Below are 144179 nucleotides of genomic sequence, written 5' to 3' on the forward strand. Positions count from 1 at the left end.
GGTAATCGGAGCACTAGGTGCGGTGACTCCCAAGCTAGGCAAGTTGCTCCAGCAGATCCCGGGAACAACATCGGAGATCTCTGTCCAGAAGAGCGCAGTCCTGGGAACAGCTAAGATACTGTGCAGGACCCTCAAGCTCCCAGGCCTCTGGTAGAGGACCCGAGGTTGAAGGATAAACCGCCCACAGGGGTGTGCTCGGTGTTATTATATATATATAAATATTTTTTAATTATCCATACCAACTGCCACGCAAGGAATTCTGGGATAGGTTGGGCCACAAAGGATACACCCAGCCCATCCTTCAATTCTGGGGAAATGAAGGACGCATTTGTCGGCCGCATTTGGAGCAGCCTTTGTTTGATGCTTATTAAAGATGCTGGATTTGTGATTCCTTACAACCTTTATTTACTGTGTAACTGAGCAGACATTACATGCAAGCAGCTTGAGTCTGGGGAGGGGCGGGTCTAGAGTTAAACCTTTTTCTTACTGGGTGCATGTGCAGTGCACTATTCTGAACAGGTATAGGAAAGTTCTATTATTGAACAATACTAGTGAGATGTTCTACATCCCCTTTCTTTAGCTTAGGTTTTTACAAACGAGTAATGACCGGGAACTGTTTCATTGCTAACAACATGGTAAACATTTGACTTTTTTAACATCATGTTGTATATAGCTCCCATGATTTTTTTTTTAACAATCCATCTCCTATAGTTTTGTGTGAGGGTACGTGTCTGTTCCTCGATGTGTTGCACAGGTCTTTGGGTATGCTGTGGGGAACAGGCGGTTGATGGTTAGGCCATGGTAGAGTCATCGTAGGTAGAACCACCACCGTGTTGTGGTGGTGGTTCAGAGACTGGGAGGACTATGCTATATGCCTCCTGACTGCACTATGTTTGGGTTCCTTGCAGGCTTCCTTGATAGCCCCTATGAGCAATGCTCCCTCAAAGCTGCGCGCGCGCGCACTGCTGGCACGGTCTCTGCGCACAGAACATCTGTGTTGCGCACAAAAAAAAAAATCTAACCTCAATTGAAATTAAAATAAATAAATTAACAATTCTATTTTTTTCCCAACTTTTATTTAACTTTTTTCCCCAACAAATACAAGACTGGTTCACATCCAAAATAATAACACTGCACAGCACTAGAGTATTACAACATTATGTCCATAATTGTTGTCCATTACGATCCAGTTTACTGTTTACTCCCAGTGCTCCAGTGGTTTCTTCCATTTGTCCACAAAAATTCGGGAGCTCCCATCAATATAATGTCCCAACCTGATCAGAGTCATAACTAGAGATGGCACGATACCACTTTTTTATGTCCGTTACCGATATTTTAAATTTGGATATTGGCCGATACCGATATGAATCCGATATAGTGTGTTTTTTAATGAATAAAACTTTTTTTTATATCTAGCTGCATTTTGTGTAAGTTCAAACTCAAGTTAAAAAACAAACAAACACTAAAGCTATTCTGTTATACCTGTATGCGAAAAAAAACACTGCACCCAAAATATTTCATAGTTCAGCGATACTGATCAATCTAATAAACTTAAACCTACTCCATCCTCCCTATTCTGGTATTTTAAAGAGTAAGCAACCTAACTAATAGGGTTGCAAACTCCCAGCAAAAAAAAAAAAAGAAGGGAACCACCTCCCACCTCATGATGCTTAATCGACGTAATCAACTTTAATTTGATGCAGTGTGAAACAAAATGCACAGAAATCAGTTATTTTTCAAGAATAATTAAATAGTTCTCCAAAAGTTGAATCTGTTCATCTGGACGTAGCGTTTTGTGGGAGAAACGTTTCGTCACTCATCCAAGTGACTTCTTCAGTCTCAGCTGACTGCAGGTTTCCCCAAACCTTATAAACAGTACATTTGCATAATGACTGAAACCAGCCCACTGAAGGAACAATGGGCTGTGAGGTCAGTTCCTTAATCATAATTATGCCAATTCCCATGACCATTGATCAACAATCACTGACCAAAACCCACTGATCAAAGAACACTGATCAATGGCCATGAGTACCATTCACAGAGAGTTGGGGAATGGCTGCAATCACAGCGTTGTAAGATGGCGAAAGATGTACCCTTAGGCCCCTCCTCGATTCAGAGATGGTCTTTCCTCTTCACGTAAATGGCCTCCTTGACTCCGGCGCTCAAACCAGCGTTCCTCCCTGTCCAGGATGTGTACATCCTCATCATTGAAAGAGTGTCCACTGGCCTGTAGGTGTAAATAGACTGCAGAGTCCTGGCCTGATGAGGTAGCTCTTCTGTGTTGTGCCATCCGCTTCGCTAGAGGTTGTTTGGTTTCCCCGATGTATAAATCCTGGCAATCCTCCTGGCACTTAACAGCGTACACTATGTTACTCTGTTTGTGTCGGGGGACCCGATCCTTGGGGTGGACCAGTTTTTGGCGCAGCGTGTTTTGGGGTTTAAAAGCCGTATGTGTAGGTTTACACATACGGATGGGACGGGCTCAACTTTTTTTTTACGTGCACTCAGAATAGTGGCACAAAAATAACGCCATAGTGACCCAGAAAGAGTATCTCAAACTCCGCCACTCTGTGCTCCTCTACTGCCTCGTTTGAGTTTTGGACGAAATGGATTCTGGGTTATTGCATTTCGTCATTTCGAGCCGATTGGAGACCAGAACAGCCAATCAGATATTTTTGCATCCAAGTCTGTGATTGGCTGGTTTTGTGGCACAAAAATAACGCCATAGATCACAAAATAAACTTTTAAGATATTTTCATGCGAGAATGGTGCTGTGTAAACTTCAAATATCTGCTTGATTCATCAAGACATCACATATTTCCACAAGTGCTCTAACATTTTCGGAGATGCCTGTTACTTATGGCGTTATTTTTGTCCCACTATTCTGAGCGCACGTAAAAAAAATTTGAGCACACGTAAAAAAAGTTTGCAGGTGCATGTGTTGCATTTTGAGGAGAAATTTATTTTGAGCGAAGAAAAGCTGAATTTGAGTGAACAAAATTCATTGCCGCGTGCAAAAAATGTATTTCAGTGTTTGCTATTATCCACACACACACACAATAGCAGCCCCTCTCGCACAGTTTTTGTATTTGCGCTCGCGCTCTCAACATTTCTGCCCGTGCGCGCTCAACTCTTTGTGTACGCTGTTATATTGTGCCACAAAACCACAATATAACAGATGGTGATTTTTCATTCTTATGTTTGTTTTTGTAATGGTATAAACAATGAAAGGTCGTGGATTAGCCAATTGGTCATGATCAACTCTGGGCTGGACCAATTACAATACATCCGTATTGAGAGGAAAAAGAACGCGATTAGTCCCGTACTTCAGCTAGAATGAAAAAAAGACAAAGCTGGAGTTATTCAGTCTTTAGTTGCACAGCTGCCTCTTCTCCTCTCATTCTCTCCCCCTCCCTCCCTCCCTCTCCTGTTGCTACTTCAATCATGAAACCGATCAATGATCAGCTGATCGTCTCTCTTGTTTGTTTATCTCCCACTTTGCGCCAGAAAGAGGAAACCAGCGGATGTCATGCTAAACAACAGCAGCACGTTCAAGCTTGATAAGCTGTTAGAATTTATTTAAAATTAATTTCTAGTATCAGCTGATGTTTGCTGGAGCCAGAGCTGTAAAAACTGCTGCTCATGGAAACATTGGAAACATGAAGGTGATCATGCATATATACCAACAAGACAGTGTACATCACTGTCACAACAGCGTTTGTTTTAGTTCAAAGGCTTTATGGTTTTTCCTATAATACCTGGTGGTGTAGTCGGTGATTTTTTGTCAGTTGAACTTTATATATATGTTTAACCCGAGTGACCACCCAGTCAGCTGGTGGGTAACTATGGCGTTATTTTTGTGCCACTATTCTGAGCGCACGTAAAAAAAAAAAAGTTGAGCCCGTCACATCTCGATCAAGTGACGAGGACAACGATGTGACCGTTTCAGGAGATGATAAAATATTTCTTAACACCCCGATAGCTTGCTGAAGAACTCGAGTTTCTTCTCCCCCTCCATGCTGTCAGACACTTGAAAGTGACCCGCGCGTGCTTCTCAGCCAATCACAGCGGTACAGACACCCAGCCTTCCGTTTCCATTAAACTCCTTCCGTTTCCACTATACTCTTTCATTCGCATACATTATTCTCTTGCATACATATATTTTCTTCTGACATGTATGCATTCTCTTCTTACATACATACATTATTTGTGAGATTAAATGCATACTGAATGCATGTAAATGAGAGCAAAATGTAGGAATGCATAAATGAAAATGCATGTAAGAGTGAGAATTTGTAAATATGTACATTAAAATACATGTATAAGAGAGCACAATATTGCAATGTGTGTGTTAAATATGTGTAAACATGAGAATAAAAATATCTAAATATAAAAATTAAAATAAAACTATATGAGAGTGAAAGTATATGTATGTGAAAGAAGAATATATGTATGTGAGAGTGAAAATATATGTATGTGAAAGAAGAATGTATGTGTGTGAGAGTGAAAGAATGAATTTTGGCTTGTACAGCCCCTCATATGCTATAACTATAAGTGTGTACAGGCTATGAACAGGATATAAACATGAAAAACTATACAGAAATATGAGATATATACAGCTATACAGAAATGTGAACTATGCAAGTTATAAACAGTTGTCGAATTAAAAGTATCGTATTGTACAGAATGATTATTTACACAGAATTATACAGTAGTGCAGCTAAGATAAGTGAGATATGTAGATAATTTCTACAGAGGCTATATAAAGTGCTATCACCCATAAAAATACAATAAAAACAATAAAATGTAATGAAATTAATGAAGAAAATACCTAAAGTGCCAATAAGAATAGTATGAGAAAACATTTAAATATCCTTCCACACACATGCTTCAGTCATTTAAAGATTTTTTTTTATTTTTTTTTTTTGTAGCAGCATTCAGACATGTTTTTGTGGTTGGGTAAAAACTGTGTTTGAGTCTATTTGTCCTTATACTGATTGCTCTGTATCGTCTGCCCGACAGTAACAGTGCAAACAGTCACACTTGAAAACTATTTTCTCCCTATTATAACGGAAATGAACTTTGGTGTATCACAGTTTTGTGACCTTACCGACCAAAATAACGCTAAGAATACAGCAACGACTCATCCAAAAGGTCACAAAAGACTGCAGAACAACATCCAAAGAACTGCAGACCTTACTTGCCTCTGTTAAGGTCAGAGTTCACGACTCCACCATTAGAAAGTGACTGGGAAACAATGGCCTGCATGGCAGAGCTCCAATATGAAAACCACTCCTGAGCAAAAGGAACAAAGGCTCATCTCAGTTTTGCCAGAAAGCATCTTGATGATCCCCAAGACTTTGGGGAAAATACTCTGTGGACTGATGAGACAAAAGTTTGACTTTTTGTAAGGGTTAGCTGTTAGTGTGATGCTCTGAGGCTTTTTTGTTGTCACAGGACCAGGAAGACTTGCTGTGGTAAATGGAACCCTGAATTCTCCCATCTACCAAAACATCCTGACAAAGAATGCCCGACCATCTGCTTATGACCTCACCATGAAGCACACTTGAGATCTGGAGCAGGATAATGATCCAAAATACACCAGCAAGTCTACCACCAAGGTAATCAGCTGCTGGAGTTGACATTAGTCACAGAAACACATTCAGTTATCAGTTTCTCTTGTGGTGCTGGGTTTGTAGCTACATTTTGCATTTTGTACAAACCTTGGTCTGTGTTGCTGGTGTGTACGTCACATTTATAAACAGCTCATAGCTTAACAGCATTGTGCAATTCAGAGAAGCTTCATATTTGCAATTTTCATGAGTATTTCATGCAAATCATATCTGAGGAAGCAAAGTGCACTTCATTTGGCAACACTATCCTGGCACTGTTCACTGCTTGCTGTGTGAAGAAAAGTAACTGGGCTAAGAGCTGTACAGTGATGTTAGGATATTCTCTGTACTGTCCTGTAAAGGCTGAAGAAGACCAAAAAAAAAATGAGAAGAAAATTAAATTAAAGAAAGGTGGCATTTAAACATTTTTTTCTTGTGTAATTAAGCTGTTGAATTTTGAAGTATCTAACAGCATCTGTATGTAACCTTTTGTTTTAGGTTTATAACTCAATTTCCATTCATTCATTTTCTTGACTGTTTATCTAATTCAAGACAAATGGATCATCTGGTCACAGCTTTCACCAGGTGAGCAGAAACAGGGATCTATAATGTTTCATTTAAAAATGGTTTACATTCTTGCTTGGTCTTTTGCACTTGATGAGGAAGACATTTTAGTTTTTCCATTGGCTACATGTTTTGCATATTCATTAGTTTTTAGCCAGACAGTGTAAATAAAGCAGCTCTCTGATTGATCCAGCTTCAGCTCAGCTCTTCACTGTAATCCAGATCTGATAACCAGAAACTCTACTCTGGACCAGACAGCAAATTGCGTGAGTACGACATACTCATAATCCTATATTTAGAAAGTATTTAACTGAAGTCTATTTTATTTGTGTTAGTTCTTTTTAAACTTGTAGTTCTAAATTGGAAGCTTATTGTGATCTTGAAATATAAAAATAAAATTATATGTTATCATTTTTTATTGCTCAAATAAGCGTCACACTTGCATAAACCATACCCGCCGAAATGCTGCGCATTTATGGAGACTTTCAACCCCAGACAGGCCAAGTATGGATCTTCGGATCCACATACGTATGTGAGCAGCTATTCTCCACCATGAACTATGTTAAAAACAAACACCGCTCACATCTCAAAGATGACAGCTTACAGTCCTGCGTAAAGATAAAAGTGACTTCGTACAGCCCCGATTTGCAGACGCTGTGCGCAGAGGTTCGGGACCAGAAGTCCCAGTGTAAACATACCACGGCAGACCCGATAATGTTTGCATGTACATGCTTTTTTTCTTTATTGACCACTTTTCACACATGGTTGTTGTACCCACACAGCCGGCTGTAGCTTTCCAGTTCACGGCTCGACACCAACACAACAGCAGAGAAAGCACAGACTTTAAACCGGTGAGGCTTGATTGCGGATGCCGCTCAGGTGCGTCCGCCTCCCCTGCAGCGGCACTGCAGACCACGCCCTGCCACACACATTAACCACGTAAAATAAATATTTATTCAGATATTTTGCAAATATTTATTTTTCGGGTTTTTTTTAGCAGTTGAGTGATTTTTTCCAATTATTTTTCAAATTCAGGTCAAGGCTCCACAGGCTGCGAAATCCCAAAGGTGACGGATGGATGACGGATAAGGATGACGACTCACTACAGTTTTTTTTGTTTGGTATATGAATAATTTAAGTTCAGCTTTTTAATTCATTTAAAGGAGACCTTCAACTACGCGTCTTTCCTTTTTGTTATATTCTTTAAGAGTTCAAAATGTGCTCATTACATAAATTAAATTAAATTTTCTCTGTAGCACTTCATGGATTTCCTAAGCAACACACTTTAGGTGTTTATACAAAGCATAAAGGTAAAAAGCAAGAACAGTGTTATCTTCCTTTTAGATGTCAAAAAGTATTTGTGGCTCCCAGTGTTTTCTTTTCTGTGGAAACTGGCTCCAAACGGCTCCTTTGGTGTTAAAGGTTGATGACCCCTGATATTTGTGAATCAACCATTTATGCCAACTTTTGACAAACATGAACCTTTTTATAGTTTTATGTTTAAATTAAGTTTCTTTTTGTTATGCAGACCATATGCAACTATTTATGAAGCCAGCTGAGTTAACCAGCAGGCATGTCTTACAACATTAAAACCCACCCGTCAAGTTTCTACTTCTAAGTTAAGACACTACTATTATTCCACCATTACTTCTTGTATTTTGTCTTAAAAACCTGAGAAATGCATCTCAACACATACTCTCAAAGATATTAGCATGAACTGAAGTACTGTGATGAATATTGGAGTCTTTTTTTTTTTTTCTTTACAGAGAGAGGTCTCTGGGACTCTCTTCTTTCATTTATGCAGTGTAAGGACTCTGAAAAGCCTTTATGGGACGCAATAAGTTGCAGCAAGAGTACTAACCACAGACTTCATATATTTAAGCGGATGCAGTCAATACAATTAATTTCAAACTAATTTGAATCTCTTCAGCATGTTTCTCTTCACTGTTTGCACATAATAATAATAATAGTAATGGATTGCATTTATATAGCACGTTTCGAGACCCTCAGAGCGCTTTACAATTCCACTATTCATTCACTCTCACATTCACACACAGGTGGAGGCAAGCTACAGTTGTAGCCACAGCTGCCCTGGGGCAGACTGACAGAAGCGAACCTGCCATATCGAGCCATCGGCCCCTCTGGCCAACACCACATAAAATAAACTACTCTAATTAAATTATTTACCAGCAGTTTGGAAAACGGGACAACATCCTATGTATTAAGTGTGGATGCATGTGGGAATATATTATTTCCTTAAGAGAGAACAGAGATGTTCTCAGCTCTGTGATCTGTTGTGTACAGAAATCACTTTTGCCCAATAAACTAACAAACTATTGCGAATAAAAGATAAAACAAAATATGACAAACATTACTAAAAAGGTTTTGAAGAATTCAAAGAAACTTTATTTAGAATATATTTTTAAAAGTAGTCAATTTGTGTTTCTGAAAGATGGTTTAGACAACTGCATTCAGTACCCACCACCATCTGTAATTGTAATCTTCTAATAGATGTTTCCTCATTCCAGGTAATTTTCTGGTTTACAAACTGAATCAACTTCTATGTGGGAAAAAAAAAAAACAAAAGACAAAAGGACAGAGAGTGAAAGAGAGGCTGTCTTTGGAAGTACAGGTGTTCGTGTTCTCAGTGATTTCTGCCTTTGTGGAGAGACACACACTTTCATCATGTCGCTCTCTGTGACATTGTTGGTGCTGCTGATGGTTTGTGGCAGTCAGGCTTCACATTTTCTAGGCACAGTCATGACCTACTACCCGAATAACACCTTTGCAAATGGATCTGTCACAGTACGTACATTTTCTTTCTTAAAATAATTTAGGGACTTGAAAACTTGAAAATGTTAGGTAAACACTTTGTGGTTGTAAATCTACAGGTGACCATTCGGTATAAGTTGAACTTCCACGACTGCACATCTGATAACACATGGAGTTGCCACAGTGGTGACTGTGGGACTGGAACCTACACACTATATGTGGTAAAACAAGAGAGCAGTGGAGACTGGTGTCAGAGAGAGGGAATCATGACTCGACAGGTTTCCAGTGACGTTCCATTTGAGCTTTGGTGAGTGTACAACAGGAAAAGTCATTTGTAACAACATTTTTAAATTGTGAGTCATGGGTGACAAAAACAACTTCCCCAAAACATCAGCAGCTTCACTAAACATAGTCTTTTTGATGGGTCACTCGTGGTGAACTAATAATATACTAAAACATGTTATGTTCAGACTTTGAAAACTGAATTTTCTTTCAAGGTTGGATGGTGGTAACTGGATAGATTATGCCAAAAATAACATTGTCTCATGGAGAGCTGTGACTCGGGTGGAACTGAGGAACCGGTCTGACATCAGCAAAACCAACACATCACCTCAGACCACCATCCTACCAGCTGTGAGGTAAGCCCACTTTATGTGTGGGTCTATGTTTGTATTCTTATATATTTCATATTTTACATTCATCCCTTTCATAATAAAGTTAATTTTAAGTATTTATCACCTGCTCTTTACAATGAAATGAATACAGCAAATAGAGCTACAACCTTTGTTTCTCTCTCAGAGTTCCTTCAAACTGTCAGAGAGATTTCAGCCTGTTGATGTTTGACCCTGATGGAGACGAAGTTAAATGCAGATATGGGAACTCCTCACTCTCAGAGTGTAACCCCTGCACTCCACCGTCTGTCCTCAGCCTCTCATCGGTGAGCAATGATTGTTACTCTCATGTCAGATGAGACAGGCAGACATTTTGCACAGAAAGTGATTAAATGGTTTTAATTGAGTTACAGTTCAGATCAATTTATTTTGCAAAAGTGAAAGTTTGTCCAAAAAGTTGTTTTTTCTGCAACAGAAAACATTTTGGTTATTTTGACTTCAAGCCCATTTTGTCCTCTTGCAGTCCTCTTGTACTCTGTCATTCAGCCCCACCAACAGCAGTAATGAAGGGTCGTATGTAGTACAACTGGTGATGGAGGACTTCCCCAGACAGACCATCACTCTGACTCAAACCAACGGGACACAAACAACAATAACTACCAACGATGCCATCAGCAAAATACCGATTCAGTTTGCTTTGAAAGGTACCAATAAAGTTTCATTATCTTAAAATGAAAGCACTAAAGAGCTGCTGCTGACGATGAAGGCCTCACGTACTGAGGTGTTTGACCAGCAGTGTCATCAGGACTGATTCTCTGGACCAACAAATATTAATCTGTCCAGCAGATATTTGTCATGGCTGTTGAAGGTAAGCAGGAATAGTGGACCTGAGAGCTGAACTCGAGGAGGCAAAGTGAACTCAAAACACGCGGCATTATTGTGAGATTGCAGACAGAACAGAAAACTAACTAATCTCGGAAAGCAAAACTAACAGGCAGGCAAGTTGGCTAACAGAACACACAGTGTCGTATGAGGGAACACAGAGAAGTGGCACCAGGGCAGGCACAGAACAGAAACCAAACAAATGGCAAATCTTAATGAAAGACATAACCAGAATAAACAAGAACATAAAATATTATAAATAAACAAAACACAAAGTCATCAGACTCAGGACTATGACAAAATTTACCTTGGATCATCTTTGCATCCTGTGAGAATCACCTTAACTTCTCTGTATTCTTCCAGTTGATCCTGCAGTGCCATCCTGCACAGAAGGACTCTTTCTGCCCAAGTTTCTTCCTCCAACACCAGCCAACGGAGCTCAGCTCTACAACAATGTCAGTCAGACTCTGGAAATTAACATCACTGCACAGGCACTTAACTCCACGTAAGTAAAAAAGAAAAAAAAAGAAAAAAAGACTTTGTCTGAAACGTTAAAATATTTAATTCAGGGCAGCCTCTGGGTAGATATGAAATATAGTCCTACAAGTCATGAATCTAATATAAATGAGTGATGTGCAAATCTAAAATATGTTTCAGGTTATTAAGTTACATATCTGACTCCAGTGCTGATGTACAATATTACAGTCAGGTGTCAATTGAGACGACACAGTAAGTGAAACACAGCCAAAACCATACAGATTTAAGGACATAAATACAAAAAGATTAGGTAAAACAACAATAAACATTGAAAGTTACCAACAAGAAACATTCCCATCTTTGGTTGGTTTGAGAAAAAAACATGGCTAGATAAAAGAAACAAAAGAAATATGCTCCTTTTGCAGACGTAGAGATTTTGGGAAAAGAAAATTTACAAATTTTGGATTTTTGTGTTTGTTGAAGGGTCTCTGAGCTGCTCTACAGCGGGCCGTACAATTTAACCAGCAGTACATCAGGACCAGGACAGTTCATCCTGAGATGGACACCATCTGAAAGTGAAGATGGACGAAGCCTCCCCATCTGTTTTGTTGTCCAGGCAGTTTTCAAGTCAGTCTCATGTTTCATATAAATGACTCTGTAGAAAGTTAAAATATTTTTTATCTTTTGAGATTACAGTTGTTGTCAGAAGGCAACATATAAACCAGGAACCTTCCATGTTTTGAAAACATGCTAAATTAAAATACAAAGTGTCCTTGGTTAAGTGACTTGAAGTTGTCATGTGATTGAAGGGCTATATAATGAAACATTAAACTTTATCATGATTTGCCTTGGCATCTCTCAATCACGTTATTTTCTAAACAGGCTTTAAGTCATTTTTTTGTCATATTTGTTGTGTTTTGATCAAATTTATCACATTTACCTTGAAAACATTTTGGCTTCTCTGATCTTTTACACAACCATTTTTACTGAAATAATTACATTCACTTCTCAAGAGCAGTTTTTACCAAACCATCAGATTTCCATTTATTGTTAACTTTTCTTTTTGAGTCCGGTGTGTCTGTGTGAATTTTGTCTTGTGATCTAACCATCATCATCAACAATCCCTTAAGGAGTGTTGAACAGGTATACAGGTATACTTGAAAAAGAAACTTGCACTTATTTTTGCAGTGGGACCAAGTATCACTCAGAGCTTCGATGTGTCACTGTGACTGTTGCAAATGGTGAGTAGCGTCCGTCACCATTTCAGCCACATTTTAAATCTAATTTACTGGATCAGTGTAACTGAGCTATAACCTCTAATTCTGACTGTTTATAGGACCAATAACAACCACAACAACTACCACCAGTAACGTTTACTTTGACATTGACAGTATACCAACTACTCCAACTACTACCACTACTACAACTACTCCAACTACAACAACTACTACCAGTACTACAACTACTACAACTACAACAGCTACTACCAGTACTACAACTACTACAACTACTCCAACTACTACCAGTACTACAACTACTCCAACTACAACAACTACTACCAGTACTCCAACTACTCCAACTACTACTAGTACTACAACTACTCCAACTACTACCAGTACTACCAGTACTACAACTACTCCAACTACAACAACTACCACCAGTACTCCAATTACTACACCTACATCAACTACACCCAGTGAACCATCTGGTGAGTATGAATGAAATGAGGTGATGTTTACTTAGTTACTTTGTCTTAGTGCAGGATATATTACTCTCACGTTCATGTCTATTAATTGCTGGTCACATCAAAACAGTAAAATTTCATAATAATAATAATGGATTGCATTGATATAGCGCTTTTCGAGACCCTCAAAGCGCTTTTTACAATTCCACTATTCAGTCACTCTCACATTCACACACTGGTGGAGGCAAGCTACAGTTGTAGCCACAGCTGTCCTGGGGCAGACTGACAGAAGCGAGGTTGCCATATTGCACCATCGGCCCCTCTGGCCATCACCAGTAGGCGGTAGGTAAAGTGTCTTGCCCAAGGACACAACGACCGAGACTGTCCAAGCCAGGGCTTGAACTGGCAACCTTCCGATTACAAGACGAACTGCCAACTCTTGAGCCACGATCGCCCCAAATGTGATCATATCAGTTTTATATCACTTTATTTCACACTACATAATACTCTCAATTCACAAGTTGCAAAATACTTGGTTTTAAAGTATGCTGAGTGAATTGACTAACTGCATACAAAATCAAAAGTCCAAAATAAAGACATGCACTAATTACAGGTGATTTTCACCAGGTCACAAAACACAGGGGTTTTATCTACAATCAGGCCACACGTACACCCGTGTACGTTTTCCATTTTGGAAAACGGAGATTTTTTTCCGTTTTCCAAAATTCCGTTTTCGTTTTAAAAAAATAATCCCGTCCACACGTAAACGCAAAAATGAAGGAAAACGCTGCTAGGAACATGCCAAAGCAACAGGTGGCGATATATTACTAACCGTGTAGAAATGTTGGCCAATCAGAAGTCTAGAAGCCTCGGTGGTAAATAGTAAACAAAGATGGGGCACAGAAGGAGAACCGAGTCCTATGTGTGGAGGGACAGTAACTGTGTGTGTATAAGTAAGCATTTAAACACTGCAGAGAGCACAATTAACAGTAACAGTATTTTGTCTAAGTCCCCCATTGTAAAAATGTATTTCACCGAAACAATAACGCGGCGCACAGTGTGACGTCAAAAAGGCGCACACCTTTGACGCTGCGTTTTCTCCGTTTTCCTCGTCCACAGGTAAATGCAAAAACTGAGTTTTCGAAAAAATCCACTCTGGCAGGCGTTTTTAAAAATCTCTGTTTTCAGTGACTGAAAATGCTGTTTACGTGTGGATGAAAGGTGCAAACGCATAGAAAAATCTGTTTTCAAAAATTCCCGGGTACGTGTGGACGTAGCCTCAACAGTGTGCTCTACTGACTAATCTCAAGATCAGCAAAGTAAGAAATATACAATCACAATCAAAATGCCAGCAGGAAGTAAGTACATTATTAAGTAAAGCAAACTAAGCCTTCGTGGATAAACACAGGGCTCGTTCAACACCAAACACAAAACAAATTTTGCTGACACAAGTCTTTAAAGTGTGTACCTAATTTCTAAACAAAACATTTAGCAAAGATACACTGACTGATCTGTAGTTATCAGGCCATTTGTGTTTAATGTGTCATGGTGGACACAAGTTTTACACAATCAAAATCAAAAGTCACAGTGGTCATTGTGTACCAAAACACAAAACAGAAAAATTTATTTGGCCTGAATTAAAAGATTATCAACAGAGTTGATGTCACTTGGAAACTTTGATGAATGCAACTACTTGCTGTAATTGTAGCTCAGCACTGAATATAGTTCAGTGATTTATAGTGGATTCTAAAGTGTCTTTGTGTTTCTAGATGTTACAGTTCTCAAATTGAAGATGACCTCTTTGGTGGACTTGTCTAAAATTGATAGAGATACATTCCTTACACAGGTAAGTAAATGTTTACGTTTTGTCACTCATCCAAGTGACTCCTTCAGCCTCAGCTGACTGCAGTTTCCCCAATCTTATAAACACACAAGTTTTGGTTTTGTTTTTGCTCACAGGCGCAGAGTGCTTTCCTTTTAAAACGCAGTTTTTACCGTTTCTTCCCGCAGTAAATATAAACAACGATAATATTCAGGAAGAAAACCAAACATTGCATATATTTTTATCATAACTCTGGTTTTACGTGGTCTATCAACACAATTTAAAAACTGGTATAAAGTCCACACTTTTTCCGTCAATTGTTCCGTCTGTCCTGCTCACATCTCCAATGGTTGTACATGTTGTCATTAATGTGGCTTCACTGCACATCAGCCACGCCACTTTGCTAGCTAAAACACCGGTGTCAGCACATAAGGACGCTGTCATAGCCTGTCAACGACGTTGATTAGCTGCGTATATACGAATGTGAATCGCTTCAGTGGCTGGACTATGGGATAAGGTGGCATCGTTCTGATCCCATACTGGAGCAGCCAGTCACTTACTGACTAACACTGCAAAACAGGATTGTTAACATATTTACTTTAATTTCAATTTAGGTTAATTTTTTTTGTTTGCTTGTTTTTTTCTGTGCAACACAGATTTTTTCTGCGCAGAGACCGTGCCAGCAGTGCGCAATTGCTCACGCGCGCAGCTTAGAGGGAACATTGCATAACAACTTCATGACATGAAGCTCCATGTGCACATCGCTGATGTTAATGCCAGAGACCTTTACCCACTATGTGCCTTTAGAATCTAGCAAACCTGCTCTGTGATTTCATGTGGTCTGCCACTTTGTGACTGAGTTGCTGTGATTCTTAAACACCTGAACTCTCTAATGATACCACTTACAGTTAATCATGGAATATGTAGGAGGGAAGAAATTTCACAAATTGATGTTTTGCAACACACACATCCCATTATAGACAGTGTGAGTGTGTAGAGTAGCTCACTGTAATCGTCATGGCTGTGTGCAGACAGGCAGAGAGGTCCCAAAATGCTGGACTTACGGAGGCTTACATAACTCATAATACTCAGCTTTATTGCTGGAAAGCAACTGAACAAAAAACTAACTAAACTGAGAATACAGAACAAACTAAACAGGCAGGCTGGGAAACAGAACACACAGTGAAAGTGAGGGTACGACGGGACAACGAGCAGGGGAAGATGCAGACACTAAACACAAAAGGTGAAGCGAGCTAAGAAGAGACACGGCTGATGCTGATTACACTGACGAGACAGGGAGAGCACAAAGTTGAACGCACTGACATAAGGCACAGACCTACAAAGTAAAACAGGAAGTACACGACAGACTCAGAGCTCCAGATGAGACATAGAACTTAACAGACACAGTTTCATGAGCAGACATAATAACATCATGGACAGACAGAGGGAACACAGAAAAGTGGGACCAGGGCAGGCACAGAACAGAAACTTAACAAATGGCGAATCTTAATGGAAAACACAATCAGAATAAACAAGATCATAATAAAGAAACACAGAACACTGAGTCACCAGACTCAGGACAACGACAGTAATAATTTCCATAAAGAGCTAGGACACAAGTAAAAAATACACAACCAAACTCAGCTGTGAAACTATTGCATATAAGATTGCTAACACAATTTGTAAGAATCAGAGTTTTCTTTGGACAGAGGATTCGTTTGGTTGAGCAGTGTCTACAAGATCCCACTTTGAGTAATGACTGTATGGGGCCATACTATCAACATCCTGATTTTCTTCACAGTGTTCACACATGATAGACATGCACAACCACACAAGTACATAATTCAACATAAAAACAATTTTCTGTGAGCACAGTTTTGTAAAACCTGTGCTGCTTCTTTCTAAAGAAGTCTCACATCTTTAAAAAAAAAAGGGAAAATGAACATATCTCTCTCTTGTTTTTTTCTCTTTCTTTAGATAAAAAATGCGCTGATATCCAAAGGGCTGCCCCAACAGACGGTCATCCGACTCATAAACAGCAAACCACAGATTGGTGCAACTGTAGCGCCTTGTGCTGGCACAACATAAACATTTGACAGCATCGAGAGCTTTTTCCTTTCAGCTGTTGAATGAAAAGTTTTGGCTTCACTGTTCTTTAACACACATTTTTAATAATTACGTTCACTTCTCAAGAGCAGCCTTTAAAAGCAACACATTAGTCTGACTCTCCAGTGCTATAATCTGAAATGAATTAATTTGTACTTTCGTTAGATTGTGAAGATTAAATGTTATTTTGCACTGAGTATCCTTAGTCTAGTCAGTCCTTTCGTGTTGGTGGAAAAATGCACCATGTCGACCAATCAAAAAATGATATGGCAACATGACATTTGGTTGTTTAGGAAGAGGGGGAAGTTTTAGGAGTGACGGTGAGAGAGAAAGAGAGAGAGCGAGTTTTGAGACGTGAGAGATTTGTGACGTTTAGCGTGTTTGGAGTGTGTAGTTAATGTGTTGTCTTGTGTAGTTAGTGTGTAGTATTGTGGATAGTTTTGTGTTGTGTGTCAGAACAATGAGGCGACTGCTGTCTCCAGGTATCAGGCTGTGATGTTCTCCTTTATAGTGGACAGAAATATTTGGAGTGGCACAAATAAGTTGTGTGGCATCTTATTGAATAAAGAACAGCTGATTGTTCTGTAAATAGTTTGAAATGGTTATTTAAAAAAAGCGTAGAAGCATATGATTGTGCATATGATTTTAAAATTGACAATTTATATTTGCATTTAAAGTTATGAAATATGATTCATTAAACATGTTTGTGATTGTTACAGTAAAAAATATAACTTTTTCTATTTGGATTTAATGTTTTTTGTCTGATTTTAGATCAGTTGTGTTAATACAGTATGTCAAAATGAAAACATAACAGTAAATTCAGACACGTGAGGTTGTGATGAAAAGGATGATACAAAACAAGGCAAAGTAAATAGTTTTTAAAGGTAAAATGTGGAGGGAAAATCAAAAGTGGTTAAAAATGGCCAATTATACCCTGGACCCCAGAGGGTGAAACATTTTTTTAAAGTAATGCAATAGTTACTTTTCAAGTAATTAATTACTTTTAGAATCTTGTAACTCAGTTACTAACTCAGTTACTTTTTGAAGAAGTAACTAGTAACTATAATTAATTACTTTTTGAGTTGATGTGCATGTGCATGTGTGTGTGTGTGTGTGTGTGTGTGTGTGTGTGTGTGTGTGTGTGTGTTACTTAGTTCCGCTTTTTCTCCCTGTACTGGTTTCCTGTATTTTATTAATATGCCTTTGCATCTCTGCACTAAACTTCCTGTTTTTTAAACTTCCACTAACTTAAGCCTCTGTTGCTAAGGCGACCTGTCACCCTCTGACCTAGTTCTCTCTCACAGGCCTTGCTTTATACAAGCCTTTATTGTTAAAATACATAAAACAATATAATCAGAAAATAAGCACTAAGAATATATATTTATTCTTTAACACAGTTAAGAATATTTCAAAACTCAGACTAATGGTGTCAAAGGCTGAACTTGAGATGATTATTCATGCTTTTATTTCTTCCCGTGTGGATTATTGCAATGGTCTTTTTAGTTGTTTTAACAAATCAGCTTTAAATCATCTTCAGACAGTGCAGCACAACTCTTAACAGGCACCAACAGAGAATCTCATATTATTCCAGTTTTAGTCTCCCTTCACTGGTTGCCTGTAAATTTTAGGTTTCATTTGCAAATTTTAGTTCTAACCTTTAGGGTCCCTGGTCAAGCTTTTCAATACATATCAACCTGCTGAAACCGCATTTATCTTCCCAAGCTTTAATGTAATCAGAGACTGCTGGTGGCCCCACGCCCTTGATTTAAAGACAGACAGACAGACCTCCATTTCATGTTCTGTTCATCCACTCTCTATAATAAACACGGCCTTCAGTTTGTCACTCATCAACGAGTCTTGCGTTTTAGTCCTCTTTTCCTTCGCTCCACACCACGACCCTTGACAGAATGACACGACCCCACGTTGTGGACTCAGCGGACTCTGACCTGTTTGAGCAGCAGGAGGCAGCGCTCTCCCGCTGGGCAGAGGAGCTCAGGGGAAAACAGCAGCTCTTCACAGAAAGAGAGCACGTCTTCGAGGGGACTCGCCTGGCTCTGGGCAGGCCTCGGAGACGCCACGGTCCTCCACCAGCTGCCTCACCTGCATCGGAGCATTCGTCGCGGAGAGTGGGCGTCACTGGCCAAGCTTCGGCTGCTCACTCCCTCGCTGCCCCGCTCGTCCACCAGCTGCTTCTCTCACCGGATTTTCAACCTTGCCGTGCCACAACGGCTCCACCTCCCACCTCGGCTCTACGGAGGCTTCCTCGCTCAGCGGCTCAGCTGTTTCCGCTCAGCGGAGGCGAGGCTCATGCTGCCATCGCCCCTTCATGCTTGGAGCAGCAGTGTCCGGTGGTGAGCGAAACAGACTGTTTTTCTTCCTCTTCATCACATCCCAGAGACTGTAAATTCCTCAAAGACTAACTGGCATGCATTACCTTCCCCATGTCATGTCTTGACAAAACTGGCTTCAGCTTAGCTATTTGCCTCAACTAGAAAAAGCTTTTTTTGCAACACCAAACTAATATGTTTGTTCAATTTAAAATCTGAGTCTATAATGACTCCCAAATTTGTCACATGCTGTTTGATATAAGACCCTAGCCAACCACAATTTCAAGCGGGTTGCATGAAATATTATTAGATCTAAATACAATCACCTCCGTTTTACTCTCATTGAAACTCAAAAAGTTCAGACCCATCCAAGCTTTGACATCTTCAAGGCAGTTCAAAAGGATTTGGATGGAGCCTGGGCCATTTGGTGCTAAAGGCAAATAAATTTGGCAGTCGTCTGCGTAACAGTGAAAGGATATTTCATGTTGTCTAAAAACAGACCCCAAAGGGAGCAGGTATAATGAAAAAAGAAGAGGGCCAAGGATTGAGCCCTTGGGCACCCCACAAGGAAGGGGGGCTGAGGTGGCCCTAAAATTTTCAACTTTAACACTAAACGTTCTGCCACACAAAAATGAACGCAGCCAGTCCAGTGCTGCACCTTTGATGCCAACCAGGAAGGGAAGGGAAAACCTCTTTAAAGAGCCATGCAGGGATCACATCCATGGGAGAACCAGAAGGTTTAATTTGTCTAACCATCTCGTTAAGAAGTGTAATTGAGATGGGTTCAAACTGGTATAAGGCAGCTGAACAAGGACTAAACGTGGATAGGTCATATGTAGGAGGTACTATTGCTGACCTGACGGACTCAACCTTGTTTACAAAAAATAAATAAACTGATTACATCTGTCAGCAGAGCCTTCCAGGGTGGTAGACTGGGGCACATTTAAAATAGAACTGATGGTCTTATAAAGAGTGTGGGGATTATAACAATTTGATGCGATCACCTGAGAAAAATGTCTGTTTTTCTCATTTTTCACTGTATTTTGATAGCATTTCCATCAGTCCTTTCAAAATCATTGAAAGTCATTTCAAAAGAAACCTGCAAAAAGCAAAATGAAATCTGAAAAGGTTATAAGGCCAATTCTAAACCTGTGGGACCCCAGTGAACCACACTGAGAGCCATTATCCACAAATGGAAAAAACAGGGAACAGTGGTGAACCTTCCTAGGAGTAGCCAACCAACCCCAAAAGGGCAGAAAGGACTAATGTAAGTGGTCACAAAAAACCCCAGGACAACATCCAAAGAACTGCAGACCTTACTTGCCTCTGTTAAGGTCAGAGTTCACGACTCCACCATTAGAAAGTGACTGGGGAACAATGGCCTGCATGGCAGAGCTCCAATATGAGAACTACTGCTGAGCAAAAGGAACAAAGGCTCATCTCAGTTTTGCCAGAAAGCATCTTGATGATCCCCAAGACTTTGGGGAAAATACTCTGTGGAGTGATGAGACAAAAGTATAACTTTTGTAAGGGTTGAGTCCCATTATATTTGATGTAAAATAAAAACACAGCATTTCAGACAAGCAACATCATACCAGTGGTAAAATATGGAGGTGTTAGTGTGACGGTCTGAGGCTTTTTTGCTGTCTCAGGACCACGAACACTTGCTGTGGTTAATGGAACCCTGAATTCTCCTGAATACCAAAACATCCTGATGAAGAATGCCCGACCATCTGCCTCACCATGAAGCACACTTGAGCTCTGCAGCAGGACAATGATCCAAAATACACCAGCAAGTCTACCACCAAGGTAATCAGCTGCTGGAGTTGGCATTAGTCACAGAAACACATTCAGTTATCAGTTTCTCTTGTGGTGCTGGGTTTGTAGCCACATTTTGCATTTTGTACAAACCTTGGTCTGTGTTGCTGGTGTGTGCGTCACATTTATAAACAGCTCATTGTGTCAGTAGCTTAACAGCATTGTGCAATTCAGAGAAGCTTCATATTTGCAATTTTCATGAGTATTTCATGCAAATCATATCTGAGGAAGCAAAGTTCACTTAATGTGGCAACACTATCCTGGCACTGTTCACTGCTTGCTGTGTGAAGAACAGTAGCTGGGCTAAGAGCTGTACAGTGATGTTAGGATATTCTCTGTACTGTCCTGTAAAGGCTGAAGTAGCCAAAAATAAAATGAAAAGAAAATTAAAGAAAGGCGGCATTTAAAATGTATTTTCTTGTGTAATTAAGCTGTTGAATTTTGAAGTATCTAACAGCATCTGTATGTAACCTGCTGTTTTTAGTTCATAACTCAATTTCCACTCATTCATTTTCTTGACTGCTTATTGAATTCAAGACAAATGGATCATCTGGTCACAGCTTTCACCAGGTGAGCAGAAACAGGGATCTATAATGTTTGATTTAAAGTTGGTTATTTTCTTGTTTGGTCTGTTGCACTTGACGAGGAAAACATTTTCATTTTTTTATTGGCTACATGTTTTGCACATAGATTAATTTTCAGCCAGACAGCGTAAATATAGCAGCTCTCTGTTTTATTTACCATCAGCTCAGCTCTTCACTGTAATCCAGAAGTGATAATAGCTCTCTGAACAGCTCTCCAGACTGGACAGCAAACTGAGTGAGTACAACATGTTCATAATCCTTTATTTAGAAATGAAATTCACGGCAAATATTGAGTATAATGCTCCCCGAGCTTAAGACTGTAATGTGACATGATTCTAGATCATGATTCTATAGATAACATAGATCAATTTTTCTAAAACTGTAGCAGGACCGTTAGGCTTCACTGTGTCCTGAGAGTTATTAATGAGAGATAATTTACTTAGAAGATCTTTAAGTTAATCACATAGTAAACAGAAATATGTTGTAAAGTTAATCTATAAATACAAATTAGTTTTTGAAATGGTCCTAATGTTTTGAACTTTCCTGTAAGAGACAATAGGAAATTTCAGTATTTTGAAAATGGTGTTTATAACAATGCCTGGAATTTAGAGAGGATACCATAATACCAGCTGCAGGACAAACAAGCTCATAATACATGGTTACACAGTAAAACTGCATTGTGAGCTTTTTTGTAAAATAGCATTTTACAGTTGTCAAAGGGGCCCCCCTCCTCCCTAATAAAGGGGGTGATGCAGTACTCTCGTCATTTAAGATGAGCTCTCTTCTCTGCTTTAAGATAACCACTAGTGATGGTAAATTTGATTCTTTTTACTGAATTGAGTTTTAATGAGTCGCTCACCAAAGTGAATCGGGTTTTTTGAGTCATTTGAGTCACTGAGTCAGTTGACCAGAGAGTGCAAAAAATTTACATTTTCACTCAAACTTAATTTGTTTCTCTTTTAATGTAAATCCTACTGCTAAGATGAGTGATTCTTAAAGAAAACAACTATTTTATATAGCAAAAAAGAGCAAAAGAATTTCTAAAGGGAACATTTCTTTTGTTTATTTTTATTTTATTAGTATTTTCCTTACATGTGTCAAATATATATTTTCTCATCTAAATGTCCACTGAGCTGTGAGCCAGGGGGCGGTAGTGCGCCTTAACATTGGTTGCCAACCAAGAAGAAGAAGTAGCTGCGAGCCAGGAGGGAGGGGGTGAGTGAGTCATGAGTGATTTGCTTACACTACGATTCAGCGCAGGAAGGGAGGGGGTGAGTAGCTCAAATGTGTTGTTAGCATGTTAGCAGAGCGATGCTACTGTGAACCGAGGAGCTATTGTCTTGATGTGAGCTTCTACTCAGAGTTTTTTCTTCCAGTTCAGAGCAGAAATGTTTTTGTTAAGATACTGGATGTTGTGTTTTTCTTCGCAATTTGAATTATAAGCTATATATATTTCTACTAATGAAATTAGTTTGCTAACAGCAACAGGGATGAGTCAGTGAGTCAGTTGCGCTTGTGAATCATGATTCACGAGTCAGTAAAGTGATTCTCGAGTATTGAACGATTTGTTCATGATTCGCGCATCACTAATAACCACTCATGTTATCAGAGATGTTATCAGGGTTATAGAATAAAGTCTTTCACACATTCATTTTTCCGTCTCCCGATGGAGATATGCAGACTCTCATATTGCCAGAAAAGCTCCCATGAATGGCTGACTGGTATCTTAGCAGGTTTCATGTGGATCTATCCTCAAGATACTATGGGCTAAAGATTGTACAGTAACTTCCTTTAGGACTTGAGTGGGACCCTAGAATCCCGTGTGAATTGGGTTCACTATTTGTGTAGTGAGAGTTTGTGAATATTTTTTACAATGGAATTTTTTTTAATTTAACGTCAAATGACAACAACAGTCACTTCAGGCACTTAATATAAGGTAAAGACAGTACTACATGGAAACTCCAACAAGTAGATGACCCCCTGTGAGCAAGCACAAAGGGAAACTCCCTTTTAACAAGAAGAAACCTCTGGCAGAAGGTCGGAAGAAGAAAATAGTGGCTGGATAGGTATGGGCAGAAATCTGTGCCATCAGAAACTGAATTTGAATAAGTTAAATTTGAATTTGAATTACTCGGATTGAATCTGAATTGTAACTTGAATGAAAGCTTTTGAAAACTGAATTTGAATTAGTCTAATTTGAAATTGAATTTATGGTTTGAAAATGAATTGATTTGCTTTGAAACTGCATTTTATCCTTTAAAAATTCAGCTCTTGAATAATTTCACATTCACTTCTCACCATTCAGTTTCAGTTCTACAATTCAATTTCAGTTCCAAAATTCAGTTTTTTGGGACTTACATCCGGTTCCGGTTCAAGCGCAGATTAATAGAACTACAGACTGATAGCGTTACTGACGGAATCTACAGCGTCTTGAGCTGAATTAAGACTTCAGAAGTCATTCGTCATGTCGAATGACCAGCGGATAAACTCTCAGGTTGGTAATAAATGTATTACATGTATAAGAACAAGCGTCATGTTAACAAATGATAGCCGTACAGTAACCTTTATGCTTATTGTAGCTGCTAGCTAAAAACGCTAATTTAGCCTAGTTTGCCCTGATTTCAGCTTTGACAAACAAATATGATCCACTGTTTCTAGTAGAATTCCAAAGTTGTCATCTTGTACCCTGTCAGAGCCCTGTATGCTTGCAGAGACCCCTACAGTAAGGAAACATGCAAAACGCTGTCCAAACCTTTGTATTTGAGCTTTATTTATGTCTTACACAGCATCCCAACTCTTTAGCTAACTTAATAACTTTAGCTAAAGTGAATAGTTAGTCTAATTCATTAGTGCAGCGTTACTGGATCACCTCTGTTTGAAGTGATATAATATGATATACAACTATCACTGAAACAGCAAACTTTGTAAATAAACAACACTTCTCATTCTCTAAACGTTTGGCCACAGCTGTAAATTACACTATCAGTGCTTTTTCACTCTTGACAATAATTACATTTCTAAATTCTCTTTGTGCATTTACAGGTAAACAATATCTAATATTTTATCTAAATGACTACTTTGTCTTTGAAAAGGTGAAGAGCCTGAGGCCGGTGACACTCCAGTTCTACTCTAAGTACATCCTTACGGTGGCTCACAGGACAAGGCGAGATTCCTGTCCTGCTAGAAGAGAAGAGAAACTTCAGAGTCTTCATGAAGTTCAACCAAAACCTGTCATATGGAATATGACAGGGGTCTCAAACTCCATTCCTCGAAGGCCGGTTTCATGCAACTTTTCCATGCGCCCTCGAGGACTGGAGTTTGAGACCCCTGCCGTATGGTGTTCATGCAGTTTTCTACCCCACAGTTACAGCATGTCTGACTGCCTGTTCAGCATATGCAAAAATATATGATGAGTTTAAGCATGTGATGACTAAGGCCTTCCATTATGGTGTTTGTCATCACATGTCACAGACATCTGGATGATCATTTGGAATAAACAAAAAAACAAAAAACTTGTTACTTCATCTTTTATCTTTATTATTATTATTGTTCTTATTTTACATTTTTCATTGTTAGGCATTGGGTTTATTTGTAGTAGTCCTTTCCAGCTTCTTTCCCTCTTCCATGTTACTGTGTCAGCTTGTCAGCATCTATTTGGGTTTGGGAGTGGAACAGGAAGTAAGGAACAGAAAGTGCCATTTAAACCAGGAGAGGTTCTTATATTTCAGAAGAAGGATTAATTCAAAAGAAATGACCTCAATGCCATATTTTATTTAGGAACCCTAGAGAGCACTTTGCAAAATAACACATTCTTATAATTTCACCCTCAGATGAGCCAAGCTACGACTGTCAGGGAAGGTGATGTAGGTACAGAGCATGTGAGAGTGGTTAAGTTAATGTCTCTTGTCTAGATGAAGGCACAGGAGGGATCAATGGCACAGCGTAGAGATTCAGTATCTTCAGTCTTCAGTGGACACTCCATTTCTGGCACAAAACACCTGTAAAAGATGGTCGATTTAGGAGGTGACCCGACAACTTCAGCCTGTCAAACATAGCAATGGAGCAGTATGTTTAAAAAAAAAAAAAAAAAAAATCTAATTAAGCATGCACTCAGTACCCTAAGAATTATTATGATAGTTAAACACAGTGATAGTTGTATATCATATTATATCACTTCAAACAGAGGTGATCCAGTAATGCTGCACTAATGAATAAGACTAACTATTCACTTTAGCTAAAGTTATTAAGTTAGCTAAAGAGTTGGGATGCTGTGTAAGACATAAATAAAGCTCAAATACAAAGGTTTGGACAGCGTTTTGCATGCTTCCTTACTGTAGGGGTCTCTGCAAGCATACAGGGCTCTGAGAGGGTACAAGATGACAACTTTGGAATTCTACTAGAAACAGTCGATCATATTTGTTTGTCAAAGCTGAAATCAGGGCAAACTAGGCTAAATTAGCGTTTTTAGCTAGCAGCTACAATAAGCATAAAGGTTACTGTACGGCTATCATTTGTTAACATGACGCTTGTTCTTATACATGTAATACATTTATTACCAACCTGAGAGTTTATCCGCTGGTCATTCGACATGACGAATGACTTCTGAAGTCTTAATTCAGCTCAAGACGCTGTAGATTCCGTCCAGTAACGCTATCAGTCTGTAGTTCTATTAATCTGCGCTTGAACCGAACCGATGTAAGTCCCAAAAACTGAATTTTGGAACTGAAATTGAATTGTAGAACTGAAACTGAATGGTGAGAAGTGAATGTGAAATTATTCGAGAGCTGAATTTTTAAAGGATAAAATGCAGTTTCAAAGCAAATCAATTCATTTTCAAACCATAAATTCAATTTCAAATTAGACTAATTCAAATTCAGTTTTCAAAAGCTTTCATTCAAGTTACAATTCAGATTCAATCCGAGTAATTCAAATTCAAATTTAACTTATTCAAATTCAGTTTCTGATGGCACAGATTTCTGCCCATAGATAGGCTACTGCTCAGTACGGAGCAGAGGCTTTTCATTGTTCTTTTGATAGTTCTCACATGCTTTGCATTTAATCCCTCACCCTGTATGCTGTTCCAGTTTCTGTGCAAAAGAACAAATATAGCTAGCATCAGGAATCACTGCGTAGAGGCAGAAACACTTCTGACAATGTATTTTGTGGTATGAGGAATAATACGATTAATACCATTCAACTTCTCATCAGAACAGTTTCAGATGCTGGCAGAGATAATGTGTATTGTCTGTGAATCTACCAGTTATACTAAATGATTTGTGATGAGCTGGTGGCAACCTGTTAATATTTTATGTTTAAATTGTCTGTTTTTGTTGTGCTGATTATATCATTATTAAGACAGACGTTTAATTCATTTGAAAGCCTGATGCTTAGCCTTGTCCACCCCAGCTGTAAAGCTCAGAAACCAGTCTTACTTGTTATCATATATCGTCCTTACACAGAGTTTCTCTCTGATTTCTCAGACTTTTTATCTGATTTAGTGCTCAGCTCAGATAAAATAATTATTGTGGGTGATTTTAACATCCATGTAGATGCTAAAAATGACAGCCTCAACATGGCATTTAATCTGTTATTAGACTCAATTGGCTTCTCTCAAAATGTAAAAGAACCCACCCACCACTTTAATCACACTCTAGATCTTGTTTTAACATATGGCATAGAAACTGAACATTTAACAGTGTTTCCTGAAAACCCTCTGCTGTCTGATCATTTCCTGATAACATTTACATTTACAATAATTAATTACACAGCAGTGGAGAGTAGACTTTATCACAGTAGATGTCTTTCTGAAAGCGCTGTAACTAAGTTTAAGAATATAATCCACCCACTGTTATCATCTTCAATGCCCTGTACCAACATAGAGCAGAGCAGGTATCTGAACACTACTCCAACAGAGGTCGATTATCTTGTTAATAATTTTACCTCCTCACTACGTACGACTCTGGATACTGTAGCTCCTGTGAAAACTAAGGTCTCAAATCAGAAGTACCTGACTCCGTGGTATAATTCTCAAACACGTAACCTAAAGCAGATAACTCGTAAGCTGGAGAGGAAATGGCGTGTCACAAATTTAGAGGATCATCATTTAGCCTGGAGAAATAGTTTGCTGCTTTATAAGAAAGCCCTCCGCAAAGCCAGAACATCTTACTATTCGTCACTGATTGAAGAAAATAAGAACAACCTCAGGTTTCTCTTCAGCACTGTAGCCAGGCTGACAAAAAGTCAGAGCTCTACTGAGCCAACAATCCCTTTAACGTTAACTAGTAATGACTTCATGAACTTCTTCACAAATAAAATTTTAATCATTAGAGAAAAAAAATACCAATAATCATCCCACAGATGTAATATTATCTACAGCACAGAGCATATTTCTCCTGTTTTGGCTTCCCTTCATTGGCTTCCTGTTAAATCCAGAATTGAAATCAAAATCCTGCTCCTCACATACAAGGTCTTAAATAATCAGGCCCCATCTTATCTTAATGACCTTGTAGTACCATATCACCCTATTAGAGCACTTCGCTCTTGCACTGCAGGCCTACTTGCTGTCCCTAGAATATTTAAAAGTAGAATGGGAGGGTGAGCCTTCAGTTTTCAGGCCCCTCTTCTGTGGAACCAGCTTCCAGTTTGGATTCAGGAGACAGACACTGTAGCTGTGTCCCAAAACGTTGGCTGCATCCTTCGGAGGACCTGGCCTTCGCGGTCTACGTGGGCCGGGTCCTTCGAAGACCAAGAAGGCCAGAAGTGCGAGGCTGTGAAATGGGACCGTCTAGCCTTCAGATTTGCGTCACCACTGTCTCGGTGGAGTTTAATAAACTCGGCTGTTTGCTCCTTGCTATCTAAAATATAACAGGACACTGGCGTAAATTCTCGACCGTCTCACACTTCGGTTTAATCAGTTTTCTGTTTGACATTTATTCAGCTGTGTGAAAATCCCGGAGGAACCCACCCGATGGATTAATAAAGTTTTATTTAATCTAATAATCTAATAACTTTGATCTCAGCCAACCCGATTTACTCCGGAACAAATAAAACACCGAAAAAAGCCAAACAATTACATTTTTAAGTTATCCGAGTGACTTGTATATCATGTTTAACCTGAGTAGCGAAAGAGCGGGGGTCTGAAAACGATGAAGCCGGGAGTCTGCTGCTCTCGCCGGCTGGAGTGACCATTGAACCCCCTGGCTTGCTATTGAGCAGGTGGGTAACAGACGTCTCCGAAAACGTCGGCGCACTTTTGCAAATATGCGATGTCTTGATAAACCAAGCAGATATTTGTAATTTACACAGCTACTTTCTCGCCTGAAAATATGTTAAAAGTTTATTTTGTGACCCAGAAAGATTAATAAGACTAATTTTAAAACTTAGTAGCGGCCGCCATTGTTGGCAGCTGAAATTTGGCTGGGCCGCGCTATGAATTCTGGGATACGGTGGGCCACGAAGGACACACCCGACCCATCCTTCAAATTCGGGGAAATGAAGGACGCATTTGTCGGCCGCATTTGAAGGAGTCAACGAATTGGGACAGCCTTCGTCGCCTAGCTGTGACGTAATCGGCCTTCAAATGCGGCCTCCGGAGGATGCAGCCGACGTTTTGGGACACAGCTTATCTCTGCTTTTAAGATTAGGCTTAAAACTTTCCTTTTTGCTAAAGCATATAGTTCGGGCTGGATCAGGTGACCCTGAATCCTCCCTTAGTTATGCTGCAAAAGGCATAGGCTGCCTTTTGCAGCATAACCTCCAAGGTATGGAGATCTATCTCCCCCCACCACTTCCCCTACCAGTGGCAGATGCCCTCAGACATCGGTGCGTCGGTGGTTCTTTGTGTCCGGGGATGGGCGTCCAGGTACACACCGGCTCACTCCTTGGTGGCTGCTTGTCGGGGCCTGGAGCCTGGGGCTCGCTCGGGCCACTGGGGTGGGGTGCCCTGGCCTCGGCCGGGGCTCGGTCACTCTGGCACGGCTGGCTGCCGGCGGAGCTCACGGGCACGTCACTGCAACCCCCCCTGGCTTCTGCTCCGTGGCTGCTGAGTGACCCCTCATCTGGGGCTCTCCTCAGCTCTTTCTGGGATAGTGGCGCGGCTGCCCCTCTGTTGGTCTTCCTTGGTCTCTTGTGTTCTGAGGGTCTCTGGATGTCTGGAGTCTTGATCTCCTCCATACCTGCTTCATGCCCTGGAGGACGGGGCTATGGCCCCCCACACCCTCTAGTAGATCATTACATGAAGAAACCTTTTAAAAACAAGCGCGCTCATGCTCACAGGTGTACACACGGGTGCTCACACACACAAACTACACCCTTTTTGGCTCCTACCTCGAAGCACACTGTGCACTGTCGATCTTACGTGCTGCACAATAATGTTTAATATTTAGTATTTACTGTTATATTCACATAGATCATCGTGATGTTGGTTATTATATTGCTCTTTTTTTTCTTCTGCTTGTTTTCTCTTTTTTCTTTCTCAACAGGTGATTGATATATGTATTTTTGTCTGCTTATTTGGTTGGTTTTTGTTTTTTGCCCTTTATCCCCGTCCCTCTTCCCCGCTGTTTTTCTTTCCCTCTTTCTTTCTCCCTTTTCTTTTCCCCAGTCAAGTCTGTCCCGTATTTAGCAAGTGAAAATAAAATAAAATAAACAATAAAAGGTGAATCAAATAGACCATTATGGCGAGGCTGGGATGGTCCATTTGGTAAAGTAAATCCGTTGGGCATCTTTCTTTGCCTTTAGACAATAATTCTGATGGCAAAAGAACCAAACGGGACAGGCAAAAAAATAAATAAATAAATAAAAAAGGCTGCTGGGGGATTCCCATGATGCATTGAGTTTTTCCTTTCCAGTCACCTTTCTCACTCACTATGTGTTAATAGACCTCTCTGCATTGAATCATATCTGTTATTAATCTCTGTCTCTCTTCCACAGCATGTCTTTATCCTGTTTTCCTTCTCTTACTCCAACTGGTCGCAGCAGATGGCCCCACCCCCCCTGAGTTTTTCCTTCCCACTGTCGCCAAAGTGAAGCACCTTGAGGCGACTGTTGTTGTGACTTGGCGCTATATTAGTAAAATTGAATTGAATTATTATCAAACAATACATGTATAAAGCCGGATGACACAACTGAGTTAAACAGGAGACATGTCTTGAAAAAATAAAAGCCAACCGTCAAGTTTCACTTATAAATTAAGACAATGCTATTATTACACCATTACTTCTTGTGTGTGGATTTTTGGAGACTTCTTCTTAAACCATTTACCAGCAGTTTGCAAAATAGGAAATATCCTTTGTATTTATTGTGGCATGTTTCACCTCTTAAGAAAAGCATATTAAAATGCATATATTCTTATATGCATCCAAATGTGCAGACAGACATAAATGAAGCATAAATGTTCTGTGATCTGTTGTGCACAGAAATCACTTTTGTTTCATGAACTGACAAACTATTGCAACTAAAAGATGAAAACAAATATGAAAAAATAGTTTAAGAAAGTTTTGATTAATTCAAAACAACTTCATTTAAAATACGATTTTTTAATTAGTCTGATGTTTGTGTTTCTGAAAGATGGTTTAGACAACTGCATTCAGTACCCACCACCATCTGATTGTAATCTTCTAATAGATGTTTCCTCATTCCAGGTAATTTTCTGGTTTACAAACTAAATCAACTAATCAAAAAACATCAGACAAAAGGACAGAGAGTGAAAGAGAGGCTGTCTTTGGAAGTACAGGTGTTCATGTTCTCAGTGATTTCTGCCTTTGTGCAGAGACACACATTCATCATCTTGTTCTCTGTGACATTGTTGGTGCTGCTGATGATTTGCGGCAGTCAGGCTTCACATTTTCTAGGCACAGTCATGACCTACTACCCAAAGGACACTTTTGCAGATGGATCTGTCACAGTACGTACATTTTCTTTCTAAAATAATTTACTTTTTACTTACTTCTTAAGTAAACACTTTGTGGCTGTAACTCTACAGGTGACCATTCGGTATAAACTGAACTTCCACACAGCTTTCTGCAAAAATGATGACACATGGAGTTGCCTCAGTGGTGACTTGGGACTGAAACCCACACACTATATGTGGTAAAACAAGAAAGCAGTGGAGACTGGTGTCAGAGAGAGGGAATCATGACTCGACAGGTTCCCAGCAACGCTCCGTTTGAACTTCGGTGAGTGTACAACAACATGAAAAAGTTATTTGTAAGAACAATTTTAAATTGTCATTGAAGGGCGACAAAAACAAATTCCCCAAAACAGCATCTCCACTAAAATAATCTTTTCGATAGGTGACTCGTGGTAAACTAATAATTTACTAAAATATGTTATGTTCAGAGTTTGACAACTGAATTTTCTATCAAGGTTGGAGGGTAGTGCATGGATATCTAACGTCAAAAATGGCATTTCATCATGGAGAGCTGTGACTCGAATGGAACTGAGGAACCGCTCTGACACCAGCAAAGCCAACACATCACCTCAGACCACCATCCTACCAGCTGTGAGGTAAGCCCACTTAATGTGTGTCTATGTTTGTAACCCTAGTTTTCTTATATATTTCCTATTTTATGTTTATCCCTTTCATATTAAAATGTATTTAACAAAGTATTTATCACCTGTTCTTTACATTGAAATGAATACAGCAAATAAAGCTACAATCTTTGTTTCTCAGAGTTCCTTCAAACTGTCAGAGAAATTTCAGCCTGTTGATGTTTGACCCTGATGGAGACAAAGTTAAATGCAGATATGGAAACTCCTCACTCTCAGAGTGTAACCCCTGCACTCCCCCGTCTGTCCTCAGCCTCTCATCGGTGAGCAATGATTGTTACTCTCATGTCAGATGAGACAGGCAGACATTTTGCACAGAAAGTGATTAAATGGTTTTAATTGAGTTACAGTTCAGATCAATTTATTTTGCAAAAGTGAAAGTTTGTCCAAAAAGTTGTTTTTTCTGCAACAGAAAACATTTTAGTTATTTTGACTTCAAGCCCATTTTTCTCCTCTTGCAGTCCTCTTGTACTCTGTCATTCAGCCCCACCAGCAGCAGTAATGAAGGTTCGTATGTAGTACAGCTGGTGATGGAGGACTTCCCCAGACAGACCATCACTCTGACTCAAACCAACGGGACACAAACAACAATAACTACCAACGATGCCATCAGCAAAATACCGATTCAGTTTGCTTTGAAAGGTACCAATAAAGTTTCATTATCTTAAAATGAAAGCACTAAAGAGCTGCTGCTGACGATGAAGGCCTCACGTACTGAGGTGTTTGACCACCAGTGTCATCAGGACTGATTCTCTGGACCAACAAATATTAATCTGTCCAGCAGATATTTTACTGTGGATCATCTTTGCATCCTGTGAGAATCACCTTAACTTCTCTGTATTCTTCCAGTTGATCCTGCAGTGCCATCCTGCACAGAAGGACTCTTTCTGCCCAAGTTTCTTCCTCCAACACCAGCCAACAGAGCTCAGCTCTACAACAATGTCAGTCAGACTCTGGAAATTAACATCACTGCAGAGACACTTTACTCCACGTAAGTAAAACACAGTTAAAGACTTTGTCTGAATATATAAAAGTTTAAATATTATATTCAGGGCAGCCTCTGGGTAGATATGAAATATAGTCCTACAAGTCATGAATCTAATAGAAATGAGTGACAGGGAAATTTTAAATACGTTTCAGTTTATCAGGTTACATATCTGACAGGATCTTTAGTATTACAAAACTCCAGTGCTGATATACAAAATTACAGTCAGACGTCAAGTTAGACGACACAGTAAGTGAATCACAGACAACACCACACAGATGTAAGGACATGAATACAAAAAGATTAAGTAAAACAAAAGTAAATATTGAAAGTTAGGCAACATGAAACACTTCCAAGGTTGGTTAGTTTGACAAATAAAACATGGGTTAGATAAAAGCTGTGCTCTAGTTGGGAAACAAAAGAAATATCCTCCTCTTGCAGACGTGGAGATTTTGAAAAAAAAACACAATTTGACGAGTTTTTGATTTTGTTTGTTGAAGGGTCTCTGAGCTGTTCTACAGCGGGCCGTACACGTTAATCAGCAGTACATCAGGACCAGGACAGTTCACCCTGAGATGGACACCATCTGAAAGCGAAGACGGACAAAGCCTCCCCATCTGTTTTGCCAGGCAGTTTCTGGGTCAGTCTCATGTTTCATATAAATGACTCTGTAGAAATCTATATGGGAAAACAGCTGAAATTCAGTGAATACATTTTTTTAAAGATACAATTTTTATGTTATCTAACGTGTTTCCTGTTGTGAGGATTGTTCAGTCATTAAAAGGTAGTTAGCTGTCTTTTCAGTCAATAAATATTTTTTATCTTTTGAGATTACAATTGTAGTCAGAAGGTAAAATGAAAACCAGGAACTTGATAACAAGAGAAAAACATGTTAGATATGGAAACAAAGGACAACAAGAACATGGGTAGAAGATCATGGATTTATCAAGTAAATGAATATGGATGCTCACTGGGACCTTCAAATAGAAAGAGAAGAAGGGAACCTCTGCTTTAACCCTTTAAAGCCCAGGGTATTGTATTTGATATTTGATGTGTTTTTGAGACTTTTACATCATCAGCATGACTTCTTTTTTACCCTCAAAAAATGATATTGAAACTGAAATTGCGTGACACATTTTTAATGACTAAATTGCAAAAATATGGCTTATGTAGCAAATGTGGTACAAATTAAAACTCATATATATGCAGATTAAAATTTGATATATTTTTATATATTTTGTCTAGAGGTTCAACAAACACTCCATTGTCAAAAAAATTAAGATGTCTTGCAGTTATTTCATGGCTCAGGTTTTAAAGGGCTAATATGTCTTGATGCATTCTCAATCATCCAGGTAAGGAAATCTCCAAAAAGTTGATTCTGTTTATCTGGACGTAGCGTTTTCAGTGGAACAAACGTTTCATTACTCATCAAAGTGACTTCTTCAGTCTCAGCTGACTGCAGGTTTCCCCAACCTTATAAACAGTACATTTGCATGATTAGCACAACTGGAGAAAAATGGGCTAAGAGGTCAGTTCCTTGATTATTAATATGCAAATTGTCAGTACCATTGATCAACAACCACTGATCGATGCTCATTGATCAATGGCTATGAGTACCATTCACAGAGAGTTGGGGGAATGGCTGCAATCACAGCATTGTTAGATTCTGTGATTGCATGATGATGTAAGATCTCCTCGTTTCAGAGATGGTCCTTCCCTTTTCATATAAAAGACCTCCTTGAAACCCCGCTCAAACCAGCGTTCCTCCCTGTCCTGTTCACTCTTCCGACTGATAAAGTTACTTGGATGAAACGTTTTTCCCACTAAAAATGCTACGTCCAGATGAACAAAATCATTTTCTGGACACCCTCTAATAGTTTAAACTGATTTCATTGAGTGTTCTCTGTGACTTAATGTCTGGCTGAATTGTAAACGAGTCTTTGGATCTGTTTCAGAGTCCATTCAGTCCTTCTAATTTCTAAAATCCTTGTACTGTCCAACCCATTCTCAGCCCCAGGGTGCCAAATTCTGACATTTTTACAAAGCTGCTGACTCAGCACACAGGTTGCTACTATACTGCATATAGAGAACAAAAGATCCCGCTTTAAAGATTAAAATAGTGGTGGTCATGTAAGATTTATATCCAGTTTGGGAACTTTGTGTTTGGAGCTTTGCTTCACTTTCTGTGTCAGTTTATCTATCAAAAATAGAAAAGATTGTGGTCTGAGTTAAAACACGCCCATTATGACCACTGACACATAAGGATAAAGGGAATGAGGGCAGGCTCCGTACTACACTACATGGACAAAAACACTGGGCCACAAACGCATTAAAACTACAGGAGCTAATCTGCCAAGAAAACCCATGACATGAAGCTCCAGGTACACAGTTTTTGTGCAGACGTTAATGCCAGAGGGGGTTTGCAGTGGCTTTAACACTCTATGTGCCTCAGCATCTGATAATCCTGCTCTGTAACTTTACATGGTCTGCCACTCTGTGACTTAGTTGTTATTTCTTCCAATTTAAGTCCAGAAATGCTAACAATTTTTTTATTTGTCATCGCAGCATTTTTCTTTTCATCCAAAAAAACAATAAAATAATTAACTTCTTTTTAGACTGACAGAAACCAGAGTTTCACTGATCCGGCCCACATAAGATGAAAGTGAATGTGATGTAAAATGAATTTGATGCCCCTGGTCTACAGTACCCGACTGGGAGAAATGACTGTATGGGGTCATACCTTAAACTGTTCACACATGATAGACATGCAAAACCACACAAGCACACCCTTCATCATAAAAACTGTTTATGTGAGCACAGTTTCTTAAAACCTTTGCTGCTTCTTTCTAAAGAACCCTCACATGTGTAACAAAAAAAAAAAAGGGGGGGGGGGAAGGAATATCTCTCTTCAATTTCCCCCTCTGTAGTTAAAAAATGTGCTGATATCCAAAGGACTGCCCCAAGACATGATCAAACCACAGATTGGTGCAATTGCAGCGCCCTCTACTGGCACAACATGAACATCTACTGACAACTTCTGGAACATTTTAATTTCGTCTGCTGAATGAAGTTTTGTTTTCAGTGTTCTTTAAATAATTTAAGAGTAGATTTTAAAAGCAAAATGTTAGCCTGACTTCTCTTTTCTATAGTCTAAAATTAATTAATTTGTACTTTGTTTGTGAAGATTAAAGTTATTTTTTTACTATCCTCATTTTATTTTATTCAAGTAGTATAGTTCAAATATTTTTTGTTATTTATTTTAATAACTGTTTAAATTTTCATTTTATTCTCTTCACTGTGTGCAATATACTTTCATTACGCTTTTTGTGATTTATAATTTCTGTTTGAAGTCCTTCGAAATTTGGATTTGATATGTGTTATAGAAAAATAAAGATATAAATGTTATTATTTATAACATCCACCAAGAAACCCCATAGCCTCCAGCACTGCCTTGCTCTCATCCACAGCCAGGGAGTTTTGTGACACTGCTGCTAATGCTGTCTTGTTTCTCACACCATCATGCTCCACAACCTTTTCTGTGGAGGACTACATATCTGGAATATCAGGATGAAGATGGCAAAGACTTACTGTTTTCCTGGCACTTGAATTTTTGAAGTGGATTGTAGTCCATCTGGGAGCTAATGGATATCCAATATCAACTTTGTCATTGCTTGATACTGCTGACCAATGTTTTATTGCCGCACTTAGAACACACAGTAGGGATTAAAGAAAATGCAGTGCAATGGTTTGATAATATCTATCAGATAATTCTAGTTTATTCATGTGAATGGATATTCTTCACGCATTAATGTTAGGACTTTCTCAGTATTCCATGCTAGGACCAATTCTGATATACACGCTTGCTTAGGCAGTATCATTAGAAGGAATAGCATACATTTATCATTGCTATGAATTTCATTGCTAACCTGCTTTATTTATCCATGAAGCCAGATGATATAAATCAATCAAGCTACAGGTATGTCTCAAAGACTTAATAGCCTGGCTGTCCCATATTCTATTTGCTCCAGTATCTCAGAATATATCTAGGAATCTTGGAGTTATTTTGACCAGTATATGTCTTTACAGAGGGCTTTAAAAAAAAAAAAAATAAAGCTGCAAACTATATTTCCAGTCTAAATGATGATCTTCTAAATTAGTGAGATAACATTTCTTCTCCACCTTACAGGTCATGAGCATTTTGGTGCCCGTTTGAGAAATATAGACAAGTATTTCTGATTTGAGGCTCTCTTTTTCACAGGATCTACAGGATCCACGTATCATGTGCAGTAAAGAAGTAAACTTATTAACAAGATAATCAATCTCTATGGGAGTAGCATTCAGGTATTTGCTCTGCCCTGGGCTGGTATTGAAGAAGATAACAGTGAATTAATTATATCCTTAGACTTATTTAAAGTGCTTTCAGAGAGACATCTACTGTGATGAAATCTGTTCCCCACTGCTGTGTAATCTATTTTTTAAATGGATCGCTCTTAAGTGCATTCATGGTTTCTTCCAGCTGTTCCTCACACTAATTTCACTTGTAATTAGCGTCATAGACTGCAAAAACTGGTAGGTCATCACTGATGTCATTAATTAATAATCCGCTCACAATGTTGTTTTCCATATTATTAGTGAAAATATTGTTGAGTAAGGTGGCACAATGAGGTGTAATTCTGCTAGGCCTGGTTATTTTAGGATGTAAACTCAAACTGCACACAGTGTTTAGAAATTCGTCGGTCATTTTATGCTTTTTCAGATTCAACAGGTCAATGTTAAAATCACCACAGATAAACACAAGTTTTTGATATGTTTTAGAGAATATTTCTTCTATGAAGTCATTAAATACTTGAATACGAGATCCAGGTGTTCTATATATATACAGATAATTATTACATTTTTGTCTTTTTCCTTATAAATTTCAGTTGTTACACATTCTAATAAATTATAAATTGCAGTTGTGATACTTTCCACCACCTTGCAATTTAGGTTTTTATCCACATACACAGCTACTCCCCCTCCACTTTTGTTCCTTCTGTTTACAAGGTTCAGTTCATATCCCTGCAGTCGAATGTCCAGTCCTTTCTCAGCATTGATCCATGTTTCAGAAATGGCAATAATTCCAAATGGATTTGTCAACTGATTTAAATATTCCTTTATACTGTTGAAGTTGGCATACAGATTTCTGCTATTAAAATGTATTACTGATAATTTGTTTTCCGTGTTGATAGTGTGTTTAACTGTTCATCTGTGAAGTAGCAGCAGTTATTGCTGATGTTGTAGAAGAAATTATTTTCCGGGTCTATATCCTTTTCTAACTTTATGGTCTGTCTATTGAAATGTTCTCAGTTCCACATTATAATAAACAGAATTCCAATGAGTTATCTTGATATTGTTGCCGGATGCAGATGAAGTTCTTTTAGACTGTGCCATGTGTTGTGTTGTGTGTCACGTCACATGACATGTGTATTCATACCTCCAGTGTAAGTTGAACCTCAGTGTTTGTCCAGGCCCTCCATGTTTCTGATGACCATCACTTTGTTTTGTTCCTGTGTTCCACTGAGTTTAATGAATACTTTACACTTTGTGGTCCATGTATTTTGAATTTTTCTGTTCCTTCAAGTAACGTGCGTTCCTTGCGATCCCCGCATTTTGTTTTGTCAGAAGTTCAGTCATGAAGACATCAGACCTTTCAGTTTCTTTCCTTGTTTTATCAGTGCTGTTTTGTGTTTTCTGTTAGCAAATCTCATAATGATGGCCGGTTTGTCACGGTCATTTCTTCAGAGCAGAGGGCAGCAAGCCTTAATCTTGTTGTAGTCCACTTCCACACCTTTGGACCGTAAAAAGGTAACAACTTGATGTTCCGTGGAGTTACATCCCTCCTACGCTGTCAGTGCTGACCGCCCGGGCATCTGACCGGGGTTTGATGCAAAGCCTCCTGATGATGACATCGTTCATGCTGGTGTACTGCTCCAAATCCGCCACTCTGTTCTCCAGGTATGCCAGCCGCCGATCCTTCTTGGCGGTCTGGACGGGGAGAGCCTTAACTTCCTTGACCAGGTCCAGGATGGCTTTCTGATGCAGTTTGAGAGCAGAAATCTCCTCTGTCATAAACTCCAGCGACTTATTAATATCGTCACCTTCCTCAGCTGTCAGTACTTTTTGGGACCATTTTGAGAGATGCTCTCGTAGCTTTACCCTGACAACCCGCAATTTTCAAGTACCTTGAGACAACGTTTTGTAATTTGGCACTGTATAAATAATTTAATTGAACAAATACACACACACACACACACACACACACACACACACACTTAAAAGGGGTCCCGTGAGGACCTCGATTTACAACTGAAAAAATGTGACCCATCAACATAGGGTTTTAGTCCAGTAAAGGCTTGGCTCCTACCTCAGAACTTTTTCAGCTATATTTTGGATGCCAGAAATCTATGTGCTCACTGAAATTTGGCAAATTTAGATTTTAATTTTTAATCAGGTTTTGCTATCCCTGTGGATACACCTGTGTTACATCTTATAAAAAACACCCCCAGATGGCACTGTTTAATCTGTATATGGGCAGCATTAAAGATTAGGTTTTTAAAATCAAATGTAACACACATAACTTGCAGACTTGAGATGCATTGTGTTATTCTATTTTAGTTAGCTGCAACATTTTACACAAAGTTTTTACAAAAATTCATACATGATCCTAAAGCAGGACACCTAGTAATGTGATGCTTGTCAAACAATAAGCAATGGCATTTAAATGATTAAGGAAACGATCTGCTCAGTATTTCAAATGTTTCCACTTGCCACTCAAGGCTGAGAATGGCATCTTCAGTTTTGCAAAATATGTTTAACGATACTCTGTCCTATATCAGAATATGCACAGTGTCATCATCATAGCTTAACCCAAACACAGACACTGTTAAAACCTGTAAACTTTAACATTTGTAAGATTTAAAGCTTTATTAAAAGAGAATTTCAAGGGAACTGTCCCAGGTGGCCTAATTATCCATCCAATCATTCTCTTCCACTTTTCCTTGTCAGGGTCACAGGGAGGGCTGGAGCGTATCCTATCTAGTGCGACAAGCAGAGTACACCATGGACAGGTCTTCAGTCTGTCGCAGGGCTAACACAGAGACAAACAACCATTCACACCTATGGGCAATTTGGAATTATCAATTAACCAAACCCCACTACCTTCTTGTCTTTGGACTGTGGGAGGCAGCTGGAGTACTGAGAGAGAACCCACACACACGTGGAGAACATACAAACTCCACACAGAAAGGCCCCGGACAGGTGTGGATTCAAACTCAAAACCTTCTCACACACACACCACAAACAGATTGTTGTATGGTTTTTTTTGGAGCATCTGTATGTTTTTCTTACAGGTGCAGAAATTGTTGATATATTTTGTATTTCTATTTGTACTCTATTCTTTTATCTTCCCATATTTTTTCCCTTTATTCACCCTTTTCCCCTGCCTGTCCTGCCTTACACTAGACATATAATGTAATAATTGAAATAATGTGAATAGAAATGAATAAATAAACAGATAAAAGAAACACAGCAGCTAAAAATGTATCAGACTCAGATCCTGTAGCAGTCTTATTATAATTTCTTCTTTATGGTGCACATAAAAGCCTTATGTTTCTTATTACACCTCACATTAAATTACTCAGTGAATACCTCTAAAGAAAAAACACGTGGCTCACATAACATTAAACATTTGCCTTTTTGACCTTTCACTACCTTTTGTGATGTTAGCCATCAAAACCAAGATGGAAGGTGTCCCGTACAGCTCTCTGATATAGCCTAGTAGAGTTAAGAGATGATGACTCTAAATTTGAAAATAATGTAGTTGCCAGCAGTAGAACAACATTTCTACATTCTGTTCACAAAGAAGTCTCGTTTCTAAATCTAATTTTCTTCACTGAGGTTTAACATGAGGCTCCTTGACAGACTGCTTCATTTACCCAAGAATACATTGATTCACACATCAGCCACAGACTAGCCTCTTAATACTGAAATCACATTTCCGAAGTTGAAGCTTGAATATTTTTTTTATCAAACTGTAAAGTTTAAAAGTAAACTGGGAAAATATATAAGTAACAATCTAAATTACACAATCTGGTAAATATGCCCCTGAAGGCGCTACCAGCAGAGGACAACAGCTATGTCAGTGTTAGCACGCTGAGAGCTATGCTGGAACAGCAACGGGAGTTTTACAAAGATCTGATTCACCAACAGCAAGATAACTTTAAGACATTTGTCCAATTAATCATGGATGGAACTAACAAAAGGTTGGACAGCATTCTAAGGGATGTACAGGATGTTGAACACAAAGAATTAAAAACCAAGATGGATTATTTAGAAAATCAGTCGAGGAGGAACAAGATTGTGGTGGATGGATTAATAGATGAAAAATCAGAAACTTGGGAAGGATCAGAGGAGAAAGTCTGACACATGCTGAAGAACAAGCTGGTCCTGGACAGTGACAGCATTCAAATTGAATGCACTTACAGAGTTGGTCCATACAAGGAAAATGGACGAGCCAGGCAGAGTCGGTCAGTCCACAAGAGTGGGCAAGATATCGTAAGTTAAGAAATCAAGTAACTAAATTGATTAGGTGCAAGAAGAAAGTATATTATCAACTTAAGCTCAAGGAGGCCAATAAGGACAGCAAGAAGGTGTGGAAAGTTTAAAATAATATAATGGGTAGAGATCTTGCTCCAGTGGTGTCACACTTCTACACCTTTTTAAGTAAAGCTAAGGACATAACCAATTATTTCGTGAATTACGACAGCAATAAAATAAATTTAAAATCTAATATGAGCAGAGGCGATCCCACCCTATCATGCCGTCTTATACAGGATGTTATCATGAATAATAAGCAATGCCAATTTAAGTTTGAGGCAGTGAATGTTGAGATGGTAGCGTGTTTATTAATATCACTTCCTGATGATACATCCTCAGGCTCTGATAACATAGACAGTAAATTGCTCAAAGTTGCAGCCAAGTTTGTGTCCCTTCCTAAATGTCACATTTTTAATAGATCTTTGGCATGCAGCTTATTTTCATTCCAGTGGAAAGAATCGAAAATAATTCCTTTTCCTTAAAACAGGAATGACATTTTTAATGGTGTTGATAGCAGACCTGTTAGTCTGCTCCCTGTTCTAAGTAAAATTATGGAGAGGATTGTTTATTTACAACACCAGTGCAGAATATATACAGTGAGGGGGAAAATCCAGGGTTCCAAAGGTCCACGCGGAAGCTCTCTCACACTTGTTCTCGTCTTCACGCCCAAACTCACACACGTTCGCACAGCAGGAAGGTAACAGGTCCGGGGAGGAAAACAGGAGAGGGGAATTATTCACAAGTCACAAAACACTTACAGTTTTTCTCAGTTGCTTTGGTGCATTTCTCACAACAGAATTAAACTTTGCACAATAGTTAGTTCAACCTCCACAACATGTAGTCGTTTTGGCACAACCTTGTGGCGGTTTCATGTTCATTTCGGCAAATGCCTTTGGACATGAAGCAGTTGAGTAAGTACAAATATCTAAAGAATGGTCACTTTTGACTTGCTATTCATCACTATCTCCTTGCTCTCATCATGAATGTCACAATTATTTATACTTGTACCGGCTGAATAGTCATTGTCCATACAACTAATAGTCTTCATTTCATTGCTTGTGTCAGTGCACTCAAAATTGTTGAACATCTTGTCAAACAATTTGTACACCCATTTTGAAAATCTCCATAAATTACTTTTCTCAGGTGAACCTTATCTCACACTAATGAAAATTGGTGTGTGTTACTCTTACTTGCAACCAATGAAAAGCCTCTTCTACCCAGTCACAGGTGAATCGCGTTACAGTATCCCCTACTCTACAAGTATATATATATATATATATATAATGTAAACCAACAGACAGGATTGGCATGAGGTGCATACTGAATCTACAAAACTGCAGAGCATGGAACGTCAGCCTTGTGGAAGAGGGGTGAGGATCGGTGGAGGATGATGACAAAACCGGGTAAGAAGAGGCCAACCGCATAGACACGTTCCTGACGAAATCAGGGCAACACTTGTGGATCATGTGATAAACCATGGCCTCACAATGGCCGAGGCTGGTCGAAGGGTGCAGCCAAATGTTGGGAGAACTACTGTAAGTTCTATTATTCAGACATTTCGTCGGGAAAACAGGTGAGCATACCGTAATGTAGTTATTCAGCACAAACTAATTTGCTCTGGACTTTCATAGTCATACAGGAGACTTGCATTCGGACATGACCTTATAGATCTTTACATATAGACGTACTGTAACTGAAGCGCAGACTTGGCCCAGGTGTGGCATAGTGTGCTGTGGTACAATACAGTAATGCTGTAAAGAAAAGAGTTTTGAATGATAGTCCTGTAACAATTACTGTAAGCATGTTTGCGCTTATTTATGTTTGTGTTTTTTCATCTGCATCTCAAAAAGGACTGCCAGACAACCTAAAAGAGGTGGAAGAGGTCCACTTTTGACTCCGCAGCAAGAGGAAAGAATTTGTGCAATGGTGGCTGCAAACAACGCTTTGAGACAGAGAAATACAAAGAACTGTCGTAGAAGATGACACCATCTTCGGAAATATTCAGTCAATATCAATTTCCACCATAGACAGAGTCCTCAGACGGAATGAAATGTCCATGAAGCAATTGTACAAAGTACCATTTGAACGGAACAGTGATCGAGTGAAGGAGCTCCGTCACCAGTGTGTACAGGTAAAACATGTTTGCATATGTACCTCTGTTTACTGTAAAAGTTTAGGCCATGTACTGCACTTACATTTATGCATGTTACTGTAATCCTATTTACAATTCACACTGTACAATCTGTTGTGCCAAATGCACCATTACAGACTTTTTTATTCTCATCCTTTGTATAGCATATCCTGGAATTGGAGGCCAGGGAACCCCTGCACACGTTTGTATATCTTGACGAAGCGGGATTCAATCTCGCAAAAGGCAGACGGCGTGGACGAAATCACATTGGAGAAAGAGCCACCATTGATGTCCCAGGCCAACGAGGAGGAAATGTCACAATGTGTGCAGCAATCTCAGGAAATGGCGTTCACACCCATATTCCTCGTATTGGTGCATACAATACACAACACCTGTTGGCTTTTCTGGACGCTCTTTATAGGGACCTAATCCCACAAAATGAAAGGGATGATCCTGGTGACAATCGGACAATGTATGTAGTGGTTTGGGATACTGTTAGCTTCCATCACTCTGCTGTAGTCAGGCAGTGGTTTGCAGCACACGACAGGATGCTTATGGAGTTTCTTCCTCCTTACACTCCATTCCTAAATCCAATTGAGGAGTTTTTCTCTTCCTGGAGGTGGAAGGTATATGTGAGGCATCCACATACCCAAATGACCCTGCTAGCAGCTATGGATGCAGCTTGTGATGACATCACAGCAGAGTCCTGCAGAGGATGGATTCGACACTCCAGAAGATACTTTCCCCGATGCATCGATAAAGCTGACATTCGCTGTGATGTTGATGCAAATATGTGGGCAGACAGACAGGAGCGTCTAGATATCAATGATTGATATGCAGCAGTGTCTGTTTTTCAGGGGGTTTTTTGTTTCATAACTACTGCAGTAAGGTTTACTGTCTAAGTGAGTTTATGTTTGCTGTAAAATGTTTGATTTACTGTATTTCCCCAGTTGCACAATGCTGTGCACAGTTTCAATTGAATATTATCAAGAGTGCATATGAAGTGTCTTGAGTTTCCTTTACAATTTATGGTTTTCAGACTTGACATATCATTGGGAAGCACCTACAAAGAAATCTGTCACAATGAGAACATGTTCAAACCATTTGATTTTGTGACCAAAGGTGCTGGTGTACTGACTTGTAATTGTGACAGCCCAGACACTTTGATTGATATAAGTACTTGCTTTTGATGAATATATTATCTGTTTTGATTAAGGGACTTGCTTTTGAAGCATTGACTACTTATTTTGAGCAACTGACTTGCTTTTGGACAACTGACTTTTCTTTTTGATGAAGTGACTCACTTTTGCAAGTTATCCACCATGTTTTGCAGTTTGCACTAATTGTTTTGAGAAGAGCCTTAGTAGTGGTGCAGAGATCAATTCTGTTGTGAGAAATGCACCAAAGCAACTGAGAAAAACTGTAAATAAGTTACAACATTAAACTTTTGAAAATATATTTTTTTTTAACTTAAAACACAATTTAATAATGGCTCTATTGTACTGATTTATTTTCACAGTGCAGCCAAGTACCACTCTGAACTTCGATGTGCCATTGTGACCATTAGAGAAGGTGAGCAGTGTTTAACATCCACTACTTGCAACTAAACATATGATGCAGTTCATGAGTAACCTCCGTTTTGACTTTTTACAGCATCGCCAACTGCATCACCCAATACACCAGAGTGTGAGTATAAAAGCCTGGAGTGATGTTTAACACCCAAAGATAGTTTTGTTTGATAGATTTAGTTAATAAACAGAGAACAGCAGAAGAATAAAATTTCGTACTTGTATTAAGTATTAGTCAAACCAAAAACCCAGAACTTGTTGATAGTTTCCCTTCATTCCAGTGGAATCGCTGCATAATTGCTCTTTGCATAGTTTAGCTTTGGTAAACATTTGATCACTTTCAAACCACTCACTAACTGCAGAAATTTCATTTTCATCTTCATCCACTAGAGGGCGGAGTGGCATATAATCCACTAGAGCTAGCAAGCTTAGCTAAAAAGCTACATGCACACACCTGGTAATTATTGATATGTTTGTATGTATTGATTAGAGATGGACCGATCCGATATTACGTATCGGTATCGGTCCAATACTGATCTAAATTACTGGATCGGATATCGGCGAGAAATAAAAAAATTTAATCCGATCCATTTCCAAAAGTTGATTCTGTTCATCTGGACATAGCGTTTTGTGGGAGAAACGTTTCGTCACTCATCCAAGTGACTTCTTCAGTCTCAGCTGACTGCAGGTTTCCCCAAACCTTATAAACAGTACATTTGCATAATGACTGAAACCAGCCCACTGAAGGAACAATGGGCTGTGAGGTCAGTTCCTTAATCATAATTATGCAAATTCCCATGACCATTGATCAACAATCGCTGACCAAAACCCACTGATCAAAGAACACTGATCAACGGCCATGAGTACCATTCACAGAGAGTTGGGGAATGGCTGCAATCACAGCATTGTAAGATGGCGAAAGATGTACCCTTAGAAAACCATTAAGATGGCGGCGCACACTGTTGCAGCGGCTTACGGCTCTCCGTCTCAGTACTCCTTTTTTTTGTTTAGTTTGCTTAGTTTGTATGTCTTTCTTATTTTTTTCTGCACCATCGGCTCTACTTTCAAAGTTTGCTACACCCGCCAGAGCCTCATAGACATCGGTGACCAGCATCAAACATCTGTTTCACTGGACTTTCTTCGTACGCACAACATCCCAGATCACATAGCGAGACCACCGGGCTCCCCGTGGATTGTTATCGGGACTAGGCGGAGGCGCAGACGGAGGGAGAGGAAGCAAAAGCGGGGCCGTAGGTCCGGCATTATGCTGAGGCTAAAAAACAAACCACACAAGCCACCTCTGCCGAGCCTCTATCTCTCCAACGCTAGATCCCTCGTGCAAAAAAACGGACGACCTGGAATTACAACTAGTGGGAAATCGCTATGTTCGTGACTGCTGTGCCTTGATCATCACTGAAACCTGGCTTCACCCGGGAATACCCGATGCTAGCGTTCAGCTAGCAGGCCGCACTCTACTCCGCTGGGACAGGACAAAGGACTCCGGTAAGAGCAGGGGGGGAGGGCTCTGTATTTACGTGCATGAAAGCTGGTGCAACAACGGGACAATTATAAACAGTCACTGCTCCCCGAACCTCGAGTACATGTCGGTAAGATGCCGGCCTTTTTTTCTACCGAGAGAGCTAACAGTAGTGATCATCACGGCTGTGTACATTCCACCCGATGCCAACGTAAACACGGCGCTCTCTATCCTGCTGAACACCATTAACGAACAGCAGCGGGCCCACACGGATGGTGTTCACATTATTGCAGGTGATTTTCAATAAGGCCAACATAAAGACTGTACTCCCAAAGTTCTATCAGCATGTCAAATGTCCCACCAGAGGAGAAAACACTCTAGATCATGTTTACTCCAACATCAAGCATGCATATAGAGCCATACCCCTCCCCCACCTCGGTCAGTCCGACCATCTCTCCCTCCTGCTCTCCCCAGCCTACACCCCCCTCAGACGCAGTGCCAGGCCCACCACAAGGACTGTTACAACCTGGCCAGAAAATGCTCTCCACAAACTACAAGACTGCTTCACAGAGACAGACTGGGACATATTTGAACACCAGGACCTAGAAACTTTCACAGGATCAGTACTGGACTACATCAAGTTCTGTACTGCAAATGTGACTGTGGACAAAAGCATTTGGGTTTTCCCAAATCAAAAACCCTGGATGACCAGTGAGGTCCGCTCACTCCTCAAAGCCCGTGATGCCGCCTTCAGATCAGGTGACAGAGCTCTGTACAGGGCTGCTTGAGCTGACCTGAAAAGGGGGATTAAAAAAGCCAAGTCAGACCACAAAAGGAACATCGACTCCCACCTGTCCAGCAACAACACACGGGAGGTGTGGCAGGGAATGCAAGACATCATCAACCACAGAGGCAGCACTGCGAAAACAGAAAATCCGAGTGTGCAGCTGGCAGAGGAAATAAACAGCTTCTTCGCCCGCTTTGAAACACCACAACAGCAACACTCATCTGCTTCAGCCCTGCTCCCTTCCTCATCCTCACCTGGTTCCTGCACCGCTCCACTCACTGTAACGGAGCATGATGTCAGACGTGTGCTCCTAGCAGTGAACCCCAGGAAGGCGGCCGGTCCAGACGGAGTACCTGGCAAGGTACTAAGAGCATGCGCACACCAGCTCACCCTCATCTTCACCAGACTCTTCAGCCTCTCACTGGATCAGGCAGCCATCCCATCCTGTCTAAAATCAGCCACAATCATCCCAGTGCCGAAGAAGTCTCCCATCTCCAGCCTGAATGATTACCGCCCTGTGGCTCTCACACCGGTAATCATGAAATGCTTTGAGAGACTAGTCCTTCAGCACATCAAGGATTACCCCCCCCAGAATTCGACCCCCACCAGTTTGCATACCGTGCAAACAGATCCACAGAAGACGCCATCGCCACAGCCCTCCACACTGTGCTGAGTCACCTAGAGCAGCGGCAGAGCTACGTCCGAATGCTCTTCGTGGACTACAGCTCAGCCTTTAATACAATCATCCCGGACATCCTCATCACCAAACTGGTCACTCTTGGCCTCCCTCCTCTCACATGTGCCTGGATAAAGGGTTTCCTCACAAACCAGCCCCAGACTGTGAGACTCGGCCCTCATCTCTCCTCCACTTGCACACTGAGCACCGGCTCCCCACAGGGCTGTGTGCTGAGCCCCCTCCTGTATTCTCTCTACACCCACGACTGCAGTCCGACCCACAACAACACTCTCATCAAGTTTGCTGATGACACCACGGTAGTCGGACTCATCTCAAAGGGAGACGAGGCAGAGTACAGAGAGGAAGTCCTGAAGTTGGCAGCATGGTGTTCAGAAAACAACCTGGCACTGAACACCAAGAAAACCAAAGAGCTCATTATTGACTTCAGGAGACACAACACCGACTTGGCCCCCCTCTACATCAACGGGGAGTGTGTGGAGAGGGTCCACACTTTCCGGTTCCTTGGTGTCCTCATCTCTGCTGACATCTCGTGGACGGAAAACATCTCAGCGGTCATCAAGAAGGCCCAACAGCGGCTGCACTTCCTGAGAGTCCTCAGGAAGTACAAGCTGAACTCCAACCTGCTGCTGACCTTCTACCGCTCGTCCATTGAGAGCCTGCTAACCTACTGCATCACGGTATGGTACGGCAGCTGCACCAAGGCAGATAGTGTGAGGCTTCAGAGTGTGGTCAAGACAGCACAAAAGATCATCGGCTGCCCTCTCCCCTTCCTGTTGGACATTTATTCCTCCCGCTGCCTCAGCAGAGCAGCAAACATTATCAAGGACAGCTCCCACCCTGGCTTCAACATACCAGCCTGCTTCCCCAGGGAAGCGCTACAGGTGCATCAGCACAAAAACCACAGACTCAAAAACAGTTTCTTCCCCAAAGCCATAACCACCCTGAACTCACACATGCACCGATAACACAGCCCCCCACTTCCCACTTCCTCTATGGACCACCACTATTTATACCAATTCCATGTGCAATAACTCAACTGTACATACATAACACTATTTATTACATATTACTTACGGCTTGTAAATTGTACATTTTTCATACATACATGCATATGCATCTTTATTACATACATCTTGCGCTGCCAGACATGCGCATTATGCGCACATATATTACATGCACACATCACGCGCAAGTATGCGCATCTGCACATGCGCTGCACACACACACACACCACACACACACACACACACCACACACACACACACACACACACACACACACACACACACTCTTCCATATGTTAATACTGTCCATATGTATATAGCGCTGCATAACTGTACCCCCCCCAGCATGTTTACACTGACTAGGAGATGCTCTGTATCTCATTGTACAACTGTATAGTGACAATAAAGGCATTCTATTCTATTCTATTCTAGGCCCCCTCCTCGATTCAGAGATGGTCTTTCCCTTTTCACGTAAATGGCCTCCTTGACTCCGTGCTCAAACCAGCATTCCTCCCTGTCCAGGATGTGTACATCCTCATCGTTGAAAGAGTGTCCACTGGCCTGTAGGTGTAAATAGACTGCAGAGTCCTGGCCTGATGAGGTTGCTCTTCTGTGTTGTGCCATCCACTTCGCTAGAGGTTGTTTGGTTTCCCCGATGTATAAATCCTGGCAATCCTCCTGGCACTTAACAGCGTACACTATGTTACTCTGTTTGTGTCGGGGGACCCGATCCTTGAGGTGGACCAGTTTTTGGGGTTTAAAAGCCACAGAGACCCGGTGTTTAGAAAAAATGCGTCTCAACTGTTCCGATACTCCTGACACATATGGGATCACTACAGGTTTTCGCCTGGGCAGCGGTTGTCCTTCTCTCCTGGATCGGCTGGAGCTTTCTTTAGGTGCCTTCCCAGCTTTGACAAAAGTCCAGCTGGAATAACCACATTTACTCAGGGCCTTCTTGATGTGCGGTTCTTCTGCCTCCCTGGCCGCTGTGTCAGTGGGGATGGTTTTCGCTCTGTGTTGTAGCGTCCTGATGACAACCAGTTTGTGCTCCAGTGGATGATGAGAGTCAAACCTTAGATACTGATCCGTATGCGTAGGTTTACGGTACACGTCAGCTTTTAGATGTCCCCCGTTACTGATGGAAATCTCACAGTCTAAGAAGGCTAACCTGCCACTTTTCATATCCTCCCTGGTGAATTTGATGTGTTGGTCCACCGAGTTAATGTGATCCGTGAAATGTAGTACGTCCTGAGATTTGATTTTCACCCAGGTGTCATCCACATATCTGAACCAATGGCTTGGTGGTGTTCCAGGGTAGGATAGCAATGCCCTCTTTTCCACTCCGGTCGATAGCCTTGTCTTGTTCTAACTGCTTCAGACAGTCTATGACCCTCTTCCTGTACCCACTTCCTTGGTCTCGTTTCAGGGGCTCATGAGTATTTTCATCACTGAGTAGTGACAAAATCTTCTCATGATAGTCTTTCTTCTTCCGATCCATTAAATATCAAAAAAGCACCTCACAAAACTTGCGACACGGCGTAACTCGGCTCATAACCGTAGCACGTCGGAGCAGTATGCGTCACGTGATAGAGCGGCTGTGTGTATTTGTAGCCTCGCTACCAAACCAGCATTTCATCTCCGAGGAAGTTATCCCAGAGAGAAGTAAAGCAAGTGTGTAAGTTCATCTCTGAATGTTTGTAAAGCATTCACACGTTAAGCTTAACAACCGATATATGGAGCGACTGCCTGTCATTCTCTCTCTCTCCCTTCCTGCCGCTACTTCAATCATGAAACTGCTTAATGATCAGCTGATCGGCTTTTCTGTCGCGAGTCCGTCTCTCTTCTTTGTTTTTGGCCCACTTTGCATCAGAAAGAGGAAACCAGCGGCTAAACAACAGCAGCACGTTTAACCTTGATAAGCTGTTGTTAGAATTTATTTAATATTAATTTCTAGACCAGGATCCTTTTCTACGTAGCTGACAGCTGGTAACTGTGCAGGGGCGGATCTAGCAAAGTTTAGCCAGGGGGGCCGATAGGGCATTAACAGGGAAAAGGGGGCACAAAGACATACTTTTCTTTCTTATTCTCATTTAAAATGTCTAGCTTTTAATAAATAATTATCCGAATCTTACACCCAAAGTTTTAATCTGATGTAAGATGTATAGAAGTCCATTACTGTATATAGTAACTGTTAAGTCTAATATACCCTAGTAAGCTATAGTACTTTTTCCTTTGGTGAAGTATGATCTGTGCAGTCTGCAATTCTGTTGAAGAAAGATGTTGAATCTGTCATTATTCTTGAAAAATAATTTATTTTTGTGCATTTTTTTTTTTGGTGCAAGTTTATTATTAAGCATCATGAGGTGGGGAGTGGTTCCCTATTTTTTCTTTTGCTGGGAGTTTGCAACCCTATTAGTTAGGTTGCTTAATATTTCTGCTAAGTACTCTTTAAAATACCAGAATAGGGAGGATGGAGCAGGTTTAAGTTTGAAATATTTTATATTTTATTATATTTTATTATATTTTATATTTTAATATGAAATATTTCGGGTGCAGTGTTTTTTTTTTTTTTTTTTTTTTTTTTTACATACAGGTATAACAAAATAGCTTTAGTGTTGTTGTTTATTTAAACTGGAGTATAAACTTATACAAAATGCAGCAAGATATTAAAACAGTTTTATTGATTAAAAAACACACTATATCGGATTCATATCGGTATCAGCAGATATCCAAATTTATGATATCGGTATCGGACATAAAAAAGTGGTATCGTGCCATCTCTAGTCAAAATGGGAGATGCCCCCAAGGGTGGTGGAGAATGACCGAGCTAAGATCCTGTGGGACTTTCAGATACAGACGGACAAAATGGTGGTGGCTAACCAACCGGACATAGTGGTGTTAGACAAACAGAAGAAGACGGCTGTAGTGATCGATGTAGCGGTTCCGAATGACAGCAACATCAGAAAGAAGGAACACGATAAGCTTAAGAAATACCAAGGGCTCAGAAAAGAGCTCAAGAAAATGTCGAGAGTGAAGGTAACAGTGGTCCCAGTGGTAATTGGAGCAGGGAATTTATATCTGGTACTATGCTGTGTCATAATGTTTATATTCAGATGTACTTTTTAATTAAAAAATATATAACAAGCAAAAATGAACCGTAGATCTTTATTCAGATTTTAAAATCAGAAACACTGATTTTCCACCTCTATTATACTCTTCCATCCTGTTATGTTCCATTCCACCCTGTTTGGAAAAACTTTTTTTTTTTTTTTTTTAAATAATTGAACAGAATCAGAAGTCTTCTGAAACTTGTTATGCCATGTTGAGAAGTCAGGAACATTAAAATACACAAATATGTATATGTTTTTAGGACTGCAAGTATTTTCCATGCTGTCAGAAAAAAATGTGTTAAAAATAAATTAATTTTTGCATAACACAGACCTATAGTATTTGTAATTAAATTACCTGTTTCAGTTTTAAGTATAAAACATTATATTAACAAAAGGGACATACTCTGAAAAGAAAAAGTCGCAATTGAACAATATTTACATGTTTAACTAGTTCTGGTCTATATGTAAATGTCCCTAACAGGATGGAACCCATTCAGAGGCGATGTTTAACAAAACTACCTGTAAATACTATTTTATTTATCCCTGAGCTTGACCATAATGGATTTCATATAGTTAAACATGTCTGTATTGAAAATTATTATAAAAAATATAAAACATAAATCTTTATTTTTTTTAAAGTTATGAAGGTAAAATGTTGCCTCAAAAATAGAATCACCTGACCGCTTCTGGTTAAACAAGAAAGGCATACCCACAAGAGTTTACTAACATTTAGGTGATCAGATGAAGAGGAAGTCAATTTTCTCAGTGGTGTTACGAAACACCCACATAAGACAGGTCTGACAAGAAAGCAACACTTGCAAACTGTATGCAGCTGTCAGTTGTGTAATCATCAAAGCAAAAAAAGAGAGATGACAATCTCCTGGGAATGAAAACCACTTGAGAATAATGTCTGCTGCCAGCTAGTTTCCACTCATAGTGGTGCTCTTGTTGCTTTAGCATTTTGTCACCACTGGTTTATTTTTAGGTTTGTAGTTTGGAAACAATTTGAATTTATCCTTTAACAAGTAGAAACACTTAAGAAAAAATCATTAATACAGACTCAAAAATCATTAAGAGACTACATCAAGGAATTTAAAAAGTGTTAACTAATTTAAAAAGTGATGATTGCTACTTGGCAGTAATCTTTGCAATGCTCCTGAGCGGTCATTTTGGCTAAGACAACACAAAGTCCCTATCAAAATGAACCTGGAAAGATCCTTAACTTTATTTCCAGTGGTCACTGGGCCATATAAAACTGTAATTACGAAACAAGTCAACTTTGATTTGTTTGGTGACTTTGGTTCCCAAATGTTAAAACCTTGTGAGTCAGTTCTTCTTTCTGATGAGAAGAAGAACGGACTCCAAAGGTTTCCTGGGGTCTCAGAGATGCACAATATGCCTGCTTCACAGAATGCTTGTGTAGGACTTACAGTACTTAATGTTTAATTAGTGTAAAATATGTGATATAAGGTTGATATTGTTATTACAAGCACTTTAGATAGTCATGTAATCATGACTATGTAACCAAATCCTAGAGTTTATCATGTTTATGAAAAGTGAACAAATCATACCACTTTCCTAAAAAGGCCAAATCTACATGGATAAAAATCTAAAATGCACATATATCATATAAAATCTACCCCAGGAACCACAACTATTACAACAGCAGCACAACATGATAAAAAATACGATAAATGCTTCCACAACCAGTTCAGCTGCCAACCACTACAACTGGAAACACAATATAAGTCCAGCAAAATCAATGTTATTTACACTGTGTCATCTGTTTCTGGATGTATGTATAGCTGAATGAGCTAAGTGGCAACAAAAACATTTCTATTCAGGGGCATGTACTGTGCAGCAAGTTCAACACAACCTGCATATCCTTTCCTTATCTGCCTTCACTTACCCTAACACTGATAAGCAGTCACACAGAAGTGGTTATCAGTTCAAAAGGTCAATGCATCAAACATATTAATATAAAAAGTACAAGCACAGGCCAATCACAAGCATGGACAGGTCCACTTGAACCACAGTGACATATTTTACAAAAGTATCAATCTGTAATATTAGAATAAATACAGGATAATGCAATGCAGAGATCATAAAACTATGTTGCTGCTTAAATTTAGGTATTCTCACAGCATTCAAGACAATTTTAACCTTTTTCCTCCAGATGAAAGCCAGTAAAGAAAAAATAAAAATATAATTCAATTTGTTAAGTTGAACACTTTGGTATGAGGTGCCGTAAGGGACATTATTACTGAAACATTCTCACACACACTACTGAAACGCTCTCACACACACTACTGAAATTTTAGCTCTCACACACACTACTGAAGCCTGGAGTTCTCCACCCCTGCTTTAGAGGGTTAAAAGTAAATGCTGCCCAGAGAGTGAGCTACTTGTTTTTCATCTGTTTCAGTGGTAAATGGTAAATGGCCTGTATTTGTATAGCACTCTTTGGGGTCCCTAAGGACCCCAAAGAGCTTTACACATTCAGTCATCCACCCATTCACACACACATTCACACACTGGTGAAGGCAAGCTACATTGTAGCCACAGCTGCATGGGGCTGACAGAGGTGCTGTCAGTGCGCCCCAATGATTTTAACCTGTTAAAAACACTTGGAAAATGCTGGTTCTAGTTTGGCATCTTTTTAATATTGAGTCACCAGCATATCAAACAGTGGAAGAAATTAACTCTGTGGGAACATGAAAAACCTCTACCTGGTATGGTTAGTCTGTGAGACAGGAATTCTGACATTTGAGAGGAGTGATCTGTGTAAGGTTTTCTGTCATGTTGTATGCAGACAATGTGAGTGATGAGGAAATCTTTCTTTTTTTCACACTTACAAGAACTCCAAACACAGGTGCTGTTCTCAGTGCCAACATACCAAACATGCAGACTATAAGGCAGGAGTGCCCAACTCAAGTCCTCGAGAGCTACTTTCCTGCAGTTAATTTCTTCCACTGTTTGATATGCTGGTGACTAAGTAAAGTGCTATACAAATACAGGCCATTTACCATTTACCACTGAAACAGATGAAAAACAAGTAGCTCACTCTCTGAGCAGCATTTACTTTTAACCCTCTAAAGCAGGGGTGGAGAACTCCAGGCTTCAAGGGCCGGTGTCCTGCAGGTTTTAGATATCACCCTGGGTCAACACACCTGAATCAAATGATTAGTTCATTACTAGGCCTCTGGAGAACTGCAAGACATGTTGAGAAGGTAATTTAACCATTTGAATCAGCTGTGTTGGATCAAGGACACATCTAAAACCTGCAGAACACTGGTCCTTGAGGCCTTGAGGACCGGTAAAATGGATGGTAAAATCCCTGCTCTAAAGCCCAACCTGTCACTGACATCAGACAGAACTATTTTCTCAATTGCCAAAAGAGCTCGGAAAGAAAAGCGTCTGGACTTCTTTAAGTTGCTTGAAGACGTTTCACCTCTCATCCGAGAAGCTTCTTCAGTTCTAAGGTCAAATGGTGAAGAGTCCCAGATTTAAACCCAGTGGGAGTTTCCCCCCAAGGAGGGACAAAGGACCCCCTGATGATCCTCTAATCACCTGAGCCAAGGTGTGAAAGTGGGTGGGGGTCCTAATCAGCCAGAGTTTCGGGTGAGCTCATTGTGAAACCTGGCCCCACCCTATCATGTGATTTCCTGAGGTCAGATGGCCCAGGATGTGAGTGGGCGTTAAGGCGTCTGGGGAGGGATCTCAAAACTGGATTATAGATGGCAGACAGTTGATGTCGTAAACCACCGCCTCTGTTCAAAGATGGTCGCTCACAGTGGACATAGATGGCCTCTTTCACTCCTCTTTCAAACCATCTGTCCTCTCTGTCCAAAATGTGAACATTGGCATCCTCGAAAGAGTGACCTTTATCCTTAAGATGCAGGTGGACTGCTGAGTCTTGTCCTGTGGAGGTGGCTCTTCTATGTTGTGCCATGCGCTTGTGAAGTGGCTGCTTGGTCTCTCCAATGTAGAGGTCTGGGCATTCCTCGCTGCACTGTACAGCATACACCACGTTGTTCAGTCTGTGTTTTGGAGTTTTGTCTTTCGGGTGAACCAGTTTGTGTCTGAGTGTGTTGCTGGGTCTGAAGTACACTGGGATGTCGTGCTTGGAGAAAACTCTCCTGAGTGTTTCTGATACACCGGCTACATAGGGGATGACAACGTTGTTGCGTCTGTCTTTCTTATCCTCCCTCGCTGGTGTCTGATCTTCTTTTCTGTGACTCTTTGCTGACTTTATAAACGCCCAATTACAATAACCACATGTTTTGAGTGCTTCCTTTACATGTGTGTGTTCCTTCTTTTTTCCCTCAGGCTTAGAGGGAACATGTTCTGCCCGGTGGTGTAGGGTCCTGATTACCCCAAGTTTGTGTTCCAGAGGGTGATGGGAGTCAAAGAGGAGGTACTGGTCCGTGTGTGTGGGCTTCCGGTAAACTTCGATGTTGAGGTTGCCATTCTCTTCAAGGTGCACAGCGCAGTCCAGGAAAGGCAAACAGTCCAGCGCGCGCCCACATCCTGGGCCATCTGACCTCAGGAATTCGCATGACAAGGTGGGGCCAGGTTTCACAATGAGCTCACCCGAAACCCTGGCTGATTAAGACCCACACCCGCTTTCACACCTTGGCTCAGGTGATTAGAGGATCATCAGGGGGTCCTTTTGTCCCTCTTTGGGGGAAACTCCCACTGGGTTTAAATCTGGGACTCTCGGCCATTTGACCTTAGAACTGAAGAAGGTTCTTGGATGAGAGGTGAAACGTCTTCAAGCAACTTAAAGAAGTCCAGACGCTTTTCTTTCCAAGCTCCTTTGACTACGATGACCTGGATGACTGAGAACCTTCACAGACATATTTTCTCAATTAAAAAAACTCCGACGCTTTCTGAATGCAGCAACTGTGCACGTTTCAGTGATGGTAGGGTTATCAAGGTAATTCCATGACAGCAGCATAAAATTGCTTCTGTCATGGAAATCATTACATAAACTAATGAGAACGTGCACTAAAACTTAAAGACCCTGGCTAGTAGACGAGTCTGTTTACAGTATATGGACCTGTATCCATGCTAAAAGCGCATGTGATTGCAAAAGTGAAAAATAGCCTGTACCAAAAAATAAAAAATAGCAGATGAATGACAGCTTAGACATTCAACCATAAATGGCCAATGAAAAGCAGGCCTTAAGGCAACAGGATATCTTTTTTAGGTTTTACCATGACCTGGATGGCACGTAGCAATGTAGTAATGAGTACTGTGAGATCCAATCATGGTAAACAATGGCATATCCTACTCTGGTATGAGATATACTAGCTCTCCCTTGGCTTCAGTGAGTCCACAATAGCCATAAACTGCCACTGAAGGGGTGGAAAATTCAAATGATTTACTTCAAAAATTGTATACTTTGAAAAAAGTTTATCAGTTTTTTCTTTAAAAATAAAAAATTAAGTCAAAGTTCAGCTCAGTTTGAAACCATTGTCGTTCAAGAAGTATTTAACTCCACATAAGTGAAAAGAAAATTAATCTTTCTTACTTTACTTATGTCCTGAAGCACTGAGTATACTGTACAGCAAATGAATATCCGTGTGCTGTTTGTACTGTATCTGCCATGTTTTACAGCTGGGAAAGTTTGTTAGGGAACTTCCAACAGTGAAGCATGAGACAGGTTTGACACAACAGCAATCAGAATGCCATAACTGGTTTTATACTAATCCTGAGATAAGGCATGTGAAATCAAAACAGTTTTAAGCCTAAAATTAAATTAACAAAAACAATTATTAAAAAGTAATAATAAAAATATCCAACAACTGAAGGAAGAAAATAAAAGGAAGTCTGAGTTTGATGGAAGGTTAAAGTATTTAAAACATTTTGTCATGAAAAAGAACTATGCAAACATTTGTTTGTATAACCTTTTTAGAACTTTGATGTTCATTGTTTTTTGTTGGCATTCATCAGTTAAGTTCCTTATCCAAATATATAAAACAAAAACAGGCTTCACTGTGACAATGACATGCTGTTGGACAGCGATGTACATCTACCAGTTTCCCTGCTATGACTCACCTTTGGGACAGTCTAGGTATGATCAAGCATTTCCAAAGCACTGTTGGACATTTACATTGGCTAAACGTTAAAGTCTAACCTACAGAATATATAAATGACATTTTTAATGTAGAAAGTGGAGTTACCATATCAATTTATTTTAACCATTTGAATCACTCAAAGCTTTCTTGTGAGTGTTGGAGGTGGTGAGTAGAGCCATTCCCCATTTTTTTCCTACCAGCAGTAGGTTACTGGATTTATGATTTTTAGTAAAGTCACCAATTACTATACCTTCAAGTCTTTATCAACTACCCCACCAGCCAGTACGCCAGCTTGTGAGTATAAGTGAAAAGAAGAAGCATATAGAAAACATCAAGTCAATAGATTTGGGATATCTAATACACATCTGAGTGTGAGAGTGCTTGAATTGATGGGGTGCTCAAACGCCAAAATATCATGTCAGTCTTGATTCACTGCAGTGTAATTATTGTATAATTTTATGTGTGTGTGTGCATGTGTATACACACAGAAGAAAGTTTGGAGTTTGATTCCACCACCTGGGTACTCTGGCTGCCTCCCACAGTCCAAAGACATGAAGGTAGTGGGGTTAGGTTAATTGATAATTCTAAATTGCCCATAGGTGCAAATGGTTGTTTGTCTCTATGTGTTAGCCCTGCCACAGACTGAAGACCTGTCCATGGTGTTCCCTGCTTGTTCCTCTGTGGTTGCTAGGATAGGCTCCAGCCCTCCCTGCGAGCCTGACAAAGAAAAGTGGAAGAGAATGACTGGATGGATAACTAGGCCACCTGAGACAGTGTCCTGTTCACTAGGTGTCCTGTTTTAGGATCATATATGAATTTTTATTAGAAGATCTTTGTAAAATTGTTTACAGTCAACTAAATTTAGAATAACAATGCACCTCAAGTCTGCAGAATAAGTTATGGTAGAGTAAGAGGTGAGTCACCTCCCTGATACTGAAAACAAAGAGTTAACCCAGAAGTTACCTCATTAAGCCCAAAAACCTGCTTCATAGTTGAGCCACACAGAGACTCCACAAATTGACTCTGCTTTTTCAACAGTTGCACAACAAACTGACACAACTCTGTGTCAGTTCTGTGCTATCTCTCATGACCTGAGTATTGTGCTTTTGATGTCTTACTGACCAAACCACAGACTGTCGTGGAGAGCTTTTTAGTTTTCCTCTCACACACTTTTCTTTTTGTTCTCATTCTGTCACTGTCATGATTGTGTCTGAACAAACCTTTCAAAGCATTCATACAAAATTGAACCGTGTCTGAATCACTGACTGATGAATCACGAAGTAACGTTACACATACCACATCTGAAATACACCCTTTTTAGTCTGGAAAGAAATGATGATTCAATTGCTGCAGCTCTGAAGACAAAGATGTCCATGTCAGAACCATTGTGCAAGTGTTGCACAGCTGATCATTGTTCAGAATTGCTCCACTTTAAACACTAACAATAGCAGTCACAGTTTCTTTCTAAAAGATGTGTTCCTGTGATAAACTGACTTTATTTCTTGCTTTGTAAGTTTGTCTGTCAGCATTCAACGTCAAAGTAGCAAATGCAGTTTGTTCACCTACTAAAAAATTACTGAAACAAATATATTTTCAGCTCTCTTTAGATCTGTAATCTAAATGCCCAAAATGACAAACACAAATTTTCTTTTACAGTTACCGGCTGTTGTGTCAAATGTACATAAAGATTGATTGCAGAGATTTGCATATCATTTATGCAATATCATTCATATTTATATTTATATTTATTTAATTATCAATATATTTATGTATATCATTTGCCCTAACCTAAATATAACTGAACACTGTATAATGATGATGTTTAATGTTGAATGTGACACAGAAAAAACTCAAAGGGCAAGAGCTTTAATGCAGCTGTATCATGAACCAGAGGTCAGAGCAACGTCGCTTGCCTCTGCATCACTGATCCTTTTTTCCTGTTAGTGAAATCCAACTTGCGAGGCATTACGTAGCACCAATATCTTTTTCCCCCTAAAAAGAAGTTACATCGATGTAGCCTACTGCTAATAATGCACCTAAATACCTCTAGAGCACAGGTGTCAAACTCCAGGCCTCGAGGGCCGGTGTCCTGCAGGTTTTGGATGCGTCCTTGATCCAACACAGCTGATTCAAATGGCTAAATGACCTCCTCAACATGTCTTGTAGTTCTCCAGAGGCCTGGTAATGAACTACTCATTTGATTCAGGTGTGTTCACCCAGGGCGTTATCTAAAACCTGCAGGACACCGGCCCTCGAGGCCTGAACTTCGACACCCCTGCTCTAGAGCTACATGTAAATTTAAATGTTTGATGATGTGGAGTTCATTCTCCATTTTCAAAGTAAGAAGCAATGATACCTTAAATTGCATTTTAAGTTGTTTTTGATTGTGCCCACATTAAAGCAAATGATTATCATGCCCTATTATGCACCTTCATTTGTATTTATATAATTGCGTGGAATGAGTTTTGAGTTGAGTGTTTTTTAATGGCCAAAAAGTATTTAAATAAATAAATTGAGAGTTCAATTTGTCTTGTCTATTTTTTTTGGTGATTCGTGACTCAAAACCGTGATCCGAACCCAACTGCGAGTTTTTTGATCCGTTGCTCTACTAGTATTGACTGTGGTACATTTTACCATGCGCAAAAGACACTAACGAAACATGGAGCTTGCACTCTCTGTGATCTGTTGTGAACAGAAATAACTTTTGTTTCACAAAACCAATTGACACTGTGTTAATCACTATTACAACTAAAAGATTGGATTGGATTGCATTTATATAGCGCTTTTTGAGACCCTCAAAGCGGTTTACATTTCCACTATTCATTCACTCTCACATTCACACTGGTGGAGGCTACAGTTGTAGCCACAGCTGCCCTGGGGCAGACTGACAGAAGCGAACCTGCCGTATCGAGCCATTGGCCCCTCTGGCCATCACCAGTAGGTGAAGTGTCTTGCCCAAGGACACAACGACCGAGACAGACAGGGCAGGTGATCGAACCGGCAACCTTCAAGTTACAAGATGAGCTTCCCAACCCCCTGAACCACGGTCGCCCCCCAAAAGATGAAATTAAAAACAAATCTGTGAAAAAGATCTTGACAAATGTTTGTTGTTGTTCTGACAAATTCAAAACAACTTTGTTTAAATATACTTAAAAATATGCTTGTGCTTCTTATAAGTGGTTTAGACAGCTGCATTCGGTGAAATCCCCATCTGACTGTAATCTTTGAAAGACATTTCCTCATTCCAGGTAATTTTCTGGTTTACAAACTGAGTCAGTTTCTGTGTGTGGATAAGAAAACATCAGACAAAAGGACAGAGAGTGAAAGAGAGGCTGTCTTTGAAAGTAGTGTTCGTGTTCTCAGTGATTTCTGCCTTTGTAGAGAGAGACACACATTCATCATGTCGCTCTCTGTGACATCGTTGGTGCTGCTGATGGTTTGCGGCACTCAGGCTTCACATTTTTTAGGCACAGTCATGACCTACTACCCAAAGGACACTTTTGCAGATGGATCTGTCACAGTACGTACATTTTCTTTCTAAAATAATGTACTTACTTTTAAAAATCTTACAAGACCTCAGTGAACACTTTGTGGCTGTAAATTTACAGGTAACACTTCGGTATAAGCTGAACTTCCATGGCTGCACAGATGATAACTGGCTGTGCCTCAGTGGTGACTGTGGGACTGAAACCCACACACTATATGTGGTAAAACAGGAGAGCAGTGGAGACTGGTGTCAGAGAGAGGGAATCATGACTCGACAGGTTTCCAGCAACGCTCCATTTGAACTTTGGTGAGTGTACAACAACAGGAAAAAGTCATTTGTAAAAACTTTTTTTTAAAATATCAGTGATGGGCGACAAAACCAAACCAAACCACGTTTCCCGAAAACGTCAAGGCCAAACAAAAAATAATGTTTTAGAGAAGTGAAGAATTATGTTAATGATCAGCTCTGCTGTATTGGTGGCTCATGATTAACTAATAATTTATTAAAACATTTTATATTCAGACTTTAAAAACTGAATTTCTGATCAATTTTCACTGAAGGTTGAATAATGGTAACTGGATATCAAACATCAATAACATTGTCTCATGGAGAGCTGTGACTCGGGTGGAACTGAGGAACCGCTCTGACACCAGCAAAGCCAACACATCACCTCAGACCACCATCCTACCAGCTGTGAGGTAAGCCCACTTAATGTGTGTCTATGTTTGTAAGTGTAGTTTTCTTTTATATTTCCTATTTTATGTTTATCCCTTTCATATTAAAATGTATTTAACAAAGTATTTATCACCTGTTCTTTACATTGAAATGAATACAGCAAATAGAGCTACAACCTTTGTTTCTCTCTCAGAGTTCCTTCAAACTGTCAGAGAGATTTCAGCCTGTTGATGTTTGACCCTGATGGAGACCAAGTTAAATGCAGATATGGGAACTCCTCACTCTCAGAGTGTAACCCCTGCACTCCACCGTCTGTCCTCAGCCTCTCATCGGTGAGCAATGATTGTTACTCTCAGAGACAGGCAAAGACCGAAAGCTGGCACAGACAGTCACACAATGTTGTGACGGGAATATTTTAATTGAATTACAATTCATATAACTCTTGTAGAAGCTAAAGTTTATCCAAAACAAGTGTTTTTTCAACATTTTTTTTATCCTTGAATTGAATTACATAACAGAAAACATTTTTATTATTTTGACTTCAAGCCCATTTTGTCCTCTTGCAGTCCTCTTGTACTCTGTCATTCAGCCCCACCAGCAGCAGTAATGAAGGTTCGTATGTAGTACAGCTGGTGATGGAGGACTTCCCCAGACAGACCATCACTCTGACTCAAACCAACGGGACACAAACAACAATAACTACCAACGATGCCATCAGCAAAATACCGATTCAGTTTGCTTTGAAAGGTACCAATATATGTTTCATTATCTTAAAATGAAAGCACTAAAGAGCTGCTGCTGACGATGAAGGCCTCACGTACTGAGGTGTTTGACCACCAGTGTCATCAGGACTGATTCTCTGGACCAACAAATATTAATCTGTCCAGCAGATATTTTACTGTGGATCATCTTTGCATCCTGTGAGAATCACCTTAACTTCTCTGTATTCTTCCAGTTGATCCTGCAGTGCCATCCTGCACAGAAGGACTCTTTCTGCCCAAGTTTCTTCCTCCAACACCAGCCAACGGAGCTCAGCTCTACAACAATGTCAGTCAGACTCTGGAAATTAACATCACTGCAGAGGCACTTAACTCCACGTAAGTAAAACACAGTTAAAGATATAAAAGTTTCAATATTTAATTCAGGGCAGTCTCTGGGTAGACATGAGATATCATCCTACAAGTCATGGATCTAACAGAAATGAGTGATGAAAAATCAAAAATATGTTTCAGGTTATCAGGTTACATATGTGAGATGATCTTTAGTATTACAAAACTCCAGTGCTGATGTACAAGATTACAGTCAGGAGTCAAGTTAGATGACACAGTAAGTGAAAAACAGCCAATGCCACACAGATGTAAGGACATGAATACAAAATGATTAGGTAAAACAACAGTAAACATTGAAAGTTAGGCAACATGAAATACTTCCAAGGTTGGTTTGGTATATACAAAAAAAAAAAAAAGCTGTGTTCTAGTTGGAAAGCAAAAGAAATATGCTATAGACTAACTTTTTGTCATGGTTGCACTGGTGCGCCTAACTTTTTTTCTTAGGTGCACCAGTGCAAAAGTTAGGTGTACCCAAACTTTTGAAGCGCATTGCTTTACACCGCAGTTTTACATGTTCACTTTTTTTTTACTTTGCTGTCCATACAGTCAATATTGATTTGTAAATGATTAAATAACAATCTTGTAAACAGAAAGTTCTTTATTTGGAGCACAGTTCTACAAGAAAGATAAGTTATCATATTTTTTGGACCATAAGGTGTACTGGATTATAAGGCGCATTAAGCGAAACCAAACAGATAAGTCAAACTTTACTCAACTCATTCTTCTTGCTTCCTCCACTTCTGTACCACTGTTTCATTAATGTTGAATTCTCTGGCAACTGCTCTATTCCCATGTTCTACTGCGCGATTGACAGAGTTTGAAATCCACTTCGTGAGCATGTCTCTTAACAGGTGCATTTTTGGGGTCCAACAGAATATCTCAATATCTGAATATCTTACCTTGGGCATCTGAGAGGTTCAGCCCTTGGCTATCTCTGATTGGTTAAGGCCACGATATGGGCATAATGTTGTCTGCTGCTGGCCACACAGAGACTTTGAGAGTTGCAGAAAATTTGGGGTTTTTTTGCTCGAATGGCTAGTCACAGCAGTGCGACCTAGGATTTTTTTAGTCGGACCATTGAGAGATTAGGTTGCATTTGCGACCAAATTAGTCGCACTCTGGAGCCTTGGCCTTTGGCAGATGTAGAAATTTTGAAAAAAGAAAGTTGATGAGTTTTTGATTTTGTTTGTTGAAGGATCTCTGAGCTGCTCTACAGCGGGCCGTACAATTTAACCAGCAGTGCATCAGGACCAGGACAGTTCACCCTGAGATGGACACCATCTGAGAGCGAAGGCGGACAAAGCCTCCCCATCTGTTTTGTTGTCCAGGCAGTTTCTGGGTCAGTCTCATGTTTCATATAAATGACTCTGTAGAAAGTTATAGCAGCTGAAATTCCTGAAAGGAAAGCTTTTAAAGTCACATTTTAACTTTTTGCCTAACAAGTTTCCTGTTTTAAGGATTGTTCCGTCATTAGAAGTCAGTTAGCTCTCCTTTGAGTCAATAAATATTTTTTTATCTTTTGAGATTACAATTGTAGTGAGAAGGCAAAATGAAAACCAGGAAGCTGATAACAAGAGAAAAACAGCTGTTAGACAGTGTTGGGAATGTTTTTTCTTAAAATGTATTCCACTACAGATTACAGAAAAAATGGCCCAAAATGTATTTTGTAACGTATTTTGTTACGTTACTCAATGACAGTAATGTATTCTGAATACTTTGGATTACTTAATATATTGTCATGCTTTTTACAACTACATTATTACTATTACTGAAGGTTACTTGCTATACCAATAACAACTAGATTTTTAAATCTTAATATAAAATGAATAACAGCAGGATGGACATTGAGCAAGACTGAACTTTTTGCAGTGATCTTGTTTAGAAAACTATTTTGGTATCAGTAATATGTTTTCTTTGTGTCTGTCAATAATCATGTGGAACTGCACATGATTATTTGCAGGTAGCAGGTTCTTTTGCCATCAGAATTATTGTCTAAAGGCGAAGAAAGATGCCCAACGGATTTACTTTACCAAATGGACCATCCCGGCCTTGCCGTATTGGTCTGTTTGATTCACCTTTGCTTTTATTGGACAGACATGACTGGGGGAAAGAAAAGGGAGAAAGAAAGAGGGAAAGAAAAACAGCGAGGAAGAGGGACGGGGATAAATGGCAAAAAACAAAAACCAACAAAACAAACAGACAAAAAATACATATATCAATCACATGGATCACCTGTTGAGAAAGAAAAAAGAGAAAACAAGCAAAAAGAGAGCGCAATATAATAAACAACATCATCGCGATGATCTATGTGAATATAACAGTAAATACTGAATATTATTGTGCAGCACGTAAGATCGACAGCGCACAGTGTGCTTTGAGGTAGGAGCCAAAAAAGGGTGTAATTTGTGTGTGTGATCACCCGTGTGTACACCTGTGAGCATGAGCGTGCTTGTATTTAAAAGGTTCCTTCATGTAATGATCTGCTAGAGGGTGTGGGGAGCCATAGCCCCGTCCTCCAGGGCATGAAGCAGGTATGGAGGAGATCCAGGCTCCAGACAACCAGAGACCCACAGAGAACCAGAGACCAAGGAAGACCAACAGAGGGGCAACCGTGCCACTCTCCCGGAAAGAGCCGAGGAGAGCCCCAAATGAGGGGTCACTCAGCAGCCGCAGAGCAGAAGCCAGGGGGGGTTGCAGTGATGTGCCCGTGAGCTCCGCCGGCAGCCAGCTGTGCCAGAGTGACCGAGCCCCAGGCCGAGAGGCCGAGGGCACCCAAACCCCTGAAGGGGCCCAAGCGAGGACCAGGCTCCAGGCCCCGATGTTAATGCTGTCATCAAGTCTAAAAACAGCATGTTAATACTGGAGATCCTGAAGGCTGCTCCAAAAATGATCAGATTATATTTTAAATATTTATTCAATTCAAATTAGTTCAGATTATCATTTTTTTCTTAAAGAAATCTACTACATCATGTGTCATTTTTTAATGTACACTGCTATTCCAATTGTGGAATGATCGCACTGCGTTCTCGGGAAGTCTGGACTCCTGTGTGAACTTATGAAGTCCAGACTAGCGAGAACACGAGTACGGACTCAAGTACATGAGTATTTAGAAATGGCCTAACAGTCTGCAGTGTATGAGCTAACCTCAGCTAAAGCCAGCTAACAATGTTAGTAATCAGAGAAATTGTATTAATCCCAAATAGAAATTGAGTTGGGGTTTTTTTGTTTTTGTTTTTAAAAAAAGGCCCGCCAATCCTACTCGAACCTAGGCCAGCCGCTCTCAGCCATGTGATATAAAACTACACGCGGATCCAACTGAGCTAAACCTGCGCCCGACTGTGTTTAATCACCAAATTGGAGAAGCCATAGAGAGGGGATAGCCTAATATACGAAACAGGAAATGACCGCCGTGTATTCCATTTATTTCAACAAAGTAGCTGTATTCTGATTACCACTTATTTAAACGGTAACAGAATACAGTTACTAATATTACTATGTATTTTAAATACGTAATGCTGGTACATGTATTCCGTTACTCTGCAACACTGCTTTTAGATAAGAAAAGACACTAAGAACCTGGGTAGAGGATCATGGATTTATCAAGTAAATAAATATGGATGCTCACTGGGGACCTTAAAATAGAAAGAGAAGAAGAGAAAAAAGACTGAAGAAGATTAATGGATGTAGTGAAGGAGGACATACATAGGGTTGGTGTGACTGAAGAGGACCTTAGAAACACAGGAGGCAAATCTTCTGCTGTAGTGATCAGTAGTGACCAGTAAGGGGTGCATGTATTAGAAAGCAGCGGGTTTGAAAACCACCATGTTGTAAAAGCATGCTCAATTAAGATAGAAAGTGTCAGTGTTTAGGTGACTTGAAGCTATCATGGCATCGGAGGCCTGTCTTAAACTGACTTATTTTTACAGTGGAACCAAGTATCACTCAGAGCTTCGATGTGTCACTGTGACTGTTGCAAATAGTAAGTAGAGCCCTTCACCATTTCAGCCATATTTTAAATGTAAAATACTGAATCAGTGTAACTGAGTTATTACATCTAATTCTGACTGTTTATAGGACCAATAATAACTACAACAACTACTGTACCTGCAACAACTACTACCAATACTCCAAGCACAACTCTTCCTACATCAACTACACCCAGTGAACCATCTTGTGAGTATGAATAAAATGAGGTGATGTTTACAGAGTTACTCTGTCTCAGTGTAAGAATTATTAATCTCACATTATTTCATGTCTATTGATTACTGGTCACACCAAAACAGTAAAATTTCACATCAGTTTTATATCACTACATAATACTCTCAGGTCACAATTTGTAAATAAAGCAAAATATTTTTGAGGTATGCTGAGTGAATTTTGTAGCACTGACTAACTGCATACAAAATCCAAAGTACAAAATAAAGGCATGAGCTGATTAGAGGTGGTTTTCACCAGGCCACAAAAACCAAATGGTTGTCTTTGCAATCAGCAGTGTCAATTAGTGGACAAACTTAAGATCAGCAAAGTAAGAAATATACAGTCACAATCAAAATGCCAGCAGGAAGTAAATCGATTATTAAGTAAAGCTAACTAAGCCTTGGTGGATGAACACAGGCTCGTTCAACAACAAACACAAACAAATGTTGTTGATATAAAAGTCGTTAAAGTGTGTACCTATTTAAACAAAGATACACTGATCGATTTTACATTGTCACATTCTGTGCCATTTGTGTTTGATGTGTCATGGAGGACAACATGGAAGACACAATGTCTCATTACTAACACAAAATAGAAAAAATGTATTTCGTCTGAATTAAAAAAATATCAACAGAATTGAGGTTGCTTGGAAACTGATAAATGCAACTACTTGCAGTAACTTTAGCACAAAGTGATTTCTAATGAATTCTAACATGTTGCATTCTTGTGTTTAGATGTTGCAGTTTTTCAAATGAAAATTACCTCTTTGGTGGACTTGTCTAAAATTGATAGAGATACCTTCCTTACACAGGTAAGTATATTTTTATTTATTCAGAAATGCTATCAGAGCGTCAAACAACTGCACCACATGAACTGTAAGGAAAAAGTTTATCGACAACAAATTACCAGAATACACCCATTATCACCACTGAGTCATAAGGATAAAGGGAATGAGGGCAGGCTCCTTATTACACTAAATGGAAAAAACACTGGGCCACTAACATGTTAAAACTACAGGAGCCGATCTCCCAAGAAAACCATGACATGACAACTTCATGACATGAAGCTCCAGGTGCACAGTTTTTGTGCTGATGTTAATGTCAGAGATTTTTACCCAGTATGTGCCTCAGCACCTGGCAACCCTTTTCTGTAACGTTATGTGGTCTGACACTTTGTGACTGAGTTGCTGTGATTCTTAACAACTTCCACTCTGTAATGATACCACTTACAGTTAATCATGGAATATGTAGGAAGGACGAAATTGATTGACTTGTTGCAGCAGTGGCGTCTCATTATAGGGTGTGTGTGTGTGTGTTTGTGTGTGTGTGTGTGGAATACCCCACTTCAAAAATTTCCATAAAAAGCTAGGATGCAAGAAAACAAAAATATGCAACCAAATTCCTCTGCGAAACCGTTGCATACAAGACTGCTATCATAATTTGTAAGAATGTGAGTTTTCATTGGACAGAGGATTCCTTTGGGTGAGCATGTCTAACATCCCACTGGGAGAAATGACTGTATGGGGCCATACTATAAACTGAATAATCATCCTAATTTACTCCACAGTGTTCACACATGATAGACATGCACAACCACAAAAGTACATATTTCAACATAAAAATTGTTTCTGTGAGCACAGTTTTGTAAAACCTTTGCTGTTTCTTTCTTACATTTAAAAAAGAAATCAGTGATCATATCTCTCGCTCTTCTTTTTTTCTCTCTGTAGATCAAAAATTTGCTGATATCCAAAGGGCTGCCCCAACACACGATCGTCCGACTCATAAGCAGCAAACCACAGATTGGTCCAACTGCAGCGCCCTCTACTGGCAAAACATGAACTGGCAGCTTAAGTAGCTTCTTCATGGTAGCTGTTGAATGAAGTTCAGTCTTCACTGTTCTTTAACACACATTTTTAATAATTACAATCACTTCTCAAGAGCAGCTTTTAAAAGCAACACGTTAGCCTGACTCTCCAGTGCTATAATCTAAAATGATTTAATTTGTGCTTAGAAATTGTTAGATTAAATGTTATTTTTGGTGTGACTATCCTTAGTCTAGCACCGATACACTGATTGATTATCCACAACTGGAAAACACGAAGAACAGCTCAGATAAAATAATTATAGTGGAAGATTTTAACATTAATTGATGTCGATAATGACAGCCTCACTTTCTGAAAATTGTTAAATACCCCAATTCTTTGATCTTTCAGCTGAAGGAAGAACAACACTCGGTGTATAAATGCTCAATCAACATTCTCTATTATTCCATACAGTTCTCTTTATTCCATACAACACTTTGAGCATAAACGTCCAGACGGGAGATGTGGACAGGAGGGTATCCGCCAGATCTCGAATGTCTGACCGTTTCTCACATTCTTATAGCTTCAGCCCCCCTCCAAAGTCATAAAACCTAAACTTCCACATTCTTTCTCTCTCAGTGAGCCTAAGTTATGACCTTGGCTTCCTGTGCAGTATGTTCTGTCAAATAAGGCCATGATCTTCTGAAAACAGTATTTCTGATAAAGCAGCAGTATAATGCATCATAAAACAGTGTAATGATTTCACAATCTTCAATCCAAGGCATAATGTGGCCTATAGCCATATAATGATTCAACAATTCTTCGATTAGAAGTATAAGGTGGCATAAGATAGTATAATAATCTCACAAAATGCTGTAACAAAATTTAAACAAGTGCTTCCTCCTTTGTTACCTTCTTCAATGACATGTGTTAACACATGTGTTACTCTGTAAAAAAGAAAAAAAAGACCCTCCCTAAAGCTACTCATCTGCTCATCACTGTTAGAAGAAAGCAGGAACAAGCCTCGGTTGGCTTAACAGAGCTCTGACAGTGAAAATCTCTGTTTAAAAAGTTGCTGCTTCATGCATATTCGAATTGTAACATTAACTTTCCAAAACTGCAGGTATTGACTTTGTTGTGTGGAGGGAAAGTTTGAGATGCAAAAACATGATGATATGATAAGAAGTTGTATTTTAAGTAGTGTGTATATATATCATATTAGAAATGTATTTGTTGTTATTATTGAGGTTTATATTGGTAAAGAAGCTGAATAATGATAATATTAACTATATTAACTGATAATTTATGGTAAAGGGGCGGGATTAAATCAGTGTGAACTTCTTTCCACTACTTTTTGATATGTAACCAAATCCTGTGTAACAAATTACAATCTAGTCACATAACAGGTCTGTTAATGTTGATTCTTTGTAACTAATTGTTTATTTTTAAAGCCAGTTAATGTACCAGCATTTAGCCAGTCTCCCTTTCAACTTCACATTCTGTGGCATTTCCGGGCAGCTTCCAGCATGGCTGCTGTTTTCAGGTCTCACCTAAGATGCTCCAATATGACTACTATAGAATTATGAGGCGTCTGAGAGAAAACATTCAGAGGAAGATGTGATCTATGTTGTGTACAAGTCTGCCATACTGAAAGTTTTTTTCTCACCACCTGGACCACTCAGCAGATTTACCTTCCCATAACTTTTTCTACGTTTCTATATTTTATCACTTTTACACACAGGAGGAAAGCTGTTGCTAGGACAATCAGGCACAATGGGACTTCTACCAAAAATAGCAGCTGGATTGAAAACAGCCGATTGGTGTGCAAAAAGACTGGAAGATTGGCCAGATTTAAATCAGATGAGTTTTCTGAGTTCCTGGAACTTTTGATGATGTCTCTTAACCCATGTCCTGTCTTCTTGAATTTTACATGTGTGTCCCTAACTACAGAGAGCATTGTGCCATTAATGCAAAGAGCAAATTTGTATGCATCAAAAAATTTATATGCTTTGGTACTTGATATTTACAATAGGTATATTTTGTCAGACCTGCATCTTCTATCACCAGTATATTTCCACCTTTAGAAATGTAATTGTAATTGTACAAACATCTCTACAGAGAAAACTGATAACATCTGCAGGTACATTTAGGCCTTGCAAAGCCTGTAAGCCAACAGGCAGGTTTATAATTTTAAAAATGCAAATAATATTTGAAATATGCTGTCACACAATTAATTCCACAAAATTGCCCATAACTGAGTCTCCTCATTCGACCTTTAAACTACACATACGATACACAATAATAACATTGACACCCAGTGGATCATCTCTAATGTATGGATGGTTTCTACAACACATTGCATCTAAATTCCTGCATCTCATTGTTCCTTTTTCCTTTTTGAAATCAACGATATACCGGACTGAGGCTGTCAGGAGACATTACTGTAGCTCTCTGAAGCAGTGAGGTGCAGATTGATGAAGCTGTAGTGCCCTCTACTGTTACATCATGTGTTAGAACATGAACTTCCTTGCCTGATCAGGAAAATCGGAAAATCTATATAAATATTTCTACAGATAACTTTTTTTCAAGAATGATCAGATTGAATAAGTAAAATATAAATTTGTTAGGTTGCAAATATTATGTAATAATATGTTTCTCATTCTGTTCACTTCCCCAGTAATTTTAATGGATGTTAAACGACTATAATAATGTTTAATGTCTTTTTTCCATTAGATGTATGACACGCCTTTTCCCAAATAAAAAACAAATAGAATAATCTTATGCTAAAGCCAGACTAAATACACATTCTTGCAAGCAAGCTCACATTACTCCTATTTTATATTCAGTGTTGGGGAGTAACGGAATACATGTACCGCTGTTACGTATTTTAAATACAAAATATGAGTGATTGTATTTCGTTACAGTTACGGTTTAAAAGGGTGGTATTGGGTTGAAATAAATGGTTTACACGGCGGTCTTTTCCTGTTTCATATATCAGGCTATGCCCCCTCTATTTTTGGTAATTCCATGCCAGTGGAAAGCTAAACAAAACATGCATTAAGAGGCTCTAATGCCTGTCTCAATTTCACGGCCCATGTCACCCCTACTTGCAGCCTGCATAATGACATGAAGAAATATTTTTTAAAGTTCCATCCATCCATCCATCCATCCAACCATCCATCTTCTTCCGCTTTATCCAGGGCCAGCAGCAGCCTAAGCAGAGAAGCCCAGACCTCCCTCTCCCAGACCACCTCCTCTAGCTTATCCTGGAGAACACCAAGGCATTTGCAGGCCAGCCGAGAAATATAATCTCTCCAGCGTGTCCTGGGTCTGCCCCGGGGCCTCCTCCCGGTGGGACATGCCCAGAACACCTCACCCAGGAGGCGCTCAGGAGGCATCCTTGTCAGATGCCCGAACCACCTCAACTGGCTCCTTTCGATGTGGAGGAGCAGCGACTCTACTCTGAGCCCCTCCCGGATGGCCGAACTTCTCACCCTATGTCTAAGGGAGAGGCAAGCCACCCTTCAGAGGAAGCTCATTTCCGCCGCTTGTTTCCGCGAACTCGTTCATTCGGTCACTACCCACAGCTCGTGACCTTAGGTGAGGGTAGGGACGTAGACCGACCGGTAAATTGAGAGCTTTGCTTTAACACTCAGCTCCCTCTTCACCACAATGGACCAGTGCAGCGTCCGCTTCACTGCAGCCGCAGTACCAATCCGTCTGTCGATCTCCAGCTCCCTTCTCCCATCACTCGTGAACAAGACCCCGAGATACCTAAAGTAATCCACTTGGGACAGGAATTCGTCCACAACCCACAGTGGGCACTCCAAACTTTTCCGGCTGAGATCCATAGTCTCAGATTTGGAGGTGCTGATCCTCATTCCCGCTGCTTCACACTTGGCTGCAAACCGTTCCAGTGCGAGCTGGAGGCCATCACCTGATGAAGCCAACAGAACCACATCAACCGTGAAAAGCAAAGATGAGATTCAGAAGCCACATAAGTGAAAGCCCTCTGCCACTTGGCTGCTCCTAGAAATCCTGTCCATAAAAGTTATGAACATAATCGGTGACAAAGGGCAGCCCTGGCGAAGCCTATCACCCACCAGGAATGAGTCCGACTTATTGCGCACTATGCGAACCAAGATCTTGCAGCGGTTGTATAGGGATCAAATGGCCTGTAGCAATGGGCCAGACACCCCATACTCCTGCAACACCTCCCACAGCCCCCCTCGAGGGACATGGTCAAATGCCTTCTCCAAAACCACAAAACACATGTAGACTGGTTGGGCAAACTCCCATGCACCCTCAAGTATCCTTGAGAGGATAAAGAGCTGGTCCAGTGTTCCGCGACCAGGACGAAAACCTCATTGTTCCTCCTGTATCCGAGGTTCGACTAACGGACGGATTCTCCCTTCCAGCATCCTGGCATAGACTTTCCCAGGGAGGCTGAGCAGTGTGATGCCCCTGTAGCTGGAACACACCCTCTGGTCCCCCTTCTTAAAAATGGGGACAACCACCCCGGTCTGCCAGTCCGGTGGTACCGCCCCTTATCCCCATGGAACATTGCAGAGGCATGTCAGCCAGGACAGCCCTACAACATCCAGAGCCTTCAGGAATCCAGGGCAGACCTCATCGACACCAGGGGCTCTGCCACCAAGGTGCTGTTTAACTGCCTCAGTGACCTCACCCCCAAAAATTGGTGGGTCATCCCCCTCATCCCCAAACTCTGTTTCCTCCTTGGAAGATGTGTCAGTGGGATTGAGGAGGTCCTCGAAGTATTCCTTCCACTGCCTGACAATTTTCTCAGTCAAAGTCAGCAGCGCTCCACCAGCACTAATTATAGGTATATGTGATCTAAATATATAAATTAAAAATTATTGCGCCATAAATGCAAAGAGCAAATTTGTATGCATCAAGAAATTTATATGCTTTGGTACTTGACATTTACAATAGGTATATTTTGTCAGACCTGCATCTTCTATCACCAGTATATTTCCACCTTTAGAAATGTAGTTATAATCCTACAAACATCTCTACAGAGAAAACTGATAACATCTGCAGGTATATTTAGGCCTTGCAAAGCCTGTAAGCCAACAGGCAGGTTTATAATTTTAAAAATGCAAATAATTTGTAAAATATGCTGTCACACAATTAATTCCACAAAATTGCCCATAACTGAGTCTCCTCATTCAACCTTACACTACGATACACAATAATAACATTGACACCCAGTGGATCATCTCTAATGTATGGATGGTTTCTACAACACATTGCATCTAAATTCCTGCATCTCATTGTTCCTTTTTACTTTTTGAAATCAACGATATACCGGACTGAGGCTGTCAGGAGACATTACTGTAGCTCTCTGAAGCAGTGAGGTGCAGATTGATGAAGCTGTAGTGCCCTCTACTGTTACATCATGTGTTAGAACATGAACTTCCTTGTCTGATCAGGAAAATCAGAAAATCTATATAAATATTTCTACAGATAACTTTTTTCAAGAATGATCAGATTGAATAAGTAAAATATTAATTTGTTAGGTTGCAAATATTATGTAATAATATGCTTCTCATTCTGTTCATTGTTTTTTTCCCCCCAGTAATTTTAATGGATGTTTAACGACTATAATAATGTTTAATTTTTTTTTTCCATTAGATTTATGATTTTAACATAATGTTTTATTGATTTTCTAAAATTATATTAATGTAGTAACTCCTATCTCTTATGTTCTACAAAAATAAATATGAAATCATGATAAAATGTTTTTTGTTTTTACACTATTGTTGTTTTATATGACTTCAGAAAATAGTTATTTATTCATTTTTGCTTGGTCTGAGTCCAGCCTTTGATACCATTGACCACAAAATTGTACTTAATAGGATTAAGGTTTTGTCTGGTATATTTGCTTTTTTTCTTACTTATCTAATAGGATCTTTTCTGTTAGAACAAGCAAGTTCTCCTCTAACATTGCCTCCCTAACCTGCAGGGTTACACAGGGTTCTGTTTTGGGTCCATTATTACTTTCTTTCTACATGGTTCCTTTAGCTGGCATTATTTTCACATATATCCTTTTTTTTTTTAAATACATTTTTTATAACTTCTGTGTCGACTGACATATACAGCTGACATTCAGCTGTATATGTCAGTCTTTTATGCCTCATCTGCTGGATAGGTTGTTCACTCAGTCACGTCAGTCCACTGTTTAACTCAGGTTACCAGTTGGCTCTCTAGCAATAAATAAACACCAACATGACTGAGGCCATGATCATTGCCCTTCATGAGTTACATTCTAAAATCAGTTAGGTTCTTACTTCTTTTTGTCCAACTGCTGAGTCGAACATTAGAAACCTTGGTTTAATGTGGTCCTTCTCTGGGCTTCGACTTGCTTGTAAAATCTTTATATCATTCCTGTTTCTTTCATTTAAGGAACATTTCTAAATTGCAATAAATGATCTTCTCAGCTGATCTGGAAAAACATTTTCATGCATTTGTATCATCTCATTTAGATTATCATGATGCCCTGTTTAACAGGATAAACATCCCTTTTTGCCTCTGGTAATGGTGGAGCTAACAAAAAAAACACACTGCTTCAGAAATACTGTGTAGAAATATTATGCTTAGTTCAGCTGACCAGAGTCACGTGATCAGTGGCTGTGTCGTGGTGATTTTGTGTGAGAGACAGCAAACCAGTGCATGACATACTGAGAGACATGGAGCCAGTGAGGAAGAGTCAGTGGGATTAAGGAGGTCCTCGAAGTATTCCTTCCACCGCCCGACAATTTTCTCAGTCAAAGTCAGCAGCGCCCCACCAGCACTATACACAGCACTGCTTTCCTCTCCTGAGTTGCCTGACGGTTCGCCAGAATCTCTTCAAGGAAGTCCGAAAGTCCTTTTCCCCAGTCTCCCCCAGAATGCTGTTGAAGCTCTGCTGGAGGTGTGCGTTGAAGATCTCACGGACTGGGGCTTTTGCTATACTAAAGTTAGAGTCGAGCGCTCTCTGACATGTAAAAACTCATTAACACATATTTCCTTCTTGTACAGTTGGAGGAGAGAGTGGAAGGAGCTGCAGGAGTCAGATGTGTAATGCTAAATTCTACAAACTTCTAACTATATTAACTTTAATAAATTCTGTTTTCATGGATGCCTGGATGCTTAGTTCAGCTGACCAGAGTCACGTGATCAGTGGCTGTGTCGTGGTGATTTTGTGTGAGAGACAGCAAACCAGTGCATGACATACTGAGAGACATGGAGCCAGTGAGGAAGAGAGGACATTCTGCCTATTCCCAAATAAACAAATAGAATAATCTTATGCTAAAGCCAGACTAAATACACATTCTAGCAAGCAAGCTCACATTACTCCTATTTTATATTCAGTGTTGGGGAGTAATGGAATACATGTGCCGCCGTTACATATTTAAAATACAAAATATGAGAAACTGTATTTCGTTACAGTTACGGTTTAAAAGGGTGGTATTTGGAATACAGTTACTTTGTTGAAATAAATGGTTTACACAGCAGTCTTTTCCTGTTTCATATATTAGGCTATGCCCTCTCTATTTTTGGTAATTCCACGCTGGTGGAAAACCAAACAAAACATGCATTAAGAGGCTCTAAAAAACATTTCTTCATGTCATTATGCAGGCTGCAAGTAGGGGTGACATGGGCCGTGAAATTGAGACAGGCATTAAAGTTCCATCCATCCATCCATCCTGCCTGCCTGCCTGCCTGCCTGCGCGCCTGCCTGCGCGCCTGCAGAGAAGCCCAGACCACCTCCTCTAGCCTATCCTGGAGAACACCAAGGCATTCGCAGGCCAGCTGAGAGATATGATCTCTCCAGCATGTCCTGGGTCTGCCCCGGGGCCTCCTCCCGGTGGGACATGCCCAGAACACCTCACCCAGGAGGCGCTCAGGAGGCATCCTTGTCAGATGCCCGAACCACCTCAACTGGCTCCTTTCGATGTGGAGGAGCAGCGACTCTACTCTGAGCCCCTCCCGGATGGCCAAACTTCTCACCCTATGTCTAAAGGAGAGGCAAGCCACCCTTCAGAGGAAGCTCATTTCCGCCGCTTGTTTCCGCGATCTCGTTCATTCGGTCACTACCCACAGCTCGTGACCATAGGTGAGGGAAGGGACGTAGACCGACCGGTAAATTGAGAGCTTTCTTTTACACTCAGCTCTCTCTTCACCACAAAGGACCAGTGCAGCGTCCGCTTCACTGCAGCTGCAGTACCAATCCGTCTGTCGATCTCCAGCTCCCTTCTCCCATCACTCATGAACAAGACCTCGAGATACCTAAAGTAATCCACTTGGGGCAGGAATTCGTCCACAACCCACAGTGGGCACTCTAAACTTCATTTGAACCTCATTCCCGCTGCTTCAAACTTGGCTGCGAACCATTCCAGTGCGAGCTGGAGGCCATCACCCGATGAAGCCAACAGAACCACATCATCCGTGATAAGCAAAGATGAGTTTCTGAGGCGACATAAGTGAAAGCCCTCCGCCACTTGGTTGCTCCTAGAAATCCTGTCCATAAAAGTTATGAACATAATCGGTGACAAAGGGCAGCTCTGGCGGAGCCTATCACCCACTGGGAACGAGTCCGACTTATTGCGCGCTATGCAAGATCTTGCAGCGGTTGTATAGGGATCAAATGGCCTGTAGCAATGGGCCAGACACATACTCCTGCAACACCACCCACAGCCCCCCTCGAGGGACACGGTCAAATGCCTTCTCCAAATGCACAAAACACATGTAGACTGTTTGGGCAAACTCCCATGCACCCTCAAGTATCCTTGAGAGGATAAATAGGCTGGTCCACTGTTCCGCGACCAGGACGAAAACCTCATTGTTCCTCCTGTATCCGAGGTTTGACTAACGGACGGATTCTCCCTTCCAGCATCCTGACATAGACTTTCCCAGAGAGGCTGAGCAGTGTGATGCCCCTGTAGCTGGAACTCACCCTCCGGTCCCCCTTCTTAAAAATGGGGACAACCACCCCAGTCTGCCAGTCCGGCGGTACCGCCCCTTATCCCCATGGAACATTCCAGAGGCCTGTCAGCCAGGACAGCCCTACAACATCCAGAGCCTTCAGGAATTCGGGGCGGACCTCATCGACACCAGGGGCTCTGCCACCAAGGTGTTGTTTAACTGCCTCAGTGACCTCACCCCCAAAAATTGGCGGGTCATCCCCCTCATCCCCAAACTCTGTTTCCTCCTCGGAAGACGTGTCAGTGGGATTAAGGAGGTCCTCGAAGTATTCCTTCCACCGCCCGACAATTTTCTCAGTCAAAGTCAGCAGCGCCCCACCAGCACTATACACAGCACTGCTTTCCTCTCCTGAGTTGCCTGACGGTTTGCCAGAATCTCTTCAAGGAAGTCCGAAAGTCCTTTTCCCCAGTCTCCCCCAGAATGCTGTTGAAGCTCTGCTGGAGGTGTGCGTTGAAGATCTCATGGACTGGGGCTTTTGCTATACTAAAGTTAGAGTCGAGCGCTCTCTGACATGTAAAAACTCATTAACACATATTTCCTTCTTGTACAGTTGGAGGAGAGAGTGGAAGGAGCTGCAGGAGTCAGATGTGTAATGCTAAATTCTACAAACTTCTAACTATATTAACTTTAATAAATTCTGTTTTCATGGATGCCTGGATGTTAAACTTAACTGCTACACCTGGTAAAGCAGCAACATCATTTTATTAAAGATGAAAGAATTGACACAATTTTTAACTCTCAGTGATGCCGCAGTGTTCGGTTGACTTTTGGACCTGCAGCAGAGTTTGGACCCAGATACGGTAGATTGCTCAGACAATCCATCAAGCGGTGCGGCTTAGTAGCTTGCCAAAGTCGTACTAAAACATTTTTGACAGATTTTTGAGAAACACTTGTTGGATCGCAAAATTTTAAAGCCAATATGATAACCTTATCCTGACAAGGATGTAGAGGTCTAGCTTTTCAGATCCAATTAAAGTCAAATCACTCAAAAAAGATCCTCTGGAAAACCGTAGAATTCGTAGAACAGAGTTTATTAAACAGTGTCATATGAAAAGCAGAACAGTACAATATGCAAGACAACACATAGCAAAGCAAGCCAGGGTGTAGAGCCTTTAATCACAAACAACAGAGAAAAATGACACACAGGAAAAAAGCTGATCGGGGCATAACTGACCCTCCTCTTATATAGGGTCAGTGACCCATCCTCCTGCTGTTGGGTAACTTTTCATTCCTTGCTTTTTACTTGGATCGTATTAATTTTAAACTAATAAATATTTTCTCTACTCTACAAATGTCAATAATACCCCAATTATCAATGTAATATGATTTGTCAAATACAAAACACAATTAAAGGTTACTTATTGATCCTAACTACTACATTTCAAACAGTATGGATCAACAGGTGATTATACAACACAGGCACAGGCTTCATTAATATAATTGTCGAAAATATTATAGGTTTATGTGATCTACATATATGGGTCTTGTGATTTGAATATGTAGGTTAAATGTTTAACACAGTGATTCCAATATATAAAACTCTCCCGTCTAGGTACATATCATGTATACATAAAAATACTCCATTGCAGGTATATATAGTGTATACACGTATATATGATTACATAGTATATATGTAAGCATATATGATTATATTATATATGTGAGTATATGTCCAGTCTATACAGGTATATATGTTATAAAAAAAATCCCCAACACACTCTCTGGCTATTGAGCTGTGCACTCATGTGCAGTGTGATAATCAGCCATAAGAGGGCGCTGTGGTTGTTGTTAATACTTGGTCTCCTCTCACGAGGCGTAGACTTGCGTCTGGCGGCAGACCGCGTTTCTCCAGTTCTTCTTTAATCTACAGAAGGAAACACGCAGTGGTTTTGATTATTACTGTCACTGTTACTATTACTTCTGACAGATAAAAAGAGACTCACCTTCTGTATGATGACACTGTTGACATTGTCTGCAGTAAAAGGCAATGAAAAGGAGATCCTCCCACTCAGGGCAGCGACATAAACTAGAGACAAAGTAGAAGCAGGTATAAAAATTGAAAAATTAGGAAAAATTAGGAAGGAAATTAACATTGGCATTTTAAAAGGTGACAAAAAGAATGAGGAAAAACTCAGCTCACCATTTTCAACAGTCACAATGACGCATCGAAGGTCAGAGTGATACTTCACTACACTGTAGAAATAAATTACCTGAATTAATTTTATGTAGTAAATATTTTTATTTGTATTTTAAGATTCCTGTTTAAAGCATATAAAGTGTACATGTGATCACACAGCCTTACAAACACACAACGCAGTATTTTATTTACGGTACAAGTAAACCCTTCTTTATTTTATAGTAATAGATTGGAATCATGCTGAACTACTTTTTTTTTTTTGCTTGTTCTTTGTTTTGTTTTTTTGCTAGGAACTAAATAAGAACTCAATACCACTGTTATAATGTATGAATGTCGACTATATTCCAGTTAGTGTTCACCTAGTTTATTTTTCATTAAGTCTGTTCTTGAGATTTGGGGAAACAACAAATAAACTTCCAAAAAACGTCAGACTGACATTTTGCAAACAAAATTAAATAATTTTCTTTAATAATTGTCTTTAGAGGAGCTGATAGATGGATTTACTGCCCGTTGGACAGTTTTACTTGTTTCTAGTCTTTCTGCTTAGCTAAAATAATTGTCTCACTGCTGTGGCTTTAAAATCGGAATTATTTTTAATTTTTCATTAAAACATCAGATCCCAAAACCCACACAGATCTCAAGCAAAAGTTAAAAATGAAAGCAGACATTGCTGCTCTTGGAACTTAAACAGTCCCTTATTTATATTATGGTCCTTACAAGCTGTGCTACAGACTCTGTGGCTCTTCTATGTTAAAAGTTATGGTTCTGTTTTTGAGAAACACATTACAGGGTTGTATTTCTCTGTGGGATAATAGATACTGACCCAAAAAGTGCCTGGACAACATAACAGATGGGGTAGCTTTCTCCCGCTTCGCTCTCAGATGGCGTCCATGAGAGGATGAACTCTCCTGGTCCTGTTTTATTTTGAAATATAGTGTAGGGCCCACTGTAGAGCAGCTCAGAGATCCTTCAACAAACAGATTACAAAAGATTTCTACATTTCTAAAACTCACCCAAATACAAAGAGATTAAAGTGTTTTTCAAAATGTATGAAAGCTGCAGCAGATTAAATGCATCTGTTTATTCATATTAACAAAGCTTTTTTTTTCAACTTAAATGTTATCAAACCAACAATTTTGTTTGCTGGCAATCAAGTTTGTTCTTCATCTTGTTTTCCTGTGTCACGTATTAGTTTTGGATATTCTCCAAAGTCTTTGCAATGTAAAGTGATTTCATGTCCAATCACAAGCAGTAATGAAAGGCATTGTTAACCTTTGATATTTTAACCTTTACTTTGACCTTGAACTTAACACATCTACAAAACTCTTAAATTGTTTTTCTCTTTCACTTACGTGGAATTTGTCGCCTCTGCTTTGATGCTGATTTCCAGGGTTTGTCCTACAGGGGTATATAGCTGAGCTCCGTTGGCTGGAGTTGGAGGCAGGAATAGTGGCAGAAAGAGTCCTTCTGTGCAGGATGGCACTGGAGAATCCACTAAAATATTACAGAAAGGAAACAATGTTCAGCCGGTCTTCATAGGATGGAAATGCAAATTGATACATCAGATGATCCAAAAATTTGGTCCAAACTAGAATATCTATTCAACTATTACTCTTGAAGATTGTGACTAAAATCTTTGGTAGCAGATTTAACACAAACACACATAAATGTCTTAACTCAGCAACTTTCATCATTCCTTATTTCAGAGCAGCTCTTTGTGGTTACAGATTCAGGTTGTCAAGAAATGACGTCTTACCCCTTAAAACAAACTGGACCGGTATTTTGCCAATTGCATTATTGGTAGTTAGATTAGTCTGTGTCCCATCGGTTTGAGTCAGAGTTATGTTCTGCCGGGGAAAGTCCTCCATCACCAGCTGTACTGCATATGGACCTTCATTACTGCTATCAGTGGGGCGGAAGGACAGAGTACAAGACTCCAAAAAAAGAAAAGATAAAAATAAATTCATCAGATATTGGGGTCCTTGGTGGCTGCCTCAGTTTGGTCTCAGCCACCAGTGTCTATCACTACAATATCTGCCAACACACGTCAATAACATAAGGAGCTGCTCTTGATACTTACTGGTGTGAGGCTGAGGACAGATGGTGGAGTGCAGGGATTACATTCTGACAGTGATTCATCCCCATTTCTGCACTTAACCACATCACCATCAGGGTCAAACGCCAACAAGACGAAATCTCTTGCACAGTTTGAGGGAACTCTGAGAGAGGAATAGGAAGAGATTAGAGAACTGATTTCCTGAAGAAAATGCAGTGTGAGTTCCAATAGCTGAATGATTTGTGTTCAATTGAGTGCATATGCGTGTCTGTCTGTGTGTCTCTGTGTGTGTCTGTGTGCATGTCTGTGTTTGTGCATATGTGTATCAAACCGTTACATGTGTGAAAATCACAGTTGAGAATAGTTGAGAGGATATTTGGTCCGGGGTTTGGAAGTCATTGACATATAAAAGATATATAAGACATATAAAAATATAAGATACATTTTTACAAAGTGATTTTTACAATTTGTGTTATTAAAGTGTTTTATTATTTATTGTCAGATGGTTCCTGAAAAATGTTGCTTGGGGACTTTAACCCCCAAGTAGGATAACTGTAAGTTAGTTAGGGTTTTAAGTGACTCTATCTGTATCAGTGCTTTTTCATCCATTCATTCTCTTCTGCTTATTCTTAGGCCGTGTGTGTGTGTGTGTGTGTGTGTGTGTGTGTGTGTGTGTGTGTGTGTGTGTGTGTGTGTGTGTGTGTGTGTGTCTGTGTTTGTCAGTGAAAAAAGGAAAAATAAGGAAACATGTCAGTATCCACATTTAGATGTGGAATTCATTGTGGGTATTTTTGTAAGTGACCAGAAACTTCAGAGATTTGGCAGTTATTAGCAGTGTAAACAAAATTTTATGAAGAAGAACAAATCGCAAAAAAAAAAAAGAGAACTAAGGAAGCCCAATAGGAATCAAATGCATTACATGTAATCCAGTCTAAATGGTAACACAATGAATGATTATGCTGACTGCGTACCAAAGTTTCAGGTCACATGGCATACCTAGTGTTTAATGTGGGGTATCAGCTGATAAGTAAAGGTCGTGATGGAATTTTTTTTCTATTTCCTTATTGCATGTACTGATCACATGTTTAAACAATATCACCTCTCCATTACTTAAATATATACATACGGGATAGCATCACATGTGTGTCATACATTATTCTACACATATTGAGGCATTCTAAGTTAGACAAACACATGTAGGTGCCTGCGGGTTAGGCAGACAGTCAGACATCTCTCTCTGACTCCTAGTGATTAAAAGGCCTCTCTCGGAGGAGAATTGGGAATGTGAATATGTCGAGTGATGCAATTTGTAATTTTAGTTTTTCTTAATTAAACTTCCACGACCAGGTGTTTCACATCTGTCTCCTTGGAGTTTGGATAATTTAAACCCTTGTGTATAATAATTAGTGATATATATATAACTGAGATAACTAAATTTGGGAACTAAACACTGTGTAAAAAAAAAAAAAAAGCCTTTGCCATGGTATGCTGTGAACTACTGATACTTATTCATCAAAGTTGAAAAAATGACTAATGTGTTCATTTGACTATAGACAGAATATTTTAAACTGTGTCACCATGGTAGGCTTTCATTTGAGATTTACTCAAAACTCTTGACAAAGTTCTCTATTACCACAATGTTATTTGGACACTGTGCTTAAAATAGAACAAAAAATGAACGGGTGATTAAAGATGTGTAGACTGATCAGTAGATTAGGTAAACTGATAGTAGCTCAATCACAGTCAACCCTGTAGTGCAGGTGGCAGCTAAAAGGTTGGTTGAATCTGAACAGAAACAAAAACAGAGGATCAGATTATTAGATAAAAAATGTTTCTCGAGACTCAAGGCCTGAACCTCGAGTCCAAGTCAAGTCTGACGTCTTTGGTTTTTGCAAGCTAAGTGGGACTTGAGTCTAAGTCACGAGTGCAAGTCGCCATCTCTGTCTCTATTTCCACAAATGTGCTTAGTTGCTAAGTGCATAAGCTCTATTTGCGAAAACTCTTGTTTAAAAGTCATTTATGATTTTCAACTCACAATGTTGATAATTTTTGTTCTTCTAGTTTTTTTCTTTTCTATTTTTTAAATGATTTACGCTACATTGTTAAAAAAAAAATATTTAAGACTTTCCCATGTTCACACCATCTCCACTGGCTTTTTCGCAGATTAATCCTGCTTATGTGTTGTTTGTTTTAGACAGACTTGATCTTCTCTTCTGTAAATCACATTTTAGCATAATTCTGTAAAAATGCCAAAATGGCAATGTGATTCAATGTAAACTTCATCTACACCAACAACCACCTGTTTAGGGGGTTAAATGCCTGCATTTACATTTAGAGCAGTTGTTGACAGTCATTGCTCACTCTAATAAAGCAGAGATTTAATCTCTGTTGACTAAACAAAGGAAGGTCACGTTTTAGTTTCAGTTAAGTAAAAGTATTTCACTTGGTATTTTTTAACGTAAATAACTGGACTCACAGGTTCCTCAAGGCTTTCTTAGAAAACACAGTAGCAATGTTTCTTTGGATTTAAATCTCAACTTGAGCAGAATTCATTTCTAAACTGATGAAGTTTATTTACAAGTAACTCTCTAAAATTATTTTGTAATTTCTTTGCAATAATTAAGTGTATCTATATACATAAAACAACAATGAACATGTTTACCTCACGGCTGGTATGATGGTGGTCTGGGGTGATGAATTGGCTTTGCCGGTGTCAGATCTGTTCCTCAGTTCCACCAGAGCCACAGCTCTCCATGACACAATACCATTTACAATGCCATCTATCCAGTTACCACCATCCAACCTTCAGTGAAAATTTGTGGGAAAGTCAGTCAGAGCAAACTGTATGTGCAGATATACCCACCCCAAACATGATATTGGGTTTTCAGACACTACCCAGATTAAAAAGGCAGAATTGTCATAAAGCTCCATACAGTTTGAGTCATTTAATTATTAATCATTATTTTTTTTTTTATTGGAGGAGTCATTTCTGATTTTGTCACCCTGTGCAGAAAATATTTGCAACAAATTTCATTTTGTTTAATCGTGACATGCACATACACAACTTCAAATGGAGCATCGCTGGAATACTGTTTAATCATGTGTCCCTCTGTCTGACACCACTCTCCACTGCTCTCCTTTTTTACCACTTCTACCACATTTAGTATGTAGGTCGACTGGAGACAATTATATGTGAAGCAACCCCATATGTCTGACTGATTGCACTCATGGAAGTTCATCTTGTACCGGAAGTTCACCTGCAGATTTACAGTGGAAAGGTTTTTATTTAAGCACTGTTGAAGTTCAAAAGTTAAATAATTAGTTTTTTGAAGAAAACATACATACCACAAAAGGTTGATCTGAGTGAGTGTCTCCTGGGTAATAGGTCATCACTGTCCCAAAAAAATGCGTAGCTTGTGTGCTGTAAACCAGCAGAAGCAGTAGCAAAGAGAGCAACATGGTGAATGTGTTCATCTCTGTGTCCAAATAATCTCCAAACACAGCCTCACTTTGACTCAGGCTCCTTTTATCTGTTTTCTCCCATCTTTCTCTATAATTTAAGCTGTTATGAGGAAGTGTCTCCTGACAGTGAAATAAGTATTGACAGCTAGTGGTGTGTAGCAGATGCTAATCTCTTAACCAGTTCTCATTGTGAGAATAAGATTCTTTTGTATACCAAAGATAACAGAAAGCACATAGCATACAGAGGTCGTCAACTTTCTGCAGAATCAATCACTGCAGACATCCAAACTTTATGTGCCTTCAGATTAGCTCAAAAACAGTCCACAGAGAGCTTCATGGAAAGGGTTTCCATGATCAAGCAGCTACATCCAAGCCTTACATCACCAAATGCAATGCAAAACATCAGCTGCAGTGGTGTAATGCATGCCGCCACTGGACTCTAGAGCAGTGCAGACATGTTCTCTGGAGTGACAAATTACACTTAGCAGTCTGATTGACGAGTCTGGGTTTGCCGATTTCCAGAAGAACAATCCATCGTGTCAAGTTTAAAGTTTGGTGGAGGCAGGATTATGGTGTGCGGTTGTTTTTCAGGGGATGGGCTCCTGAAAAACACACTGCAAAAACGCAAAGTCTTACCAAGTATATTTGTCTTATTTCAAGTCAAAATATCTAATCACACTTAAAATAAGCCATAATCAGCTAAAGAGTAACGTTTCAGTGAGATATGGGAACTTGTTTTTAGACAGTGCATCTTGGATATCTTGTTAAGTGAAAAACTCTTGAAAACATATTGTTTTGAGTCATATATCACACGAAACAAGCTTTTTTGGCATTTCATAAACGTTTTAAGGTGCTGTGTTATTTGTAAAAGATGTATCATCTTGTTTCAAGAAATAGACCTAACTTGAATCAGGACATCCAATCTACTTTATTGAGAACTGCAGATTAACAACATGCCCAACATTGCATTATTATGAGTCTTAGTATCTTAAGCACAGTGTATTTATTTTTCTTACATACCAGTCAAACCATATCAATGTGACATTGAAAGAGGCAAAACACTGAAATTGTTTCCCTCTCAGTTGTGTTGCACTGAACAGATTGTGCCAAAAGTAAAATAAAAAGTCAATAGAACAATAAATTTTTGCCAGTGTTTAAAAACATTATTTCAGCCCACATATTCACAAAAGACTCAAGAATGATGTTTGATGATGTCAGTGAGATCATACTTCACTGGAATGTACTTGCTGTTATTAAAGTTTACATAGTGGTATGCTGTATAATCAACAAGATTTCCTGCATCCACAAAAATATTTGCCTGAGCTAGACAGGGAACTTCTACCTCATAAGCTAAATATTGATCATTCCACCCAACTGTAGAGAGAGGCTGGCATTCAAAACAATACACAGATGCATTTACAATATAGATGTTTTTAACAAGTGCAAACTCTGGAGCATCATTTATGACATCAGAAATAACCAAAGATTTTTCACATGAATGCTTATTTCCATGTAGCATAATCCACTGTACAGAAACTACATGTTCAACTTGCTCAATGAAGTCTTTAATCTTGCCTTCTACATAATGAACATTTTTCACCTCAGAGGCTGGACCCATGTCGACTTCACTTGAAAAAAAATGGGATGTTTCTCATGCACGTTCTGACTACATTCATAAAGCTGGTTGTGCTTCACAAGAGATTTACAAATATTCTTAAAACTACTTTTCAGAGCCCACTGCTTGAAGAAACAATGTTTTGACTCAAAGCGCATACACATATGCCTCACTGTAGGACCAAGAGCCTTAATCTGAGAAGGAAGATGCAGTAAATAATGCTGTTTAGGTATAATATTTTCATCTGGAAACAGTTGTTTGAAATGTTTTAAATGCAGCTCTATTAAAAGCTTCAGTCTGGAGAGAGTTGAGACAGCAATAATAGGTGAAAACAGAATTTTTATGATCTCGAACATGTTACGTAGCATTTGTGTGTAATGATTTTCTCCAATTTTGTCCATAAGAAATGGAAGGATCTTTAAGAAAACCAGCATCTGCCCAGCTGACTGTTTCAATTTATTGTCATTTGATGACAGCGTACTGACAGATATGGGGCAAGGCTTATCCCTCACATCAACAGGAGAATAAGAGAAACACAGAATTGCACTATTGAATGAATCTAAGTTCATTTGCCCTGAAAGCACAAGATTCTTTAAAACACATTTGATTTTATATGGGGCAACGCCTTCAAGAATAACATGCATGATGTCTTGTGGGGTTTGATTGATTATATCAGCGTGAGGAGATTCTGTTAACTTGCTTCTCCTGTTTATACCATACGTTATTTTTAGATTGTCTTTCAGAAAGTCAGTACTTGCTTTCTCAATGTCATTACATTGCCTGTTATGACTGGCCATGGTCCTTTTAACAAACAAATCTTCATTAAATTTTTCCTGCATGTCTTCAAAGTGGCAGTCGCAGTGCCTGCATTTACTGTAGGCAAAACCCACTCCTTCCTTAAATCCAGCCACTTCATGCTGAGCTAGAGTGTCTCCACACACAGATATGAGTGCCCCATGAATTGTCCTCTCACCACTTGCAGTGACAACTTGGCCATCCTTGCATGGCTTTGGCCTCTCATCAATCATTGCAAGCATTCTTGGATGTGATAGCAGCTGCTCCAAACCTTTCACCAACGGTATGTAATGAAAACAATGGTCCTTAATGGCAAGAACTCTGGAGTCTCCACGCTTCGAATAACATACTGTTAGTTTTGTGACAATAATCTCTGGTTCAACTGGTTTTAACAGTTCTTTGATGGTCTTGTCCTGCAAATGGGTGGAAGCAATTTGAGTGAAAGGGTCAACAAACTGGTCAAATACCCCCATTGTGTCACTCTTTAGTTGATCCAGGTCCCCAAAATGTCTCTCAATCGTGTCACTCATTTCTTGTTTTAGGTGCTCCAATAATACGGCCTGATATTGCTGGATTCCACTCACGATGTGGTTAACAGCTCTCTGTGGAAGAGGAAAAAACAAAGGAAAATCCTTAATTACAAAATTCATATGAAAACACAGTCAACGTGCAAACTCACAGAGACACAATTTTTGAAAATGGAACCCTTCAGTTACATAAAGTTAGTGAGATGCAATGAGCAAAATAAGTTACCTCCACCACCCAATTTTTTTGTTGTAAAGAATAATAATGCCTTATGCAACGTTAAGACCTTGTTTTCACTTAATTATAATGCATTTTGAGGAATCGGATCATAGGTGGAAATGCAAATTGAAAATTTGTGTTGTGTGTATTATGTTGTTTCTATTCTTAGCTCATGCTAAGGAAATATAGTGATAGGCAGATTTTGGATGCAACATACATGTCTATTTTCATAGTGGGGAGTGAGATCTGAGTGGTCACCCATGAAGTACATGGAGACACATTCTAATGTCAGGTGTTTCACTCACATACCTAAAGCTGTCCATTTATGATCAGATCATTCAGGATGCCAGGTCTGAACAGTGCCCAAGTTATAGCTTGAGCACTGTTAAGCATAAGTTAAGCAAATTTCTTTTAGGTTCTCTAACAATGAAATACAATTCAATGGAAAATTAATGGCATAAATTACCTGTGTCAGTCAATGAGTTTCCTTGGCTTGAAGAAGAAATGCAGTTGCATGTTTATAAATGTCAAGATTCAGGTGACCCTCTCCATCTTCTTGAAATCCACTCTGAAACAGAATAACAAAAACATATCTATTAAAACAGAAATAAATAATTGCATTGATAGGTAGCAATTACCAAACAATATTGCATTCATTAGTTAGCTAGATTCATGCCCATAAGGTACAAGGTAGATGTATTTTTACTGACTGATGTCTTTAATTTGAACTTTTAAAATGACAACTAAAATGACAAACAAAGCAGTACTTGATAATAGATTAATAAGACTAGCAAAGCACATGGAGAGTTCAGTACAGTATAGTTTAAATTCCTCGATCATGCCTGATCACAACCAAAATTGAATTACTTGTTCATTGGCCCATTTGTGACATTTCCTTTAAATTTAAAATCTGCCCATAACTTTGAGTTATTTTGCTAACAGTCAGACAAATGCCACCAAAAACATAACCTCCAGAGTTACTAAGAAGAAAAGGTACAGAAAAGAAAAACAAAAGATAGTTTTAGAAAAAAAAAGTAACAGTTAATGTTGTCAGTAGTCTTGCTGTTACTTCGGAAATGTAAATAGTTATTTATAACTGATTACTCATTTAAAAAATATACAAAATAACTTACTGATTGGTTTGTATGAAAGTAATTACTTATGTCAGTTATTTACTGTCGGACAAGTTGCTGACAATTTGAAATATGTTATATTTAGTAGTTTCACCTTTAAAAAAGAATAAGCAATACTGACAATAAAAGTAATATTGACTTTAATGCTTTTATTAATGTGAAGATGAGTATTTTTTTGTGCGTTTAAATTTTTTTGGACAGTAACTCTGAACAAATCATTTCATTTTGGTTTGCTTTGCCTAATAGTCATTCTCTAAGTGGACCTTGAACACATTATATGTAAACATGATAGCAACCTATGTAAACCTATTTACATAGGTTCAGTTAGCTGACTGGCTTTTACCAGCTGATTTCAACACGTATTTCAACAATATATCAACTTTTCTTTAAAACTAATAGGACTTTCTGCAAAGTTTGGATGCATTCACCGGAGCGAACGGATGACTGAAAAAAAAACACTGTCTGACAAGACTGCAGCTTTGCGTTTCTGCCACAGCTCTCATTTACGTTTCAGGTGAGTTACTTAATTTAGCGAAGCAACTAGTTCGACACTCATCACTGTTAAAATAAAAGTACAACATGAATCTGTCAAAAACAACACATTTAATGGACGCACTTGGATCAGCCAAAGTAAATGCTAACATTATGTTACAGCTTCTGCAGCTCGTTTCTCCGGCTTTTGTTAAAATAACTTACCGTTAGTGCGGGGATGCTTGAGCCCTCGTCAGTTACTGAAGAACTGGCGTTAGTTTGGTTGATTGGGTCCGTCCTTTCACCTGCTCCAGGTAAACCGTGGCGGGTTGATCCTTCCTCCTCATCCGCTTCCACTCCGAGAAGGTGACGCCTTCTTATAGGTGATGGAGGAGCTTCATCGCATTTTGGATAAAGATAATGGCAACTTCGTCAATGAACTGAAGGGAAGATGGCAAGATTTCTGCCAGAAGGTGCAGTTTTTTGGTGTATGGAAAAAGACGCTGAAGCCCCCAATAGGAATGGATAAAGGTAAGCAATGATGTTTTGGTGTTATTAGTCATCAGAGTATAGTTTGGATCTTTAAGCATGTTAAAGCAGCGGTCCATAAAGTGATGTCACTGAGGACAGGAGGAGGAGAATTTGAAATTTTAAAGGCCTAATCCCCCACTCCCCCTCTCCTTCTTGAAGGAGCTGAAAGCCGCACCTTTACTAGTTATGCGCAGGGAAAACAGACTCAACGCTACAAAAGGCTAAAAATAAAAACCAACAGGCCAGTTTGGGGAAAGATTGTTGTGTAGGCTCACTAATCAGTGAGCCTACACAACATAAAATGTAAGATAAATCCCTTTTTGTTCCCCCTCCCTCTCCTCCTCAGCATTAAGTTTTACAGACTAACATTAATGCAATGTAGGTCAATGTAGGCATAGTTAGCATTTAAGCATAAGTCATATTAGCCTACTATAAACACAGTATACAACAATTATCTACACAATTTAGCAATTTATTAGGTTACTGTGACAAGCTTAAACTGTGGATTACAGCTTTAACTGTCATGTGCTAGTGTCTTGTTGTTCACCTTTTCAATCCATGATGGTTATCACTGGCCAAATATTTGTTGTTGTTGTTGTTTTGTTTGTTTTTTTATCTTGAGGATTTTGTTTAAGTGTGGTAATGAGATGATTCTTTTTTCTGTACAGCTGAACATGCTCTTGAGATCCTGCGTGTGCTGCCATCACTGTTCCCATCCACCTCTGCTCCTCCAAAGAGGGCACGGGATGCGAGTGAGGCTCTGGTGCATGTCCTTGAGGTGAGTTGTGTAAAATGTAGCAGTTGTTTTTTGTTTTTGTTCTTTTTGGGACAACAGTATTAAAAAAATGCTTCTTCTTATGAGTGCCAAAGTATTTTATATTCACATACTAAATGTTCTAAGCCTTCAAAGGCACCTAAAACACATTTTTGGAATGAGGTTTCTCACAGGTTCGATCTCTGTGACCAGTAAATACAAACATGTATGCATTACGTGGTAGCACATTTTTATCACCTCAATGATACCTAATTTAATGTAGCCTTGGTTTTCTGTTTTTCAGGAAGGCTAGACATATGTGAACAGTAATTCCATCGAGAATAATTAAAAAGTAGCAATTTCAGATGTGTTTTCTCAGAACCTCAACTTTTGTTGTAATTTAGCTTTAGTTATGTGTTTGAAACAAAAGTGCATAATCCTTACAAAAGTTTGTCTGTGTTAAAGGACCAAGAAGACCCTAATACCTATTTGATGAAACGTCCTCTCTCCTGCCCAGTCCTGATCGCGAGTCCGTCCAACTGCATCCTAGCGGTAGGAGATGTGCCAATAACCACGTTTCCAAAAGACGAGGTTACAGAGGGTGCTTTATACCTTATTGCCTACTATTATACCCTACACCTTACATACCCAAAGTGTGTAGCCACTCTGCTTTCCGTCATACAGACGGAGGTTCTCTTGGACAAAATCAATGAGCGAGATCTCACATCATCTTACAAGAAGAGCATGGCTGACTGGAATGCTTTTATTGGCCAGTAGAGCCAGTGTGGTTAAGATGTGGACTATAGGAAAGCACTTCTTCTCTCCTTCCAAGGCTACTACAGTCCATGTTGGTTGCGATTGATTTTTGTTTGGAAATTGGCCAGGTTAGCCCAGTTTTATAATTAAGGATGCACGATAATATCGGCGAACATGCAGACATTTTATGTTTGGTTTGTGCAGTGCAGACTGCCTAGCTTTTAGTTGATTTTAAAGTGTTTTTTTTTTTTAATGTTGAGTTTAGGCTACAGTGTATTCAGCAGATAGGCTCCGTGCATCCTTAATGATAATTTTACAATGGTATTGTTTGAAGAATGTTGTCAAATGTCCATGTTAATATAGCCCAGGACCTTTAATTTAAATGATAAAAACACTTTGTATTAATAACAAATGTTACAGGTTGAGCAGTTTTAGTATGCCTAGCAGTGTGTTTGTCTGTGCTTTGAATTGTGCCTGTGCAATGCACAGATTTTAGCAGTGTATTAAGGGCCAGATTGGGCAGAACAAAAAGTCACTGCAAAATGACTTCTTTAATGCAGTCCTCTCTGTTTATGGGGCTTTACCAATAAAGTTGCTGCTCTGCAAATCTATAGTTTTCATGTTTTTTTGTCTTATAAGTAGTAGGTAAATGTCTTGAATCTAGAACAGTATTACTGCTGTATAGAAAGGTAAATGCACTAGAAATGGAGAATTATTACAAAAATACTAGTAAAAAATGCTAACTTACATAAATTTTGTCTCAAAATGCCAGTTTCTAATCTTATTTTAAGTAAGGTGTTGTACTTAAATCTAGAACAGTGTCACATTTTAGAACTCAAAATAAGTTATATACACTTACAACAAAGAGTGTGATGTTGGAAGGTTTAAAAAAAAGAAGCTACTTTTGAGGGGAAAATGCTACTTTTGAGTGTCACAAACTTATTATGAGACACACAAACTTCACAACACTAGTAAAATATAGCTAAGAATGAGTTTTTCCGGCTAATTTCAAGATCTTGCAAGGCTTATTAAACTGTCTTATTTCAAGAAATCTTGTCAAGAGAATTTTCACTTGTTCCATTGGCAGATTTTTTCACTTATTTCAAGCAAAAAATATCTTGTATTAAGTTTTTTTTTCTTGTTTTTGGAGGGCCATTTTTTCCAGTGCAGGCTCCTTAGTTCCAGTAAAAGGAATTCTTAATGCTTCAGCATACAAAACATTTTGGATAATCTCATGCTCCTAACATTGTAGGAACAGTTTGGGGATGTTGTTCTTGTTCCAACATGACCGCTAACCGCTGCACAAAGCAAGGTCCAAAAAGATATGGAAGAGTGAGTTTGGTGTGAAAGAACTGGCCTGGACAGAGTCATGACCTCAACCTGGCAGGACACCTTTGGGATGAATTAGAAAGGAGACTCCAAGCCAGGCCTTCTAATCCAAGATCAGTATCTGATCTCACAAATGTGCTTGGGGAAGAATGGTCAAAGACTTCCATAAACACTCCAAAACCTTGTGGAAGACCTTTGCAGAAGAGTTGAAACTCTTATAGCTGCAAAGGATGGTCTGACATCCCAATAAACCCTATAGATTAAAAATGAGATGTCGCTGAAGTTCATATCAGAATCAGAATCAGAAAACTTTATTGATCCCTAGGGAAATTATGTTGGTTACAGTGCTCCAGTACAAACAATACAAGAAGTCTGTTTGTTACTGTATGTATATATATATATATGTGTATATATATATATATATATATATATATATATATATATATATATATATATATATATATATATATATATATATATACATATATATATTTTATACATTTTTATATTTTATATATATATATTTTAGCCGGATCTTTGATGTGAACGACGCGAGCCGTGGGTTTTTTTTTCCTTCTCTCACCCTCTCTCTCGCACTTTTTTTTTTTTTCCCGCTTCCCTCCGCACGCGAGCCTTGTGCTTTGCGCTGGGCAGAGGGGGGAGGGGCGGTAGTTACACTCTCAGTAGCACAGGAACAGAGACGGAGGGAAAAAGAGAGAAAGAGAGCCAGGGACAACAACGTCACATTAGAAAGGTATAGTAATGGTCCACAACTATTTTCAGTTGCGGATGATAAAGGATTCAGAAAGTTGATTCATGCAGGCCCATATGACAGAGAATGTGCATCTTCTTTTTGTTTTCATATTTTAATTTATATTTAATTGTGTTGTGGTTTGCAGTGTTTTATGTTGTTTCACTTTAAATTTGTTTAAAAGGAAAAAGCTGAAAATTTAAATAGTTAAAAGTTGAAATGTGAATAGTCGGTTTTTGTATTATATGATTTATTTATTACATTTTATGTGGAGTGAATAAATAAAAGTATATTTACAATGGCCCCTAGAGACAAAGCATGTACAAACTTCCAAACACGTACAAACCCTGAAGCACGTACAAACTCCAAAACACGTAAAAATTCCATAGCACGTACAAACTCCGAAGAACGTATAAATCCTGAAGCACGTACAAACTCCAAAACACGTAAAAACTCAGAAGCAAGTAAAAACTCCAAAACACGTAGAAAACACAACAGAAGTGCTCCAGGATGCTAGGCGCAGTGTTGAGCTTTTGTTACCTAGTGGCTACACAAGCCAGCAAGTACCAACAACCGGATTTGGTGTGTGGTAGTAACAGGTAAATAAACATTTTTTTTTAAATTATTTGAATATATATGAGTGCTTGTGTATAAATACACAAACAATACACATATGCTTTCAATTGTGTAATTTAAGTGATCTAGGTAGCTCTGTTTTGGAAGGTCAGTTAACCCTAGAAATGTGTTTTGGAGTTTGCACATGCTTTGGAATTTGTACGTGCTTTTTGGAGTTTGTACGTGCTTTGTCTCTAGGGGCCACCGCATATATTTATATATAAACATATATAAATAAAACCACTTTTTTTACATTAGTAATTCCTTTTGTGCATAATTTTATATTATTGTCAATAATAAATTAATTAAAGCAACAAAACAACCTGAAGAGCCGGTTCGGAGCCGAAAGAGCCGGCTCTTTTTAGTGAGTCGAGCCGAAAGAGCCGGTTCTCTAAAGAGAGCCGGAAATCCCATCACTACAATGCACATGAAGTTCCACATCCCGTCGACAACCAGACCAGTAGAACCGTCCCCTGAACGGCGGAGAGTTTTGGCATTCCCATAGTGGCCGGCCCCTACCGAGCCGTGGACAAGTTTGAGCACCTACGACCGCAGCGACCGAGGCACCAACAGCTGCAGGAGATCTTTGCTCTGACCGGGTGCCCGCCATCTCCGGTATAGAAGGCCATCATGGGCATCCAGATTGTTGTACTGGGAGTGGTAGGCCTTCACTTCGGGCCCCTGTCCCGAGACCCCTGTCTGGGCGTTGTGCCGCCTCCAGCCAGGCCCCCACCTGAACCAACGTCATGTCAGCTTCCTGCTCCTGCTTCAGCTGCTTCGTCGTCAACGGGAGCCATCCCCCTCTGCTGGCTGTGGTCTGAGCAGTAGCCACGCCCCGTGCCATCTGGGCCCGCTCTTCCTGCCGCCGACAGTTACGGCACTTGAAGGCCATGCAGGTCCGTCTGGAGAGGGCATCAGCATTGCCATGCTGCTGACCTGCCAGATGCTGGGTCTCAAAGTCATAGCCCTGAAGGACCTCCAGCCAGCGGGCCACCTGACCTTCTGGGTGTTTGAAGTTCAGGAGGCAAGTGAGAGACGCATGGTCAGTGCGCAGGAGGAAACAGTAGCCGTGCAGGTACGGCCGGAAGTGCCACACCGCCAATACTACGGTGAGTAGCTCCCGCCGAGTCATGCAGTAGTTCCTCTCAGCTCGCCCCTGTGCACGGCTGAAGTATGCCACCACTCGTTCTCCAGCCTCATCCTGCTGGGAAAGGACCGCCCCGACTCCTACATTGCTAGCGTCAGTGTCCACAATGAAAGGTCGTCGAGCGTCGGGGTAGGCCAGGACTGGAGCTCTGATGAGGGCCTCCTTCAGCTGTGCAAAAGCTGCAGCGCAGGCATCACCCCAGCTGAATGGCTGGCCCTTATCGGTCAGGCGGTGGAGAGGGCTGGCTATCGTCGCGAAACGTTGGCGTTGATGAACCAGTGGTAGTAGGAAGCTAGGCCCAGGAAGCTCTACAGTTCTTTGATGTTTGAGGGAGACAGCCAGTCCCGGACCGCAGCCACCTGCGCTGGGTCAGTGGTGATGCCTTGAGCGCTGACCACATGGCCCAAGAACATGGTCTCTCTCGCCAACAGCTGGCACTTCGCCGGGTTGAGCCGCAGCCCAGTTTCTTGGATGACACAGAAGACCTTGCTCAGGTGGGACAGTGCACTGTCGAAGTTGCCACCGTGCACCAACAGGTCATCCAGTTATACAACGCAGGGGCTATGAGGGATGTTCACAAGCACTCTCTCCATCAGCCTCTCGAACGTCACTAGCGTACGGCAGAGTCCGAATGGCATAACCCAGAACTGCCACAGTCCCTGTCCGATGGTGAATGCAGTCTTAGGCCCTGCTTCAGGGCTCCACCTGCTCCACCTGCCAGTAACCGCTGCGTAGGTCGAGGGATCTGAACCAGCTGGAACGGGCAATGTAATCCAGGGCCTCGTCTATCCGCGGAAGCGGATACGAGTCCTTCTTGGTGACCGCATTGAGACAGCGAAAATCCACACGGAACTTCTGGCTGCCATCCTTCTTTCCCACCAGGACCACGGGCGCCGCCCATGGGCTGTCCGACGGCTTGATCACCCCAGCCTCAGCCATCTCACAGATCTTTTCCTCCGCCACCTGCCGTTTCGAGAGGGGAAGCTGGTGTCGGCACAGACGGATGGGTTGAGCAGAGCCTGTGTCGATGGTGTGCTGAACCAGCCCCGTCTGCCTGCAGTCTTTGTCACTAGCAGCAAAGATGTCCATGTTCTTGTCCAGGAGGCACCTCAACCTCTGGCACTTGTCAACGGTGAGACCTACGCTGCTGCACTGCCATAGGTCAGCAACAGCTTGGGTTGTCTCGGTTGAGGGGGGTTTATCAGTCCTAGAGGCTGAGGCTGGGGGCCCCCAGCAGGTCAGCAGATCAAGAAGGCCGATGATGCACTGGTCTTGGATGTCAGCAAGCCAGAAGTCATGCACCAGCTCCAGATCTGTCATGGCTGTGTGCAGCCAGGCAGGGAAACTGACCCAAAACGCGGACTCACGGAGGCAAGGGTGAAACTCAAAACAAACAGCTTTATTGCCAGTTGCAGATTAAACAGGAGACACTATACTGGGAAAACGTAAACTAATGGACTGCAAACAGGTTAACGGAACACACAGCGAAGGTTGACTGTACGATGCGACAATGAGCAGGGGAAGACACAGACACTAAATACAAGAGGTGAACTGGACTAAGAAGAAAACAGCTGGGAGACACGGCTGACACTGATTACACTGACGAGATAGGGAGAGCACAAACAGAACACACTGACAAAGACACAGACCTTCAAAATAAAACAGGAAATGCACATGGGCAGACACAAAACAGAGGGAGTGCAACACCAAACCTCTAAGAACAAAAAGGTGTAAACCCCAAGCACATAATCAGCATAAACAACAACAAAGGATCATAATGACAACAACAGAATAATAATAATAAAAATAAACACAAAACGCTGGGTCAAATGACCCAGGACTGTGACAAGATCCTTCACTCAGATCCACAACGGTGTCTTCCCCCATGTCAGTCCTCTCCCCCGTCACTGTCATCAGCTGGGTGTCGGTAGGTGACCAACTAGGACTGGGCGATATATTGAGTTTTTAAATATATCAATATATTTTTATACGAGATATGAGATGTGACAATATCGTTTATATCGATATAGTCTATGTTACGTTATAATTATACTTGTGGACCCGCAAGTTTGCCTCCCTTTCGTCCACTTTTGTTTCTACGCAACGTTACTCTGCCTCGCCTCTCTCCTTCACTGAACACAACTCCCCCTCCCCCATCGCTTCACCTGCAGGCAACGACAAGATGGACACGGCAGCTATCAAAGAGGAGGTGGTTGGTAAAAAGAAAACATTTGGAGATTACTATTTTAGTGCTGTCAGCGTGACGTTAACACCATAACTGCATTAACGGGGCAAATCTGTTAACGAGTTACCGCGGATCGCCCTGTGCGTGGGGCTGGACGGCGTCAACACGTTAACGAGCTAACCGGGCTAATGCGTTCACACCTAAAATCCTTTCATTTTCTCAAAAATCGACAGTGTGCCTTATGTATGAATTCTGGTTGTGCTTACTGACAACGAACCGATTTTATGTGGTACACAGCGCTCAGAAACCTTTCAAAAAATGTTTTGGTATGACTTTGGTAAGCTAAGAAGCTGCACTGCTTGATGGATTGTTGGAGCATTACGGCTACCGAGGAGCCTCGCAGAGTAATACGTACTCTGCTTCAACGTAATATTACCGTACTGTGTGTGTATAAGGACAACAAATGGCACCTGTTAAGAGACATGGTTACAAAGAGGATTTCAAACTCCAGGCTGTCAGTCACGCAGTAGAACTTGGGAACAGAGCAGCTGCGAAATCTGTCTGTCTTTGTTATTATGCTCAGCGTCTGTTAGTTTACATTTTGACTGCACAATTGTGAGCTTTTTGTTATGCACAAAAACAACATTGTTTTAGTTTATTTATGGAGCATTATTATTTAATAAATACTGATAATTTATTTCTGAGTAATTTTTTCCTGTACATCTACGCTGTATGTTAATAAAAGTGCATGTGTGAGATTTGGGACACAGCTTTGACTAAGAACTCTCTTTTTGTTCTTACTTTATGGCTTTAAAAAATATCGAGATATATATCGTATATCGCCATCCAGCTAAAGAATATCGAGATATGAATTTTGGGTCATATCGCCCAGTCCTATGACCAACCCATCACAAGCGGCCCGGACGTTCTTGGGAGAACACCAGGTCGTATTAGGGAAATGGTAGACCCCATATCCACCAGGGCCTGGCAGGGCTGGTCCTCAATACAGCAGCTCAGGTAGAGTCCTTTGATGTGCCCGACTCGGCCTACCACCGTGCATTGTCCTTGGAGGAGGGCAGGAAGCTGGAGCGGTGGTCCCCTCACTACACCACTCCCCCCTGTTTCCCTGAGGCTGCGTTGATCTGGTCTTCAGGGCGGGCGCCAGGCAGTCGCGGGCCACGTGGCCAGGCTCATCACACCGGTAGCAGCAGTCAGTTGACGAGGACGCCTTCGGGGCACTGAGGGCTGCAGCTGGCATATCGTCGCAACCTCCCCCTCCCGGTCGCAGTCTGCGGCTCTGATTTGGGGGTAGTTTGGGGGGGGGTCACCTGCTGGTTAGGTCGCAAGGCGAGCACCAGATTGGCCCTTTCAGCCTCAACGATCACCTCACAGAGAGTTCGAGGCATGGCCAGGCAGACGTGTTGGCGCAGTCGTTGCGGTGAAAGTCTTTGCAGAAAAGCCTGCAGGCTAAGCTCCTCACGGGCTGCTGCTGGGAGGCCCCAGGTAGCCACGACAAGCATACAGCAACACATCCGTTAGAAAGGTGCCCAGGCTCTCCCCTGCCTGACGACTCCGGTTGGTCTGCTGCTCCCCGCTCTGATCAATGGAGTGCCACTGCCCAAATGGCCTCTCAAGTGCCATGGTAAGGGCCTGGATCTCATGATGCTCTGCCGGGGCTAGGTCAAGGAGTACCTGCAGTGCATCTCCTTCCAATGCTAGCGCTAGGTGCGTAGCAGGCCCTTCGTCGCTCCAGCCACTATGCCTCGCGGCTAGCCGGACTTGTGAGAGGTAGGGCTCTAGCGGGGTTAGCCCGTTGTATTTCGGTACCGTAGCTGGTGTTGTAGGCATCACTGCTCGCTGTCGGGGGCTTGGCGTGTCGGTCAACAGAGGCAGCCCACGAAGCATTGTCCTTCCGTCTGTCGTGGGGAGCTGCTGCTCCACTGCCCCCCTGGCTGCCACAGGCTGATGTCGCTGCGGTGCGCTCGCGCCGTCGGGACCTACATTGCCAGTCACTTCCTCTCGCTTCAATCGCCAGCTCCCCAAGCAGCAAATGCTCTCCTCGACAGCTTCCTCCAGCCTCTGAATCTCTCTCTCCATTCTGGCGAGGGTGAGTTATCCCACTTCTGACACCAATGTGGCAACCTCAGACAAGGAGGAGACGGAGGTGTCGTTTGGTGTTGCTTCTCCGAGTTGCCAGGCAGCACAGCCATTTATTTTCCAACAGAAACACACCACCGCTAACCCAACTGCTCGGCGTAGCTTAGCAAAACAACAACAACAAAAGGCGCTCTCTCCACCCAGATACACATAGTCGCAGAGAGAGACAGTCACACTGGCAACATAACACTGCCGCCTGGAACAACAGGACATTGCTGTCAAACCTCAAACAGCCCTGACCTGCTACAATACACTGATTGATTTTACATTGTCAGTTATCAGCTGGACTTATCAGGCCTTTTGTGTTTAAGGGGCAGGGATAGCTCAGTAGGTAGAGTGGTTGCCCCATGATCGGAAGGTCGGGGGTTCGATTCCACTGAACGGCTACCCTTGAGCAAGGTACCGTCCCTACACACTGCTCCCCGGGCGCTGCATTGGTGGCTGCCCACTGCTTCACTGGGTGAATGGGTTAAATGCAGAGGAGTAATTTCCCTACGGGGACTAACACATTATTAATAATGTGTCATGGTGGACACAAGTTTTACACAATCAAACTCAAAAGTCACAGTTAATCTCTCTTTGCTAATAGAAAATAGAAAAAATGTATTTGGTCTGAATTAAAAAATGATCAACAGAGTTGAGGTTGCTTGGAAATATTGATGAATGTAACTACTTGCAGTAACTTAAGATCAGTACCGAAAAGAGTACATTCATTAGTAATGCATTTTAATGTGTCTTTATGTTTCTAGATGTTGCATTTCTTCAAATGAAAATTACCTTTTTGGTGAACCTGTCTCAAATCGATAGAGATGCCTTACTTGTACACACTGCAAAAACAGCTATACTTGAAACAAGCCAAATATTCTCAAATCTGACAAAATTTTCTTGTTTTGAGGAAAAAAAATCTGCCAATGGGGTAAGCAAAAGTTGCTTGACTAGAATTCTTAAAACTAGCAAATTAATCTAACTGCCAAATGCCTTTTAACTAGACAAAATTGTCTAAAATGTATGCTTAATTGAAGAAAATGTGACTTATTATAAGAAAAGACACTGTGATATTTAGAAAATCTGTACCTAAAATGAGTATTATGCTTTCTTGAACAAGCTGTTTTCAAGAATTATTTGAATTATTATCTCACTAAGGTCTGTTCCAGGAGAATCATGTCTAAAATTACCTACATTTCAGCAGGGTACTGTGTAACATGGCCAATATAAGAAGTGCATATTCCAGATACTCTTAACATGAATAATAACAGTATAACATACTCATGGCTGGTATCAAAAATAAATTTTGCTGAAGCTTAAAACAATCACTATTTCAAATCCTATATTACATAACTTTTTAGAAGAACAAGTTTAACGACCACACAAACAAACATGTGTTTTACATTTGAACAACTTTTCTAGAGAAAAAAAACAACCTCACTGACTAACACTGAGTCTGATAAACAAGGCAGATGGAGTCTGTCATCTGAGAGACTCACTCAATGAATGACTTCCACTCACCAAGCGCCTTCCTGTAAGAGGGGGTTGAATCTCGGTCATGGATGGAGTCTTTGAGCATTTCAGTTTGCAAGACAGACAGCAGCGTGGAAATGCACTTTGGATATGTGAGGTGGAGGGCATAGTAATATGCCATCAGATAGAGCAGTCCCTCATTAAGATCCTTCCGGTCAAAGGTGCTCACCGGTGTGGTTCCAACAGCTATCATGCAGTTCCCTTCAGAGACAAGCAGAACTGGACAAGCCAGGGGTCGCTGACGCAGGTAGCCTTCAGGGTCTTCTGAAGTTTACATGACAGAAAAAAAGAGGATTAGAACAAGACCGTAAGAAACCATTTTTGAGTTGCATTACAGTTTAAAATAGATCAAATTTTTTGTAGGTTTTATTAACACCAACATGTTATGGGGATCTGAACTTTAAGAATATTTGACTGACTCCACAGTAAAATATATAAAATGAAAACATGAGTAACTGCAAAATACAACAATATATACACATAGAATATTGCAGCCTTACCTTTAGGACATGGAAAAAAGCCTCACTACAGATGCCCAGCTTCTTAGGTGGTACTGTGCTGGAAGGGAAAAGCATGGGAAGGGCTCTGAACACAGCTGCTGCATGTTCCACTGGTTTGAAAAAAGAAAAATAAGACAGGGCAACACCATTAAGCATTACAAATAATGTAATCTGCAAAGCATAAACGTGGACAAATCAAGATACTGTAGCATTACCTCCATCCAAAGTTTTTGGCGGCTTCATAACTTTCTTCATGACACCATAAAACTGCACCTTTGAGTAGAAGATTTCCCATCTATCCTTCATCTCAGAAATGTATTTCGAGTTGGATGGTTGAATAATTCTCATTAAGGACCTGAAAAATACAGACAGAAACCCAACTAAGATAGATCTGTCTAGCTCTGTATCTGGTCTTGACAATAAGTGATAACAATTTAAACACGAGGGCCAGTATTTAAGAAATTTGAAAATCATATCAAAATGTCCCCAAAGAAATAACAGGATGGCTAAAAGAAATAAGTGCTGCTTACATGATCCAGTTCTCTGAAACAAGGATATGCCTCTAGTATCTTCACTGTCTGTCCTGCTCCTTTATAGCATCAGAGTTAATGAATTGTCTTCTAGACTCAAACTCCAGGTTCAGCAGTTGGGTAACAGCAGATTTGTTTGGTTTTTTGGTCTTGTATATTTCTTGAAGTGTCTTGTAGTGTCTTGCCTGGGTTTTCTGGCTGTCAAAGAAGTCAGCTGAACCAGCTAAACACACAGAGCAGAGGTGTGTAAATCATTTATTGCCACAGTAAGGCTTTATATATCTGTTATTGGTGCAAAACAATAAAACAAAAATACCAAAATATATCTGTAAATTAGATCAACAAATTAACTAACCACCTATCTTACAATTAAGATAAGATAAGATAAGATAACCTTTATTAGTCCCACACGTGGGAAATTTGTTTTGTCACAGCAGGAAGTGGACAGTGCAAAAGTTATGAAGCAAAAATTAGAATAAAATAAAATAAGAATAAATACAGTACACAACTGTACAGAATAGAATAAAATAAAATACTATATACAGTAGAATAAAATAGAATAAAATATACAATAAGATAAAAATAGAATACAAATGCTATATACAACTGAGTAAAAATACAACAATGCCAGAAAAGATTATTGCACATTAGTGTTATTGCACATGTGTGGATGTGTGTATTTGATCAGCTGCAAAAGTCTTTGTTGTGGAGTCTGACAGCAGTGGGGAGGAAAGACCTGCGAAATCTCTCCGTCCCACACCGTGGGTGCCGCAGTCTCCCACTGAAGGAGCTGCTCAGTGCTGTCACAGTCTCCTGCATGGGGTGGGAGATGTTGTCCAACAGGGATGACAGCTTAGCCGCCATTCTCCTGTCACTCACCACCTCCACTGGGTCCAGAGGGCATCCTAGAACAGAGCTGGCCCTTCGGATCAGCCTGTTCAGTCTCTTCCTGTCCCCAGCAGAGATGTTGCCGCCCAGCAGACCACACCATAAAAAGATGGCTGAGGCCACCACAGAGTCATAGAAGGTCTTCAGGAGTGGGCCCTCCACTCCAAACGACCTGAGTCTCCGCAGCAGGTACAGTCTGCTCTGCCCTTTCCTGTAGAGGGCGTCTGAATTATGAGTCCAGTCCAGTTTGCTGTTCAGATGAACACCAAGGTACCTGTAGCTGTCCACAGCCTCAATGTCCATACCTTGGATGTTCAGTGGTTGCAGTGGAGGATGTTTGTGCCTGCGGAAGTCTACCACCAGCTCCTTGGTTTTACTGGCATTGATCTGGAGGTAGTTCAGCTGGCACCAGTCCACAAAGTCCTGAGTCAGTCCTCTGTACTCCTTGTCGTCCCCATCAGTGATGAGGCCGACTATTGCAGAGTCATCAGAGAACTTCTGCAGGAAGCACTGGGTGGAGTTGTGGGAGAAGTCTGCAGTGTAGATGGTGAAGAGGAACGGAGCCAGAACCGTTCCCTGTGGGGCCCCCATACTGCAGACGACCCTGTCCGACACACAGCCCTGAGTCCTCACATACTGTGGTCGGTCGGTGAGGTAGTCCAGAATCCAGGTAGTGAGGTGATGGTCCACTCCAGAGTTCTCCAGCTTGTCCTTCAGAACCGTGGGAAGAATGGTGTTAAAGGCACTGGAGAAATCAAAGAACATGATTCTCACAGTGCTCCCAGCGGTCTCCAGGTGAGCGAGGGAACGATGTAGGAGGTGAATGACGGCATCATCCGCTCCAATGCCAGGCTGGTAGGCAAACTGGTGATTTATCTAGAATAATAGTTGATGCACTGGACTCCCCACTGCTGTCACTTATTGCAACGCTTTCATTCCCATCCTTTCTTGGCTTCTTCGCAGGAGGTTTTTTGCCCTTCCTTGGTCTCTTCATTAGCTCTTTAGCAACATGCTCCTAACAGGTACAAACGGTAAAAATTAAAAGATGATAAGATACATCACTCATGATTAACACAGAATGGTATTGAGCAAATGCTACTTACCCACTCACCACACGTTTCTTTAAGCATTGGGTAGTACTCCATCAATCTCTTTGCCATGGCATCAACCTCATGTTTGCTGGGGTATCTGGAGTCCTCAGCTGCTCTTGCTATCAAAATCATGTTTGTCATGGTGTTTCTTACGAGTCCACAAAAGAGTTCCTTTGACAAAGGTTCAGCACACTCTGTCCCCAGCCGCTTCTTTTCAAAGTAGGAACGTCGAGCTTGCTCAAGTTCACTGTCCGTGAAGACTATGTACTCTGGGTTGGACATAGTCACAAACTTAGAAGTGCTGGGTTCCTCTCTGGAGAAGTCACCATCTCCAGTGGTTGTTAGCGTTTTTTCAGCAGCAGTCTAGTTCTAAAATACAGTGTACATAGGGCTAATTTCACATAAAATTGCACAAGAATTTTAGGTCTCTAAACATGAAAGAAAGTACAACAAAATATCAGTAAAGTGTTGAACAATAAAAAATATGTATATTTAATAAATGTGTAGGCCACTTGATTTAAATCAAAACTAAAGAAGATGATCAACATCTCTTCTACTGTCTATCTGTTAAGTGAGTATTGGTGGAATTGAAACTGCATAAAACAAACTGGTGTGTTCTCAGTTTTGTCACACAGCGATAGGACAGAACTTACTTCTTCACATTTGTGCACTGCAAGCCATAGAGCCCGACGCCTGAGGAAATGTTCAGGACCAGGAAACAGATCTTTGATGTCATCTCGTGAAAGTGATGAGAGCAGGTCTTCTCCAACATTTGCTTCTGCAATTTCTGAATACATAAAAATATACTTTATGTATTCAGAAATCTTAACAGCCACAAACAACTGCACCATATGGAGTGTATGGAAACTGTATGACAACAAATTACCGAAGCATCTGAGATAAAACACGCCCATTATCACCAGAGACACATACGGATAAAGGGAATTAGGACAGGCTCTTTATTAAACTACATGGACAAAAATACACATTAAAACTACAGGAGCGATCTGCCAAGAAAACCCATGACATGAAGCTCCAGGTGCACAGTTTTTGTGCTGATGTTAATGCCAGAGACTTTTACCCACTTCTACCCTCAGAATCTGGCAAGCCTTCTCTGTAATTTTATGTGGTCTGCTGTTATGATACCCCTTACAGTTAATCATGGAATAGGTAGGAGGGAAAAAATTGATTGACTTTTTGCAGCAGTGGCGTCTCATTATTGGGTGTGTGCCTGTGTGTGTGTGTGTGTGCGCGCGTGTGTGTGTGTGTGCGTGTGTGTGCGTGTGTGTGCGTGCGTGTGCGTGTGTGTGCGTGCGTGCGTGCGTGTGTGTGTGTGTGTGTGCGTGCGTGTGTGTGTGTGTGTGTGTGTGTGTGTGTGTGTGTAGAATAACTCACTTTAATAATTTCCATAATATGGTAGGATATAACTTTAAAAAAAAACACACACAACCAAAGTCAGCTGTTCAACTATTGTGTGCATGACTGCTATCACAATTTAAAAGACTCAGGGATTTCACTACACAGAGGATTCCTCTGGGTGAGCGTGTCTAACATCCCACTCTGAGAAATGACTGTATGGGGCCATACTATGAACTGAATAATCATCCTAATTTACTCCACAGTGTTCACACATAATAAAAATGCACAACCACACAAGTACATACTTCAACATAAAAACAGCAAACCACAGATTGGTGCAACTGTAGCGCCCTCTACTGGCACAACATGAACATCTGACAGCTTTAAGAGCTTTTTCATTTCACTGTAGAATCAAATTTATTCTTCACCGTCTTTCAAATTCATTTTCAATAATTACATTCACTTCTCAACAGCAATTTTTAAATGCAACATGTTAGCCTAACTCTCCAGTGCTCTAATCTAAAATGAATGAATTTGTACTTGAAATTGTTAGATTGTGAAGATTAAATCGTATTTTGTACTGACTATCCTTATTCTAGCACAGATACACAGACTGATTATCTACAACTCCACAAGAACAGCTCAGATAAAATAATTATAGTGGAACATTTAACATTGATGTTGATAATGACAGCCTCACTAGATGTCTTTGTGAAAGTGCTATAACAAAATTTAAACAAGTGCTTCCTCCTTTGTTACCTTCTTCAATGACATGTGTTAACACATGTGTTACTCTGTCAAAAAAAAAAAAAAAAAAAAAAAACCCTCTCTAAAGCTAGAACAACGTACTGCTCATCACTGTTAGAAGAAAGTAGGTCCAAGCCTCGGTTGGCTCAACAGAGCTCTGAGAGCGAAAATCTCTGTTTAGAAAGTTGCTACTTCATGCATATTCGAATTGTAACATTAACTTTCCAAAACTAGAGGTATTTACTTTGTTGTGTGGAGGAAAAAGTTACAGTTTTGATAAACATGATGATATGATAGAAAGCTGTATTTTATGTATTGTACATATTATATTAGAAATATGTGTTGTCATTATTGAAGTTTATATTGGTAAAGAAGCTGAATAATGATAATATTAACTATATTAACTGATAATTTATGGTAAAGGGGCGGGATTAAATCAGTGTGAACTTCTTTCCACTACTTTTTAATATGTAACCAAATCCTGTGTAATAAATTACAATCTAGCCACATAACAGGTCTGTTAATGTTGAGTCTTTGTTACTAATCATTTATTTTTAAAGGCAGTCAATGTACATAAACTCCAGCATTTAGCCAGTCTCCCTTTTCAACTTCATTTTCTCTGGCATATCCGGGCAGCTTCCAGCACAGCTGTTGTTTTCAGGTCTCACCGAAGATGTTCCAATATGACTACTATACTACTATAGAATCATGAGGCGTATGAGAGAAAAAATTCCTAAGTTGTTAGGTAGAGACTAATTCAATGGGTCATGCAGCACCCTCTGGTGGTTGCGCTGTGTGTGTTTGTTGTTGCAGCTTGGCAATAAACGGAGTCACCACGTTAAGACAGAGCTGTCCCAGTCTCATTAATATTGCTGCTATTATAAACCTGAGATCTACCAAAGTATGGTGTGGGGAGTACTCTGGAGGGAGGAAGAACGTGAAGAAAAACGAAAGCTTTCTCACTGGAGAGAACTCGCGCTGCAAGTTTAAATGAAAAGCTACAGTAAGAGCTAAGCTAACAAATTAGCAAATGCTAACTAGCATCTCCCATCTAGCAGCATGGCAGCCGCGCCGACAGCCTTCCAAGTGTCACCTAAGTTCAACTTTTCAAAGCCAGAAGAGTGGCCGAAATGGTTCCGACGCTTTGAGAGATTCAGTATAGCATCCGGACTCGAACTACAATCGGGCAAAAAAACTGTTACTATTACTAAGCCATTTGCCCTGTCAACCCCAAAAAGTCCCACTTCCCCTGTTACCCAAAGTAAAAAAAAGAGCTGGCTCATATGGAAGCGTTAGGGGTAATCTCCAGAGTAGAGTAGCCTACTGACTGGTGCACAGGAATGGTTCCAGTAGCCAATCCAAACAGAAAAGAAGTGTGTGCGTTGACATGACCAAACTGAACAATTCTGTGAAAAGAGAAAGACACATGTTGCCATCAGTAGAGCACACCCTAGGACAGCTAGAGGGCAGAAAGTTGTTCTCAAAACTTCATGCTAACTCAGGATTTTGGCAAATACCTTTGTCCAAGCAGTCAGCTCTTCTCATAACCTTCATCACGTGATTTGCAAGGTATTGTTTCAATAGACTCTGTTTCGTCATATCCTCATCTCCTGAGCATTTTCAAAAACGAATTTCTCATCTTTTGGAGGGGCTGGCTGGAGTTTTCTGACAAATGGATGACATTTTGGTTTACGCTGACACACAGGCCGAGCATGACAACAGACTAGTTGCAGTCCTCGAGCGGCTCACAAAAGTAGGTGTGACATTGAAAACTGAGAAATGTGAGTTTGCAAAAACCTCAATCAAGTTCCCCGAACAGATCACTGACAGTACAGGAGTCAAAGCAGACCCAGAAAAAGTGAAAGCGGTCAGCAACATGGTGGCACCCACCAATGTAATTGGAGTGAAATGATTCCTGGGAATGGTTAATCACCTAGGCAAGTACCCTCCCCACCTAGCAGAGAAAACACAGCCATTGAGAGAACTAATCAGTACTAAAAACATGTGGTGTTGGAGTGAGGCTCAACAAACAGCATTTGACAGCATTAAGTCAGAACTGAGCAAACCACCAAACTTGGCACTCTACTGTCCCAAAGCACAAACAAGCGGTGCTACTTCAGAAACAAGAGGATGACACAACCAAGCCAGTGACCTTCGCTTCAAGAGCATTAACCCCCACAGAACAAAGATATCAAATAGACAAGGAAGTACTTTTCTTTGATTTTCTCATCGGCTTTAAGTTTAATGTTGAAACAGATCACAAGACTTTAGTACCACTTTTAGGCTCCAAGAACTTAGATGAACTGCTGCCACGAGTACAGAGACTGAGAATGAGATTAATGAGATACTCTTTCACCATCTCACATGTCCCAGACATAGCAACTGCATACGTGCTGTCCAGCGCGCCAGTGTCATGGTCCTGGGTCAGTGACCCAGTGTTGTGAGTTTTTGTATCATTATTAAACTTTGATTTTGTCATGGTTTATCATTTCTAGTCTTTTGGTTTCTGCTCCTGTGTTCCATGGTTGCTGTTCCCTCCTAGTCAAGTTCGCGTCTGTTATGTTTCCTGTTTTACTTTGAAAGTCTGTGTCCTATGTAAGTGCATTGAGTTTCGCTTCCCATGTCTCGTCTTGTCAGTCACTCCCAGCTGTGTTCTCTTTCTGTGTCTCATTCCCTTGTTATCCCTCTGTGTATTTGAGCCTTGTGTTTGCCACTGTTAGTTGCTGGTTCGTCTGCATGATCTCCCTCCATCGTCTTATGTTTTCTCTCCGTGTCTCCCTGCATCTCTGTTTTGGTTTCAGGTTTGTTTTGTTAGTTTTTTCCAGTTTAGTTTTTTTTTCGCCTTCCCTTTTCAGTTTGTTTTCACCCACCTTTCAAAATAAATAAAGCTCACTCATCAAAAGTTGCATCTTGGGACCTATTCTCCCACTCCACACGTCTGCCACGCCAGACGTAACAGTACGAACCAGCCATTATGGACCCTGCAGCATTTGACCCATCCGAGGGGACGTGATTTACACAGTGAAATTATTGATTAATCTGTGGCTGGAGCACGAGGGGAAAGAATTTCGCCAAGCCATAGCTAATCGGCTAAACGAGCTCCACCTTCACCCTCCGGCCACTACCACGCACCCAGCAACTACTACTTCGCTTTCCAGCCCGACGAAGGATGTTCTGCCCGACCCGTCAGCCCAGCATTCGAAAGGGAAAAGACGCTCACGCCGTCGACGCCCCTTGCCACAGTCGGACCCCAGGATTTCAGAACGGCCGGCTGTGGTGAGTAGGAAAGACAATTTTACTGGTTTGGACTGTGGGACTGTTTATTCAGTCTCTTATACCATCAAGTAACCAAACTACTGAAAGAAGATATTCTACAAGAGACAGAAACCCACCAAGGTACCTTAAGGACTTTGATTTAGGTAAAAGGTACTCTCGAGCATCTGAGTGACAAGCCCGGGGGAGAATAATCCCTTCACTCAGTTGAAGGACCGGGTTGTCTACCCCACGTTCATAGTTAGAATAAGTTCACACAGTTAAATAAAATAATAGTTATAAATAAAGGCAATGAATGCTTTGTTACAGATTTGAGTTCAGGTAACAGCCTTGAAATATCCAGCAATTAGTTAAGCTTTAGTGATTTCAGTATTGACATAAAAGTGAATTCACAGAGATAACATTATTGTTTATAAAGTACTCAGAAGGGGGAATGTTATGGTAGGGATTCAATGGTTCATGCAGCACCCTCTGGTGGTTCCACTGTGTGTCTTTGTTGTTGCAGCTTGGCAATAAACCGAGTCACCACACTAAGACAGAGCTGTCCCAGTCTTATTAATATTGCTGCTATTATAAACCCGAGATCTACCAAAACAAGAGGAAGATGTGAACTACGGTGTGTACAAGTCTGCTGAACTGAAAGTTTTTTTTAACCCAAACATTCTCACTACCTGGACCATGCAGCAGATTTACCTTCCCATAATTTTTTCTACATTCCTATATTTGATCATTTTTACACGCAGGAGGAAAGCTGCTGCTGGCACAATTGGACTTCTACCAAAAATAGCAGCTGGATTAAAAACAGTCCATCGTGTGCAAAAAGACTGGAAGATGGAGCTTTTGATGATGTCTCTTATATTAAACCTTGTCTTGTCTTGTTGAATTTTATGTGTTTCTCTAGCTACAAATATAGAGCATTGCTCCATTAATGCAAACTGCAAATGTGTATGCATCAAGAAATTTATATGCCTTAGTACTTGATATTTACAACAGGTATATTTCGGAAGACCTCTGCCACTCAAGGCTGAGAATGGCATCTTCAGTTTTGCAAAATATGTTTAACGATACTCTGTCCTATATCAGAATATGCACAGTGTCATCATCACAGCTTAACCCAAACACAGACACTGTTAAAACCCGTAAACTTTAACATTTGTAAGATTTAAAGCTTGATTAAAAGAGAATTTCAAGGGAACTGTCCCAGGTGGCCTAATTATCCATCCAATCATTCTCTTCCACTTTTCCTTGTCAGGGTCACAGGGAGGGCTGGAGCCTATCCTATCTAGTGCGACAAGCAGAGTACACCATGGACAGGTCTTCAGTCTGTCGCAGGGCTAACACATAGAGACAAACAACCATTCACACCTATGGGCAATTTGGAATTATCAATTAACCAAACCCCACTACCTTCTTGTCTTTGGACTGTGGGAGGCAGCTGGAGTACCCAGAGAGAACCCACACACACGTGGAGAACATACAAACTCCACACAGAAAGGCCCCAGACAGGTGTGGATTCAAACTCAAAACCTTCTCACACACACACCACAAACAGATTGTTGTATGGTTATTTTGGAGCATCTGTATGTTTTTCTTACAGGTGCAGAAATTGTTGATATATTTTGTATTTCTATTTGTACTCTATTCTTTTATCTTCCCATATTTTTTCCCTTTATTCACCCTTTTCCCCTGCCTGTCCTGCCTTACACTAGACTACATATAATGTAATAACTGAAATAATGTGAATAGAAATGAATAAATAAACAGATAAAAGAAACACAGCAGCTAAAAATGTATCAGACTCAGATCCTGTAGCAGTCTTATTATAATTTCTTCTTTATGGTGCACATAAAAGCCTTATGTTTCTTATTACACCTCACATTAAATTACTCAGTGAATACCTCTAAAGAAAAAACACGTGGCTCACATAACATTAAACATTTGCGTTTTTGACCTTTCACTACCTTTTGTGATGTTAGCCATCAAAACCAAGATGGAAGGTGTCCTGTACAGCTCTCTGATATATCCTAGTAGAGTTAAGAGATGATGACTCTAAATTTGAAAATAATGTAGTTGCCAGCAGTAGAACAACATTTCTACATTCTGTTCACAAAGAAGTCTCGTTTCTAAATCTAATTTTCTTCACTGAGGTTTAACATGAGGCTCCTTGACAGACTGCTTCATTTACCCAAGAATACATTGATTCACACATCAGCCACAGACTAGCCTCTTAATACTGAAATCACATTTCCGAAGTTGAAGTTTGAATATTTTTTTTTATCAAACTGTAAAGTTTAAAAGTAAATTGGGAAAATATATAAGTAACAATCTAAATTACACAATCTGGTAAATATGCCCCTGAAGGCGCTACCGGCAGAGGACGACAGCTATGTCAGTGTTAGCACGCTGAGAGCTATGCTGGAACAGCAACGGGAGTTTTACAAAGATCTGATTCACCAACAGCAAGATAACTTTAAGACATTTGTCCAATTAATCACTGTCCTGGACAGTGACAGCATTCAAATTGAATGCGCTTACAGAGTTGGTCCATACAAGGAAAATGGACGAGCCAGGCAGATGAGTCGGTCAGTCCACAAGAGTGGGCAAGATATCGTAAGTTAAGAAATCAAGTAACTAAATTGATTAGGTGCAAGAAGAAAGTATATTATCAACTTAAGCTCAAGGAGGCCAATAAGGACAGCAAGAAGGTGTGGAAAGTTTAAAATAATATAATGGGTAGAGATCTTGCTCCAGTGGTGTCACACATCTACACCTTTTTAAGTAAAGCTAAGGACATAACCAATTATTTCATGAATTACGACAGCAATAAAATAACAAATTTAAAATCTAATATGAGCAGAGGCGATCCCACCCTATCATGCCGTCTTATACAGGATGTTATCATGAATAATAAGCAATGCCAATTTAAGTTTGAGGCAGTGAATGTTGAGATGGTAGCGTGTTTATTAATATCACTTCCTGATGATACATCCTCAGGCTCTGATAACATAGACAGTAAATTGCTCAAAGTTGCAGCCAAGTTTGTGTCCCTTCCTAAATGTCACATTTTTAATAGATCTTTGGCATGCAGCTTATTTTCATTCCAGTGGAAAGAATCGAAAATAATTCCTTTTCCTTAAAACAGGAATGACATTTTTAATGGTGTTGATAGCAGACCTGTTAGTCTGCTCCCTGTTCTAAGTAAAATTATGGAGAGGATTGTTTATTTACAACACCAGTGCAGAATATATACAGTGAGGGGGAAAATCCAGGGTTCCAAAGGTCCAAGGGGAAGCTCTCTCACACTCGTTCTCGTCTTCACGCCCAAACTCACACACGTTCGCACAGCAGGAAGGTCACAGGTCCGGGGAGGAAAACAGGAGAGGGGAATTATTCACAAGTCACAAAACACTTACAGTTTTTCTCAGTTGCTTTGGTGCATTTCTCACAACAGAATTAAACTTTGCACAATAGTTAGTTCAACCTCCACAACATGTAGTCGTTTTGGCACAACCTTGTGGCGGTTTCATGTTCATTTCGGCAAATGCCTTTGGACATGAAGCAGTTGAGTAAGTACAAATATCTAAAGAATGGTCACTATCTCCTTGCTTTTATCATGAATGTCACAATTATTTATACTTGTACCGGCTGAATAGTCATTGTCCATACAACTAATAGTCTTCATGTCATTGCTTGTGTCAGTGCACTCAAAATTGTTGAACAACTTGTCAAACAATTTGTACACCCATTTTGAAAACCCTATTTTTAAGGAGTTTCCATGAAAATCTCCATAAATTACTTTTCTCAGGTGAACCTTATCTCACACTAATGAAAATTGGTGTGTGTTACTCTTACTTGCAACCAATGAAAAGCCTCTTCTACCCAGTCAGGGGTGAATCGCGTTACAGTATCCCCTACTCTACAAGTATATATATAATGTAAACCAACAGACAGGATTGGCATGAGGTGCATACTGAATCTACAAAACTGCAGAACATGGAACGTCAGCCTTGTGGAAGAGGGGTGAGGATCGGTGGAGGATGAGGACAAAACCGGGTAAGAAGAGGCCAACCGCATAGACACGTTCCTGACAAAATCAGGGCAACACTTGTGGATCATGTGATAAACCATGGCCTCACAATGGCCGAGGCTGGTCGAAGGGTGCAGCCAAATGTTGGGAGAACTACTGTAAGTTCTATTATTCAGACATTTCGTCGGGAAAACAGGTGAGCATACTGTAACGTAGTTATTCAGCACAAACTAATTTGCTCTGCACTTTCATAGTCATACAGGAGACTTGCATTCGGACATGACCTTATAGATCTTTACATATAGACGTACTGTAACTGAAGCGCAGACTTGGCCCAGGTGTGGCATAGTGTGCTGTGGTACAATACAGTAATGCTGTAAAGAAAGGAGTTTTGAATGATAGTCCTGTAACAATTACTGTAAGCATGTTTGCGCTTATTTATGTTTGTGTTTTTTCATCTGCATCTCAAACAGGACTGCCAGACAACCTAGAAGAGGTGGAAAAGGTCCACTTTTGACTCCGCAGCAAGAGGAAAGGATTTGTGCAATGGTGGCTGCAAACAACGCTTTGAGACTGAGAGAAATACAAAGAACTGTCATAGAAGATGACACCATCTTCGGAAATATTCAGTCAATATCAATTTCCACCATAGACAGAGTCCTCAGATGGAATGAAATGTCCATGAAGCAATTGTACAAAGTACCATTTGAACGGAACAGTGATCGAGTGAAGGAGCTCCGTCACCAGTGTGTACAGGTAAAACATGTTTGCATATGTACCTCTGTTTACTGTAAAAGTTTAGGCCATGTACTGCACTTACATTTATGCATGTTACTGTAATCCTATTTACAATTCACACTGTACAATCTGTTGTGCCAAGTGCACCATTACAGACTTTTTTATTCTCATCCTTTGTATAGCGTATCCTGGAATTGGAGGCCAGGGAACCCCTGCACACGTTTGTATATCTTGACGAAGCGATTCAATCTCGCAAAAAAAGGCAGACGGCGTGGGCGAAATCACATTGGAGAAAGAGCCACCATTGATGTCCCAGGCCAACGAGGAGGAAATATCACAATGTGTGCAGCAATCTCAGAAAATGGCGCTCACACCCATATTCCTCGTATTGGTGCATACAATACACAACACCTGTTGGCTTTTCTGGACGCTCTTTATAGGGACCTAATCCCACAAAATGAAAGGGATGATCCTGGTGACAATCGGACAATGTATGTAGTGGTTTGGGATAATGTTAGCTTCCATCACTCTGCTGTAGTCAGGCAGTGGTTTGCAGCACACGACAGGATGCTTATGTAGTTTCTTCCTCCTTACACTCCATTCCTAAATCCAATTGAGGAGTTTTTCTCTTCCTGGAGGTGGAAGGTATATGAGAGGCATCCACATACCCAAATGACCCTGCTAGCAGCTATGGATGCAGCTTGTGATGACATCACAGCAGAGTCCTGCAGAGGGTGGATTCGACACTCCAGAAGATACTTTCCCCGATGCATCGATAGAGCTGACATTCGCTGTGATGTTGATGCAAATATGTGGGCAGACAGACGGGAGCGTCTAGATATCAATGATTGATATGCAGCAGTGTCTGTTTTTCAGGGGTTTTTTTGTTTTTTGTTTCATAACTACTGCAGTAAGGTTTACTGTCTAAGTGAGTTTGTTTGCTGTAAAATGTTTGATTTACTGTATTTCCCCAGTTGCACAATGCTGTGAACAGTTTCAATTGAATATTATCAAGAGTGCATATGAAGTGTCTTGATTTTCCTTTACAATTTATGGTTTTCAACATGCCATGCATGCTGTCCAGACTTGACATGTCATTGGGAAGCACCTACAAAGAAATCCGTCACAATGAGAACATGTTCAAACCATTTGATTTTGTGACCAAAGGTGCTGGTGTACTGACTTGTAATTGTGACAGCCCTGACACTTTGATTGATATAAGTACTTGCTTTTGATGAATATATTATCTGTTTTGATTAAGGGACTTGCTTTTGAAGCATTGACTACTTATTTTGAGCAACTGACTTGCTTTTGAACAACTGACTTTTCTTTTTGATGAAGTGACTCACTTTTGCAAGTTATCCACCATGTTTTGCAGTTTGCACTAATTGTTTTGAGTAGAGCCTTAGTAGTGGTGCAGAGATCAATTCTGTTGTGAGAAATGCACCAAAGCAACTGAGAAAAACTGTAATGGAGTGAAAAAGAAAGTAATGTAATGCAATGTAATCGGTAGTGTAACAAATTACTTTATCTGGTAAGTAATTACGTAACATACTATGTTACTTAGTACATTACAAGTAATATTTAATATTTCACTACTTTTTTGTCATGGCCTGGGTCTAGGGACCCAGGGATGTTTCTTTGTAAATATGTATGTTGTCCGTGTGTTGTGTTTTGGGTAGTCTCCTTTCTTTTCCCCTCTCCCCGTGTGTGTTTACGTTCGCTCTCCCAGATGTTTTGGACACAGAGCTCTGCACACAGAAGTGCTCCCGTGCGGGAGGCAGCTGCAGCTCATCAAGCCGTCAGCTGTGCCGATCACCTGCTGGATGAGCGTCCCATTTAGCAGTGCGGCTGAGTAAGGTTTGCACCATTGTAAAAAACTGTAACCAAAACTGAGCCATGTCACAGGTAAATACTTTTTTCTGTTTGAAGATGGGGAACTTTTGGGAAACAAACTTTTTTCTTGTTTTTTTTTTAAAGGATCTCTGAGCTGCTGTTCAGCGCGCCGCACACAGTAACTCAAAATCAAACAGGCCCAGGAGAGTTCACACTGACGTGGACGCCATCTGATTCAGTAGCTGGACAAAGCCACCCCATTTGTTTTGTTGTCCAAGCAGTTTTAGGGTCAGTATCCTGTTCATAAATATGATCCTATACAAAAGTTATTGAAATTTTCATTAAAAAAAGTGAAATGGAACAACTGTAATTTGCACCTGGCTGAATATGTTGCCCTTTTTTTGTTCAGTCAGCATATGTGTCCAAGCTGCATTCCTGTAAACCTTTTCACATCCTGACATTATAATTGTAGCATCAAAACAGTCGCAAAGCAGACATGGCGAGAAACTGAAATTCACTGAAGACAGTGCACATAGGTGTTTCAAATACCTTTGAGGAATAACTCCATAACAGCAGAGACATACCTGGGTAGGTGTGAAAAGATCAACTCTGAAAGTAGACCAGAAACAGATAAATACTGCAAAATGCAATGTTTGTTTTTTTTAACAAGAGCTGCCTAAGCAAGTTAAAGATTAAGGAGAAAGAGAAGAGAAAGAAGAGCAACACAGTGAGTCCAGATATCATATACGGTCCAGCTGCAAACAAAGCTTTTATTAGTGACAAGAACAGGAAGATCTAAGACTGGCCAGTTTCCACATTTAAACCTTGAAGTACTAAACAGAATATCAGTTAATTTGACAAATTATAACTCATTTAATGCTAAAAATGTCATTATTCAGTCTGTGCAAACAGGTAAGACAAGTCCACAGCATCATACACGTGTCCCCTTAATAGGGCATATACACGTTATCTTTCCTTTCATAGCTGATTCATTATTTGGTGCACACTATTTTGTTAGTGTCTAAGAAGACTACTACTAAGATACTTAAAGCTTTTGTCGTATAAAATCATGACTGCTAAGGGTTGAAGTGTACTGAGGACACATTTTACCTGCTAAAATCCTGCTTCACTGGAAGAGCATTTCTAACAAAGATACTAAAGTTCAGTGGTTTGTAGACTTGACGTTGTGACTGCATCAAATGATTATATTTTACTGTTTCTTATACTTGTAAAGTTACTGATGCTAATTTTAAAAAGGTAATCATAAGGTACTATTTTTTCTTGTTGTTTGACTTAAAATCAAAATAAATCAAATTGTAGTAAACTAAAAATCTACAAGTTAAACTCTCTAAACATTAAAAAAAGATTATTTAAATAAGTTACAACATTAAACTTTTGAAAATATTTTTTTTTAATTTAAAACAATTTAATAATGGCTCTATTGTACTGATTTATTTTCACAGTGCAGCCAAGTACCACTCTGAACTTCGGTGTGCCATTGTGACCATTAGAGAAGGTGAGCAGTGTTTAACATCCACTACTTACAACTAAACATCTGATGCAGTTCATGAGTAACCTCCGTTTTGACTTTTTACAGCATCGCCAACTGCATCACCCAATACACCAGAGTGTGAGTATAAAAGCCTGGAGTGATGTTTAACACTCAAAGATAGATTTAGTTAATAAACAGAATAGCAGAAGAATAAAATCTCCTACTTGTATTAAGTATTAGTCAAACCAAAAACCAAGAACTTGTTGATAGTTTCCCTTCATTCCAGTGGAATCGCTGCATAATTGCTCTTTGCATAGTTTAGCTTTGGTAAACATTTGCTCACTTTCAAACCACTCACTAACTGCAGAAATTTCATTTTCATCTTCATCCACTAGAGGGCGGAGTGGCATATAATCCACTAGAGCAGTGGTTCCCAAACTTTTTTTGCTGGGCCCCCCTTGTTTAACAAGAAAAATGTTCGCGCCCCACCCCCAGCGTGCGCCACAAGACGCACACGCACAAACACATCCTTCAACCACACCACCCATATTTTGCTCCATTGCGGTTTATTTCACACCTCAAACATTTATTAAACAATTAAGCAAATACAAATAATCTGCAATAAATTACAGGTAGTAAGAAAATAAACTACCAACTCTTTTATGCTCCGTCCGCACCTACATGGGTATTTTTGAACGTGCAGCTGTTTCGGGCACATGTAAACGGCGTATCGAATCACCGAGAACGGAGATTTTTTAAAACTCCTTTTTTATGCGTTACGTGTGGACAAGGAATACAGAGTTTGTCACGCAATGTCAAAGGTATGTGCCTTTTTTCACGTCACACTGTGCGCCACGTTATTGTTTACATGAGATGAATAGCAGAATGGCAGATAGAGACAAAATACTGTTAATCTGACTCTGCAGGTTTTACACGCTTACATATACAGGCCATTACTGTCCCTGCATTTAGAAAGGCAGAGGCATCACGGTGTAATTATTTTACATGTAGTTGTTTTTTTTCCCTGTGTAATAATGTTCAACATTGCTATCAATACATTTTTCAAAAAAACCCTCTACAAAATGGGTTCAAAAACATAAACAACTGTGGGATACTGTTTGTCTGTGATTTGAACAGCCCAGCGCTGCTCCCGATGCAGGGAAAACTAATTTTGCAGGGGAGACCTACCTCAGCACTTGTGCAGGTGAAGCCAAAGGGAAGATATGCTTCACCATATTTTCTAGTCTTTGGCTTAGAATGAAGTTGGTTTGGAAACATATTCAGCGATGCTTCATCTCCTGCTTTGCGTTTGTGTGGGCGCCTCGTGCTAGCAGTGTCCAAGCGTTGTTTTTGTTTTTGTTTTTTTTCCCTTTTCATGCCGCGCCCCCCCTGCAATAGCTCTGCGCCCCCCCTAGGGGGCGGGCCCCACACTTTGGGAACCACTGCACTAGAGCTAGCAAGCTTAGCTAAAAAGCTACATGCACACACCTGGTAATTATTGATATGTTTGTATGTATTGATATGTAAGAGACCAAGAAAATATTCGAATTTCACCACAAGTCAAACATAAAGTTCTAGGATAGGCTAGAACATGCAGCACTCCATATCCTTTAATTATTGAGGCTGTAGACCAAAGTGTTTATTTGTACCAGGTTTAAAAATGTTACATTTAATTCTGGAGTTTGGCTTCTGAACATGAAAGTCAATGGCCTCAAGTGCACATTGTAGTCAAGAAGTCTGTTTGTTACAACTACAAAGTAGACTTGATTGTGACTACAAAGTGTTCTGCATTTCAGCATTGAGCCCTGGAGTAAGATGACTTTGGAATAGACTGAGTTTATTATCCTGCTGCCAAATGAGCAAAAGTGACCTTGAGAAAACTCTTACAAGATTTATCTTTGTTTCTCAGTACTCTTAATGGGAAAAAAACTGTGAAATGATAAACAAAGTGACAGAGAAGATAAATAAAAACAAATATTGTAGGAAACTAATTGTGTTAGTTTTATGTTTGAAAATACAAAAACTGACCCATCTCCAGTGTTGGGGAGTAACGGAATACATGTACCGCCGTTACGTATTTAGAATACAAAATATGAGTAACTGTATTCCGTTACAGTTACCGTTTTAAAAGGTGGTATTCAGAATACAGTTACTTTGTTGAAATAAATGGATTACACGGCGGTACTTTCCTGTTTCATATTATCGCGGGTCAGGATTGTTTGGGTTTGTTTGACAGCTACGTAATGTTGTTCCAGGCGGCAGCGTTACGGTTGCCATGGTTACAGGGTGACGCCTCTCTCTCTGCGTGTTTCCTGGGTGAGAGAGCTTTTTGTTGTTGTTGTTGTGCTAAGCTAAAGGCAGAATGCTACAGGCATGGCCCTAAAGAATGTAGCCTCATGGGCAGTGTAGTCCGTGCTGCAGGAGAATGGACTACCATACCCGTTATGTGTGTGTGAGCGAGGGAGGAGAGAAAGGAAAAGTCCGAGCTGTCACGGAGCAAAACGGGAGCTGGAAGCATGTAAATATAATAATAACCACAGCAGCCAAGAAGAGTGCCTGACGAGCCCATTTGTAAGTAAGCTATTAAGACTCAACTGTACACTGTGTTCGTGTTTTCCTCCGGAAAAAATAAGTTCCGTTGGAGCAGCCTTTCAACGCCTCTCTCTGTCTCCCGCAAGCAAAGTTGACCCAGACAACAAAGTAAAGCTAGTTTTCGGCTACCAGCCCGACAGGAACCCACTGTGTTAGCCCGAGGTCCCTTTACTATGTTTCGGAGCCGCGGACCTTCAGTAACAGTAATAAATCACAGCAATAGTACATTCACGTAGTTGTAAACAGCATGATAATATATTAAGTAATCCAAAGTATTCAGAATACGTTACTCTCATTGAGTAACGTAACGGAATACGTTACAGAATACATTTTGGGGCATGTATTCAGTATTCTGTAATGGAATACATTTTAAAAGTAACCTTCCCAACACTGCCCATCTCTAATGACATGAACAATGAATAATGACATTACTTAAACAGGAAGTTGTACAGAACATGTTATGATTAGATTACCCAAACAAATGAAGTCAGAAAAAACATTCTTGATGGTTTAGAGACATTCTAACGTTCTCTGTGTTTCTAGATGTTGCAGCGCTGAAAATGAAGTTTTCCTCATCGATGGATTTATCTAAAATCAATATGAATGTCTTCCTAAATCAGGTACTCTTTATACCCAGTCAGAAATCAATTAAGCGTACCAGTGAACTGCACCCATGCAGTTGTAGACATAGCTAGACAGAAATCACAGAAATAGCTTCTGTGAGTGATTACAGAAAAAAAAAAGTTCAGATCAGTGTGTGTCTTTTTAAATCTACATTTTGTTTTGTTTGCCTTCACTTGCTGTTTTTTTTTTGGCATTCAGGCAGCACAGTTGAAATATCAAATTCAGTATTTTTAAATTTGTTGAAATTCCTGTGGAGAGGAGCAGGACTGTGAACTCTGTAATAATTAGATAATTACCATCATAATTACCTGTAGAATTATTGCATGGCTAAACTGAGCCATGTCCCAACTGACTTCCTGCAGCACAAATGTTTAGGAAATGTGGTGTATTTATGTATACAGCAATTAACAATTGTATTAGACCACCAGTCATAAAACCAAGAAAACAAAATATCTGCCAAAAACTTGTTTAAAATTCATATTGCTATTCATTAAGCAAATAACAATCAGGATTCACATTTTTCAATTCCGACTTCTCTGAGAAATCTGAAATTAATCGAGCATAAAAATCAACAATGAAAACTAATTGGTCTCGTCAGGAATGCAAGTAATTAATTGAAATGTAGGATCTTAATCCCCAAAATTTAAATGTCTTTGCTTTGTTTTTCAGCTTTATATATGCGTATGTATCTAGGACTGATAACTGTTCTTAGATAAAACAGTTAGCAGAACTATGAAGTAGCATCTAAATGTGAAAGAATCAGAGGGAAAATCTAGCTTCACATCTTTTAGACTTTCACCTGTTTAAGTTCAGTGAGAGTGTGGTGATGTTTTCTCACTGCTCCTTCTTCCTCCTCAGATTAAACAGAAACTGGAGTCATATGGACTGCCTGATGACATCAGTCTCCGCCTCATAAGCAGTGTACCACAGATTGGCGTAACTGTAGCGTCCTCCAATTCTGCAGCATGAATCTGAAGTCCTGCGTCTCCATCCTCTGTCTTCACTCTTTATTTACTAGTTCAAGACTTTTATGTGGAAAGATAATAAAAATATTACTTATAACAGATACTTTTGCACTAAGCGTGTCTGTCATATAACATTCTTTGTAATGTTAATTTTTTAAAGGAATCTTTCAAGGTTGAAATTTATGTTTACTAATTAATTAATCCTTCTTTGTTCTTTCTTCCAATATCCGTGTCTGGTGGGCTGTATTCTGCATGCAAGTGGTCGTGGAGGATCTTTTTAATCATATTTTTTACATGATTGTAAGGTTTGTAAAATGGTTTTGGGTGAATCAGTTTCTTATACAGTTGTGTTTATTTGTTTGGCTTTAGAAAGCTGTTCTTCCAAGTCTTAGCAATCAGTGGCTGGAATGAAAAAAAACAAACAAAAAAACAAACTCAGTCACATTTCTGACTTCAATTTATTTTTCCTACAAAATAAATCAGACTTTTTTCTTGTTTTCTAAAACATAGACTTAACATCTGAATTAGGATCACTAATGAGTTAGACCGCACAGAGTTAAGAAAAACAGTTTTTGCATCCATTTCTTTTTTTTTTTTTCCCAACAATATCTTTATTGCATTTCAAAATTACATACAGAAATTGGAGTACTTCCACAGCAAAGGAGACATCCAGGGCAACTAAATTATTGTACAACAGTCACTCGCCCTCCCTTGCAAATCAGACACCTATAAGATGTTAGAGAGCAACAGTTAAGTGGAAGTACAAACTATATGACCCGTAAATAATAACTCAGTCAAACAAAGGAAAAAGAAAAAAGAAAACACAAACCCCCCCCAAAAAAGAAGAAAGAAAAAAAAAACAAAAAAAAACAAAACATATAATAATAACAATAATAATAATAATAATAATAAGCTTCTCTATTTCCAAGGGTTGCTCAACACCAACTCGGTTACACTATTGTGCATGGTTCAAAGTTACAGACTCAAATGTATAAGTCACACAGCATTAAAGATAAAGTATAAAAGAGATTAATTTAGGAAACTGCAGAGGACCACCAACATTTATACCCCATCTGCCCCATCCACCACACTACCAAGATCCATATTTCCCATATATTGCATAAAGGGACCCCATATGTTTTGAAAAGTGGTAGTTTCCCTTGATAATGTAAGTAATTTTTCCATAGGCAAAGTTGTCGACAATTCCTTAATCCAGTTAATATATTTTGGTTTACTGGTCTTCCTCCATGAGAGTGCTATGACTCTTTTTGCCAGCAGTAGACATAAGTCCAGGGCGGTAATTACCTTTCTAGACATAAGATGTCCATCAGGATATAACCCTAAAATAAAAAGTTTAGGGTCAAGAGCTAGTTGTGTACCCAATATAATATCCAGAGCTTGTTTAATCTCTTTCCAAAACCGTTGTACTTTATTGCATTCCCAGACACAGTGAAAAAACGTCCCTTTCTCCTCACCGCACCTGAAACACAGGTCTGGGATATCACCATTATACTTATTAAGCTTTTCTGGAGTCACATACGTCCTCATTAGCCAATTATATTGTAATACTTTGAGACGAGTACTGGTAGTTTGTGTTTGCGCTTCAGCACATGCCGTCTCCCAGTCTTCGGAGGGTAAGTCCTCCCGTAAATCTTCCCTCCAAGCATTAAGTTTTCCTAAAGAAGATTCAGGGGAACCCTCTACTAACATATTATATAATTTGGAGATTATTCCTTTTCCAAAGCAATCTCTTTTCATTTCTGTTTCCAAAATGGAAAACGGAGGGATTGACAAACACTGATTTTGAGATGATCTAATAAAGTTTCTCACTTGTAGATATTTAAATCGATGTTTGCATGGGATATCATACTTGGAAATCAACTCCTCAAATGACATCAAAATCTCACCCTCTGATCCCGCGAGATCCCCTATTGTCTTTAAGCCTTTGTCAGCCCACTTCCTAAAACCAGGGTCTGCTCTGCCTGGAGGGAAAAATTGATTACCCCATATTGGGCTAAAGCGTGCGAGGGAGGTGGGTTCACCCAGGTATTTTTTAACCTGATACCAGACCATAATCATATTTCTGACTATAGGATTTTTTGTCTTTTTTTTCAACATTTTGACTTTCGCTGAGTATAGATACTGGGGAAGGGGAAGAGGTACTGAACTGTTTTCCATATTTGTCCAAGGCGGGGGGGATTTATCTGTAAAATAATACATCATAGTCCTCAATTGGGCTGCCCAATAGTACCAAAGTGGATTGGGACATTTGAGGCCTCCTCTGTCATACGGTAAGTACAAGAGTGATAAACGGAGCCTTGGTCGTCTATCATTCCACAAAAAACGTACAAAAATTGTCTTCAGGTGTAAAAATAGGTTAGCAGGGGGTGACAATGGGATGTTCTGGAACAGGTACAAAAGTTTGGGCATTATGTTTAATTTGAGAACATTAATTCTCGCTATAAGTGACAAGGGCAAGGGCTTCCATCTATCTAGGGATGAGGTGATTGAGTCTACCATAGGGGTGTAGTTAACCCCAACAATATCTCTCAAACATGGCACTATCTTAATCCCCAGATAAGTAAAACAGTCTACCATTTTGAATTGGAAGGGATTTCCAGCACCCTCTCTCTCTCCTGAGTTAAGTATCATTAGTGAAGATTTTTCTTTGTTCACTTTGTATCCTGATATCCGTCCAAATATGTGTAGTAGATCCAACAAGGCTGGGATAGACTCCTTCAGCTTTTCCAAGAAAAGAATAACATCATCTGCAAACAAAGCAATTCTGTGTTCCTGTTGGTTTACCGATAGGCCAGTTATGCTCTTATGGGACCGCACCGCAATGGCAAACGGTTCAATTGCTAAAATAAACAATAAAGGAGACAAAGGGCACCCTTGCCTACAGCCCCGTTTAATTTCAAACGGCTTAGATATAATTCCATTTGTCAGTATTTCAGCATAAGGCTCATTATATAAAAGTCTAATCCACCGACAGAAATTATCCCCACAGCCAAATCTTTTTAATATTTCAAATAGATAGGGCCACTCAACTCTATCAAAGGCCTTTTCGGCATCTAATGATAGTAGAGCAGTGTCCGGTTTTCCCTCCTGACTATGAAGAATATCCAACACTCTCCTCACATTATGAAATCCCTGTCTGCCCGCAATAAACCCATTCTGATCACAGGTAATTAGGTCAGGTAAAGATCTCTCCAGTCGTCGAGCCAAAATTTTGCAAAGTATCTTTAGATCCACATTAAGAAGACTTATTGGTCTTAGGTTACCACATTTATTGCATGGTTTACCAGGTTTGGGCAATAAAGTTATCAGGGCCCTCTTAATGAAACCGGAAGGATTCCTTTTCAAATGAATCCGAAAACATGTCAAAAGAGGGGACAGCAGTTTAGTTTTAAATTCCCTGTAAATTTCTATCGGCAGCCCATCTGGGCCTGGGGCTTTACCTGTTTTCAAATGGTCTATTGCTGTAGATATCTCCTCCTTTGTTATAGGTGTATCAAGATCTGCGCTCATTAGTCCTGAAATGCTGGGCAACTGAAGGGTATCCAAGAAGAGATCTTGCTCTTGTCCCATATGTGTTATGTCTGAGTTATATAATTTTTCAAAAAAAACCTTAAAAGTTTCATTAATTCCTAGAGGGTCGACAATAACCTGTCCATCACTGTTTTCAACTGAGGCAATGTTTTTCTCATTCTGTAATTGGCGGAGGCGCCAGGCTAATAATTTCCGGGCTTTTCCCTTGATCATAGAATGTCTGTTTAAGACGCAAAAGATGTGAGGCTGCCTTAGAAGCAGAAAGTTCATTATACTGTGTTCTTAATAACAGAAGCTTTTGATGGACTCTTGGACAAAAACTTTGAAAATATTCTCCCTCAAGCACCTCAACCTCTGCCTCCAACTTTTTTGTTTTCTGATAAGTTTGCTTTGCTCTATAACTTGTGAAGCTAATAATCTGACCCCTTATGTAGGCCTTAAAAGCTTCCCATCTTGAGCAGGGTGATGTTTCATCCCTATTAGTATCAAAAAAAATGTTTATTTGGTTATCTATGAAAGATGTAAATTCTGAGTCTAGGAGCCACTTTTGTTTAAATCTCCACCTAGGGGGATCTCTCTTCAGTCTCAGATCTTCATATATTAACGAGTTTGGCGAGTGGTCAGATATTAAAATATTATCGTAGTGACAGTCCTTTATTTTATAGCTCAAATTGGCAGAAACTAAAAAGTAATCAATACGCGAGTATGATTTATGTGTATGTGAATAGCAGGAGTATTTTAAGACCTTAGGGTTCATATCCCTCCAAATATCCCTCAGATCGAGTTCTTTCATAAAATGTTGAATAGTTTGCCTACTTTTAGGGTGAGAGAGATCAATACCTGAGCTCCTATCCAACTCTGGGTTCAACGTACAATTAAAGTCCCCTGCCATAATGAGGCTACCAGACAGACATGATACTGTAAGAAAGAGGTTATGAAAAAACTGTGGGTCGTCAATGTTTGGAGCATAGATATTTATCAGGATTATTTTTTCCGTAATAAGTGTGCCCTGTAAAATAACATATCTCCCAGCCTTGTCTTTAATAACCTTTGTCACCTGAAATGGTATAGATTTGTGGATCAAGATCATAACACCTCTTGCCTGAGAATTGAAGGGCGCAGAATATATACTGCCTTGCCACCTCCTCCTAATCTTCGCCTCTTGACTAGACAACAGGTGCGTTTCCTGCAGCAGCATAATATCAGAGTGCATAGAGTTCAGTCTAGACATTACCTGTTTTACCTTCTCCAGTTTTTGTAGCCCTCTGCAGTTCCAAGAAGAAATTTTAATTCTTATCCCACCAGACATAACATATAACACTGAATGAGCTTCCCAACACATCTGAGATATTAAAGGACAGAGAAACAAATAATACCTGAATGTCAAAACTACATCCATGACAATGAATACTGAACATGCCCCTTTAACTTGAACTAGGGCACCCATTTCCCTCCCCTATACATATTGGCACCTGTCTAACAGCTAAGGGTTGTTCCACCCAAAAGCGAGGATCAACCGACTGTGCCTAAACACTGTCCCCTTACCCCACCCCGCTATGAAACCAAAAAACTCGTTATTGAATACGATAAGAAAATCAGGGTATTAATAGTGGCTGTGAGCCTCTGGACCAATGAACAAATAAGTACAACAAACTGGTCTTTCTCTCTCTCCCTCTCACTTCTTTCTAAACTTAAAGCTCAGTAATCATCCCTCCATGCCAGCACACTGTAGTATGACCATGATTACATCATCTCACCCCGTTCACTTTCCGACCTCAGAGCCTTCACAAAGTTCTCCGCTTCACCTGGCAGGTTAAAGATGCGGGACTGTCCGTTGTGCGTCACTATCAGTCGCGCAGGAGGGATCATGCCGTACCGGATACCCATGGAGCGAAGCTGTTGTCTCACAGCGTCAAACTCTTTCTGTCTTTTGTGCACTCCAGTCGCTAAGTCCTCATAAAATCTCACCGGGTGATTCTTGAAAAGAATCTGACCCTTTGCCCTGGCAGCTCTTATCACGGTCATTTTATCCTTGTAGTTTAGAAACTTCATGATCATAGTCCTTGGTGCAGCGGTATTTGACATATTCTTCTGGCCGACCCGATGCGCTCTCCAGCGTCAGAGCGGTTCGTAGCGGCGCCAAGTTCAGAGCCTCTGGTAGCCAGTTTTCCAAGAAAGCGCACGCGTCTTCTCCTTCTGCGTCCTCGGGCAGGTTAACAAGTCTCAAGTTAGATCGTCGCGATCTGGTCTCCAGATCCAGCACTTTGTCCTCGAGGTTTTTGTTGTTATTTTCAAGAGTCCGTACCTTTGCTTCCAAGGTGGTAATGCTATCTTCTGCTACAGATATCCGGGCCTCCGCCTCGCTGACCCGCTTGACACACTCATTAACATCCTTCCTCACGGTCTCTATTGCTGACAAGATACCATCAAGTTTGGAGGAAAAGTCGGATTTCAAGCTTGCAATAGCCGCCAGTATTACGTCTGAGCCTTCGGCCGTCTCTTCCGTCTCAGTCGGCTCATCATTTCCTTCCTCCATCGCCCGACTAGCGTTGATACCAGTCTCGCTATCTTCACGGCTAACCTCAGAGTTCAACTTAGAAGTGAAGTTAGATAATTTCGATTGAGTCGGTCTACTAATGTTTTTCCCGGGTTTCCTTTGCGAGAGAGGCATCACAGCTGTCCTAGGTGTCGTTCAATGTCTAACAAACGAGTATTATTCAGGATTTTACAGAAAGATAGCGGAGCAGGAGTGGGCACGTCCCTTCAGCCAGCCGCCATTACCGGAACCTCATCCATTTCTTTTTAGCAAAAATTATATATATTTTTTTTTACCAGGTGAAAAAACATTAGAAAAGAGGGACTACAAACACCAACAGGATTGGAACTATGCTTAACTTTCTGCAGACAAGTATCTATGCTTGTGTTTATCGATTTTAGAAACTTTATTAAGCCCAGAAGCAACAAGTTTGGTCAATTAGCATTATTTTGCTTTAAATACTAAATATTAAGCACATTGAGAGGACTGTTTTGATTTTTCGCTGGAGAAATGCCCTTTCAATCTTTTTCTGCAGTCCGGCCGTTTCCACAGCAAATTGAAAATAATTAATTAAATTGTGTGACTGACGATGGTATATAATCACCTCCTTGTTCAGTACACGCAGCAGTAATATGAGGATTTACAGATTGGATTTAAAAACATCATTTGGTGATGCAGAAATCATTTTGGCATCTTTAAAGCCTCCTCAGTGCACACACAGAAGCCATGCCTTCTAACAACAAAAGTGTGTATGAAGTGTGTATTAAAAATGTGTTGGGTTTTTTTTTTTCTTTTTTAATGGCTGCCATATTTAAAAGGTACTTACTGCGAATTTGGAACAAACAACCACTATGAAGTCCAAAATGTTCATGTGCTGAATTGAGATTTCAACTTTAGTTTTAGCAGTACGTTTGAGTCATTGCAAGACAGTGTAGCATATGGAGGACCACAAGAGCCACGCGCATTGATATAAAGAATTCTGTGTTTAAATAATGAATTGTAGAATAAATTCTGCATTTTAAATTCATTGTTTAATTCCACATTAAAAAAATGATTTTTAAAATACTTTTTAAAAACTTCATTTCAAAAACCATTTTCGAATTCCAATAAATTGACTTTCGAAATGCTTTTTAAAAGGGCGACTCCACTCCTCATTTCAAAATCCATTTCCATGTCCTGTTCACTCACGGATTGGCTCAGGGATCAACATTTGGATTAGCAGCTGGATTAGCAACTTCATTTTAAAAATCCTGCTGCAATGCAAATTAGCCACACCATGAGATGTAAGGATGTCTGGTAGACCAAGCAATCAGCCAAGACTGCAAGACTAGGCTGATGAGCCTGTGCACTGCCTGGATTAATTACAAGAAGGCCTATGACTCAATGCCCCACACCTGGATCCTAGAATGCCTAGACCTATACAAGATTAACAGGACCCTAATAGCTTTCTTTAGGAACTCAATGGGAATGTGGCGGACAACACTAGAAGCCAGCATCAAGTGCGGGATCTACCAAGGAGATGCTCTGTCCCCGCTGCTGTTTTGCATAGGCCTGAACCCCTCAGGGAGAACATTGACAAGACTGGCTACGGATACCGACTACGGAAGGGAACAGTTGTCAGCCACCTCCTGTACATGGATGACATCAAGATGTAGGCCAAGAGTGAACAAGACATCGATTCACTGATCCACACGACCAGGATATACAGCAATGACATCGGAATGTCGTTCGGACTGGAGAAGTGTAGTCGGATGATAACAAAGAGAGGGAAGGTAGTCAGAACTGAGGGGGTCGAACTACCAGAAGGCAACATCGCAGACATAGAGGACAGCTACAAGTACCTGGGTATCCCACAGGCAAATGGGAACCATCAAGAGGCCGCTAGGAAAGCTACAAACATCAAGTACCTGCAGAGGGTCAGGCAAGTCCTGAGGAGTCAGCTGAATGGTAAGAACAAGATCCGGGCTATCAACACCTACGCCCTAAATGTGATCAGGTACCCAGCTGGGATAATTGTCATGATCCTGGGTCTATGACCCAGCGTTTTGAGTTTATTGTTATTATTTTCCAGTTTCTGCTGTTTTGTATTTCTTCTTAGGGTTTGAGTTGTGTTTCTATCATCCCTACCTGTGTCTCTCCTCTGTGTTCTGTTCGTGTCCCCAGTTGGTTGTGTAAAACAGTCTGTGTGTTTCCTGTTTTACTTTGTAGGTTTGTGTCTCGTTATGTCCATTAGTTCCAGCTGTTTCCCCTCCTGTGTGCTATTTCCTGATTACCTGATGTGTGTATTTATACTGCGTCTCTGCTTGTGCTCCTCGTCGTGTTGTCTGTGTTTCTCTGTGAATCTCTGTGTACTCCGCATTATCCCGTGTTTCTCCAGGTCTCTCTGCTCCTCGCTCCGTGTCCTCCTTTTTGTATTAGTTTTCCCAGTTTAGGTTTATGTTCGGTTCTGCTCCACACCTTGGTTTTGTGCACTGTAAATAAAACCCACTTGCACCTCCGCCACTGTCTGCTATTGGATCCTCCTTTCTCACCTTCATATGACTGCTGCCCCAGTCGTGACAATAATAAGCTGGCCAAAGGAGGAGATAGAAACCACTGACATCAAGACAAGGCAGCTCCTTACCATGCATGGAGGATTTCACCCCAAGCCCAGCACGCCGAGGCTGTACGCTAAGCGGAAGGAAGAAGGCTGGGGACTGGTGAGTGTCAGCACCACAGTCCAGGATGAGACAACGAACAGCCAAGAATACATCAGGATGATGGCCCCAAATGACAGAGTTGCTCAGTGAATATCTCAGGTAGCAGAAACCCAAGAAAGAGGAGGAACAGGAGGACCCATCATGGAAGGACAGGCCCCTGCACGGTATGTACCACCGGCAAATAGCAGAGGTTGCTGATATCCAGAAATCCTACCAGTGGTTGGACAAAGCTGGCCTGAAAGACAGCACAGAGGCACTAATCATGGCAGCACAGGAACAAGCTCTGAGCACAAGATCCAAAGAGGCTGGGGTCTATCACACCAGGCAAGACCCCAGGTGCAGGCTGTGTAAAGATGCCCCTGAGACAATCCAGCACATAACAGCAGGGTGCAAGATGCCAGCATAGTGTACAGGACATCTGTGCCGAGTATAACCTGGAAGTCCCGAGGTCAAAATTAGAGATGGACCGATCCGATATTACGTATCGGTATCGGTCCGATACTGACCTAAATTACTGGATCAGATATCGGCGAGAAATAAAAAATGTAATCTGATCCATTAAATATCAAAAAAGCACCTCACAAAACTTGCGACACGGCGTAACTCGGCTCATAACCGTAGCACGTCGGAGCAGTATGCATCACGTGATAGAGCCTGTGTGTATTTGTAGCCTCGCTACCAAACCAGCATTTCATCTCCGAGGAAGTTATCCCAGAGAGAAGTAAAGCAAGTGTGTAAGTTCATCTCTGAATGTTTGTAAAGCATTCCCATGTTAAGCTTAACAACCGATATATGGAGCAACTGCCTCTCTCTCCCTTCCTGCCGCTACTTTCATCGTGAAACTGCTTAATGATCGGCTTGTCTGTCGCGCGTCCGTCTCTCTTCTTTGTTTTTGGCCCACTTTGCACCAGAAAGAGGAAACCAGCGGATAAACAACAGCAGCATGTTTAAGCTTGATAAGCTGTTGTTAGAATTTATTTAATATTACTTTCTACACCAGGATCCTTTTCTACGTAGCTGACGGCTGGTAACTGTGCAGGGGCGGGTCTAGCAAAGTTTAGCCAGGGGGGCCGATAGGGCATGAACAGGGAAAAGGGGGGCACAAAGACATACTTTTCTTTCTTATTCTCATTTAAAATGTCTAGCTTTTAATAAATAATTATCTGAATCTTACACCCAAAGTTGTAATCTGATGTAAAATGTATAGAAATCCATTACTGTATATAGTAACTGTTAAGTCTAATATACCCTAGTGAGCTATAGTACTTTTTCCTTTGGGAAGGTACCATCTGTACAGTCTGCAGTTCTGTTGAAGAAAGATGTTGAATCTATTTAATTATTCTTGAAAAATAATTTATTTCTATGCATTTTTTTTTCACCCTGCATCAAATTAAAGTTGATTACATCGATTAAGCATCATGAGGTGGAGGGTGGGGGGGTGGTTCCCTATTTTCTTTTGCTGGGAGTTTGCAACCCTATTAGTTAGGTTGCTTAATATTTCTGCTAAGTACTCTTTAAAATACCTGAATAGGGAGGATGGAGTAGGTTTAAGTTTATTAGCTTGATCACCCAGATAGCAAGGAAACATTGAAACAATGTTGAGTCAATATCAGGCGACGTCATTGAAGCAACGTTGAAGTGTGACGTTGGGTCAACGTCACTCTTGCACCCATTTTTAACGTTGAAACAACGTCAGGTTTTGATGTTGAATCAATGTTGAAACCTGACATTGATTCAACGTTATATTTTCTAATACTCTTGACATTGAAACAATGTCAGACTCTGATATTGAAACACTGTTGAGCTATGGTGTTGATTTTCCACCTTTCGCATTTTTTTTTTTTAATTAAAACAACAGTTAAATCATGACTGGAAATCTACCTTGCTGTATAGTTATTTTAACCAATACTAAACTACTGCAGGTTTCCATCAACACTTAAACCACCTAAACACATAATTGCACTGAATCCTCAAACTGGACACCCTTTATGTCTCACAATGTATCATGTCAATATTAATATCCTAAAATAAGAAAGCATTGCATGTGATGTAACAGAGAAAAAAAAAACTAAACAAAAAAAGGTCAATAGACATGTTTTGTTTGCTAAATGCTTTATTTAAACACAGTTTTCTATTTTACATTTATATTTTAATATAACTTTGTAGTTTTTACTACTCCCCGGGATGGGGACGGATGATGTGCGTCCTGCACCACCCAAACGGTCTGGGGCGTGCATCAGTAGCCACTTCTGCACTGCCTGTGCAAAGAGAAACTCTGACATCGAGTTTGCCCCTAACTGCTGCGTCAGGCCATCTAGGACAAAAACCGGACATAGGACATGTGAAACACACCCAGCAGATCAATTGATCCCTTTATTGTTCACTTTAGCCTCATAAAACTACAATAAACGGTAAAACTTACCAAATATGCATCTGCACAGCGCAGTATCTTTAAATGCCCTTTTTTGCTTCGTGTGGTCCTTTGTTTTTTTCCCTGCCCAGTTTAGCAGTGAGGCCAGCTCATTTGTAATGGCATAAGCCATTACACGGTGGACTCGCACCTCAAGTGTGGTCCCTCCAATTAAGGCAAAGCGTCTCACCTATAGACACATTTTAAGAGATGGAATTAGCATGTCTCATGTCTTAAATGTTTATGCAAGTGCTCGTGTGTATGTGGATGTTATGCATTTAAATCACATCTGACAGCTATTACACTTTATAGTTACAAAGTGTACATAACCTTTATATACTTACCATTGCCTTAATTGCCTCTTGCGACGTAAGAGGTGCCTCTATATGGTTTAGCTCCTCAATGCTGTTTAAGGGCAAATCCAAAGGGAGTACCCCAGCATCTAGAGATTCATTTGAGCCGGTATTGCGGATGGCTCTGACCTCCTCACGCAGTTCGTTGACAGATCTCGTCAGGTCTGACAGCATTGTTAAAATCTTTTGTGCGGTCGCATCTGTTTCAAAGAACAATTCCAGAAAGATTAATGGCTTAAGCAGTGTGTGGCGAAACACTAATATATCCATAAGTGATGGTGTAACATTCTGCATTCAATTATTAGTTGTTTTAACTGCTAAAAGTTTTTGCTAGTTTTTGCCTGTCACATATATCTGATATTTGTATATGTAGCTTGCCATCACCAGTGCGTGAATGTGTGTGTGAATGGGTGGATGACTGAATGTGTAAAGCGCTTTGGGGTCCTTAGGGACTAGTTAAAGCGCTGTGCAAATATAGTCCATTTACCATTTATAACATGTAAAATCTGAAATTCCAAGATGTTCGAACTTGCCTTGTAATAGTGGCCTCACAGAGTCTCTGGAATCTACAGAAAAACAAGTTACAAGATGACATTCAGCAGTATAAACGGCTTTATATCTGCTTTTGAAGATAAGTGCACAATGACATTGTGATTCAGCTTTAAAACAAAATTTAAAGGCATACCATCTATAGGGAAGGCCTCTACATCAGACTCTGCATGCTGGGGAGATTGTAAAGGTGTGTCGTTCGGAATGTTCTCCCGGAGTGGCGAAAGGTGCCGGAAGCTGGGAGGGGCATTATGATGTCTGCTGTCAGTGGGCTGGGGGAAGACTGCAAGCGTTGAGGGCTGTATCGAAAAAAGATAAATTTTTAAAGTATTTAAGAATACAGACAACTTGTCCAAGAAGTTTCCATGTGTCACACACAGTTATGTACACAGACACTAGACATTATTTTATTACCTGGTATTTTCACTCGAGGGGCCTGGGGAAACCTTTTTTTTGTGGGCTGCTCATCCTCTGAGTCACTATACGTGTACAGGGGATTTGGTCTAAAGAAATAAGTAGAAAAAGTTCATAATTACAAATCTGCGTTTGGCATATTTTGTACACTTTGATTTGTAACAACACACACACAGGAAGCGGAGATGTGCACGAAGGTGCAGTATACAATGAATTTTTGAAGTGCACAAGTGTACACGGCTTTGCATTTGTAAAAAGTTTACCAACTTACACTTTTTGGACCATTTTATGTGGTTATATTGCAGTATTCAAGCATCACAGATATGTACAAAAGACAAAATTATAAATTCTGAACAATCAAAGATATGTTTGTGAATAAAAAAAAAAAGAAGTCTTACTTGTGCTTTCTTTTAAGAGTGGTCTGACTTTCAGCTTCGGACTGAAGGTCAGACGTATGTTTATGTTTTTCAGCAACCATCTCATTAAAGTGCCTGATTATATCTGACTCTGCTGCCTCAACCATTTTGCGTAATTTGCGCCTCCTTGACCAGCGTGATGTCATTGTCAGTGTATATCAGATTAAACAAATATATTGCTATTTTAATAATATTGCTGTATTTGGAAATAGCCAAATAAGCAAAATGTTTAACAATAGGAAAGTTTTTAAGGACGTGAGTTTCTTACGTATTGATGGGTGGATGGTAGTAACCAAATGTGGTCTGAAGAAAAGAGGAGAAATAAGGAACAACGTCAATAAAGAGGGAAAACTAGATACAAAGACAGCTCATAGAAGATGAATCGAGTCCTTTGTGTGAAGGGACAGTTACTGTGTGTGTAAATGTAAGCATTTAAACACTGAATATACTTAACAGTATTTTGTCTAAGGCTGCCATTGTAGAATTTCATAGCACCGAGACAAAAACGTAGCGCAGTGTGACGTCAAAATTGGCGCCGACCGTTGACTCTGCGGCTATGTCCACACGTACACGGGTATTTTTGAAAACGCAGATTTTTCTATGCGTTTGCACCTTTCGTCCACACGTAAACGGCGTTTTCGGTCACTGAAAACGGAGATTTCTAAAAACTCTGGCCAGGGTGGATATTTTCTAAAATTCCGTTTTTGCATTTACGTGTGGACGAGAAAAACGGAGAAAACGCAGCGTCAAAGATGTGCGCCTTTTTTGACATCACAGTGTGCGCCACGTTACTGTTTCGGTGAAATGAATTTCTACAATACTGTTACTGTTAATTGTACGCTCTGCAGTGTTTAAATGCTTACACACACACAGTTACTGTCCCTCCACACATACGACTCGATTCTGCTTCTATGCCCCAGCTTTGTTTACTATTTCCCACTGAGGCTTCTAGACTTCTTATTGGCCACCAAGTGGCCACCTGTTGCTTTGGCATGTTCCTAGCAGCGTTTTCCTTAATTTCTGCCTTTACCTGTGGACGGGATTATTTTTTAAAACGAAAACGGAAAATCGCCGTTTTCAAAAATACCCGTGTAAGTGTGGACGTAGCCGCGTTTGCTCCGTTTTTCTGGTCCACACATAAATGCAAAAACGGAGTTTTCGAAAATATCCACCCTGGCAGGCATTTTTAGACATCTCCATTTTCAGTGACCAAAAACGCTGTTTATGTGCGGACGAACGGTGCACATGCAATAGAGATTGAAAATGTGACGTCATTGAGGGGTAAAACCGCAAAGGATTGTGGGAACCCAAGGCAAGAGGTACTAGCGCACGCAGGCTTTCAATTGAAATAAGTTACACAGCGATAAAAAGAAACAAAAAATGCCAAGAACCTGTTGTATTATTAACTGCACAAGCCGGGCGAACGACAGCCGCGTGAAGTCGACGGAAATGCGTTTGGTTTTATCGGATTCATCAGATTTTTGTCTCAGTGATTGCCCAGTACGATTACAGCATACAATATTATTATCACTGCTACATTTCTGTAATGCATACCATATATTCTTTGCACTACTAATTAATTACCGTGAGCTAAAAGGTCCTATTTATAAACGGTTCACGAATGTGTATTTATGAAGACGATTTGTGAGACAGGTAAACTTACCGTTGTGCGTACGATGGTCTTGTGCTCAACACGGTGCATTTCTAGGTCCTGTACCCATCCGTCCGTGAACTGCACCTGGGCCTGTTGCAGTGACCTGAAGTTACTAAAAACGTCATGAGTGTATGCACTCACTCCAAGAACCATGTAATTATAAATCTGAGCGTGGTTAAAGTTGGGCAGCACGCTGATGTCTTTTGTCCAGTCTGTGTGCTCGTAAGGGTCTAACCCTTTCACTCCTTTGATTTTTTCCAAGTACCTTTTCTTTGCCTTTTCCTCGAGTCTGTCTTTATACGGACCGGCATTGTTCTCCTTCGTTTTGTACATTATTTTTTTTGGTGAGAAAAGAAAAAGCAAGACGGTATTGGAACGTGAGAAAAACGTTTTGCGGTGCTGCAAATGCTTGCATTTGATGCGGTAATTTAAATGTCCTGCCTTCACCTCCCGGCATGCAATGCGCGAAAGTCACGTGGTCTGTCAATCTCTATTGGTAGTTGAGCGTGCAACGTAAAGTTTGAATTGAGTGCGAATTGAAGCGGGTGCTCTCCAGTCATTAAAAGTAACAAAGTCCTTGAACACATTTATAGAGTTACCATTACGTTTATCAATCACATAAAACAGATGTATAATTTTTTGTAGTACTAAGCAACAAATGAGCGAAAGTCTGGGTCAAGCGCCGAGGCGACGGCAAGAACAAAGGAAACCTCGAAGCGTTAAAGCTAGCTTTGTAAGGGAATATAACGAAGAAATTATGAAACGAAAATGTTTTCTTTGTTGATATACTTTGTTCGCAGTGCAATTTATTTGTTGCCGGATTGTAAGAAGTAGACACAACATAAATGACAGTAAAAAACTTGTTAATGTACAACATTAACGAGTAAAAAACTTGTTAATGTACAACATTAACGAGTTTTTTAATGTTATTCAAATGCAAACATGGAAATAACGAGTAGAAAAAAAATTCATTCATTCTTACCTTATACTAATTGTGGTGCGGGCCAATGCAGTGCATGAACTGATGCCTTCTCCGGTCAATTCCGCTGAGAGTAAATCAAATGTCCCGCTCTACTGTAGAAGACAATGGCCGTTTATCAATGCCCAAGTACGCGAGAACGTACCCGCCGAGAACGTGAGCACGGACTCGCGATATGTACAATTGGAACACCTGCGTACGTGATGATGTCACAGGTCCGGAGTTTTTACTGCCGTCCCCTTCTAATTTAACTGTGAGTAACATGTTATGAAGCTTAACTGTAATCACAGCCAAACCGGTTTACTCAGGAACAAATAAAACACTGAAATAAACCAAACATTGACATTTAGAAGTGATCTAAGTGACTTATATATAATTTTTAACCTCAGTAGTGAAACCTCTATTAATAAAAATAGTGTACATGTACATACGTGTACATACCTTAACAGGGGCGGATCTAGAGAAATTTTCTTAGGGTGGCATGAGGGTGGCAAAGAAATCAAATGGGGTGGCAAAATCAAAGCCTTTTTTTTCCCCCAAACACATATGCAGGTGGTTACATATGGTTAAAATGATTCAAATGCAGTAAGTATACACGTTTTTCATATAAATATAGTCTATAACTTAATTATTGTCTGTAGCCCACATAATTACACACTTTAGTTACATAAAACATGTGAGTTTTGATCTTATGTACTATATAGCCTGTATAATAAATAAATATGTAGCCCAATAAGTATGAAATCCAGAAAGCTACACAACATGGGGTGGTTCATTTACAAACACAAGTCTAACTTAAGTTTCACACTGTTTTTTGTTAGAAAACAATCACATTGTTACAGCTTAAATTACACAAAATGTCAGTAATCTGCACTGTCATGAACAAAAATTTAAACCTAATTTTTCATGATTTGTTGGATTAACCCACTGAGGTCTGAAATACAACCGGCCATTTTTGACTCCTTTTGAGTTTACGTTTGTATTTCACCCTCAAATTGTTTCATTTTATTTTTTCCCCCTTGGCTTGTTTGGTATCATTCTTTTCAGCTCAACTGAATTTAGTTGTTTTTTTTCACTGACATACTGCATTAGTATTACTGATCTGAAATCACACAAAGAACTTAAAATCCTAGTAGTATTTTTTACTGTAAAAAAAAAAAACCCCACAGACATGTTGAGTAAATTTTTATAACTTGAAATGCAAATATAAAATGTACATTTTGTAAACATATACAACTATTTCTCTAAAAATGCAGCCAATACACCTGCCGTTTTTTTTTTTTCATTTTGTACAACCATTTAAAAATATTACTAAAACTAAAATGAGAGAACAATCAGGTGTCGCAATCAGTGTTGGGGAGTAATGGAATACATGTACCGCCGTTACGTATTCAGAATACAAAATATGAGTAACTGTATTCCGTTACAGTTACCGTTTAAAAAGGTGGTATTCAGAATACAGTTACTTTGTTGAAATAAATGGATTACACGGCGGTACTTCCCTGTTTCATATTGTCGCGGGTCAGGACTGTTTGGGTTTGTTTGACAGCTACGTTCTGTTGTTCCAGGCGGCAGCGTTACGGTTGCCATGGTTACAGGGTGACGCGCTCTCTCTCTGCGTGTTTCCTGGGTGAGAGAGCGCTTTTTTTGTTGTTGTTGTTGTGCTAAGCTAAAAGGCAGAATGCTACAGGCATGGCTCTAAAGCATGTAGCCTGATGGGCAGTGTAGTCCGTGCTGCAGGGAGAATGGACTACCATACCCGTTATGTGTCTGTGAGCGAGGGAGGGAGAGAAAGGAAAAGTCCGAGCTGTCACGGAGCAAAAACGGGAGCTGGAAGCATGTAAATATAATAATAACCACAGCAGCCAAGAAGAGTGCCTGAGGAGCCCATTTGTAAGTAAGACTCAACTGTACACTGTGTTCGTGTTTTCCTCCGGAAAAAATAAGTTCCGTTGGGGAAGCCTTTCAACGCCTCTCTCTGTCTCCATAAGCAAAGTTGACCCAGACAACAAAGTAAAGCTAGTTTTCGCTACCAGCCCGACAGGGAACCGGACGTGTTAGCCAGAGGTCCCTTTACTACGTTTGAGAGCATGGACCTTCAGTAACAGTAATAAATCACAGCAATAGGACATTCATGTAGTTGTAAACAGCATGATAATATATTAAGTATTCCAAAGTATTCAGAATACGTTACTCTCATTGAGTAACGTAACGGAATACGTTACAGAATACATTTTGGGGCATGTATTCAGTATTCTGTAGTGGAATACATTTTAAAAGTAACCTTCCCAACACTGCACACACACAACAGGAGTTATAAGGTTAATGGGCATTCAGTCAGTTAGCTAGTTAGCATCCATTTCAAACAGGACAGCGGTAACAACAGCAGGCTACGGACAATTTTAAGTTTTAGATTTTAAATAGGCTGTATACATTTCAGTGGGAGCAACAGGACGGTCAAATGTCGCTGAATTTACTACAGAGTAGGACGGATTGTAGGGTAGCAAACAACATTGGAAAACACATTTTCAACACTGCAGGTTATCTGGTGTAATGTTTTTCAGCTAAAAAGAAACATGACTCCTATCTAACTACATAAAGAGTAACTGAAGGTTAAATGCTGCTAATATGTCCTGTTTTAATCCAGGCACTCCACCTCCGCTCCGCTGCGTCTCAGCTACCATCGCTCTGGCAGCAACGACCCTAGAGCCAGAGTGGGGGCGAGCCGAGCTGGAACAAACCATTTTGGGAGGGGGGAGGGATTATCTATACTTTTGTTGTTAAAATGTTCCGTCTCAACCAAGTACTGTATGCTTTTTATATTTTTAGTAGCGTGTCACACAAACAGCAAATATTGTCAAAAAAAAAGTAAGAAATCTTTGGGGGTGCTTTGATTCATTTTGGGGGTGCTGAAGCACCCCCAAAAATGGCACCCCCAAAAATGGGCTAAAATCGCCCCTGTGCTGAACTACTTTTTTTTTGCTTGTTCTTTGTTTTTGTTTTTTTGCTAGGAACTAAATAAGAACTCAATACCACTGTTATAATGTAGGTCCACTATATTCCAGTTAGTGTTCACCTAGTTTATTTTTCATTAAGTCTGTTCTTGAGATTTGGAGAAACAACAAATAAACTTCCAAAAAAATGTCAGACTGGCATTTTGCAAACAAAATTAAATCATTTTCTTTAATACAGTGGAATCCAGACTTACGAAATTAATTCGTTCCCGAGGGTTTTTCGTAAGTCAAAAATTTTCGTAAGTCGAAGCACCCATTGCGCGTTTTGAGTGAGGCGATGCTGAATGATAGGCTATAGGCTAATTGCTAACAAGAACAACAATACGTTGTTCAAGTGGAACAGCGAAGCGCAAGTAGGGAAGCCAAGGGGTTGTCACATGATTCGGAAGGCATTGTGGGCATTGTAGGCTCAGCCAATCAGAGCCAGCAGTTTTCATTACTCGGGCATTTTGCCGTAACACGGGCAGAAATATTGCCGTTCAGTTCCTTTCGTAACTTGAATTTTTCGTGAAACAGGGTATTCGTAAGTCGGGGTTCCACTGTAATTGTCTTTAGAGGAGCTGATAGATGGATTTACCGCTCGTTGGACAGTTTTACTTGTTTTTACTCTTTCTGCTTAGCTAAAATAATTGTCTCGCTGCTGTGGCTTTAAAATAGGAATTAATTTAAATTTTTCATTAAAACATCAGATTACAAAACTCACACAGGTCTCAAGCAAAAGTTAAAAATGAAAGCAGACATTACTGCTCTTGGAACTTAAACAGTCCCTTATTTATATTATGGTCCTTACGAGCTGTGCTACAGACTCTGTGGCTCGTCTATGTTAAAAGAATTAATTGTTAAATTGCCAACATGTTATGTTTCTTCATACTTCAATCATCCAGTCCAATTAACAACAAAAAACAAGAGTCAAAAGCAGAATACCCTGTTTGGCATTGACAGAGAAGACATTGGCAACCCTGCTATAGGTGTAACTCACTTACTTACGTCCTTACAAACATGGCACCATTTAAGGGGAACTAGTCAGGCTTTCCAACATTAAAGTTTATGAGTGCATCTTAACAAAAGAAACAAAACAACCTGGTAGCATAGCAAGCGGTTTAGCACACCTTTCGTCTAAATATGGAAGCCTCAAAAAAGCCAACATGGAGGTCACCAAAGGTGCAGAGTCCAACAACCAGTGTTTTACTTCCCAGAGGCTGCATCCATCTTTTACGCTGTATATGGTTCTGTTTTTGAGAAACACATTACAGGGTTGTATTTCTCTGTGGGATAATAGATACTGACCCAATTTATGCCTGGACGACATAACAGATGGGGTAGCTTTTTCCTGCTTCACTCTCAGATGGCATCCATGAGAGGATGAACTCTCCTGGTTCTGTTTTATTTTGAAATATAGTGTAGGGCCCACTGTAGAGCAGCTCACAGATCCTTCAACAAACAGATTACAAAAGATTTCTACATTTCTAAAACTCACCCAAATACAAATAGATTAAAGTGTTTTTCAAAATGTATGAAAGCTGCAGCAGATTAAATGCATCTGTTTATTCATATTAAAAAAGCTTTTTTTTTTTCAACTTAAATGTTATCAAACCAAAAATTTTGTTTGTCTTTGAAAGTTTGCTGGTATTCAAGTTTGCTCTTCATCTTGTTTTCCTGTGTCATGTATTAATTTTGGATATTCTCCAAAGTCTTTGCAATGTAAAGTGATTTCATGTCCAATCACAGGCAGTAATTAAAGGCACTGTTAACTTTTGGTATTTTAACCTTTACTTTGACCTTGAACTTTACACATCCACAAAACTCCTCTTAAATTTTTTTCTCTTTCACTTACGTGGAATTTGTCGCCTCTGCTTTGATGCTGATTTCCAGGGTTTGTCCTACAGGGGTATATAGCTGAGCTCCGTTGGCTGGACTTGGAGGCAGGAATAGTGGCAGAAAGAGTCCTTCTGTGCAGGATGGCACTGGAGAATCCACTAAAATATTACAGAAAGGAAACAATGTTCAGCCGGTCTTCATGGGATGGAAATGCAAATTGATACATCAGATGGTCCAAAAATTTGGTCCAAACTAGAATATCTATTCAACTATTGCTCCTGAAGATTGCGACTATCTTTGGTAGCAGATTTAACACAAACACACATAAATGTCTTAACTCAGCAACTTTCATCATTCCTTATTTCAGAGCAGCTCTTTGTGGTTACAGATTCAGGTTGTCAAAAAATGTCGTCTTACCCCTTAAAAC

The 144179-nt window shown here is 40.2% G+C and overlaps 3 protein-coding genes and 2 long non-coding RNA genes across 6 annotated transcripts; 2 read left to right on the top strand and 3 right to left on the bottom strand.

Moving 5' to 3' along the window:
* Positions 1-12540: 12540 nt before the first annotated feature.
* Positions 12541-16775, top strand: LOC116311106. The gene is made up of 3 exons (XR_004198763.2): positions 12541-12626; positions 14372-14448; positions 16402-16775. It is a non-coding gene; the product is annotated as an uncharacterized LOC116311106 (long non-coding RNA).
* A 4303-nt stretch (positions 16776-21078) lies between these two features.
* On the top strand, positions 21079-69892 carry LOC116311109 (myb-like protein U). The gene is made up of 13 exons (XM_039610269.1): positions 21079-21245; positions 21423-21494; positions 30901-31163; positions 31242-31434; positions 31625-31765; positions 62639-62777; positions 63012-63192; positions 63401-63542; positions 64750-64893; positions 67481-67533; positions 67629-67727; positions 68486-68562; positions 69478-69892. The coding sequence occupies exons 4-13, from the start codon at positions 31394-31396 to the stop codon at positions 69586-69588; spliced, it is 1128 nt and encodes a 375-aa protein (XP_039466203.1). The 5' UTR covers positions 21079-21245; positions 21423-21494; positions 30901-31163; positions 31242-31393; the 3' UTR covers positions 69589-69892.
* Positions 69893-79553: 9661 nt separating this feature from the next.
* On the bottom strand, positions 79554-86230 carry LOC116311105. 2 transcript variants are annotated; one of them, XM_039610249.1, is made up of 10 exons: positions 86079-86230; positions 85794-85990; positions 85396-85536; positions 82758-82896; positions 82434-82611; positions 82030-82171; positions 81501-81644; positions 80681-80733; positions 80484-80566; positions 79554-80404 (listed from the first exon to the last, which is right to left on the bottom strand). In XM_039610249.1, exons 1-10 carry the CDS (start codon positions 86205-86207, stop codon positions 80300-80302), a joined length of 1311 nt encoding a protein of 436 aa, XP_039466183.1. In that variant the 5' UTR covers positions 86208-86230; the 3' UTR covers positions 79554-80299. The 2 variants fall into 2 exon arrangements, with proteins under 2 accessions (XP_039466183.1, XP_039466181.1); XM_039610247.1 differs by having other exon boundaries at positions 82434-82614.
* Positions 86231-86676: 446 nt separating this feature from the next.
* Positions 86677-89953, bottom strand: LOC120433740. The gene is made up of 3 exons (XM_039600547.1): positions 89816-89953; positions 88165-89207; positions 86677-86797 (listed from the first exon to the last, which is right to left on the bottom strand). Exons 2-3 carry the CDS (start codon positions 89133-89135, stop codon positions 86677-86679), a joined length of 1092 nt encoding a protein of 363 aa, XP_039456481.1. The 5' UTR covers positions 89136-89207; positions 89816-89953.
* Positions 89954-135914: 45961 nt separating this feature from the next.
* Positions 135915-138069, bottom strand: LOC120439350. Its single transcript, XR_005612582.1, has 3 exons — positions 137951-138069; positions 136556-136590; positions 135915-135960 (listed from the first exon to the last, which is right to left on the bottom strand). It is a non-coding gene; the product is annotated as an uncharacterized LOC120439350 (long non-coding RNA).
* Between the last annotated feature and the right edge of the window lie 6110 nt (positions 138070-144179).

Source organism: Oreochromis aureus, linkage group 3, assembly GCF_013358895.1.
Source record: "Oreochromis aureus strain Israel breed Guangdong linkage group 3, ZZ_aureus, whole genome shotgun sequence".
NCBI lineage: Eukaryota > Metazoa > Chordata > Actinopteri > Cichliformes > Cichlidae > Oreochromis > Oreochromis aureus.

Excerpts from the sequence above, each read along its gene's own strand:
- LOC120433740 (XM_039600547.1), bottom strand. The coding sequence starts at position 89,135 with ATGAGTGACACGATTGAGAGACATTTTGGGGACCTGGATCAACTAAAG. Across the intron at positions 86,798-88,164 it reads ACACAAATGCTACGTAACAT|GAGCCCATCCCCTGAAAAAC; the intron begins GTTCGAGATCAT and ends TGTGTTTTTCAG.
- LOC116311109 (XM_039610269.1), top strand. The coding sequence starts at position 31,394 with ATGACTCGACAGGTTCCCAGCAACGCTCCGTTTGAACTTCG. Across the intron at positions 31,766-62,638 it reads ACCATCCTACCAGCTGTGAG|AGTTCCTTCAAACTGTCAGA; the intron begins GTAAGCCCACTT and ends TTTCTCTCTCAG. Across the intron at positions 62,778-63,011 it reads CTGTCCTCAGCCTCTCATCG|TCCTCTTGTACTCTGTCATT; the intron begins GTGAGCAATGAT and ends GTCCTCTTGCAG.
- LOC116311105 (XM_039610247.1), bottom strand. The coding sequence starts at position 86,207 with ATGAACACATTCACCATGTTGCTCTCTTTGCTACTGCTTCTGCTGGTT. Across the intron at positions 85,991-86,078 it reads ACTCAGATCAACCTTTTGTG|GTGAACTTCCGGTACAAGAT; the intron begins GTATGTATGTTT and ends GTAAATCTGCAG. Across the intron at positions 80,405-80,483 it reads ACAGTGTCATCATACAGAAG|ATTAAAGAAGAACTGGAGAA; the intron begins GTGAGTCTCTTT and ends TTCCTTCTGTAG.